The following is a 144179-nucleotide window of genomic DNA, read 5'->3' as shown; positions in this document are numbered from 1 at the left end:
TAAAATTCTTTTTCTTTTATTAAGACTTTATTTAAAAAAAATAGGGAAGTAGACACCAAACAAGTAACTACAAATAACTGCTTGTTTACAAATAAATAATATGTGATAAAAAAAAACAACCATTTTTTTAGAACAGTTTTAGGTCTCCACACATGCATAGCGTCTCCCATTATCAACCTCCCCCACCAGAGTGGTACATTTGTTGTATTTAATGAATCTACATTGACACATCACCATTACCCAAAGTCCATAGTTTACATTATGGTTCAGACTTGGTGTTGTACATTCTATGGGTTTGGACAACTGTATGATGACATGTATCTATCATCATGGTATCGTACAGAATATTTTCACTGCCCTAAAAATCCTCTGTGCTCTGCCTATTCATTCCTCTCCTTCTGCATCCCTCATAACCACTAATCTTTTTACTGTCTCCATAGTTTTGCCTTTTCCAAAATGTCATACAGCTGGAATCATACAGTATGGAGCCTTTTCAGATTGGCTTCTTGATAACTTATTTTTCAAATCTCAAAGACCAGCAAGAGAAGAGTATTAAATGGTACAGGGATGTTTTCTGGTGAGCCGAAGTTGGCCCAGGAAATGGAATTAAGAAAAGATCAATGAATCCTGTTGGGAAAAGCAGAGACCAGTTACACAGGGGCTGGGCTGATGTAGGGACCCACAACAGTAATATTTACCATGCTCAGGGAAAGAGGGGCTTTGAGAGTGGGCAGTGGAACCAGCAGTGGGGAAGGGAGAGGCAGAAAAGGAGGGGAGATTGTTATGTAAAGGTCCTCAGTGTGCTGGATACTAAATAGAACCTTAGATTTCAACACAGAGAAGCTTAATAATGATGAGCTTTTTTCTCCTCTTCCAAGTTCTTTCCTGTCTCACATTTCAGTTATAACTGAAAATGGCTCTAGAATAGATAGTCTCAGGTGTGATTATCACATTTTAAGGAAGTCAGCTGTTATGGTCTTAAGGAGGGCAGCTTTCTCCCTGTTTTACTACAGTGGGTCTATTAAAGTTGATTACCTTTCAGTAATAGGAAGAATGGCCTAAGTTGCCCTAATTCAAGCTCTTATTAGATTTTGTTGCTTTCAGAGAACTCACCAACTCTGGTCGATTCCAATCTCCCACTTTAAGATGAGCTAGCCTCAATCTATTAAGCAGGTAAACTGAACCTTCTACCAAAGCACTGGGTATCTTGTTAAAGATTTTCTATTTTTAAAAGTGAAAATATTCAATAGATCTACCTATAACATGGCATGACTAGGTTAGCATGTTTAAAATATGTGACTCTAATACAGGATTTAGAAAAATGGCATTTTTGTGGGAGCCAAGAGCTCACAATGGATATTGGAAGATTGAGACAAGTCTTTTGGAGTAAAGCAGAAACTGTGAAATAGACATAATTTGGGGAAAAGGAGATCATTTTTGACCTTAAAACTATAACAAAGACAAAATGCAAACTGCCAAATAAGATGAATATATATGGAACTTATTTACTCACAAGTACATATCTGACATATGATATTTTTCTTTTGCAAAAACATAACTACGTAGGTAAATGTCTGGTCAGTGATTGTTTCATTGCTTGACCAAAAACTCTACAGTACAATGTTGCATAACAATGTCACCAGCTGTTCGTAAGAGCTGTTTTGTTTTGGTTTGATTTATTCAGTTCAGCTTGGGCTGGTTTGGACTGAATTTAAACCGTTGTGCTCTGGAAACATGTACTTTTGTCAACATGAGCCAATCCATCTCTCACCAGATGCTAAATATCACAAGACTGGAAGCAACATCTAAGATTCTCTCTACAAATGCCATTAGCACTATCAGTACTATCTTGAATGTAGGTCTGCTCTGGACCTGAACATATTCCAATTATCTTGTAGCTGGGTGAATATGGTCTTTATATTATCACTTATAGGTAAGTGGGTTAATATAACTCAATTGCTTTCCAGAGTAAGTGAGATATAGAATTCCATCTTATCTGCTCTATGCCTTGGGGTGGAAATGTAGTAACACTTCACTGGACTTAAGCTACTGGATCATTTCATTCTCAGACCCATTAGAAATAATAGAAAGTACCTGAGCTTTGTAGATCTGGGTTCAAATCTTAACCCCATCAATAGCTGTGTGCCCCTGGGCAAGATATGTGACTTCTCTGGGATCCAGGTTCCTCCTCTGTAAAGTAAGAATGCATCATCTACTTTATAGGGTTTTGTGTGAGTTAAATAAACTAACACAGATAAAGCACTGAACCCAGGTTTTGTAAAACAGTAGGTTCACACACACAAAAAAAAAAAGGGGGGGAATTCTCTTGCCATGTTCAAAGAGAATCCTATGTGATTTCACTCCAACTAGCTAGGGCCATCACCTAATACTTTGTTTGTTTCCATTTCTCATCTATAAGAAGGAACAGAGACAGGTTTTAATTACTGCATTCACATTTTGCAGGGATGGAATTCTGGCATGGCCTAGCATAGATCTGGGTGTGCATATCCCCTCTGACACTCACTGGTTCCATGCATGCGGGATCTTTCTGGTTCCTTAGGGTCTCCTTACACATGGATTGCCTAAGCTGTGCCCCATTTTGATTTGAAGCTTTAGGCTGTTGACTTTTCTCAAATTCTTAAACCCTGTGAGCTTCCACCATCTCCCGCTCCTCATAAGCTTGCTCTTCCCTTTGATTTCAGTGGTCCTCTCACTGCAGAACTTCACACCATCTACCGCAGTCCAGCTGCGACTGATATAGGCCATAGCACGCTGGGAACACTTACCAAATGTTAATTTTCTGACAGCAATTTTACCTGTTTTTTAATATTACATCAACATATAAGAATAAGATTACTTCGGGGCTTCCCTGGTGGCACAGTGGTTGAGAGTCCGCCTGCCGATGCAGGGGACACAGGTTCGTGCCCCGGTCCAGGAAGATCTCACATACCGCGGAGCGGCTGGGCCCGTGAGCCATGGCTGCTGAGCCTGCGCGTCCGGAGCCTGTGCTCTGCAACGGGAGAGGCCACAACAGTGAGAGGCCCGTGTACCGCAAAAAAAAAAAAAAAAAAAAAAAAAAAAAAGTTGTAATTGAAGGACTTTTAAGTGACTTTTGCTTCCTCCTATCTTTTACTTGGAAGAAAATTCGATGTATATTCTGCTCAGTTTTGTCAAGTCTGTTCTGAGTTATTGTTATAGATACATTTACTTTCAGGAATAAGATGGGGTTTAAATAAGTACATGATATATTCACCAACCAAGCACAGGCAGGTGTCTGAAATGTTTTCAAGGTTTTGGGGAACATAGCCTACTAGTTCTGTGCATTATACTCTAAATTCCAGTTGGTGCATAACCTCTGACAAGATCAAATTTTTCTATAACGCTCTCCGAGGAAATTGCTGCTTTACTGTCACATACAGATGGTACCCAGTTAACACACATCAATACACTCATTTTGAAAACATACAAAAATAGATCATCAAAGGAAAAAAATACTAATATATTTGGGCCATATAATTTTGCTCTCAAAAATTAATTTTAGAGAAAAATGCTTATTGTTGGATATATATACACTACCAAATGTAAAATAGATAGCTAGTGGGAAGCAGTCACATAGCACAAGAAGATCAGCTCGGTGCTTTGTGACCACCTAGAGGGGTGGGATAGGGAGGGCGGGAGGGAGACGCAAGAGGGAGGAGATATGGGGATATATGCATATGTATAGCTGATTCACTTTGATATAAAACAGAAACTAACACACCACTGTAAAGCAATTATACGCCAATAAAGATGTTTAAAAAATAAATAAAATAAAATAAAATAATCACATTAGAAATCAACCCACCTTGACAGGGGGGCATGATCATGAAATTAGTGAAATTGAAACAAAAAAAAGAAGCTTATTGAAGCTAAATGCTCAGAAATGACTTAAATATTCAACTGTAGAGAAATGGTTATAAATTCATAGAGCATTAGCTGAATAATAGTACAAGTGGACATTTATGATATTTTCCTGCCCAACATGTACAACCTCTTTTTCTGTTAGCAATTCTCAAATTACCCCTTACCATATCCTGAGTGTATCAATCAAGTCCTTCTAGATGCTGTAAAGATATCCTCTGTTACATGGAGTAAAAATATTAAAATGGTTCCATTCTCAAAATAGTCAGGGGTAATTATTAACTATACAGTTAGGAAGAAAGATTTCTGACAAATGTACTTTGACAGAAGGAAAAATGTAAGAATTAAACTTGTGAACAAAAGTAGCCTTTCATCCTTTTTGTGTCCTGATTCAACAGAAGTTCAGGCCAATATCAAAGAGCATTTGAGCTGAATAAAAACTGAGTAAGGACAGAAGCTTAAAAATTACTTAGGTAGAAACTAATACCGTATGCACTTTTGAAAACTGTAGCCTTATTTTCTTTTATATTATCTAGGTAAATTCAATATTCATTAAATATTCATAACATAACACATAATATAACATATATACATAGATAACTTAAAATAAGTTAAAATGAATATATATATTTCATTATCACAGTAGAAAAGTAAATATTAGTATGCCATGATGATGAAAATTGAAAAAATATGATATATTCTCAATAACCTACATTAACTATATTATGTTCTCAATTTTTGATATTTGGTAAAACCATTTTTTATTCTGATTTTCTGAAGGTCTTCATTCAGCAACATCTCTTCATTTTCTCATTCAGCCAGCATAAATTTACCATCTACTATGTGTAGGTATTGCTCTCGGCTACCATATCCATGTCTATTTCCCAATATGTATTCTTCAGGAAGGAAACTGAATTTAATGTTAGCCCAATGAAAAATACAATTGGGAAGGCAAGACTGTAACAAGAAAATCATATAGACCACCACAAAATCTAAAATTTAGATATTCATTTAAATCCCATATGTTAGCAGGAATATATATGAATTCCATATATCACCAATGTCTGTACCAGCTTCTGAACTTTAATTTTAATAAGCAGTGCTTGAACACAAAAGGGAAAATATAAAGAAAACTAAAAATTCAAGAAACACTAAAACCTAGAACTACATACTTTAGGAAAGGAAACTACTCCAAAGAAATAAAATACAACTATGACAGAAAATAAAAATTAGATCTTATTTGAAATCATATACAACAGAGTAGATTATTGGCTTAAGAGTTACCCATTTGGAAAGTATTTGCCAAAAAACCTAACAATGTGACTCTGCTGGATCCATCTAAGCATTCATTTCTAATAGATAAGACATTTGTGGAAATCATTGTCCTTGATTCTCTTAGGTCCTAAAATATGTTTACCACAAAGTCAAAGCATTTTTAATGAATATTACTCTTTTGAAAGAAAAGTTGTGTTTGGTATCCCACAGGGAACATAAACAGCTCATTAGAAAAGAGTAAAACCCTTAGGCTTGTAATACAATGTTATAGGGAAGTGCAACCTCCTCCAGCCCTCCAGAAGCCTTAGCCATGCTTGCTAACATAATCTCCCAGTTTATCCTTCAAAGCTGCTCTTATCTTGGCAATGTTCCTCCAAGCAGCTGTGTGCTTTGCTCTTAGTGTTTGTGGCCTCCCCCATCCCCATTACAGAAGGTGAATCTTTGACAAAGTGCCTCAAAACTTTGGTAAAATTCTCTGTATACATACTTAAGAGAAAGGGTCAACACATTTCTAGAAGCATAAAAGCTGATTACCTTTGTCTTTGAACACAGGGCAAATAATCAGTGGTAGAGATGGGTCAGAGTGCACTGAAACAGACAGTAGCCTGTGGTTTAGTTCAGTTCACTCCTGTAGAAAGGAGAGGAGAGATAAGAAGCTACTTTATGAGATTAGGGGAAAGAAAAATCTATACTTTCCATATGGGAATTTCTCATGTGTTTTCTTCATGAACACAGAGAGAAGTTGAGAGAGACTTTTAAGCTGTTAAAACTTTTAACATATTCTCTTTGGGGCTGGGAGAGTATGAATTTCCTAATTTCATCAGAACCATTAATGACTTCAGTTCCTTCCTTTTTCAACAAAGGAAGTGGAGGGATTTTTTTTTACTGCACTATGATTTTGAAAACCATTAGACAGCAGGAGAAATGATTTGTAATCATGCTGTAGAAAGAAAATTTTTTTTCTTCTCACTCTAGAAATGATTCTCATTGTTGAAATTCTAAAAGCTTTTTAAAGGCTAGACAATTTATTGTAATGGAACATACTTATGAGTTAGCATTTCATAATAACAGGGAAGTTATCTTTCCTCTTAGAAGATTTATTTCTTTAAAGGCTGCCTTAGCCTCCAGTGAAGACTGCATGTTTCTATTTCAACTATAAACTCAAGACAGAACTAAGGAAATGTCAAGAGGGACACATCCCCTCTCATGCTCATATTTTTCCATGATTTTTCAAAGGAGAGTCTTTTCCTCACCCAAATAACTGAGGTCAACAGAAGGAAGAGGTCAAATGTCAGATAAACAGACCAGAACCAGAAGATAATTCTTGAAAGTAGGAAAAGGAACATCGTCCAATGCTCAGGGAATCTGAAGTGCTGTAAAAGGGGGGAAGGTACAAGCAGGGAAGAAAGCACAAGTTCCTGAAACCAGAAAGGGCAGAGAACTACACCCTAGGACTCAAAATGTAGGCCTGCAAGTACTTTGTAGAGCAGGAGGAGTGAACAGAAGGAAGCAGCAGCTACTGTGGTAGCTATATTGTGCTAGCTATTGTGCCTGGCTAGAGCCAGGCAGAGATTCATCTAAACAGCTAAATTAAGTGATATAAGTACTAAGAAAAAATTTTTTTAAGATTTAGGTATAAAGGGACTTCCCTGGTGGTACAGTGGTTAAGAATCCACCTGCCAATGCAGGGGACGTGGGTTCGATCCCTGGTCTGGGAAGATCTCACATGCCACTGAGCAACTAAGCCCGTGTGCTACAACTACTGGCCCTGCGCTCTAGAGCCCATGAGCCACAACTGCTGAGCCCACATGCTGCAACTACTGAAGTCTGCGTGCCTAGAGCCCATGCTCCCCACAGCAATGAAGACCCAATGCAGTCAAAATAAATAAATAAAATTTTAGAAAAAATTTAGGTATAATTTATTTGATTGAATTAAGTCAAATAAGGCATTTGTTTAATTCAGGCCAGTTTTTGCAATGCATATGTCCACACTCACAAATTTGATAACTTAGGTGAAATGCACAAGTTTACTGAAAGACACAAAAACACAACACACAAAAACAAAAACACACAAAAGGAGAAGTAAATAATACAAATATACTACATTTATTAAAAGTATTAAATTAATAACGTTCCAAAAAAGAAAGCAAGGCACAGATGGTTTTCCTGGTAAATTCTACCAGACATTTAAGGAAGAAGTTATACCAATTCTCTGTAATCTCTCCCCCAAAATATAAGCAGATGGAACACTTCCAAACTCATTCTATATGACCAGAATTATCCTAATACAAAAGCCAGTTAAAGACACTACAATAAAAGAAAACTATAGGCCAATATCTCTCATGAACATAGATATAAAAATCTTCAACAAGATATTAGCAAATTGAAGCCAACAATGTATTAAAAGAATATCCACCACGACAAAATGGAATTTATTCTATGTATGAAAGGCCGGTTTGACAAACTTACAAAATCAATTAATATAAATTTCCAAAAAAATATGTAAGTCAAACCATTATGCTGTACACAACTTATACAGTGTCAATTATATCTCAATAAATATGGAAAAAGAATCAACTAATGTAATCTATCACTTCAACAAGCTAAAGAATAAAAGATAAAGGATTAAGTCAATACATGCAGAAAAATCATTTGGCAAAATCCAACCATTCATGATAAAAACTAAGCAACTAGGAATAGAGGGGAATTTCCTCAACTTAGTAAAGAATATCTACAAGAAACCAACAGCTAACACCATTCTCAATGGTGAGAAACTTGAAGCTTTTCCACTAATATCAAGTAGAGGCAAGAATGTCCCCTCTGACTACTCCTTTACAACAGCATACTTGAAGCCCTAACAATAAGACAAGAAATAAGACAAGAAAAGGAAAAAAAGAAAAAAAAGGAATACTGTTTGGGATGGAGGAAATAAAACTGTCTTCATTTGCAGATGACATGATTGTCTAGGTAGAAAATCCAAAAGAATCAACAAAAATCCAAAAGTTCAAATCCTGGAACTACTAAGCAATTGTAACAAGGTTGCAGGATACAAGGGTAATGGACAGAGTCAATTGCGTTCCTACATATCAGCAATGAACAACTAGAATTTGAAATTAAAAACACATCACCATTTACATTAGCACCCCCAAAATTGAATACTTAGGTATGAATCTATCAAAATACAAATAAAATCTATATGAGAAAAACTACAAAACACTGATGAAAGAAATCAGAGAAGATCTAAATAAATTGAGAGACATTTCACATTCATTGACAGGAAGACTCATATTAAGATACTTTTTCTTCCCAACTTGATCCATAGATCAAAGCAATCCCAATCAAAATCTCAGCAAGTTATGTCATGTATACCAAAATCTGATACTAAAGTTTATATGGAGAGGCAAAAAACTCAAAACAGCCAACATAATATTGAAAGAAAAGAGCAAAGTCAGAAATTTGACACTCCTTGACTTCAAGATTTACAATAAAGCTACAGTAATCAAGACAATGTGATATTAACAAAAGGATAGGCAAACAAATCAATGGACCAGAATATAGTCCAAAAAGAGAGCCACATAAATGCAGTCAACTGAACTTTAATAAAGGAACAAAGACAATACAATGGAGCAAAGATAGTCTTTTCAACAAATGATGCTGGAACAACTAGATATCCAAATGCAAAAGAATGCATCTAGACACAGATTTTATACTCTTCATAAAAATTAACTCAAAATGGATCACAGGCCTAAATGTAAAATACAAAACTATAAAACTCCTAAAAGATAACATAGGAGAAAACCTAGATGAACATAGGAATTGTGATGACTTTTTAGATACAACACTAAAGGCATGATCCATGAAAGAAATATTTGGTTAGCTGAACTTTATTAAAATTAAAAACTGTAACTCTGCAAAAGATGATGTCATAAGAATGAACAGACAAACCACAGACTGAGAGAAATATTTGCAAAAGACACACTTGATAAAGAACTATTATCCAAAATATACAAAGAACTCTTAAAAATCAACTATAAAGAAACAAAAAACCCAATTAAAAAATGGACGAAAGATATTTACAGACACCTCAACAAAGAAAATATACAGATGGCAAATAAGCAAAGATGCTCCACCTCATATGTCATTGAGGAAATGCAAGTAAAACAATGAGATATCACTACATGCCAACTAGAATGGCCAAAATTCAGAATACTGTCAACAGCAAGTACTGGTGAGGATGTGTAGCAATAGGGAGCTCTCATTCATTGCTGATGGGAATGTAAAATAGTACAGCCACTTCGGAAAACAGTTTGGCAGTTTCTCACAAAGCTAAACGCAGTCCTACTTTTCAAATCATAAGACGTGGAGGAACCTTAAATTCATACTGCTAAGTGAAAGAAGCCAGTCTGAAAAGACTACATACTATATGGTTCCAACTAGATGACATTCTGGAAAAGGCAAAACTATACAGACTGCTAAAGTTTCAGTGGTTGCCAAGGTTTTGGTTGGGGCAAGGATGGGGGATTAGGGAAATAAATAGGTGAAGCACAGTAGAAATTTAGAAAAGTGAATTCTGACTAACATGATAATGGTGAATACATGATATTATGCATGTATCAAAACCCACAGAACTGTACAAAGAGTGAACCTTAATGTAAACTATAGACTTTAGTTCACAATAATACATCAATATTGGTTCATTAATTGTAATAAATGTACACAGTACTGTAAAATGTTAATGGAGAAAACTGTGTGAGTGTAGTTATATGGGGATGGTCTATGGAAACTCCGTACTAGCTGTTCAATGTTTTTATAAATCTAAAACTGTCCTAAAAAAGTGAAGTTTATAAAAAAAGAAAAAATATTAGAAGTATTTACTCTGTCTTTAGACAAGCAAAAAAATAAATGCTTGCCCTGGTTAAAAAAAACCCAAAACTCTAGTTTTCTTTACCTTTCTTTACCATTTGAAATACCGTACTAACTTCAAGATTCTCAAATTCCAAATTACTCCCAAACCGAAACCTTACTTTATAATTTTCACTTTTTTATCCTAAGTCAGGGTTAATATAGTCCCTCATATGTGCTTTCTTGTGTTTTACATCACTCTCTAACTGATCTGACCATTATTTATGTACTTGTCTCTTCTCGCCTACTCGACCACAGATGTTTATTTCCCACAGCACCCTCAGCTATGAATTCTGAGGCAATATTAATACAGAAGTTTAGAGCTGGAAGGGGAGATGTTGATACCTGATGAACTCTCCTAGAGCATCACAGACTAGGCTGACTATCTTGAATGCTTATTTTCAGATTTCACATTTAATAATTTTCATTGTTTTCAAAAATTTGTATGGCTCTCCCCCTTCTCCTTTGGTTAAACTCCTCAACCAAAGAAGCATTTACTTGATATGATGGATAAATCTAATTAGTGATTTTTTTTTGTAATGAATCAACTTCTCTAAGGGAAATATACAGGGTAGCCATAAAGTCTGGCAACAGAGGTGAGCTGTGCACACTAAATGGTTTATTGCTATTGTGTTACAATATGTGATCTGTTCAACCTTCTGTTCCTCATCACCAATGAATAGAGTACAGTAAGGGAGCATTATTTTAAATCGCTACTCATGCGCCTGTGATGTGATGCCTCAGGTGGCTTGTATGTCAGTTTGCTAGGGCTGCTGTAACAGAGTACCACACCTGGGTGGCTTAAACAACAGAAATGCATTGTGACATAGTTTTGGAGGTTAGAAGTCCAAGATGAAGGTGTTGGCAGTTTTGCTTTCTTCTGAGGGTTGTGAGGAAGAATGTCTCACGCCTGTCTCCTAGCTTCTGGTGTTTTGCTGACAATCTGGCTTTCCTTTACTTGTAGACACATCACTTGTTATCTCTGCCTTTACATTCACATGGCGTTCTCCCTATGTGTCTCTGTGTCCAAATTTCCCCTTTTTATAAGGACATCAGTCATATTAGATTAGGGGCTCACCCTACTCCAGTATGACCTCATCTTTACTAACTAATTCTGTCTGCAACAACTCTATTTCAAAATAAGGTCACATTCTGAAGTACTGGAAATTAGGACTTCAACAATGTGAAATTGGGAAGGACACAATTAAATCTGTAACAGTCTGTGTCTCTAATTTTCACTGAATAAACCTGCACCTTAAGAGTATTTTAGAAGAAGTGATCAAGAAAGCCCCTCTATTTAAACAAAAAAATCTATATTCCCGGTCTTTATGGCCATCCTGACTAGTACAGCAGCATTGAGCACAGGTTTTGAATACCTGGATTTTAATCTCAAGAACTTACAATCATTATAGACTTTGGTGAACTACTTAAATGTTCTCCACCTCAGTTTTCTTATCTATAAAATGGGACTGGGACTTCCCTGGTGGTGCAGTAGTTAAGAATCCGCCTGCCAATGAAGGGGACTCGGGTTCGATCCCTGGTCCAGGAAGATCCCACATGCCGCGGAGCAACTAAGCCCGTGCGCCACAACTACTGAGCCTGCGTTCCACAACTACTGAAACCCACACACCTAGAGCCCGTGCTCCGCAACAAGAGAAGCCACGACAATGAGAAGCCCACGCACCGCAACGAAGAGTAGCCCCGCTCGCTGCAACTAGAGAAAACCTGCACACAGCAACGAAGACCCAACTCAGCCAAAACTTTAAAAAAATAGAATAAATTTAAATAAATAAATAAAATGGAGCTAAGAATTACATCTGCACACAGGGTTATTGCAAATATTAAATAAAATAATTTACATACAGCATTTTTGACAATGTCTGTCGTAAATTCTAATATCAGAAAGAACATCATCTTATTGACCATCATCTTGCTCCAGAAAAATTCCTGATAGAATGTAAGATCCTATTATTTGTCTGTCTGGTTCAGAGCTGTACCTCAAATCCCAGTGCCAATCATAATACCTAAAACATGATGGTGGCCCATGAAATCTTTTTGAGATGAATATCTGATATTCTACTTAATCATACCTCAAACTGAATTATTGATACTTGCACATACACACACACAAAATTTGCTCAACCTAAGATATCTTTTACACACAAAATCCCAGTTCTAGGATCTCATTTTTTTACACCAGCAGTGGTGAAGCATCCACTTAGGAGCCTTTAACACCATTAAAGTAGAAACAGTTACTTGACCAATATGACAGGTCAATCAGATGAAGAAGTAAACCATACTTACTTTTCCTGTAGGTGCATCAGGAAAATAGGAATCATTATTCCTTTCTCTCTCTAGAAGACAAGCAATATTTTTGTGTTCTAGAGACTTTTGCTCTCAAATTTAATTAAAAAGGATCAGGATTATTTTAGAAAGAGACAGTCTCACAGGGATAAAGGAGGGTATCCTGACTCCAGAAGGAAGGGAGATTTCTGGGGACTGGAAAATACTCTGGGAGGAACCAGTAACTCTAATGTAAGTGGGTCTGGAAAGTTTGGGGACCTGAACCCTAAAAACCAAAGCTTTAGAAGCTTCATGGAAGGTCTAAGAAGCCAGAAATCTATGAGGTCAGCTGCAGAGCCCCCAGCCTTCTGATGGGCCATGGCAGCCTAGGCAACAGGCATCTTTTGAGGTGACATAACCCTTCTTAACTTCAAGGTAAGGAAGAATGTTTAATTTAATTTAGAAAAATTAAATTAGTTTGTTTTGGAATAAACTTACATCTGATATAACAATGTAACAAAATCCTAACCTATCCTGCTTTACCAAACCCGTCCTTTGGAGCTAGATCTACAGGGCAACTGGTGATCTCCCAGGATTTTAGGGTGTCTCTTTTCTGGAAAAAAAGAGGAAAGAAAAATAAAGATTAGGTGGGATCATTAAATTCTAATGTCAGAAAGGACATCATCTTATTGACCAAACTGCAAAACCGCAGAAAGATGGAGCACCTTGGCGCTTGGAAATGTGGTTGAGTACAGTTACTAAAGTATTTGATAGAATACATGGTAAAGCCATGTTCTTTGCTTGATGTAGTGAGATGATTCACATTTAAAAGACAAACAAACAAACTCTAGACGGTACTAGATAAATTCATGATACTAAATGGGAGCATTAGAAATAAATAGGTATACCTTTTTTCATACCAAAGGCAATTGTAAGGTGATTAGAAACTTCTCTCTAAATCTGAGATCTCAGAACAGGTAGACAACTGAACAGACTGGAAATGGCTCACATTTCCCCATATTTTTCTATTTAAATTTTTAAGAGAAGATGAAATTCATGCCCTCTTGTGGTAGGGAATAAAAGAGAAAAAAGGTAAAAGCTTTTTGGAATCTGAATCTATTCAGAAGGCTGAATCTGACATTGAGATATTTGTAGAATATTCAGACAATTGTTGGGGGGGGGGAGAAAGTGTTTTTTATACTTGTAACAAAAAGAAATGCTACATGAATGATGACTTAGAAGAACAGAGTGGTCTAAAATATACTCATTTCAAACTGTTCAATGGAACACGAATCTATTCAGCCAACAAATCATTACTGATCACCAATTGCATGCCAGTCACTGTGCTATCACCTCTTCCTCCCCCCTTCCCATAGCTTACCACAATCAAAAAAAATATTACAGGGTTTCCCTGGTGGCACAGTGGTTGAGAGTCCGCCTGCCGATGCAGGGGACACGGGTTCGTGCCCCGGTCCGGGAAGATCCCACATGCCGCGGGGCGGCTGGGCCCGTGAGCCATGGCCGCTGAGCCTGCGCGTCCGGAGCCTGTGCTCCGCAACGGGAGAGGCCACAACAGTGACAGGCCCGCGTACCGCAAAAACAAAAAACAAACAAAAAAAATATTACAACTACATCTCATCTTATATGTTCTCCTCTCAGAACACATTTACTTCCTAGAATCCATTTCCTACTCTGGCTAACGTTAGTGTCTCTCATGTTCGCGATACTCCTTAACTGAATGTTGTCTTAACTGGGCAGATAAACCAATAGAAATAAGTTGTTTGTTTGTATAATGTATTTCTAAAGTAGCTATAGAGATCAGGATTAAATATATACAAGTTTCCCCAGCTTTCCTAGTTTTTTAAAATCTCTGGAAACTTTCCGTTGATTCCTTCCTTTGGCTGGATTTTCTATTTTTTTTTAACCAACTCTACTTGCCTTGCTGACTAATTATCTTGGATCTTTTCTGCTCCTCAAATTCAAAAGAAGGAGAAAGTGCAAGTAAAAATAATACTCCTTGAGTGTCTCCTGTATTTCAGGAAAGTGCTGGTCACTTTACATACATTTTGTCATTTATTCCTTTCAACAACTCTAGAAAGTAAGTACAATTTTCCCTACTTTAAAAAGCAGGCTTGGGGCTTCCCTGGTGGTGCAGTGGTTAAGAATCCACCTGCCAATGCAGGGGACATGGGTTCAAGCCCTGGTCCGGGAAGATCCCACGTGCCGTGGAGCAACTAAGCCCGTTTGCCACAACTACTGAGCCTGCGAGCCACAACTACTGAAGCCCGCACACCTAGAGAAACCGTGCTCTGCAGCAAGAGAAACCACCACAGTGAGCAGCCCACGCACTGCAACGAAGAGTAGCCAGCGCTCCACTCAACTAGAGAAAGCCTGCACACACAGCAACAAAGACCCAACGCAGCCAAAAATAAAAATAAATAAAATAAAATAAATTTTTTAAAAAAAGAGGCTCTGAGAGGTTAAAGAGCTTCCCCAAGTTTCACAGAGCTAGTGAATAATAGAGCAGAGAAACAAGATTAAGATCTGTGTCCAGTTCCTTTCACTAAAATGCATTTCTTCCCCAAACTAAGAACTTTTGCTTCCTTCAAAATTCTTTGTCCTATCTTTCCTAGATTATTTAATAATACCACTATTTCTTCTATTTCACAAGCTGAAAAATTTGTCATTTACCACTCTTCCTCTTCCATTGTATCTACCCCTTCTTCTCTTTCTCATTCATTGGTCACCAGTTCTTGTCAAGTCCGCCATCCCCAATGAGTTCTCGGACCCCACTGATCTTGTCTGTTTCCATGGTGAACACTGCATTTAAGACTCTCACATTGCCTATTAACTACTAACTGGTATTCCTGTCATGGAGTTTTTCTGGAAGGGGTCTATTCTCCTTTCTGTTACCAAGGTGATCTCTAGTACATGATCTCCATTTCCTCTTCAGGTTAAGTGATACACCAGGCCTGTACCAAGGTGCCCCCAGCCTCATTCCCATCCTCACCTCCTATTCCATAGGACTTCTCACTGCCCTTCACACTCACGGTGCTCATGATATTGCCCCTACTAAAATACTCTCCTCCTTATTCCTCTAGAATCTTTCACAAACATCCTCTCCCCTCTGTAGCCCTTCCTGGCCGGTTCATCTCTCCCTAAACAGAATATAGTGCTTCATAACGCGTAAGTCTCTGAATGTGTGAGTGTTTTTGTGTACTTCTTTCATAGCACTTAACCAATCGCCCTATAATTCTTTGTCTACAAGCTTATTTTTCCTCAAGACTATGTTATAGATACTGAGCACATTGTTTGGTGTTTTGTAGGTGCTCTTGTAGGTGCTCAAATTCATTAGAGCTTTAGAGTGAAGTTTTGGTTGCTGTTAAAACAGCAAAAACATCTGCGTAACAAATTGGTAAAGGATCTATAAAGAGAACACTTACAACTGGAAACAACAAAAATTTATGGTCATTAAAGTGTTATTTAAATAAGAGGGGCTAACTGATTGTGCATAAATGCTTTCAAATATATTTCCTCAAATAACTGTCCAAGAATAACCCTAGTCTATGAAGACATAAAGAATACAGAGTTCTGATACTTTATTTGGATAGGGCACTAGGTGTTTCAGGAAGTTCTGACCAGTAATTATAACAACTAACAACTTTAAAGTTTAAATCAATTTTTTTCTAGAATTACCCCTTGTATGGAGTGTGTTAATGAATCTAACTTATAAACTCTCGTAATAAATCAAATCGTATAGTAGCTGACAGTAGCAATTCTGTTTTATAGAAAGCATTAACTTCCCTCCTAAGAGAGTAAATACATATTAGATAAAGTCTATAAAACACTCCACAAATGTTAGACAAATAAGGAAATTAGAATGTCTTTGTATAAAAAGAATGGATATAATTCAAAGGCAAAAGAAAAATTACTCCTTAAAATGTTTGTAAGTTGTTTAAAATTAAAAGTAATAAGGCATGAATGCATACAGCTTTTTCTCTAAAAAAAAAAAACTGGCACAGAATTTCTTGGTCTTAAATAAGCATTTCAAAGACACTGCTTAATAGGAACACTTAAACACTCTTATTCAAACAGTAATTGTTTTCCAAACATTAGTTTAAGAAAGAATGCCTCTCTAGATTTTTTTTTAAGTGTTGGTTATCAGCTCTCCTTCTTTTCCCTTCCTGCAGGTCCCCTGGCCAAATTACATCCATGTCAGGGCGCAGGAGAAAATTCTCTCTTCCTAGTAGCTTCCCCTGGCCCGCCCCCACCTGCACACGTAGAAGCAGAGTTCATTGCTCCCCAGGCTGCAGTTCCATGGTATTTTATAGACACCATTATTATGGTCATTGTTGCGTTTAATTATCTCCATTTATACGTGTAACTCTTTCTCCTGCTAGACTGGCAGCTCATGCAGACAAGGACCACTCCTACTGTTAGGCAACAGAAACATAACAAAGAATAAACCTTCCAAGTTATCATGGTCAAACAGCAGCAAATTGGCGGAACACAGATGGGTTCCAGTACTATTCCTTTACTCAGGGAAACACTATGGCAGTGACTCTATTGTGTAGCTTACAACTGTAAAAATTCAGCCATTAAAAAAAGAGAGGCAATAAGTTAAGTATTTGTTGGAAATCACTGAAACCCTAACACTAAACTTTAGTGACCCCAAATATAGGCCAGAGGGGATGGAGACATGTTAGAAGAAGTGGGAGGGCACATTTTTCAATGTGAGAATGCCTGACAAGGTGTAGCGTGTCATTCTGAGGACAAAGTACATGTAACCTCCTCAGTTAAGGGGAGCAAGGTTGGTTAAGAAAGTGCTAAGAAACTGCTGAACTGCTTTGGGCTCAACAAGGCAAACAATGCATTTGACTAAGTTGATGTCTCTTCCCAGGCAAAACGGAACCAGAATGCCTCAAAGAACCAGCAAGCTTACCAACTCCCTAGGATAATGGTCATTTTTTGGGTACTGGGACCTTTTGAAAATCTGATGGAAAAAAATATAAAACGTATATATGATCTGTTTCCCAGAAAAAGACACATATGCAATTTTTTTATTTCTTGAGATTCCAGAAGCCCATCCATCCATGTGAGGATAAGGACCCCTGAGGAAGTCAGAAGCAGCTCCAGCAGAAGCATTCAGACTGGTGGGCTTTGCAAATAACAACAGCCAAAGACGACTTTCAGAGGTTGGGTGTAATCTTCCAGAAGCCAAGGGAGTCCTCTAGCAGCCGAGCAGAGCAGTTGGGAGCTGAGCCAGTGGCTGCCAGATGCTAAAAGCATTTGGGACTCCAAGCCAGAGGTAGATAGAGCTACGTGAAATGAGCCCGAGGTAGGAGGTTCAGAACACCACTTCCCTGCTCTGATCATCTGTTTAAACAAGGTTGCCTTGGACAGTTTCTAGGCCCATGAATGGGATTGGCTCTCCCTGATTCCCCTCTTGGAGCTCTCTCTTTGAAGAGACTTTGCAGGAAGGGAGTACAGATCTTTGAAACTGGTGTTTCTATTCTAGAGAAACCATAGGATATATATATATAAAGAGATTTATTATGGAGAAATAGCTATTGTAATTATGGAGGCTGAGAAGCCTGCTGTAAACTGGAGACTCAGGAGAGCCAGGGGGATAGTTTGGGTCTGACTCTGAAGGCCTGTGAACCAGGACAGCTGATGGCGTAAGTTTCAGTCTGAGTTTGACTCCAAGGGCAAGAAAAGGCTGATGTCCCAGCTCAAAGACAGTCGGGCAGAGAGAGAAAATTCTCCCTTACTCAGACATTTTATTCTGTTCAGCCCTTCACCGGATTTGATGAGGCCCACCCACATTTAGGAGAGCAATCTGTTTTACTCAGTCTGCCAAGTTAAATGTTAATCTCATGTAGAAAGACCCTCACAGACACACCTAGAATAATGTTTAACCAAATATCTGGGTACCCCATAGCCCAGTCAAGTTGACATATAAATTAACCAACACCATGACATCTAGTGGAAGAACAACCAAGGAAACATTTAAGGGAAACCAACCATAGTCCAGAGGACATTAAAAAGACTTCAAATACTATTGCTGACTATTATAAACACAATTAACAAAGCAGTCAAGAGGACATATTGATATTATACCATTCCTCTCTACCATAAACAAAATAACAACCCAAAAGTATGAGTTCTTAGATCTTATCCCAAAATATAAGCAAAAATATTTTCTTTTCATATTTCCTTTAAGATAATGTATGCATTGAATGTCTATCAAGAATACATTGTGATGTCTGCCTTGTTGATCATGCTTTTTACAAAGGGTTGTTTTCTTTTTATTTGTTCCAAATTTACTTCTGGGGCCATTATGATAGTTTAGAGGGTTACACAATATTTATCTTGGCAGAAGTGGCCTAAATTTTTCAAAAATGTTGTATGTAATACTCAAACCCACCACATCATAAGTACAGAAAACTAGAAGGTTTTGAAAGAACAAATTTTTTTAAACTATTGCTTGGACTTTAAAATGAGATCAAGGGTGATTCTAAAGAAGTATCGAATGTTTGGTCATTTAAGAATGCACCTATCGGTGATTTTATAGTATTTGATAGTCTTCTTGGTTATCTGTGAGCTCCAGGCACCAGAATTTGTTCAACTGGTAGCCATCCATGCTAGTTAAGAGGAGTAATTTTAACAACAAATAATCTCAAATCATGAACAACCTAAAGCACACTGTATTTGATTTTAGATGTTCTGTGAGATTTTGTCTTTTTCACAAAAAGATTCCCTATGTTTTGTTGACTTCACCATAGCCTTCTTCGTGTTTACATATCAACGGCACAATGGGAGGAAATTCAGACCCTAAAACTCTACTTAATATTTTGATATTAAATTAAAAAGGAGTCTTAGATAACCCATGCAGTAAATAAATCTTGTGCAGTTGATTTTAAACTAAATATACACAGTAAATCCAGCTTAAGAATGTTGATGGTGACTTTACTAAACTAAAACCCATGGGAACAGAGGGCCGCAGACACATTCTCATCCCCTTGACTGTAAGTTTCCTCACTAACACATCCCCAATATAACTCTAATGCACTTTGGTTCACTGCCATGCAAGGCTTTAATGGCAGAAGAGGAGAGGACAGAATTTTTTTAATATTGATTTAAGGGAAATTCTCAGAGGCCCTTCTCCATTAGGCTCTGAAGACTGGTTAAGGAAAAAAAGAAAATTGGATTTTCCTATCTAATAATCACATTTATTTTTATGAACTTTCATAATATATATCTTTATAGATATTTAATTATTTAATGGGAACACCTACTGCTTTGAAGGCTGTTAGATTACAGAAAAGTTCAGGTGTGGGGAAAGCATGAATGTACACCATCAGTTAGGGGAAACTCTGAAATGGTCTCTAGCACATGGTTCTCTGTCAAGTGTACTCCTGCTTTCTTTCCCAACCTCTTGATTTCTCTGTTAACACTTCCTAACCAGTTCTTCCCCACATCTTTTCCTTCTCAGCCGGACTCCCTTTGATTTTTTAGCTATAATGTTTTCTTTCCCAGGTGACACCCAAGCTGTCTCTTTTTGTCAGGACATCCTGTGAGGAAATCCCTCATCTCCCAAGCTTTCTTCCTCGATACCTTCCTCCTCCTAAGATTCCCTTTCTAACGTCGATAGTTTTTGAGGTTGGGCTCCTTCATGATCTCAATTATAGTCCCTCAGGCCAACTCCTCAAGAGTCACTTTCCAGATGATAGTCTCTTAACCACGGATGGGGTAAAATGAAGAAAGGGAGGCTAGAAAATTAAGGGAGCACAAAAGCAAAAAGACAAATTAATAGCAAGTTTATTCAATACCGGCTGAGCATCTCAGGGCAGGGGACCTGGTAATAGGTCACAACATCCAGAAATCACTTTGACAGCCCAACATCAGTCATGACTAAGAGCCAGGCCCTGTCTGTGCCTGGCGCCAGGTCTGTGGCACCAATTTATATCTCCCTTTAAGGCCCCTGACTCCTGATATAATCACTGATGTAGGGTACGCAGTGTCAACCTCAGTTAATACCCACGTTCACCTTCTAATCCCAGGCATTGGACTATTGACTAGCAGTAAAGATTCTTTTCCCCCAAAGATTAAAACTAACTATACTTAAGGAATATTATCTATAAAACCATCACTGTTTGGGCTAGAATGAACCAATATGAATTGGGTGATTTTTAACTTGATGACAACAATTTGAGACAAATTAATTTCATCGTCCCAGAAGTGTCTCTATTTATCTTCAAACTGAAAAGCTCAAGGAGGAGAAAAAAAAATTGAGAGCTATAGAAGGACTATAGATCATGAACTTTTTATTCGTGAATCACTGTTACTGAGTGTGGCTTTGTATTGCTTAACCTGAAGAGAATTTTGGAGAATAAAGCAGTGACTAAGAAAAAACAGCTTGCAAAGCAGGCACTGTATCAATGGAGGAATTCCAGGGTGACAGTGAAAAACAACACGGTGACTGATTACAAAGTCAGATTGTTTTTCCATCAAAATTCTCTTCTATGAGATCTGTCAATCAAGTAAACTCCATTCATCTTTTCAAAGTTAGATGACCTCTAAGAGTTCAGACTCTCCAACATTATCCATCTTTTTCATTGCAATCAAGCAGTGGTCTTGTATATCTGGATAAGATTTAACCCCCATACCATCACATAGGGTTTAATAGTCTATGAAATCACTTTTAATGGGATATTGCTAAACTTAAGGACATTTAAAAAATGTTAGCCTAACAACCTCTTAGAATTGCTTACTTACTCAATGAACACTGTCCTTTTCACTACTTAGCACAGAATTTTTTTTCCTTTGTGCGAACCTCTCCCATCAGAGTCCATGCTCTGGACTTTGCTTTTTTTATAAGCAATAGTCCTGTAAAGGTGATTTTTTTCAACAAAAGGAGAGTCTCCTCTCAACATTATATCCTGCTCCCCCCGCCATTATAGAATTCATAAATAGTTGCACTTTTAAAATATTGGCCCATTGCATGTATTAAATCACAGTAGTCTATGAAAAAGTGTTCTAGGGCTCAAATGTGTTAGACATGTCACTTTTCAAAGGAAGAAGGAAGAGAGGCAGAGAAGGAAGGAGAGAGGGAGAGAGAAAGGAAGGGTGATAGTTCTAGGGCTGGAAAAGAAAAGGAAACAGCAAAGAAGGGCCACAATTTCTTGCAAAATACAACTGGGACTTCAATATCCCACATACCATCAGGAAATTTCAGGGTACTGTTTGTATGTGTGTGCATGTGAATGTGGTTATTTTCCTTGTGGTTATGATATACCAGCCTATACCGAATTCAGTAGAGTACCACACATAACAGTGAAACCACATTTTTATGTCCTTAACAATTGTAATTTTAAACAAATGTAAGAAATTCTCATGAATTCTGTACAGTGAAATTCCAAAGAAGGAAGAAATCCTCCTTCTTCCTTTTTTCTTTTTTAGGTTAGAAGCCAAGCAAAGGTCAGCAGAAGAGATACTCTCTCTCCTAATACTCTCCAACCGCTTGCTCCCACTTTCTTATATTAGGGTATAACTCCAAGGCCATTTCACCAAGTTAACCCTCTATCACTCTGTGGCCAGCAAACAGGGAATCTGGTCCAAAGTGCCAGAACAGGAGCAAAGCAGCTTGCAGGAGACCTAATTATCCAGTCACTAAACATAGAAAGGAGGTGAGAGTAAAGAAAGCATCACACCCACACTAAACGCTACTTAGCATTTCAATGACCTCCATGTTAAGGAATTAAACTTCTTTATGTTTACAACACTCTCTCTATTCCCCATGCCTCCTCGACCAACCTCATCTCCTGCCCCAGCCAGTTCCAGACACTTCACACCTAAATACTTACAAATAAGGAAGAGATAGGAGAAATTTTAACGACTGCTCTATTACCACATTGTCAAGGACATGCCCCATAATGGACACCCATGACCATTAGCAGCAGGAATTACTGTCAGAGATAAGCACCCGAGGGCTTGACAACCTCAGGTTTCAAAAGTTTGAAACAATAAACATGATTTCATTAAAGCCTGCTTCCTACTTTAGTAGGAGCAGGCACAAACACAAACATGATAACGAGAAGATTTCTTCGGAGGAAAGTTTCTTCTTCACAGTGCTGTGTCATGCTTACAATCATACAAAGCGTAGAATCCTGGAACTGGAAGGGGTTGCTCAATGTTCAGATGAGAAAGTGAGACTCAGAGAGGGGAGCCATGTGTGCGAAGCCCACACCAATGGTAAGTGTTAGAACTAAAACTCAGGCCCTCAGATTCCCAGTTACTACTTTTCTATATGTACCAGTGATCCTCAAATGTTTGTATATACCTTGGAATCACCAGCAGTGATCTTGAAAAATGCAAGCTTCTAGGTCTCATCCTCAGAGCATCCAGGCTGGTAGATCACGTGGGACCTAGGAATCTGTATTTCTACTGAGCGGCCCTTTGTGATTCAAATGCAAGTGGACCATACTCTGGAACAGTGTACAATACCACCTGGCTGCTGAAAAGAGCACCAAAGTTTGCTTGTGATATTTATACACATTTTTCTGCTTTTCTTGGTTCGCCTCTCTCTCACATTTCTTCCTTTGCCAATGGGCTCATGACTCATTTGTCAACAAGATGAACTCATATTAAAACCCTCAGTGCTTTAAAACTCCATGTAGTATTTTGTGCTGGGGTAGTTGTGGAAAGGACAGTCTCCCACATAAGGAGATACTACCACTTTTAAAAAACTGCACAAGTAATGCATGTGTATATGCTCATTGAAAAATTTAAACAGTGCAGAAGACTATAAACTAAAAAGTGAGGTTCTACCTTTATCCCTCCCCTAATCTCACTCCTCTCCCCAAAGTTACTTACTGCTGCTGGGTGTGTACCCTTCAGATTTTCCTATACATTTAGATACATAGATACATAAGTATGTGTGTGATTTTTGCCCTTATTTGGAAAGTTCTGCTTAGAGAATGATCTCAGCAATTTTTTTTTTTTTTATTATATAGGTGACAGAGGATACTGTCACCAGCACAGAACTTAAATCAAGGACATCTCAGGATATGTGACTGCTACTGGTAATTACAGCATCTGCCCTTGACCTTTCTAAAAATGAAGACTTTCTGGACCTCACTCACCTCCTCAAATACATTTTGGTCAGTAAGTAGTGTTCCTCAGTTACATAAAAAAAACATCTGCGAGGATGCTAAAGGAAGAGGAAAGGGCGGGCAGTCACATCATGTAAACGGGTGAATACTATTACAGAGTTCTCATGGGAACACAAGGTGCTCAATTAATTCAACTCGTTGTAAGCCCTGCATGACTGAGGATCTGTTTCTGTGAGAAGGGTTGCGTGGGGTAGGGCCAAGGGCATAAAGGGGGTGCTGCCATGCATTCATACAAAATGTACAGCATTTGTCCTGTTTTCCTACCTTCTAAACCCCACAATCCAGCTGTCACCTTCAGCACCCAACTGAAATGGCTCTTGTTAAGGTCATCCAAGACCCCTAACTACTGAACCTCATTCTTACCTTCTGCGGCATTTTTTATTTAACCATTTCTTCCTTCTGCAAAGATTCTTCCTCCCTTATATCTCCTTTGGTTCTGGTGAAACTGAGTATTCACTGTCCATCTTTACCAGTTTCTCTTAAATATTCACATACCTCAGCATCCCATCCTAGGATTGCTTTTATTATGGCTCTGTATCCTCTCTCTGATGGAGCTCATAGCCTTAGCAATGCTACCCAGATCGTCATCTACAGCCCCTTTTTACACTGAGCTCAGGGCTCACCTTCTTAAGAGCATCTGCAACTCAAATGTGGCATGTCTAACAGCAAATTGGTGTCTCCCTCCCCACCTTTCCACCAACCTATTCCCTCTACCCCATGTATTACTCATATAAGTTAAGGATAAAATAATATATCAATTCCCGAATCAGAAACTCCATAAACATTCCTCATTCCTCCCTTTACTTTATTCTTCTCATAAAATCCTATGGATTCCACCTCCAAAATATCTATGTACTCTGTCATCACCACTCTGCTCCCATTGCTATTACCTTAGTCTTCCTCATCATCTCCACTTGGACCAGAGTCATGGCTCCCTAGCAGGCATTCCTATATGAAATTTCTTTCCTTCTCCAATTCCAAATATTTTGCACCAAAAAATGTTCATGTTTCTGCAACATATATGTCACTTCCCACTTAATAACCTTAAGTGGTGTCCCACAACCTACAGGATATAAACTTAAAATTATTAACATACTTTCTAATCCTGCCCCAACCTACGTTCCCAGTCTTATCCCTGGTCACAAATAACTCAGCAATTCCCCCCAAATGACATAAGCTTCCTCATCTATGTTTTGGGCATTCAGTTCTCTCAACCCAGAGGGAAGTCTACCAACAGCTCCTCAGTCTGTAAAATAAATGCTTTCTCCTCTGTAAATCTACACCCAGCAACACCTGTCCATAACCTCCTTCAAGGCACTCACATCTTTCTCTGCGCTCCCACTCTGCATCTACCTCTAACAGGACACTTTCTCTAGCATTCATTCACATATTCTTTCAGCCAGCATGTAAGTAAGCATTCATAACACTGTATAGTAATATCATTTCTAAACCCTACTGACCCTAATAAACCTGCTAACCTGGAACTCTGCACCAACTTCCAACATATAGAAAAGTGCCTTATATACAAAAAGTTCTCAACAAACATTTGTCGTTAAATGAATGGATAAATGAATGGAACATAAATAATAGCCATGCATGGAAATGACCTTCATCTTATTTCTCATGAAGCCAGCTGCTAGAAAGCCACAGATTTGAACCCTATTACCAGGTCTGAACCCTGTCCTCCAGAATTTGTTCATTCAATCTTTTAGGTATTCAGGTATTCAATAACTGTTTAGTACCTATGGTGTATCATGTCTCAAGGTGTCAGGGAGACAGCAATGAATGAGACAGACAAAAGCCCTGATCTCCTGCAATTTACATTCTAGTGGAAAAAATACAAACTATAGACAAATATAGAAGTAGAATATTTTGCATTCTAGTCAGTGATGAATATTAGGGAGGAAAATAAAGCTGAAAAGGAGATAGAGTGCTGCGAGTATGATTAAAGTTTTGAGGGGGTTAATTCTAAATAGGGAGGTCAAGAAATGGCTTAGGGAAGCATGATTCTAATTTGTACTCCAGGGATGGCTTCTCACAAAAGCCAAGAAAATAGGATACCAAACCTACTTTCCCAGTTCCTTCTCAGGAAAAAAAAAGGGGGGTGGGAGGGCCAAAGAGGCCCCAACACACAACCATGTGATGTGGATTTATAAGGAGCAGGACAGAAGTGTTATGAGCCTGGGCCTAGAGTTGTAAGTTCATACTTGGGAGAGCCTCTGGACTTTGTAAGAGAGAAAAAGCTTGAAGCACTAGGGCCTTGCAGGGAGCTTTGGAGAAGAGGCTCAGGTACTTTATCAGAGACAGGCTTGGACCTGAACTCTACAGCCAGGTTGAGGCAGGCTTGGTAGCATGGAAAAGCAAGAGTAGTCCAGGGTTAAGAGTCATGGAATGAGAAATGAAATGGGCAGTAGGCTTGAGCAGGGTGCCTTTTAAATTTATGTTTATCTCTTTTTCCCCTTCACAGGAGACATAGAACCCAATCACAAACTATTTCCAATTCCATGGCTTCCAATGATTTTACATAATTAAATTTGTATATACCATCTTGAAGCACTAGGGCCTTGCAGGGAGCTTTGGAGAAGAGGCTCAGGTACTTCATCAGAGACAGGCTTGGACCTGAACTCTGCAGTCAGGTCGAGGCAGGCTTGGTAGCGTGGAAAAGCAGAAGTAGTCCAGGGTTAAGAGTCATGGAATGAGAAATGAAATGGGCAGATGGCTTGATCAGGGTGCCTTTTAAATTTATGTTTATTTATCTTTTTTTCCCCTTCACAGGAGATATAGAATCCAATCACAAACTATTTCCAATTCTATGACTTCCAATGATTTTACATAATTAAATTTATATACACCATATTTTTAAATGGTGTCAACAATTTTTATGATATAGGGCTGATGTGTATCTTCAGAAAACACTATTTACAGAATTATTTTCATAATATTTCGTTACAACTAACAAACATCATTTGGAAAAAAAGGGAATATTCTAATGAAGAAATATTAGAGTTTCATTCTCTAATCAAATATGGATCCTTTAAATGCCATATTTAATTGTTTTACTGACATTTTAGAAGGCTTCTCTGGGCTTCTCTTACCTTATAACTAAAGGGCAGAAATTATCAATGAATGTACTGTGACTAAAACTGTACCTAAAAGTCAGATTCATTAAAAAAAAAATTGACATGTTAAGGACGGCTATTTTTAAAGGATTTAGTAAGTTATGAAAACTACAGTCATATCGCTTGGAATTTCTTTTACCATTATTTAGGTTGTAAATTTCTTCTGGAAATAAAAATTTTCTTCTGGAAATAAAATGATATAAATTCACAGATTTAAACACTGAAAACTCTCATCCTAGCATGTGAGCTAAAGAATATTCTTTTTTTTTTAATATAAATTCATTTATTCATTTTTGGTTGCTCTGGGTCTTCATTGCTGCACAAGGGCTTCCTCCAGTCGCGGCGAGCGGGGGCCACTCCCCGCTGCAGTGCGCAGGCCTCTCATTGCGGTGGCCTCTCCCGTTCTGGAGCATGGGCTCCAGGCGCATGGGCCCAGTAGGTGCAGCACTCAGGCCCAGCAGCTGCGGCACACGGGCCCAGTCGCTCCGCAGCACGTGGGATCCTCCCAGACCAGGGCCTGAACCAGCATCCCCCGCACCGGGAGGCAGACCCCCAACCACTGCACCACCAGGGAAGCCCCCCTAAAGAATATTCTTGAAATACCAAATTTGAGAATGGCATCACTTGGAAGATAGATTGCTTCAAGCAAGGCAGAACATTTATAGAGGAAAGAGAGAGAAGCTGGAAGATTTTTGTACAAATTATCCCATTTATTTCATTCCTGAAGCTGATTAGAAACAAGCAACTCACTACCAGACAGAGAAATCCTTTCCTTCAATGACTGTCTTACCTGTTTCATACCTCTCATGCTGTAGGCTTGAGAATGAAGCATCTAATCAAAGACAGGAGCCAAGGCATTACTAAAGTAATAGGCAAGAACCTTTGCATTATTTTACAAGTTAATCACTAAAGGGATGTTGCTTATAGCATAAATTATACATAATGGTGCATCTCTGGGAAACCTGCCTCCCAGGTAATGAGCATTAAGCTAAAATACTTTTGTTTAGCTCACGGGAAACATCCTGACCAGGCCCAACTGTGAATGACTACAGGAAGGAAGAAATTAGCACATCCCCTCCAGAGACTGACCAGAACCAGAAAACGTGTGACTTTACTCCCTCCCCTTTTAGTATAAAAGAAGCCTAAATTCTACCGCAGGCAAGACGGCTCTTTGGGACACTAGTCCACCATCTTCTCCATCTGCTGGCTTTCTAAATAAAGTTGCTATTCTTTGCCCCAACAACTCGTCTCTAGATTTACTGGCCTATCGTGAGGCGAGAAGTACAAGCTTGGACTTTGGACTCGGTAACTCTAATAACCCAGAAACCCAGCATATCTACCAGGGAGAAAGAAGGCAGGGACTGCCATATGGTGCCTTGTAGGCTTTTGCTCCCTACTCTGGCAGATACTCCAACTTGCTTCCATCTGCCTCTAACCTACGCCCACAGAAAATTTTTAAAAAAATGAATCTCAGCAGACCATGGCTCAGATGATTTTCAATGACATAGCTAGCTTTTTCTTGCTGATGATACTGGTACATATCACTCAGATGATCTGCCTGGATTCAGGCAACTTCTCACCCAATCTCTTTGCCTAGTTGCTGACCCTCAGTCCATTATACCTGCCTGAGTTATAAACCTCTGTGGCAGTACTGGTAGTGTGCTGGAGCTGGCCCAAACTAGCTCATAAGAATGAATTGTTAACATTTCAAAAATTTTTGCAAGCCCATTTATCTCACTTTGGTAGATTGAAAGTGATCATGGTAGGAGTATTCATACCAGGGAAATTGGCACAAGCTACAGATTCTCTTCTCCCCCACTCCCGCAACCCCCATGACTGCTACCAACCCACTGCCTGTTTAACTTGCAGAACTTGCATGCAGATCCCTGCTTTATCTAATTTCCACAGACGTATCATCATGCCCACCTGATCCTTTCTGTCTGTGGGTTCTTAGTCCCACCCCTTCTAACTTACCCTATCCTGCTGCTGCCCATGTCTTAGAATGGGAATATACTCTGCCAAAAGCTACCTCAGCAGGGGAGATAGATATCCCTCTCGTCCAGAGTATGATCTGGCTTCAGAGTATAAGTTAACCTGAGTCTACAGGTGGATTGTACAGGCATTAGGTCTTCAACCACCCATCTTATATCTAATAACTAACTGCCCTCCTGTGGCATCCCAATGGGTGCAGCCCAATTTTAGAGTGCTAAGATATGGCCCCAAGAAAGTCTTAGAAGTGAAGATGCATACTAATTAAATATAAAATCTTCAAGTAGTATTAAAAAAAACAAAGCATACTTTGGCAACATAGGTGACCATTTCAGAAAGGAAAAACTACTTGGAGCAGAAAACATATATAGTTTTTCTCTTTCCTTCAATTTCTCCTAAATCCTGCTGCCATATTATTTTTCTAAAATACAGATCTTATTGTGATGTAAAATTTTTTGATGGAAGTGTATATGGTTGATAAGCTCTTGCAATTAATACTAATTTTTATATCTCAATGAGAAAGAATAATTAGGACTATATAACAATAGACAAAATAATGCAAAACTCATTTGGAATTCAAAAGTACAAAATCTGGGGATTATACACTCCGAATTATTAATATCCTGCTCCCATTATTTATGATGATTACGAATTAAATGTAATTCTACTTAGTTTATCTTCCTATATTAAAGAATTGGACAACTAGAAATTACTCCAAAACTTGCTTAACCATAAGAGTCATGTCAGGGTCTTGTTAAAAAAAGGATCCTGAGCAGACCTACTGAATCTCCACAAGGAGAGACTTGGAACATTATTATAACAAAAACCTTAGGTAATTTCGTGGTCATAAAATCTGGAAAACACTGGTGTGGTATAATCTCCTATTTTTTAATAAATGAAGTAGCTGGTCTGGAGAAGTAAAATACTGATGGTTAATAACAGCCAACCTGAGACTATTAATTAACGTTTCATTATGTTATGTCATAGTTTAAGGCAGTAGACAGAATAATTCAAGATTTATAAGACAATATCTCCACAATAAAAACAGAGAACTATCCTTTATGGAATGGCAAACAAATGTATTACATGACAGCATCAATATTGATTATATGAACCATTTTCAAGAAATTAAGTACTTTTTGAACTATATGAATCATTAAAAAAATCAAACATATATTTTAAAAACATGCCTAAAAATAGTTAACTAAGCTAATAAAAAAAACTGCCATGTTACTTTTTATGACCTGTTTTCAGAAGTCCCATAGTATCTTTTCTGCTGCATTCTATTTATTGAGACAGTCACAAAGACCCACCAAGTTTTAAAGAGGAGGGTTGCAGTGGGGAGAGACATAGACTCCACCTCTGGACTGGGAAATTGCCACGGTCTATGGGATTGGAAATGTTCTTGCAGCCATTTTTGGAAAATACAATCCACAACCATGGGGTTCTTATTGAACATACTTGGGATGACTTAACTCATAGTACAACCCCACATAATTTATTTTAGTCTATACAAATGTATCCAAAAACCAGGTTGAATGTAGAATGAAACTATAGGTTAATCTAAAAGAGAAACTTTTCAAATGCATTTTTAAACAGAATGCTTTTAGCACGGTGAAAATATATGATTGTGGTTATTCATTTAGTCATATGTAATTGGTCAATAAATAGGTATATACTTTTGGTTGTAAATGTATGCGTTAAAAGTTAGATGGGGCTTCCCTGGTGGCGCAGTGGTTGAGAGTCTGCCTGCCGATGCAGGGGACAGGAGTTCGAGCCCTGGTCTGGGAGGATCCCACATGCCGCGGAGCAACTGGGCCCGTGAGCCACAACTACTGAGCTTGCACGTCTGGAGCCTGTGCTCCGCAACGGGAGAGACCACAACAGTGAGAGGCCCGCGCACCGTGATGAAGAGTGGCCCCCACTCGCTGCAACTGGAGAAAGCCCTCGCACAGAAACGAAGACCCAACACAGCCATAAATAAATAAATAAATTTATAAAAACAAAAACAAAAACATCATCTCAGTTCAGTTGCTGCCCAGCTGCCCTTTCTAAAAAAAAAAAAAAAAAAAAGGTAGATGTAAACACAGCGGTCTCTCTATTTCTCTACTACCTAAACACATTCGTATATATGTGGGGACACATCATATATATGTATGTGTATGTATATATATATAAACACACACACACATATATAGTGTCCTACTAAAGCTAATTCAGCAATGTCATTTTTTTTTTAAGAAACTTTATTTCCACTAATCTATTTCCATTTTCTGTTTAAGAGTCTGTGGAAGAACAAGCTGAGACCACTCAGTGGTCATTCCTACCTGTTCAGCGGCCTGAGCAGTGGAAGCTGCAGTCCAGTCCCCAGTGGTGGGCGGAGCGCTGCAGTCTTCAGTAGGGAACCGCTGATTAGGCGCAAAAGGCGCCTGCAGACCCATCTGCAACCTCAGGTCGAGCAGCAGCAAATTCGGGAGCTGGAGCAGTCCATTCGCCCTGAACTTCCTCCTGGGTCACAGCCTTTCCAGCAGCGGCCTTCTTAGCATCTCCGCAGAGTAGAGATCAGGCTGACCTCCCCCGGGCGCTCACGGGAGCTGGTGCCACGCATGCGCAGAACTTCCTGCAGCCCCCGCCCCGCATCCACCACCGCAGACCCACCTCGGGAGCTCCCTTGTTGTTGCTGAGCATAGCGATGTCCACAAAGCGCAGAGGAGAGACTGTAACACAGTAATGGCAAGCGGGTTAACATAAAACGCCTCCGAGATCAGCCTGGATCAGTAATCACTGAAAGTTGTGGCTCTGGGAAGGTGGCCTGGATCTGGTTAGGGAAGTTTCCAGAAGAGAAGTGTCTGGCAATACGAGTGGCTCCTGGCAGCAGCAAGCTTCAGCACAGCTCGCTGGCCAATATTCCTAGAGGATATGACACTGACATCAGCCCCGTTTCCAATGGCAACAACGGTGCGAGCCGCCAGGGGAGGCTTCTCCCATATTCTCTTTAGGCGTATGAGGTAACGTCATCACTTTTCCTTTTGTAGATGTACTGTTCCAATTGGTAGTCAAGGTTGGTGTCACCTAAGTGGATTCCTGATCCAAGGAACTGGAGGAAATTCTCCTCCTTCATTTGCAGGCCATCAAGGGCTCCAGACTTTGTGAACGTTTCCCTTTAACCTCTGAGGGGAACCCAGAACAATGCCTTATGAACCCCTCTCTGGGTAATGCAGAAAAGCAGGAATGTCATTTTTAATAAATAAATAAATAAAAGCATTATAGTAGCAAATTAAATTGTGGTCAGTTTATATGCAGTGAAAAATTTGAAGAAAATGCATGACATTCTAGATCTGGAAGAATTCTCAGCTCTTTGCAGGTAAAGGTCACAGTTATGAACTGAATTGTGTCCCCTCAAATTTTATATGTTGAAACCCTAACCCCCAATACCTAGAATATGACTTTATTTGGAAAGAGGGCCTGTAAAGAGGTGATTAAGTTAAAATGAGGCCAATAGGGTGGACTCTAATCTAGTCTGACTGCTGTCCTTATAACAAAAAAAGATTTGAACACACAGAGATACCCAGGGCACAAATGCACAGAGGGACAACCATGTGAGGACACAGCAAGAGGGTAACAATCTGCAAGTTAAAGAGAGAGGCTTCAGAAGGAACAAATGCCACTGACACTGTGATCTTGGACTTTCAGCCTAGAACTGTGACAAAATACATTTCTATTGTGTAAGCTACCCAGTCTGTGGTAGTTCATTATAGCAGCCTAGTAAACTAACATAGTCACTCAATCTACTATTTGAATGTATAAACAGAATTAGATATCTTTCAATATTTTTCTAAATATTCTATGAAGAATTTTCTACTCAAAAACTTTAAATACATTTTGGGAAGTCTATCCTTTGTAAAGCCTCATGTTTCCCTAGATTTCCCTCCTACACTTGTGCCCCTGAGCATTCACGTTTAAGGTCCTCTGGCCTTGTGTGTTTGGGATCCTTTTATAAAAGACAGTTCTGAGTATATTCAAAGCATGTTATTACCACAATTCCCCAGGAAAAACGCAAGTATTGTTTAAGATTAGAAGTTCTATTATGAAATCAACCTATGTTTATTTATTTATTTATTTATTTATTTATTTTAAAGAAGATGTTGGGGGTAGGAGTTTATTAATTAATTTGTTTGTTTTTGCTGTGTTGCGTCTTCGTTTCTGTGCGTGGGCCTTCTCTAGTTGTGGCAAGTGGGGGCCACTCTTCATCGCGGTGCGCGGGCCTCTCACTATCGCGGCCTCTCTTGTTGCGGAGCACAGGCTCCAGACGCGCAAGCTCAGTAGTTGTGGCGCACGGGCCCAGTTGCTCCGCGGTATGTGGGATCCTCCCAGACCAGGGCTTGAACCTGTATCCCCTGCATTAGCAGGCAGATTCTCAACCACTGCGCCACCAGGGAAGCCCCAACCTATGTTTAAATAACCTTTTGGTTTTAATTGATGTTTTTAAAAACATGAACAAAATGCAGTGTCAGGGTCAGAGCATTTGAGACTTAATAGCCATGAGAGACTTATGCACTCCTCAGTGTGATTATAAATGCATTGCCCTTTCTACACAAGGATGATGCTATGACCATACAATCATTATTTAAGCATAAGCTGACAGGAGAAACAACAACAACAAACACCTTTGTCTCATTTAAAAAGGGAAAAATATATTCATAGTTTTTTTAAAAAAATAGAAGTTGCAAGTACTTGTGTTTACTTATGTAAGTTTGTTGGTTTGTATATTTGTGTTAGCATATTAATTCAATAGATTAAACCATTTATGAACTCTGTGTCCTAGGATAAATTCCTAAATCTAAAACAAAACAAAAAAAAAACACTGTCCCCTCATCTATAAAATGGGGCAAATAAAACTCTATCTCTAAAAGATTGAGGTGGGAGGATTAAATAAGAAAACATATGCAAAACTCTTGGCAAAGTGGCTAATACATAACAAGAGATCAATCAAAAGTTGGCAACTATAAGTTTTTATTACCATAAAGCTCAGATGCTGAATTTCTCAAAGACAGAGACCTCTGTTATCTTAGGGCCAGCATCATGCCCTAGAGAATAGGTTCCCTATGAGTATTGTAGATTGAACTAACTTATTGTCTGTTGGGCTGAACCAAAATATATATTATATTACATTTACACGTCTTATACTTCTATTACTTTCTAAAAGTATTTTAATATTGCAAAGAAAAAAATTTTATCAAATGTTAAGGCAGTTAACTGGGGAAAATAAACTATTTTAAGAAATCTAAGTTAGTTTGGGCTTGATTCTTATAAACCCAATGCTTTTGAACAATATGTAGTCATTAACCATGTATGATAAGAAGACTTCTGTTTCAAAGAAAATTTAATAATGTTGTTGGTATTCCAATTTGCTTTATTGATCAAAAATTTAATTTTTCCTTTGCTATTTAGAGTTGATTAATTTGATTTCTGATCTTAAAAACTTTAATCTTTTTTTTTTTCTGAAAAAAGGCAAAACATTTTGCTAATTTTCAACTTTCAGGGGTCTGCAGTCAGTTCAAGGCTCAAAGCTGATAGTGGCACAAATCCACTCAATTTAGCAAAAGTGAGTTCTCTGTTCCTCTCTAAATGTTACAGAGAATTCATTACCTTTTTTGCACTTAAAAAACTGAAACAATAAGCCAAGGATATCAACACATCATGAACTCGTAAGAGGAAAGGCTATCTTGATTGCTGATTTCTTGCTCTTACAATTTACCCTAACAGAGGATTTCTGGAAAGATATACCAGAACCATAGGACAGTGAGACTGTTTGGCGATGGAAGGATCACGGGGACAGAATTCAGGAATCCAGATTCCAGCCCTGATCCTGCTAAATCACACCATTTCTGGTGAATATCACTAAATTTCTCTGGATCTCAGCCTTCTTTTCTGGAAAATAGGGAGTATGATGTGTGTATCCTTCTCCATGAGAATATGATTATGCTTTGAAAAATGGAGAACACGATTTAAATACGGGAAATTTTTGTCTCATATGTTGTCTGCTATGGCATATATTTTTCTCTATGAAAATGAGTATTGAGTAAGCCAATGCCACCAATAGATCTTATGAGAATTCAACAATGTACTCTGAACATTTACTGCATGCCAATTGTGTATCACTTATTGCCTGGCTACTATGAACTAGGGACTTGAAATGTATTACTGTCTAATCTTTAGAAGGCAACTACTAGGTAGTCATTTTTATTCTGATTTGACAGAGCAAAAACCATCAAGAACATCAGTCCTGTATGTTTTGTCCACATGTGCAGGAAAAATGTTCTAGATTGGAGCCAGAAAGCATGACTATTCCCATTTTATAGATGGAGCTTCTGAGGCTCAGAGAGGTTGAGTTGCCCAAAGTCAAACAGAAGGTTAGTGACAGATATAGTCTCCAACACTTCTGGGAGATGGGTACTGGGAGCTCCATTTAACCTATGGGGAAACTGAGGCTCAGAGAGGTTTAAGAATCTGCCCTAAATTTCCCAGGCAGAAAGTGCTGAAGCCAGGATTTAATCCCAGGTCTGTTGACTGAAAAGCCAATGTTCTTTTCACTACCACACAGTGTAAAAGGAAGCATGTTAGATACACAAAATATATCTCCTCCTTTTATTTAATACACAGTAGTAAAATTAATCATTTTGCATTTTACAACTTCCTTGTTCACTTTTCCCTCCTTCCTTGACTACAAAGCCTCTCTCTGCTCTTCTGCCTGATTTAGCTGGTCTCCAAAAGTCAAACCTGTTCTATTTTCTTTTCAGAGAGAAAGGTTTATATAGCATCATACTTTCTTTTTTTCTTGCTAGTTCTGCTTATATGGCTGAGAGTTCAAGGACTATCTTCCTTAACAATGCCAGATCTTTGATGCATTAGATTTAGGAGAACAGCTTCAGCGTAAGGATGAATTGACAAAAACTCTTTATTGAAGTTCAAATAGGAAAACTTTGTACCACTGCAAAAAATCAAGATTTTAGCTAACCCTCTTTGTTCACAACATCCTATGGTGTTGATATTCTTTAGTGAACCTTCTCCCTAGGAAGCCTTCCTTCTTCAAATACCTTCTTTAGGTTCGCTCTCAGTGCTTTAATACCTTTACTACTTTATTTCTGCTCAGTGCAAACTTTTTGGTTTCTCTTTTCCTAGTTAGCACCACTGGAAACCAGATGAAAGGCAGCTTCTCACTTTGCACTGATAGTTGATCAAGATAAGCCGACAAACACAAAGGTTACAGAGATGATATTGTACAAGCTATATTAAGGTCGGGTAACAGAAACCCAATAAGGTGGATTAGGGGAAAAATCAGCACAGATAATCTTAAGCTTCCGAAGTTTGCCCTGAAAAGACTCAATGCTAGCCTATTTCCTTTGCTCTACATAAAAGAACATTTCTTTGCTTTTGGAGCTGTTCATTGTCATGAAATCAGTCATTTGAATCAAAATCCTTAAGGACATTTTCCACGCTGAGAGTCCTGCTTTGAAAAGTGTCTAATTATCTTATAGTCCTGATAACTACCCAGCATGCCCTAGACTTGACAAATTATTTTCTATCATTAGACCCCATGAGAAAACTCTGCAATGTAAATACTGTACTATCAGAAATATTTAACTCACTTCTTAGCCCATAAATTCTTCTATTAATAAGAAAAAATCATTAAGGGATGCAGTAAAATATCATGGTTAGAAGGATGGGCTTTTAGAGTCATTCAGGTACAGGTTAAATCCAAGATTGGGCACTTTCCATCTGTGTGACGTTGAGTAGTCACTTAACTACCCTGTGGCTACAGTTTTCTCATCTGTAAAACAGGTAACTGTGCCATGCCCACCTCATAGGTGGATTTGATCATGTTGCTTCTCTTTCTCTAGATAATGACAATGATTAGCATCACCCTATGCATAGATGGTTTACCAAAACCAAACAATACAGTTGTGCTAGGAGTATTGTGAGGATTATTGTATAGATTACTATAAAAGCTAAATAATATTTGCAAAGTACTTATCACTTGGTAAGTGTTCCATAAACAATTATGAACAGACCTCAAGCCAATTCAATATGTAAAAGTCTTAGGTTCTTTAGGGTAGATTATGTGGCCACCAGGTCATTTTTGAAAGCAAATCACAGACCCAGTTCTGCAATACATATAGACCAATATATTGATAAATAGACATGAATCAGGTGACACGAAATATTCTTTATAGCTTGATAAAGTCCCAGCTCTTGATACAGTTAAGTGTTCCATTAGCATCTTACATGAAATAGTTTCTCAAAACAAACACATCACTAGAAATCCTCTCACGCCAATGGCTGGAACCAGTCTGTTCAGGGCTCAGGTCTTAAAAGCATTATTTCTACTGCTAAAAGCTTCATGCCTTCTTGAATTATTATACCCTGTTCATGACTGCTTCTAGAACAATTTTAGCCAGTACAGGTATCCTGAAGAGCTTTAATTTTTGCCGATGAGATGGTCTTCTTACATTAATGATGCTGGTCAATAAGCCACCATTTTCACCTCTGAAAAATTATTTGCCATATAGTATGCTGTTTATGAATAATAGGGAACATTCTTATTTCTAACTTATTTCCAAAATCTATGCTGAAATAAGCTAGATTTTGATAGCATAGATATGAATAATAGAAGTGCTTGCATTAGTGACCTCTAGAGCATGGAACTTCTAGTTTGAAAGCTAGCTGGACGGCCCTGGACTGAAATTCTTGAATAGAATGTTTCCAGCATCTGGGATGTGCCCTCAGTCAAATAACACACACACAATACCACACTGCATATTTTAAGCAATAATCCAATTTAAGCATGTGTTCTTTATAAATGAAAAACAAAACATATATTTAAAAATCAATGATTATGACAATAATAATCAGCTCACCTTATTTTTATCTACTGTCTCACCTTGGGTATAGTCTTCAGAATAAGAAAGCTGGTAACGGGGATTTGCCATGGGAGCCTCCATAGTATGGAATGACAGATTTGAATGGAAAAAAAATTTTTAAAGGAAGGTGGGTGAGGGTGGCCACTGTATGTGGCTAAGATGACAATGTCTAGGGCTTACTAGCCATTCTAAGCTTGGATCTCAATTCTGAAAGCCATCTCTTCCTTCAAGGCCTCTTTAGACTAGGTTGAAAACTGGTCAAGATCCCCATAACCTCTGAAGATAGGGTCATTGCAAATAGTTTCTAGCTGAGGGAAAACATAGACAATAAGGTACATTGTTAACAAATGTCTTTTATCCAAACTTGATAAGTGGTCTGATGACGCTGGAGGGAGACACAAAAAATCTGCTACTTGTCCAAGCAAGTTGAACGTCCACTAAAAAAAAAAAAGTAACCACAATGCTTATTTCAGACTTTGGAACCCACAATGGTAAAGTTTATCTGTTCCCTAGCTGCCTTAATGTCAAATTCTTTTCACCCACCACCTTGCAGAAGAAGAAAGAAAGGAGAAGTTTCCAAATACATGACAGCTTCTCTGTTATTGCCTGTTTATAATTTTTAAAGGAAGAGATAACTAGGGGAGTCATATTATATCATTAGAGCTTTACAAAGTACTAGTGCATTTGTCTATGTCTCTATACTCTTTATTAACCGTGCCACTCAAGAGTTGTATAGAACAAACTTGTCAATTAGGAAATAGGCCATACTCTAGAAACTTCTCATTTAAATGATTCATTAGAGAACACATTTCAAAAGTACAATGTACAAAAGAACACTGCCACAGTTGAAGTCACAAATCTCTTTTAAAATCAGATAAGTGGAGAGGATAACATCACTGACAAAAACATCAACCTAAATTAATTTATCTAATACACATAAAAGTTATGAGACATATATGAAAGTCTTAATATTCAGGAAAATTATGCAAAAACATAGAGTTAAATAATATATTTTTAAATGTCATGGAGAAGAGGGACCTGTAGTAAAACATATAAAAGTTGTAACAGTTCATGGTATTTGATTGTCTAATATATATATATAGTGAACATTCTCCTATATTCTGGGAATATACACTATAGAAAAGCATATTCCCAGAATATACATATTATTTAGAAAATCAATTCTACCTTTTTCTCTTCTCTAGAAATTCTCCTCTAAATAATCTTAAAATCACTGTCTTGGGCTTCCCTGGTGGCGCAGTGGTTGAGAGTCCGCCTGCCGATGCAGGGGACACGGGTTCGTGCCCCGGTCCGGGAAGATCCCACATGCCGCAGAGCGGCTGGGCCCGTGAGCCATGGCCAGAGCCTGTGCTCCACAACGGGAGAGGCCACAACAGTGAGAGGCCCGCGTACCGCAAAAAAAAAAAAAAAAAAAAAAAAGTCACTGTCTTATTAATAATCACTCTTTACTATAAACAAGGGTAGAATATTTACTCTTTGATCTTGATTCCTTGGAAGTAGTGTTTCCGGACTAGCCAGAAAGTGTTTCATAAGTCAATTCTGGAGACAAGTGTTCTACCCCTCATTCAAATAAGCCTGTCTGTAGCATCAATTCTTCATATGTAGATTAACTGTGTAAACCACATTTTATCAAAATTCTCTTCTAGTTTTAAAAGCTACGTGTTTGTGAAATAACTCAGTTTCTGAAATCTTTAAGGATTAGAAAAAGACATAAACAAAAACATTTATATAAGTTAAATGAAATAATTATACTTATTAAAAAATAAATTTGGAGTCAAAAAATACTTGTTAAACTTATAGTAGCAAAAAAATAACATGAAGACATAGTTAACGTTTACCAAGCCCCCATATGCATATCCTCTCCCTAGAATGTTCCCATCAAATTTCCACAGCTCATTTTATTCTTTCACTCAGCACATTTTGAGAAGTATCCTTCTCTCCTTCACTGGATGAGGGCTCATGGATTACAAAATTATTTTCCCATTAATTGTAAGCCTAATGAAGTTTGTAAGGAATGAGCAACCACTCTGCTTCAAAGAGGAAGTGTTATTTGAACCAGGATTTGAATGATGAAAAGGAGATCTCAGGCAGAAAATAGAGAACAAGCTACTACTCCGTGCTAAAAGAACAATTTGAACACAAAGGTGTCAAAGAGAAAATGTTGAGAAGTCCAATATGGCTAGTTGGAAGGAAGTGGCTAGTACAGTTGATGAGTCTAGGGAGCTACAAACGTTGTGGCCAAATTGTGGGGAGCTTCGGATTTTATTCTCTAGGTATGGAGAATCAGAATACATTTATAGACAGTGAGGTGCTGGGCCTAGATTTTTATAGATGCTACAGTAATGTTGGCAGTGATGATGAAGTGGATGGGAAGAAGATATTTGGTGAAGTGGATGGGACAGGATGACATTTGGTGAATATACCGCAATAGTTTAAATGAGATTCATCAGCTCTGAAGTGAGGCAGTGATAACAGAAATGAATGATACATTTTAGAGGAGATTATTGGAAGTAATTTAAAATTATTTGTTATAATTACTGGAAGTATTAAAATATTTGTCAAATGAATTAATTAATGAATAAATAATATGAGTTATTTCTGCAAAGTTGAATTAATAGTTTTAAGTGTACCAGGAAACTCTTTCTCTAAGATCCATTGGATTCCTTTTTACTCAGGTTTCTACTAGAATGTTTAAATAAGTCTATTCCTTTAGAATTTCTTGATAATCTCACTTTTTCAGTAGGTCATGATGTCTAATAACTTCTAGATTATTTGATATCCATGGAGGATAATGATCTTTGTATATTATAATTATCTTCAGGAAACACTCCTTTCTTTTTTTTTTCTTTTTTTTTTTTTTTGCGGTACGGGGGTCTCTCACTGTTGTGGCCTCTCCCGTTGCGGAGCACAGGCTCCGGACGCGCAGGCTCAGCAGCCATGGCTCACGGGCCCAGCCGCTCTGCAGCATGTGGGATCTTCCCGGACCGGGGCACGAACCCGTGTTACCTGCATCAGCAGGCGGACTCTCAACCACTGCGCCACCAGGGAAGCCCAACACTCCTTTCTTTTTGTCAACCAAATTCCTTTTGCTATGTGATCAATATTTATTAACAACACTAAATTGAACATTCTGAGTTAATATTGTAAACATCTCTAGATTTCATAAAAGAGTTAAAAAATATCTCTGATTTGATATCATACAGGCTCAACTTCTTTTCAGGAATGTAATTATTTACTGTTGTTTTTAAATTGGACCTGTGATTAATTTTTAAGCACAGTGTAAAGGGAAAAGAAGGCCGACTATCAATAATTTAAGTATTTACTATCCTTGGCAATATTTTCTAACCTTTATTCTATAATCAAGAAAAAACTAAACAAATGAGTTTGATGTATTCCCTGAATATAAGAAATTTGGGGTTTTTCCAAGAATAGTCTGTGAACGGATATCTTTCATCATCTTTAAGGCTGGTCAAACCAGACACCAACAGGACAAAGGAAACTTCACATTTTTGTAGCTTGTGGCAACTCCATAGGAAGAAGGTAATCTTTCCAATTGACTTTAGCAGGAAAATACCTCAGTGGATTCGGATTAGCCCACCTCAGGTGATATACCCATACCTCACCAATCAGGGGATTGGCCAGACCTGGATCCTAAACCAACCCCTACAGTGAAGGGGGAAGGGGAGGCAAAGCCTTGTGAATGACAATCCCTTCTGAGAGACATGGGATCATCTTGCGTGATTTCTGCAAAAGAAAGTGGGATGCTAGTAGCAGAGGAAGAAGAATAGGAGAGGTGTAGAGCAGATAAAAAATCCTAACCGTTGTCCACATGCCTGGATTAGATCATGCCTTTCCACTTACCAACCGAGGGATCTTGAATAAATTACTTAACCTTATTGGTCCTTAGTTTCCTTATTTATCAGACAGAAAAATTATCTCCCTTACATGATTGTTGTGAGAAATTGTTGATGTCGTACAAGCTCTGGGCCTTATCCGATTCCTGCCTCCTGCCTGGCATCAGTAAACTAATTGGAAAAGTATTTAAGAGATTCACTGTGTTCTGCTTACTGTACTAAACACTGAAGATAAACTAATGAGTGAGGACAGTCATAGTCAGTGACTTTAATCAAATAATCACACAAACAAATGTTTCATAAATGCTACGAAAGAGGGAATTCATCCTTGAGTTTATAATAAGAGGGGAGTTAATCAAATCAGAGGTTAGGGAAAGCCTGCCTGAGGAAGAGAATATAGGGAATACTGAGTTGAGATCTAAAGAATCAGAAAATATCTACTGGGTAAAGAGGAGATTTGAGCAAAGTGGTCGCTGCAGAAGCAGAAGGAAGAGTATAAACAAAGGCTCTGAAATGGGAGGGAACTCTGAGGAACAGAAAATGTTTCTTGCCTCTGGAGCAGGGAGCACAGCACAAATTGACTTTGGAGAGGCAGGAGGGGGCCAGACCCGGGAAGCCTTAAATTCTTTGCTTTTCTTTATTCCAAGAGCAATGGCAAGCCACCAGAGTTCTCAGCAGAGGAAGTTTTGTGATCAAAGAGTGATGTGTCTAACAGAGGGCAGCCAGAATGGGTGAACAAACAAGAGATGTTTCATACGCACAAGACTTACTAGATTTCCTTACTAAATTAAACCTATTTCTTAACATAAACAACAACAAATGTTAAAGCTCAAAAGAGAAAAATCTTTCCAATAATTAGATTAATCAAAAACAGCATGGTGGACCAACTAGCACTGAAAGTATGCAAGTAAAGACTAGATAATCATGGATAGACTTTCTTCCCAGTGTATCAAATGTTGAACTCCCTGCACCCTATAACAGGAGCCTACTTTTCTACGAGAAAAAATTCCTGATGCTTCCTATCCATTTGGGGCCTAGCCCTACCTCTTGTTCACTTTTAAGTAGCTCCTGGTTTTCTTCTGCTAAGGGACTAGAGGCTGGCCTTTGTCTCCTCTCAAAGGCCTACACCGAAGGAAGATCTTTGTCTTTCTGACCCACTTCTGACCTCCTGAGGAGCTTGCCCACAGTCTGTGATTTGCATGCTAGCTCTTCTAACCTCTTTGGTATCTGCTTTCATATTCTCTTCATTTTGATTTCAAGTATCATGATTATACAGCATAACTGTAGTGCATCAGTATGAAGGAAACAACAGATACAGAGTTATGGATGAGAAAGTCAGTGATGATATTAGTGTAGCTAGAAAGCCATTGAGCTGTGGAGGTGGGAGGAGGAGAAAGAACTGAGAGGGAGAAGAAGGGAAGGAGGGAGGAAGGGAAGCGAAGAGAGCGAGTCACTCTAGGAGATTAGTATATGGAGTCCTGAGATGAATTATCCAGTTGATTGAAAAGAAATTGGGTTGAATTTCTGCTAGGTCTACTCCCCGGTTTCTTTAAACCTGTTCTAACCTATTAGGCTATTCCTTCTTATTGGTTTCATAAAATTAGGACAGTTAGACTGATGTTTGCCAAGCTTCAGTAATTCTACCAATGTCATGATTTTTGTCGTTATACACCTTCCTTTACTACCAGTTATATTTATTTAATGTTATACATTAAACTGCTTTTAAATTGACCCTTCAAATTTCTTTTTCTAAGCAATAATCAACTTGGAATCATCTGTTTGATATATGTGTGTTATACATGTATATATTATATACATTTTAAAAATACACATTTTAATTTATACTCATTTGGTAAGATAAAGATGTTCATCAGTGCAGCAGCTACAGTCACCTGGGGAGCCTTTGCAGTTATGCATGCCACACTGCTAAACCCCTGATTGGTGGCAAGGTCATAGAGCCTGCAACAGAGTCTGAAATAGAATCAACCTTTCTCAAACCCGTTTCCCTGTCCATTAGACCATAATGATACATCTCAAGAGTGTAACTCCTTTGTGCATAATATATATGCAACTCTTTGGAAGATTCTGGCAGACCAAACTTACTCCTAAAGGCTGGCTGTGTTAAGATTGGGATTGGCAGAGAGGAGTCATTAGTTAAATGATTTTCCTATACCGTCGCATTTGTTTCTGTTTACAGACTTCTTTTCACTTCTGCTTAAAATGGTTTGTAGCACTGTTTTGATTGAAAGTAAAAGTAATTATTTAATACTCTGAACTTTTGGTTTTTTCAAACATTTATTTTCGTAACCATGGAGGGGGAGGTAGTCTCCTAGTCAGAGCTCTGTAGCCACTTGGAGTGAAGCACTTGATGAAGGATGCATAGTGACATAACAAGCCCACATTTCCACTCCATGTTCTCCCTGAATTTGTTCGCTATTGAGTGTGGTGGAGAGAATAATGCACCCCTGCCACGCCCAAAGATGTCAGTGTCCTAATCCCCAGAACCTGTCAATAGGCTATCCTTAATAGCAGAGGGGAATTAAGATTGCAGATGGCATTAATGATGCTAACCAGCTGATTTGGGGCGTATAGCCTGGATTATCCAGGTGGGCCCAAGGTAATCACAAGGCCCTTAGAAGTGGAAGGAGGCAGAAGGGAAGGGCAGAGTGGGTGATGTGAGGACTCAATTCACCACAACTGACTTTGAAGAGGAATGATCCAAAAAATCTGGATAGCTTCTAGAAGCCTGGAAAGGCAAGAAAAGGAACTCTCTAGAGCTTCTATAGGGAACACAGCCCTGCCAACACTTAGCCCAGGGAGATCCATTTTGGACTCCTCACCTCCAAACGGTTAAGATAATGAATTTGTGTTGTTTAAAGCAATTAAGTTTTGGTTATTTGTTACAGCAGTGACAGAAAATTAACACAGTGAGTTTCAAATTTTACCTAGTTTCTTGTTTCTCATGGTTATAGGTTTGGCATATTCATTTAAAAAAAAAGGCACACTGAACTAATTAAGGCAAATTTGGAATCCTACTCTCTTATTAAAATACCTAATTCCTAAATTTACACATTATTCTTATTTCATAGACTATTGATGTTAATGTCTAGTAAATATTTTCTTTTAAAAAATTAATAAAATGCTTTTTAGTGTTCTCCAGTTATAAGAACAAATATAAAAGGGTTTTGGGGCCCGCCTGCGGCAATGAAGACACAGCACAGACTAAAAAAAAAGCGGGGGGGTGGCAGGGGCGGGGTTTGGAGAGTTAATATTTGTTTTAAGTATTTTTTAAAAGCTCTATAGGGGACTTCCCTGGTGGCACAGTGGCTAAGAATCCGCCTGCCAATGCAGGGGACACGGGTTTGATCTCTGGTCCGGGAAGATCTCACATGGCTCGCTGAGCCTGCGCTCTAGAGCCCCCGAGGCACAACTGTTGAAGCCCTGCAGGCCTAGAGCCCATGCTGTGCAACAAGAGAAGCCACCTCAATGTGAAGCCCGAGCACCGCAACCAAGAGTAGCCCCCCCGATCGGGCAACTAGAGAAAGCCCACACGCAGCAGCAAAGACTCAACGAAGCCCCAAACAAAGAAACAAACAAAAAGCTGTATAGCCAGGGCTCTGGATTCAAATTAAGTTCAGTCATTTCCTAGCTGTGGTTTGGGAAAATTGACCTAAGACTGTTGCATCAACTATAAACTGGGAATAAAAATGACAGGGCCTATACAATAGATTTATGGAAAAGATTTGACGAGATAATCTCTGTAAAGTACTTAGCACGGCGCCTGGTATGTAATTAAGTGCATCATATAATGGTTTTATCTACTATTATTGTTGCATTATCTTTCCGACTCCAAAACCTTCTCCAGCAAAAAAGTACAGTTTTCAAAACTCTGGCTGGGTTGGTGATCTCCACGTTTAATAACCTATCGCTTCTCTTTCAATCTTAATTTCTAAAGAAGCAGCAGTAAACCATTCTGGAAACAGCATCTCCCTTAGCAGTATTCAATCCTGAGTCAACTGTTATTTCAATGATTAAATATTCATTCACTAAAGTAATTGTTTAAAAAAAACAAGGGTAAGACAATGGCCTAACTATATAGATCCTAATTAAGCTTTAAAAACATTTCCGTAAAGCAGGAGGGGGCGAATTGTTTGCTAGGCCCCCAGTGACCTCTCCCACACCGCCTTTACAGAAAAGAGGGAGCTCCGGGCCCTCGCCAGCGCGCGAGGTATTTCTTCCGTCCCCCGGCGGTGCCAGGTGAGCCCCGGCGGATCTTAAGAGGCCGAGCAGGGACTCTCGACTACCCGCGTGCAGCGCGAGCGGCGGCTGCATGGTGTCCAGCTTCACCCTCTGCGCCCCCGCGCCCTGGTGGCCTCCCGGCCGTGCGCACACGGGCCCCCCGGCGTGGGGACGCGCTTGGCTTGGTTTGTCCAACTCTGGTGTATTCGCGGGGCTCCGGCCGCCCTCCCGGGTCTCCCTGCCGTGCCCCAGCCCAGTCTTGCTTCCCCGGAGCTCCGGAAGGGAAGGAGGCGTGTCCGGAGTAGGCGGGAGGGAGCTGTATAAAAGTGCTGGCGGCTCCCCTACCCGGGCTTCACTCGCCGCCTCTCGCCGGGACCGGGAGCGCTCCGCGAAGCACGGACAGTGGAGAGGGCGCTGCGCTCGGGCTACCCAATGCGTGGACTATCTGCAGCCGCTGCTCATGCAATATGCTGGAGCTCCAGAACAGCTAAACGGAGTTGCCACACCGCTGCCTGGGCTGGATCACAGCGCTGCCTTTCCTTATGAAGAAGACACAAGTGAGTAGGGCGCGCCCGGGAGCTCGCTGGCTCTCCAAGAAAATCGCGCCTGGAGGCCGGCGCGTCCCGGCCCCAAGTGCCGGGGCGTTCGGGGCTGTGCCTGTCGGAAGAGCCTGGAGGGCGCTGGGGAGGCGTGCGTGGCGTGCGAGCCCCAGCCGCCCGGCCCGGGTGAGCCTGGGAGAGGAGGAGTGGGAGTGATGAGAGGGAGCCCGTGTCAAGTTTGGAGCTGTAGCCCTTAAGTTGGGAGCTGTCAGTCGGGACCCGCAGTTCCTGTAAGATGGAAGGATCTGTTCTTTGGCCGGAGAGTTTAAGTGCTTACTGAAAGGCATGTCTTTGCACCGCAGACATTTTCCCGTGGATTTCGGGGACATTACAACAGCTCCCCACGCGCCACGCTCGCTCGCGCACCCAGATTTTTGTGCAGCCCCTGGGTGGGTACCTGGCTCGTGCGGACGCGGGTGCAGCCGCTGGAACTTAGCCAACCCAGAGTTCCTTAGTGGCCGCGTTCCGCTGGGCGGAGAACCTGCCCGGCCAGCCCCGGGAAACTTGACTCCCGCGGCGTCTGCCAGGTTTGCGGCTCTAGGCAAGAGAGCTCTAAAGGGGGTAATACCTCCACATTGCACCCACTTTCTTCCATTACAGAAGAGAAAAAGTTGTTTGTGTGTGTGTGTTAATGGGCACCTCTGATGGTAGTTATTGAGGTAATTCCCAGTGCTGCAAAATTGTGCATTATATAGAAGCACAGTGGTAAAGCACCGTCCAGGGGTACAATTAGTTTAGTTTGTTTGTTTTCTTGCAGCAGATATCTGGATTTAGAAAGGGCCGCCACCGTACTCCCATGCACAGTTCTTTCTGCCACTGCAGGTCTTACCTCTACTTACTTCTCCCCTTAGGAATTTTTCTGTTATCTGCCGCGGGTTGGGTAAGGCCGCCCTTTCACCCCCCAGAGGTGCTGTCGGAGATTGCAGTTCCTGAAGTGTGTCGAAGGGGTGGAATTGGTGGGGGAAAGGTTGGTACAGATCTTCAGTTTAGGATGTGCTGAAAATGCTTTATTTAATGACATACTTAGTGTCATATTTTAAATAGGTGTCTAGACCTGGGAAGGGTACATATTCAGAGGGGAGTAGGAAGACTCGAGCCCATTGCACCCGTGTGGAAAAGGGCAGGAGGGAGGGACGTGGCCTGGAAGAAATTTTTGTGTAGTCTCTAGGGCAGCTGCCCAAGACCGAGGAGAGGAGCGGAGCGCAAGTTCCTCTCCTGCAAGCAGGTTAGTTTATAGGCAAAGCACCTGGGATCACCACAGTGGGCTGTTGAAATGCAAATGTTAAAGACTGGCAACAGAAGAGAAGTTTTAATCTAATTACTTGATTCGTACATGCTTTCTGCTTTGTGGAATAATAAGCATGGGCGGACGGGGAACCAATTCTTTGTTATAGTAGCATCTGCTCACGTGAATGGTAGTGGTGAGATGTGGGTGGAGAAACCGCTACCTTCTAGTTCAGGAAAAGAGCCTAAACCTTCCTATTTAAACAAGATCACTGGAGACAGATCAGGTTAATGACCAACAATCCAAAGGGGGGCGATGTACTATCAAGTCACTTTGAGAGTCAGTAGGATTGATGATCCTTGCACCCTTGCTTTGCAAAACAAAAGTGAGCTCTGTAATCTCCTTTCTCACTTTGATTAAATGGCTGTGTAAATTGGATTACATGGGATAATTCCATTGAAAACTAGAAAGAGGTCAAACTAGCCTGAAACTCCTTGGTGTTAGTGACTCAGTACTGCTGACCAGAGACACTGCAGGCAGCTAAGTATTTTAGAAATGTGACCTGCTCAGGCCGAGTAAAAGTGCAAGCCCTTTGGGGGAACTTGCTGCTGTTAAAGGACTGAAGGCAAAGGAGGGCAGTGCCCTTGGTGAATGAAGGCATTCATTGCCTGGGATCTAATGACCTTCAAGGTTTCCTTTAAAGATACGTCTAGCAATTCCATATTCTTGCCACAGAAAAAGGGGACCCTGGAAATAGCATGAAATCAATGAAATAATCAGTGGAAATGGGGGAGGGTGCTTAGATCCTCATTCATATTGTTAAATTTTCTAATCCAAAAGTTACAAAGAAATTTCCTGTGCACCTCTATGGATGGAGAGTAGCATAAGGAAATCTGACATTAAGTCGTAAGATGGTTCTACTGAATCTAACGTTATACTTGCCAGGGAGGAATATCTATTAACATTCAATAGTTTAAATAATCATTTGTAAAGATGGCATCAATTCCAGAGTTCTGTTATAAAACAAACAGTTGTGTACCCTTCCATTACCCAAGATATAAAATGAGAATTAATGATAATTTTAAAAAATACACTTGAATTGTGCATCTCTCCAAGAATCACAGGGACACCAGGCATTCTGGACTTTCAGTCAAGCTAAATAAATGTGGAAATTCACCAACGACCACTTGAGGTTTGATAAATGATTCTTTAATTTATTTAGCACGTGTGATGAACTTTTAGCATATGGGAAATAATTACATGGGCAGTGGTCTTGAGGAGCAATTTTAACAGTAAGTTTAGTCACAAGTCTACAGAAATGAAAGCATTTTGTGTTTTTCAGATTTCTGAATGTATTTTATCCATATTGTGTGGTTTTACGTTTTCTGAAGGGAATTGTGTCTCTGGCTTAGAAAGAATATCTATTTCAATATATAATCATTTTTTTTCAATGTAATACTCTGATAAACTGGTATATTAAATAACAATTGGACATTAATTTGCAAGACCAATTAGAAAAGTGCTGGGCTTCCCTGGTGGCGCAGTGGTTGAGAGTCCGCCTGCTGATGCAGGGGACACGGGTTCGTGCCCGGTCCGGGGAGATCCCACATGCCGCGGGGCCGCTGGGCCCGTGAGCCGTGGCCGCTGAGCCTGCGCGTCCGGAGACTGTGCTCCGCAACGGGAGAGGCCGCAACAGTGAGAAGCCCGCATAAAAAAGAAAAGTGCTATCAGTTTAACAGGGCTGGCGCCATGTTTATTGATGTTGTACTTACATTTTAGTTTTGAGATAGTCTGGTCTGTGAGAGTTTTCACGACTGCTGTCAGTTTTAGAAATATGAAGATAGGAAAAACTCATCTGGCAAACGGTGTAGAAAAGGCCATTTTAGGCACACATTAGTTCTCAGAAGAAGCAAATAGAATGTTTATTACCTTTTGTTTTTCCAGAGAAAAGATCCCTCTTTTGTCTGTATGAAGTTTGTCATCTGGGTGATGATGCAAGTTTACAGAAAAATTTAACATTTATGAAAAGAGCATTTTAAAATTTTGTCCTGAAAATCACTTCATTTGGAATGTGTGCTTTGAACAATCCTAATTTTTGTAACTTTTAATTGATAGATTCTGCCAAGACTTTAAAACTCAAGTGCTAAGTCGATTACATGCAACATAAAACAAGGAAAATAACCATATGGAAGTCCGAAAGCCCGGCCCGAGCCAAACCAATTAAAATCGCCAAATTTTATTTATATCTAACTGCTGATTTGGAGACCGCAAGTTATGAATCACATTTATGCTATAATGATAGGGCTATTGAAATCTTTCCATCACCATCAATAACATTAAAAAAAAATTCTCCCCAAATAGCTAGTCTGAAACTGGAGGTTTCTTGCATGGTCCGGCGAGCCCCACTGAGTGTGCCCTTCCCCAACCATGTCTAGGGAACACCTGAGATATAGTGGAGAGATCTTAGGTTCTAGCTTTTCAAGACTTTGATTCTAATTCCTGTCTTACCACTGGTAAGACAAATGACTTTAGGCACATGGTTTAACTTCTTGGGATTTCCATTTTGCAATCTGTACAATGATTATAAAATAGTTATAAAGATCTGTAAGGATTAAATGAGATTTTATATATGTCTGTATCCCAGCACAGTGGCTTACTGTAGTTACAGTCTGAATTTATTATCCCCGAGAAGAGAATTGCCTGCCGACGAACTTAAAAGCCAGAAAAAAACTAGCTTTTGCAGGTAAATGTTGCTTAACCATCAAAGCACAGAGACCAAATTTTCATAAATCTGGATCTCTGCCTTCAGCCTTATAAACTGATACCTGTTTGTACTATCAAATTAGGAATGTATGAAAAGAAAGGTTATCGGTGGCAGGAGAGATGATAAATGCTTTAAAGTTTTTCTTTTTTTTTTTCTTTTTTTAGATGTTGGGGGTAGGATTTTATTAATTAATTAATTTATTTTTGGCTGTGTTGGGTCCTCATCTCTGTGCGAGGGCTTTCTCTAGTTGTGGCAAGCGGGGGCCACTCCTCATTGCGGTGCACGGGCCTCTCACTATGGCGGCTCCCTTGCTGCGGAGCACAGGCTCCAGACGCGCAGGCTCAGTAGCTGTGGCTCACGGGCCTAGCTGCTCCGCGGCATGTGGGATCCTCCCAGACCAGGGCTCGAACCCGTGTCCCCTGCATTAGCAGGCAGACTCCCAACCACTGCGCCACCAGGGAAGCCCTAAAGTTTTTCTTAAAAAGTGAAAATAAGAGTTAAAATTGAAAATAGGAATCGAAAATGGGAATATAATCACCATCTCTGATTCACTTTCATATTTCCATACTTTTGCTTTCTAAGTTCCTCTTGTCTGATTCTGAGGGTTTATTTTATTTCATTTTAGACTAAAGAGACTGGGTCAGTTTCCTGTCCTTGGTGTTCGTGAACTTGCTCTTCAGAGTGAGGACAAGCATTCATGTCTGCAGGGTGTCTTTATTGTCTTTACCAGGCAACATGTGGTGACATTTTAATTTTTTTCATTATGCAAGTTTGGGAGATTTTTTTTTTCTTTTCTCAGTTTCCTTAATGTTCCCTTTTGTAAATTAGGGTAAGGCATTTGGATATAAATCTGTCAGGAGTGATCTTTTATCTTTGTTTTATAGTACATGAATCATGAGCACCTGCAGGAGACTCTCTTTGGTGTTAGTCACCTCTGTAGTCAGAACAATTTATAAAACAAATTGAAGGGACACCAGGATGCTTTTATAATATATCCTGTTTTCAGGGTTATTTTATTTAGACTTTGTCTCATAGAAACCATTGACTATAGCCTTATTGATTTATAGATGCAGTGAGATGTTTTTGCCTTTTCACTTAATCATGGGCATGATAAAAACTGTTTACAGGAGCTGGGAGTTGGAGAGAATTGTCATTATCCCACCTCTACCTATTTCCTTCTGTCCAGAAAAATGGAGGTGATAGGGGGTGATTTTCTTATAATTAGGCCTCATGGATCTTCTTCTAAAATTGCAGTGTGTGTCATCTAAAGGAAGACTGTCTATTACGTAACTCTCTTTGTCTTTTGACTACATTTTACTATTTTTTTCTAGGCTGCCACATTGACTTGGTTATTAGGGGATGGAGTTCATTTATTAGCGCAGATACTATGTTGTATGACTTCGGGAAGACATTTGAATCTCTCTGGACCTCAGTTTCCTCCACTGTAAAATGAGAGAGTCGGACTAGGTGATTTCTAAGTGCCTTCCAGTTCTAGAATTCTCTATGTCTAAGGTAGTAGTAAAATAGATGTTTGAACCAGATGGCATTTTAGCTTCCTTTGGTTCCGAGATTCATGTAGTCATTGCTTTGGTGTGAATAGAAATTTTAACCATTGTTTTATGATAATAAAGCAGCCAATGGGGAGAAATGAAGGAGATTTCAACTTAGACTATTCTACTTTTAGCCTTTTCACCTGCTACTTGATATTCCTCTATAACAAGAATGGTATTTGCACTTGCTATTTTGGCAATATCCATAGTTGAAGGGGATCTTTACTTTCTCTCTCCCAATCTTTAAATCCTCTAAGTGAAGAAGAATCATAAGGCAAAGTCAGACAGCCAGAGGACGTCATCTTACATAACTAATGAATGTCTGTCTCCCCGTATTTGCTCATTGTTTCTACCCCTGCGGTCTCCAATATCTGTGTGCATGGAGAAGAAATGGAGAGAATTTGATCCTGTAGTGGAAAGAACTTTCGTGCAGGGAATCAGAGGTACGGACCCTGCACTTGGTTCTGGCTCCAGGGCCAGTCACTGGATCTTCATAGTCTTGGGCAAGTCACTGAGCCTCAGTAATATTGTGCCCTAGAGTTAATCCTGAGAAGAAGAGTGAAGGGGAGAGGTCTGCAGCTGGAGACACAGAGGATGAAAAAGGAGGGAGCAGCCCTTCTGCCTCCGGGAAAGACAGTTTCTGTGGATGGCACGTTGCCGAGTCTCAGTCTCTCCTTGCCCTGACTTTTTGCAGGTCTGGACCCCCTCCTCCAGGCAAGGGACCACTGATTCCGCAGAAAATAGAGCTGTGACAATGATGATAATGCTCTAAGCACCAGCAAAATCTAGTGAACTTCCTGCTAAAACCATGTTCAGAATTGAGGCAATGATCCAGACACTTAAAAAAAAGTAGCAGTAGCTATCTTTCATTTATCTGGATGAAGGAATTCAGCACTTGACTTTGCAGGTGTAGCTGTTGCCTTGGGGCTTGGAGGCCTGCTGATTAGAATGTGGTCTCTAAGGGGGCAGTTAGGGTGCCTTTTCTGTGTTCCTGGTGCACAGACAGCAGCTCAAAAATCTGACAGTGGCCTTGCAAAGAATGCCTTTGCTCTCTAGGGTGACCAAGCAAAAGGGCGCACAAGACGAGAGAGCGAGAGCAAAGCCATCGTCAGTGCTCACTGGAAAAAGTAAGCCCCAGCCTCCTTCACCTTTGCAGAAAGGGCATCCCCACTGTATAATGTACCCTGACCGCATACTGTGCCCCCACTGGAGACCAGGGAGGACAGAGCACAGCCTGAAGGGGGCCGTTGTTTGTCTTGCATACACATACTCTGTTGCCCTTTCAGGAGCAGAAGTTCATCTTTTGTTTAAAAGCCCTGTGGGTGCTTAGCACTTTTGCCTCTTTTTCCTCTTGACTTGAAATCTCTGAAGCCAAGGACCTTTCCATTTAAGTGCCTTTACTAAAGTCCAGGGCTGAATCACATCTTGTAATTGGCCTGTTTCTTCTAAATACCAGTGTTTGAGTGGTAGTAAACCAGGTTGCCTCTAAAAATTACAGCTTAATAGTGGTTGTCTATTGTGAGGAACCCCGTTGTGCTGAGTTTTCCACTGTTTACTTGGGGTCCCTTTCGCAAAGCCTTCCTAGACAGCTACCTTGTGAAAAAACAGATTCCTTGATTTCCAAGAAGAGTGTTGCAAAGAAAGTAGGTTGTGTTTATAAAGGCCTTGCACCCTTCCTGGTATGCGTTGTCCATATGGATGGCTGTTAAAATTTACATTCACTGACGAACTTTAGATGGGAGGAGGGAGGCAGGGTAGAGGTGCTTCATATAAAATGGTTTCTAATGTGATCTAGAAAACCCAAGGATTACAAAACAAACCCCGGCAGTCACACATCGTTATTTATGGTTCTGTGTTAAACCTACAGTTTAACACTTCTGAAATAGTCAACACGTTAGGGATTTCCATTTTTGATGACTGACTAAAACCTCTGTGATTACTTTAGTTTGGATCTCTGGCGATTTTAGAAAGCTGCTATCTTCAGCTGGCCCTACCCAGAGATCTCTGATGTGTTCTGTTAGGTGGAGAACTAACACAGGTCATTCTACTGTTTGTTAGAAAGATAAATTATCACAGTAAAAGGAGCTGGGCTGGTGCTTTCTGCTTCCAGGTGGTGCAAAGGGGTTACTAAAGTGCAGGGATAATAAAGTAGTTAGAAAACGTTCATGAAGAATCAAAAGGACGATATTAGTGTAATGTTTTTAGTGCTGGATGAAATTAATTCTGTGTAGAAAAGCATCAAACGACAAAATAGGGTTTATATAATCCTTCCATTGTTACGCAACAAATTGTAACAGTTTTGTTTTTTCTAATTCTTAACCCCTGCCCAGGAAAATACTTTAAAAGTTTAGGACACGTTTGTTTATAATGTACTATGGCCATAATGGTACTCTACATCTTAACAGTACTAGAAAATAGTGGACTATAAAAAATAGTTCCCCATTTGAAATTTGGATCTTTCTTATTCTTAAACAATTCCATAGACTTTTATCGATTTGACCATTTATTGTTTGCATTTCTGTATAAATGTCACACATAAATGATTCAGCTTGAAGGAATGAAATTTACTACAGCCTGTGTCAAGCATTTGACATTTAAATGTGTATCCATTTTAAATACTTTCATGATTGTTTTGTAAAATCAAATCACCCTGATAATAAGATCATGCCAAAATGGCATTTAGTAGAAAACAGTTCCAAGATGAATTCAAAGAACTTTTCTTCTGGGAGGTAGGTACTGTTTCTTTAAACCCCAATTCACAGATGAGGAAAAGGTCTTTAAAATGCCAACTCCAAGTGTTTTATGGTCATGATTAACACCCAAAGAGATTTAGCTGGCACTGCCACAGTGTATTAGTGCAGCCTATTCAGAACCTCAAAGATACACGTTCTGCTTATAGGAACATTAAATCAAAAACAAACACAATTTAGATATTAAAAACAGGTGCCTGTAATAGTTGGCAACAAAAATTTTGTGATTCCAGTTACCTAGCAGAGTGGCTCATACTAGAGGTTCAGTGAACACAGATGGAATGTTGTTGAATAAATAAATGCCTGATTTCAGGCTGTTAAGTGCCAACAACCTTTTTTAGAAGCCTTTTTTTTTTTTTAACAGAAGGCAAATTCTAACTACTGTCCTGGCTCTGTTATACACAGATGTGTCTGGTTGATGATTAGAAAGGCTACTTTGTTCCCCATTTACAGTATTAATTTTCAGTGAATGTGCACTATTATTTACTAAGTGAAACTGGTGGGCATGTGAGAATACCGAAAACACTGGACTGAATCAAATGTAGTAGTGGTTCGGCCTCTTACTAGCAGTGTGCCCTTCAGTAAGTGTTTCTCTCTGAAATTTTCCTTCCCAATCTTTAAAATGGGTGCAGAAATAACTTATCTATTCGTAGTACTGATGTTGTGATTAAGTGAGATAGGCTGTGTAAGGGCACAGGTACTTGCTCTTAGTAAATAATCAGTTCCTTCTCTGCAAGAGGAGGGAATCATGGAAGCTTTCAGCAAATCCACATGCTGTAAGACATAAATTCATTGTTCACAGTTCCTGCCTTTGGCTATAGGGCTTGCATGAATAAATGAATTAAAATAATAGAGCTTAATACCTTAACTGCTTTATTTATACACAATCTACCTTCTTGAACACTCACAAGCACTCTTAGCAAATTAAACAAAATTTTCCTCCAATTTTACCCCCTTTATCTTTCTCCCCTTTCTACGAAAGGCAACAATTATACAAAATAGGCCAAAAGACAAGCTGCTTAAGAAGAGAAAGGGGACTTCCCTGGCAGTCCAGTGGCTAAGACTCTGCACTTCCAATGCATGGGGCATGGGTTTGATCCCTGGTCCGGGAACTAAGATCCCACATGCCACGGGGCACGGCCAAAAAAAAACAAGAGAAAGAATGAAGTAATAAGACTAGGTAATAAGTTAATATCCGTTGATTACTCACTATAGATGAGGCACCAGGCCACAAACTGCACAGGAATATCTCATTTGATTCTAGCAAAAAAAAAAAAAAGTTACGAAACAGATATTATTTATTGATCTCATTTTTTTTTAACAAGGAAACTAAAGTTCAGAGAGATTAAGAACACTTGCCCAAGATTAAAAGGGGAAAAAAATTGCAAGTAAGTGGAAGAGCTTGGATTTGGAGCCAAGTCTGTTTAATTCTTTTTTTTTCCGGGCCTCTCACTGTCGTGGCCTCTCCTGCTGCGGAGCGCAGGCTCCGGACGCGCAGGCTCAGCGGCCATGGCTCATGGGCCCAGCCGCTCCACGGCACGTGGGATCCTCCCGGACCGCGGCACGCACCCGTGTCCCCTGCATCGGCAGGCGGACTCTCAACCACTGCGCCACCAGGGAAGCCCAAGCCTGTTTAATTCTAAAAACTAGATTCCATTGAACCACGTCAATGGAATGAACCCATATTTAAATATACATATACATACGATCTGTAAGACTCAAGCCTTTTTTTAAAAAAAAATTTGCTTGTGAAGATGATGGTTTTTTAATCTTATAAGGGGAAGTTTGAGAGCAAGCGAAGCAGGGTTCCCGGGAGAGCGAGGGGTTGCTTCTGATGCAGCTTGTCAGGACCACGCAGGAGGGTAAATGGCTGTGAAGAGCAGCAGCACCCCTACAAGTCGGGGATCCAGGGTTTGGTCCCCAGCCTCTCCCACCTCAGTCTCCTTAGCCATCGAATGCCTGCGTCAGCTGACCTGTTGTGTGCGAGGTCCTTATAAACTGGAAAAATGCCATTTTAATTTATGGAATTAAGAATTACTGCCGAAACCTTGGTGTCTTTCAAATAAAATGGTACTATTCTTGGCAGAGGGGAGGTTTTTAAATATTTGAAAATTGTGTTGCAAAATAACTTCTTGGGGGATAAAAGATGCTCCGGGGATTACTTTAATCAGTTTGCTCTATTTTCATGCTGTTTCCAAACACAATTTTAAGCGGCGGTGATCATTTTTAGAGAACTACTTAATAATGTCTTTATGCTTATGTCTGTTTGTTAAAGCTACCAGCCATTAAAGTTGTGACCTTTGCTTTGTAATTCCTTGTCAGTCCAACCGCATGAATAGTAAAAATTCATTTTCTGCATTGATGTTAGATTTTTTGAAACAATTGACTGTTGGAGCACCCTTAGGGGCAGCATCGCTATGTAATTTATCAGTTTAGTGGAAATGAAGTTGTTTAAAAGGTTGCTAAAAGGTCCTGGAATCATTCGAACGCAGGTGAAGGAAACAACAGAACAGAGGTGTGATGAACCAAATAGACTGCAGTTAGATGACCCACTTTGGTTGGCTAATCCCCTGAGCCTCGGTTTCCCTATCTGCCAAAGAGAGAGGGCAGGAGTACATTTCTCAAAGGTGGTTGTGAAGATTAAATGAAATAATCCACAAAAAGCCCTTAGTCCAGTGCCGGGCACCTAGGAAATCCTAAATAAATATTCACTCTGATCTTCAGCATTAAACAAATGGTAAGCTTATCAACAGTGGTGACTCCTTTCTTAAGAAAGTGACTTTAATTACAAAGTCTCCATTGTCAGAATGAAAGGGAAAGTTCAAGCAATTTATCCAAATACCTCAGGCTTGGAATTCACTTTAGCCCTGAATAATTGTTTTCATTCTCTACTTTAACCAAAAACTGAAAAAGAGCTCAATGTGTATAATTATAATCGCAAGATAGTTTACCTAGAGCAAAGTTACTTCTTTCTATCCTGTGCCCAAGGTCACAGAGCTAATACGTGGTGGAGCTGACTTATGATCCAGGCGGTCTGTAACTAGAGCCTACATTCCTAAACGCTATGCTATGCTTGGAATTGGGGGGACAGAACATGAGTCCTTCCCATGAATCGGTGAGTGATCTACTTCTCCCTATCTGGGAGGAGAAGTCATTTTCTGCATCAACAGAAATATAGCCACTTGTCAAGGGAGAAAGGAAAGAGCTATGGCTTTTGTGTCAAAAGCACCAAGGTTTTACGTCTGGCTCTAGCTTGCCAAGGGATCTTAAGCAAATTATTTAACTTTGCTTAACCTTCTCTTAAACTGAATTTCCTCTTCTGTAAAATGGAATAATAATACTTTGTAGCTTTTTAACCTGGAAATAGGATGTTGCATACCTGCTTTGTGATTGTCACTCACAGAATTGTACTATTATAAAAAAAGTACTTTTCAGACTTAACACGTTTTCCTGCTATACTATTAAGAACTAAGTTGTGTTTGTACAAATGTTTGACTCATTGGCCTCATGTAGACACTCAAAGGAGCATGGACTTTGGAGTTAGAATGAGGCTTAAGTCCTTAGCTCTGTTATTCACCAAGACCCACGTGCATGTTATTTACTTTCTTTCTCAATGCCCTCATATGTATAATGGGGTCGTAAGGATAATATTACATGGTTGGAAGAATACAAAGATTAAATGAGATAATATATGGAAATTGGCTGACCCAGAACTGATGTTCAGTAAGTAGTATCTCTAATCTTTAGGGACTGGATTATGCCAGCTAACAGATCAGTATGGATCAGTCTACTCTGTCCGTTTGCCCCACTTGTGTGATGGCTATAATTTATTTAAACCTGTTGTCATTGAAAAGCAGAGAGAGATTATGGGTGATTATGTGAAATTGGATTGTGTGACCTGAACTGAGATTAGTAAGGGTCTGGATCTGGGTCAGCATCCCCCTTTGTAACCAAGAATGCTGATACATGACTTGGCTATGTCACCAGTTATTGTGTGTGTTGTTCCATTCAGAGGCCTAAGGTCATACTTATTATTCTAAGCCTTGAGTAATGAAAAATTCAAACTTTCTAAATACATGAAAGCTTTGAGTTTATTAATGTCTTCCAAAATGAGCCGCACACTACTTTATATAGTATGTATTAATAGCTTTGGAGACGCATAGATCTGGCGTCACCTCTTCAAATTGGATGACTTTGAATCATTCTTCTAACATTCTGATTTTCTCACTTCTAAAATGACATTTATAATAGTGTTTAACTTCTCACATGGTTTTGAGGATTAAATGAGCCAGTACGTGAGAAGGGTTATTTCATGCTGGGTACCCAGAAAACCTAGGTAAATGCTAGCTGCTTTCAAGAAAAATTCATTTTTGCATTCAAAGTAGGTTGTGGTTTTTTTTTTTTTTTTTTGCTCTTGTTTTTGTTTTTTTTTCTTTGCATGCGTTGAATTTAGTTAAGGGTGTAGGATCAACAGTTTGGGAATGTTTGCATTATGAATCCAGGTTTTTCTTGTGCGTGATGGTATTTAGAGTTTAAGGGCTTGATTGTCCAGGTTAATCTTCAAGTAAGTTTTGTATCAATCAAGACAGACACACGTTACTTTTACCTCTCCATTACTTCAGGTAAACAAGCATTCCATTTTTGTACAGAACATTAAACTGTTAAGTTCCTTTTGATGGACTTGTTCAAAGTACTTGTGAAAGACAGAAAACAGCTCCTGTTTTCTGACATTGTATAATCTGAACGCTCTTTCTAGAGGTTTCTTGACTGAATCTTTGACTATCACTACCTCAAAAATTAAGTTACCAACCCAGACAAGTGTGAAGTAACTTTGGGTTCAGTTTAGAGCAGGATCTAACACAACAATTTGAGCCAAGACTCAAGTGAAACCAAAAAGCAAAAATCTTTTAAACGTTGAAAAAGGAAAAAGTCTACATCCATTCTTTTAAGGCCCAAAGGAGAATGGGACAGAATCATTGGTTTTTATAAGTCACTTAAGAGGAGGGCTGGATTATAAAGGGACTTAGTTTTGCATATTTCCTTGAAATGTGTGTCTTGGCACTTGGTGGGGCAAGGCAGGAAAGTCAGAACAAGCACTTGCTGACTGTATAGGAGATCCACATCCTAAATTCAACTATGTGGTGTTGATATGGGGTTCATCCCTCCGAGGGCATCCATTTTGTTATCCAACAAAATGAAGAGTGAATTCTGTAATTTTAAAGATTCTCTCTAATGCACACAATCTAGATTATTAATGGAATGCTGACCATGTGACTACCCTGGTTAAAATCCTCCATTGACTTTACATTATCTGCAGGATAAAGTCCAAACCCTCAACACACTGTACAGGATTCTCTGTGATTGGTTGTTGCTTATCTCTACTGCTCCCTGAGTGGTAAATTTCATGCTGGCATCACTTAACGAAGTACAGTGAAATAGTGACATATTCCACAACTGCATTTGGTCTTGAAAGCCCTGGTAGCCCCTCTTCATCCTCCAGCTGGTCTAGCTGAGATGGTTCCTCCTCTTGGAAGTCCTCCCTGAAGTCCGTTTGCCCTTCCTCCCTGCCCTCACTTTCCTTGTGTTTAGTGATCTTACCCCGTGCTTCTATAGCATTAAAAAAAAATCATATAGGGCTTCCCTGGTGGCGCAGTGGTTGAGAGTCTGCCTGCCGATGCAGGGGACACGGGTTCGTGCCCCGGTCCGGGAAGATCCCACATGCCGCAGAGTGACTGGGCCCGTGAGCCATGGCCGCTGAGCCTGCGCGTCTGGAGCCTGTGCTCCACAACAGGAGAGGCCACAACAGTGAGAGGCCCGCGTACCACCAAAAAAAAAAAAAAAAAATCATATATTGAAAACAATATAATGAAATTATATTCTTACTTACCTGTCTGCCTGGCTAAATTGCCTCATGCTGGTATCCCCAGCTAGTGGTACAACACCAAAATCTTAGTAAAGGTTTTTGGAACCAAACTATGAGCTAATGAATCACGTGAGATAGATCTTTGACTGAATCTTTGACTATAGCATTCTAAGCATGGATCTGAGTACTTATCGGTTTTATGCCTGCTGACCTCAATTGACACATGGGTTGGCACCAAGGAGGGTGATTTGGAAGGTAGGAGGAACATTACTATCACGCCTTGATGTCGTACATAGGAAACGCATATAACTGTACTCAGTACCACCTGGCACAAACATATGTTGTTCAAACATAATTCCGTTTGGAGAGAGAAGTGGGCCACTTGGGGTTGTAGAAGAGGGTAGAGACCATGGATTAATAAAAGAGGAAGGTGGGGGGCAAGTTGCTGGCCATTTTTAAGGAAATAACACGATAGGTTGAATAGCAGGTGCCAGATGGTGCTTGCTGATTCAAGATTACAGAGGGTATAAGAGCCAGAAAGGATTTTAGTCCATAATCAGCTGCTGAGGAAGAAAATGCTGATTGTGACGCCTATCCCATGTGCCAGGTCCTGAGCTAAGTGTGTTACATACTTTCATCTCCCCTGATTCTCTCCACCTATGAGGGTGGTTATAGCCTTCCATTTCCAGAAGAGGAATGTGGGCTTAGGAAGGTTGTGCAAGTCGCTCAGCATCTTACAACTAGTTAGTCTTCAACCCAGTCTGTTGGCTTAGTATTGCTGACATCTTCTCTCTTTGCCTAGGTAAGATGTTTTTCTTGATACATAATAATGAATAAGACTGTTATAAATACAGTGAATGAATTCTTCTTCCCAGCCCACCCACATTCAAAAAGCTTCCTTTCATATTTTCTTTCCACAGTTTGTGTTGGTTAATGGTTAGCCAGTGCAATAGACAAGGAAAGGATGTTGTGCAGTTTTAGATTCTGATGTGTATAATCTCTAGCAAGAAATTGATGAAATAAATATGAGACAATAGACAATATGAGAATTTTAGATGGTTCATTTTAAATGATACTTGTGGATTTAAGACTGATGTAGTTAAGGAATCTAGCAAAAACGATGTTTCATTACTCAAGATCAAAGACATATTTAAGTGTGGAGGAAGAAAGTTGAGAAGGATTTAATAAGTGATGTTTTCAAATTTCATCTGTGATTAGAAGCCACCATCTTAGTGACCCAAGGCAATGATACAACTGCTTTACAATTCAGTGCTCTAAAGTTAACCGTTTTTAGATTTGTGTACTTTAAAAAATTCACAAAACTATTGGGTTGGCCAAAAAGTTCGTTTGGGTTTTTTCATAACATCTTATGGAAAAACCCAAATGAACTTTTTGGCCAACCCAATGTTTTGATGCCAAGTTTTCAAAAGTTCTGAAGTTGTTAAAGTTATGCAACCTTACAGCATGGCCTGTTTTACCTTTTCTCTTTTTCTGTTTTTTAAATCAGGTAAGCTGCTTGGTTTTGTGTGTAAACTGAAAGGTTATCATTTCTGAAAGCCATAAAACTTTTTCTAGTTTTGGATAATAATCACATAACAAGGAGCAAAATCTACCTCCTGTCTCAATTTACAAACAAAATTTCCAAAAAGGACCATAAATGAGAAGAGGAGATGACACTCAAAAATTAAACAATGAAGTGGATGTGCAAAATGGCTTGTGCAGATTTGGCACTTGAATCATACAGCAGCTGAAGCATATCTTTTAAATTTCATTTAGCTGGATACACGGCCCTGTCTTCATTTCCTGAGATTCCCTTTCTCTCCTATATGGTGAGAGAATCTCTTTGCTCTCCAAGCAGTCTTCCTGTTTACATATATTCCTCCAGCCACTTTTGATTCCGCAGCAAAGCAGCTGCTTTGAAAAAAGCCCAAAGGATAATCTTGCAATGGATACTCACTCATCTTCTTTCCTGACCCAAGGAGAAAGTTCCTTTTTATTTTCCCCTAGCATTATTTAGAGTTAGGACTTGAGCAGGGTTTAAAGTACATTTTCCATATTCTTCTTTTGTTTTATTAAACAAGAAAGCTTAATTGATAATCTTCCCAGGTTGTCTTTGAGGAAGAATTTCATAACACAAAATAGTTGACATTTACTTTGAAGATTGTTAACTCAGAACCTTTTAAAAAATAGTAATAATAAACTGTGTGATGCCACTACTCACATCCTGATACATTGTAAAAAGTCTTCTTTTTTATTTCTGTCCTACATCTTCCTTTCTCTGCTGAATTTGGAGTCTCTTCCTACATAGTGATATTATGGAGATTGCTCAGCACAACTCCATGATGTCATGGTGAAAAATCGGAATAAAAGAGTTGCCATTTAATCATGCTTATTAGCATGAAAATGCAATAATAAAGCCTATTTTGGAGGGGGGTGGTGAGGGGGAGTGTCATTTGAGTCCACTCCTGAGTAGTCTGGCATGCAACTTTCTGTTTCTTGCAAACAAGTCTTGTCAGAGGGGAACAGTGATATTATGCCTGTGTTACTCTGAAGAAAAGGTAGTTGATTTTATTCTTTAGTCAAACTAGGAATGGGTCTGGATGACGTAAAAAAAAATAATTTAGTTCTGTGAGTGTGAGCTTTTTTTTTTTTTTCTTTTGCCTTCTCTGGTAGGGATGACAGATAAGTCATCCAGTGCTTTGAGAAGAGATAAGATTAGCATTTAAAAGCTTAACCTATGTCATCACTTCTGAACACGCCTGCTCCCAAGTGAAATCATATTCCTTGCATGTGTTTCCCAGTGCAGAATCACGATGAATAATTTCTTATACATGGCTGCTTTAGAAATTTTGATGGATTGCAGCTCATTGGGAGAGAGGAAGAAATTTATAGATGCATCTTATATTGAATTCTAAATAAAGTGCAGAATTGTAGACCTCTCAGAGACTTCCACTGAACTTACTGTAGGAAAGTGTCTGCATTCCAGGTCTGTGGGGTTTTTTTTTTGCTTTTCTGTTTTGTTTTGTTTTGCCCCCGTTGAGTCAGTAAAGGAAAGTAACTACACGTGATACTCATCTAGTTCCTTTAGAAAGGGAATCTGGGGATTTTACAGGCGGGTCTGCACTTTGGGTCATTATCACGTTTTGGCCACATCTGCCAGTGAAGGCATTTTCCACTGGTTGTTCATTAAAAATTATTTAAAAATATATAGTTTTTTTTTTTAGCATTTACTACAATCAGAGCACTGTGCTAGGAGGCTAAAGCTACAGCCGTGAGCAAAACACATTATTCCTGCTCTTCATGGGGCTTACAGTCTATCCCTGGTTTTATATCCTAATTTTCCATTTTCATGGGGCTAGAGAAGTATTTAAAGGTGCAAAGAAAAAGTTTAAAAGTTCAAACTGAGAAGCATTTACCTAATGTCACATTTTGGATAATTAAGAGAATGTTGCAACATTACTCACCCTTGTTATCATTAAGGTTTAGCAGCTGTTGGACCCAAGAGTAGGAAGGAGGATAATCGTTTATGCCTAATGGATGAGCAAAACTCTTCTGTTTATCCTTCATTCATTCATTCAACAAATATTTATGAAAGGCTTGTCTGTACTCAGCACTGCTCTACCCACTTTGGACGAAACAGTGAGGGACAGAAAGTACTTGCCTTATGGGACTCAGACTCGAGCAGGAGACAGGTAACAAGCACAACTGGTGGATAATGTTGCAATTCCATTGTGTGATAGGGCCACCATCTGCTAAGGAGTGAATCACACACTGCCCTGACTTCATTTGTGCCCCATTTCACACACCTGAATTTATTCTCTATTCAGACAGTTTAGAGAGTGCTACCACAATGGTCCGTACTATATGAAAGAGAATTTGATGGTGGCAGTATTTGAGCAATTCAAGGTGCTAGAGATAAGAATGATGAACAAGAATAGTGTAATTCTCGTCCTCGCCCCATCTGCACACTTGTCAGAAGGAACAGGTGATGAGAGTAAACGAATTGGGTTATCATCAGTTTCTTATTTCTGATGAAAAGTGCTTCGGTGGAAATAAAACTGATCTGAGAGTGCTGGAGCTGCTTAAGGCAGATCACCTGAGAAGGCTTTTCCTAGAAGGTGATATCTGAACTGAAGCCTGAAGGATCAGAACGACTTGCCTCTTTCAGAGCCCAGGAGGGAGAAAGCTTGTAACTAAGTGCAAAGGGCTTAAGGCAGGAATACACTCCCGGTGTTTCAGGAACAGAAAGGAGGCCAGTGTAGCTGGAGTATGGTGTGGGAAGAGGGCATGGTGAGAATGAGCATGGAGGTGGGCAAGTCTACGTTAAATAGGGCCTTGTATACCTTGAGCAGGAGTTTGTATTTTATCGTAAATGTAATGGAAAAGCATTCAGAGGCTGTAAGCAGGTGGTGATATTTATTTTGCATTCCCTGAAGACCACAGTCTTGTGAGTAGCAAGCATGGAAGCAAAGAAGGCTATTTAGAGGGTCCTTGCAGTCTTCCAGGCAGGAGTAGGGAAGCTCGGCACAAGCTGTAGTGGTACAAGATGAGACGGAGGGAAGTGAATGTTTCAGGATTTATTTTGCTGGTAGAACTAATAGCGCTTGACAGAGTGGATATGGAACTAGGGAAATGGGAAGGATCAAGGATGGTGCTCAGAGTTGTGGCTTGAACCACCAGGCTTCAATTTTGGGAATGACATTACTGGGGATGCTTGTTCTAGGTGTGGTTGAAAAGACAGCAGTGATAATAACCATCATGGACATTTATGAGGGTGAACTGGCTGTCAGATGCTATATACCAAGTGTCTATATAACTTTGTGCAAAGTTTGTGAAGTAAGTTCTATTATTAGGCCCATAATACAGGTGAGGAAGCTGAAGCACAGAAAGATGAATAACTTTCCAAAGGCCACAAGGTTAGTCAGTGGCAGAGTAGAGATTAAAGCTAGGGCAGCCTGATTCTAGAATCACTGCCTCCCAGCCCCCCACTCTATACCGTTCTCTGTGCTTGAGTAAACACACTTTGTTTTCTTAAGCCATCTTGGATTATTACTAAAGCTAAAGTTGACTTTTGAAACTCTACTATTCAGGTTAACATTCACCCATTGCCCAAACAATTCAGTCTCACTTTTGCTCCAGGTAGAGATGAGCCTGCCCGCTTTGGGAGAGCTGATCCCAAATCCAAGCCCAAGGGTCAGTTTCACAACCTCTTTTTATCACCTTGCTGTGCTGATCTTTAATCTATGGGGGAAGCAGAACATAAATGGGATTGTGACATCCACTGTTAGCATAGCTTTTAATTTAAAAGTCAACATTTAAAAAATCAGTAGTAGTGATAAAATAATAACGACAGGCCTACCTTGTTTTATTGCGCTTCACTTTATTGCGCTCCCCAGATATTACGGGGTTTTCTTTGTTTTGTTTTTTTAACAAATTGAAGGTTTGTGGCAACCCTGCCTGGACCAAGTCTATCAGCGCCACTTTTCCAACAGCATTTGCTCACTTTGTGTCTCTGTATCACAAATCTTCACAGTATTTCAAACTTTTTCATTATTATAATATGGTGATCTGTGATCAGTGATGTTTGATGGGACTACTATGACTTGCTGAAGCTCAGATGACGGTCAGCATTTTTTAACAGTAAAGTATTTTCTAATTAAGATATGTACATTGTTTGAGTTGTAACGCTATTGCACACTTAATAGATGATGGCATAGTGTAAATACAACTTTTATACGCAATGGGAAACCAAAAAATTAGTGTGACTGGCTTGCTTTATTGCAATATTCTCTTTATTGCGGTGGTCTAGAACTGAACCCTCAATATCTCCAAGGTATACCAGTATAGCATTAACAGTCATGTCATGGTCTACTATAACATTGTCTTATTTATTAATCTTTTCAAAGATCCAAAGAAATGTTATCACCGTGAGAAAACCGAGGCTCAGAGAGGTTCCATAATTTGTTGAAGGTTGCAGCATGTAAGTGACAGAATCAGGATTTGAATCTACATCTTACTTTGCTGATGTTCTTCTTTTCTAAACATCATCTCGTCTCTTTCATAAGCAATGAACCTGCAGTTGAAGTGTATTGTTATCAGAGGAACATGTCCTGAGCACATCAAAGGCAGACGCTTTGCTGGGCTTCAGGTGGTAGAATTACCAGAGGAACATGTTTTGGGCATGTCAAAGGTACATTATTGCTGGGCTTCAGGTGGTAGAATTGCATTAACATTCTCATGGATTGCCAATCAAAAACTGCCTTTTTAGGACTTCCCCAGTGGCGCAGTGGTTAAGAATCCACCAGCTAATGCAGGGGACATGGGTTTGAGCCCTGGTCCAGGGAGATCCCACGGGCCGCAGAGCAACTAAGCCCGTGCGCCACAACTACTGAGCCTGCCCTCTAGAGCCCACGAGCCACAACTACTGAAGCCCACGCACCTAGAGCCCATGCTCCGCAACAAGAGAAGCCACCCCAATGAGAAGCCCACGTACCACAATGAAGAGTAGCCCCTGCTCGCCTCAACTAGAGAAAGCCCACGCGCGGCAACAAAGACCCAATGCAGCCATAAATAAATAATTTTTTTAAACTGCCTTTTAAAGACAAAATTTAAATGATTGTTATTTTACAATTTGAATTTTGAAATACTAATGGAAAATTCCTAAGGAAAGTTTAGACTGAACTTTATGAGAAAGAAATGCTCAGTAACTTGGATTTTTCTCTCCTAGTGCTTAGGGTTTAGTTGCAGACAATATAATCTACTCTAGCTAGTTTAAACATAAAGGGATATATTGAAGTTTATTTGATGGGTTATAAAACCACTAGAAGAACAGGTTGAGATTTCAGAACACTCCCATCACCCAGAACACGGTTAAGTCCAAGGCCATCTGTAAAGCAGCCTACATAACAGCAAGTGCTGTACAACCAGGACTGCTGCTGACGGCAGGGTCTCGCTGCCTCACTACCACCCAGCAAAATGCCTGCCCGGCATCCATCCAGCTTCTCTTCTCCAGGACTTCCTTTCCATATCGAATCTTGCAGAGTTGTGCCTAACTGCTGAAACCTAAGTACCTGCAACTTTAGCTAACTGCAATGGAGTCCAAGATACGGAGATTTTAATTTTGCAGCCACTACAGTATAGAAGAATATGCTCAGAGAGCGGGAATGGGAATTGAGTCAACTCACAGTATCCTCTACACTCACTACTTAACTTTTCTTTTTCCAAGTTCCTCTAAATCAGGAGTATCTAATATGTAGCCCTTGAACCAAATGCAACCTCATTTACCTTTTCAGACATTTTTATTTTCTCTAATGATATAGCACCCATGAGCTAGTACAGCCTAAAATAGTATGTCTAAGACTTCAGAGAGTACCTAAGAATCTTGTTAAAAGTACACATTCCTGGGCTTCCCTGGTGGTGCAGTGGTTGAGAGTCCGCCTGCCGATGCAGGGGACACGGGTTTGTGTCCCGGTCCGGGAAGATCCCACGTGCCGCGGAGCGGCTGGGCCCGTGAGCCATGGCCACTGAGCCTGCGCGTCCGGAGCCTGTGCTCCCCAATGGAAGAGGCCACAACAGTGAGAGGCCTGCGTACCGCAAAAAAAACAAAACAAAACAAAAGAAACACATTCCTGAGATGGACCCTCAGAATTTTGGATTCCACATGATGCCCAGGGCTCTGCATTCTAAATAAATACCCCCAGATGATTACACTTTGATCTGAACATAAGACAGCAACTCCCCTTGTTTCAGTTGGAGCACCTTCCATGAAGGGGTACATTTCAGCAGCTTTTTCAATTCAGCCAGAGGTACTTGGTATGTCCAGCACACATCGCATAGTCAGGGAAACTCATACAGTGACCTTTGCAAATCTGGCTTGTCATCTGATGTGATGGAGAAAATGATCAAGATTGTGAGTGTTCTTTGAGCTCAGGCCTTAGACCCCCTCGTTTTGATGCTACTTGGAACAGTTCCAGCAGAGTATAAAGATTTAGTTTATTTGTAGTCCAAAAACCCAGGTGGGAAACAAACAAAAACTTTTGTTGGAGATTTCCTGAGCTGCTTCCTCAGATTGAGTCTTCTTAAAAATTAAAAGGGCCTGTGAGACCAAACTTGTCAGACTCCCAGTAGCTGATCTGACAAAACATCTGAGCACATTTAATTACAGCCATAGGGGAGAAAAACACAAGAAGTTCTAGGAAGTTTAGGCATTCAGTCCAAATTCAGTGCATGGAATCAGATAGCAAGTGGAGCCCACGCCCATTTTCCATCTCTCAGTTGTTTGGAGTTCAAAAGATTGTACAGATTTTGCAGAACTTTTGATTTACAGGGGATCACAATTTCAGAAATGAGTCACATAGTTGGAAGAATACAAATTGTGATTTAGGTTTTTGTAGCTGTTTTTGGAAAGCTACAACCCTTGGATTGCATGTCATCGCGGTTCAATTTTAAGAGCAACTAATTGACATAATAGTGAACAATGCCATCCCCAAAGAATCAGTGCCCACGAAGTGCTGAATTTGGGTATGTGGATTTCAGAACTGTCATTTTTTTCTTCTTGTGATATTCCTGTACTTGCCAATGTTGAGGGCCTGTCGCTCTTATTGTTTTTGAAAATAAATACTTATAGCAAAAAGAATTAGCAGCAGATATGTAAATCTAGGTTCAATGGTGAACTCGCACCCACCAGTTTTCTAGACCAGTTTGGTTTGTTACATGTCGTCTTCCTCATAATATTGATTAGAATTAGTCATCAACTATCATCTCTGTAAAATACGTCCTTTCCCTCTGCATTTATAAAACTGCTGAAGACCTATATTTATGACTAGCTAATGACCTATCTATTACCATTGTTTCTGATGAAATCGATACTGCTGGCACACATACTTATTCTCTCATGTAAGTCTCTATTAAAAATAATAAAACTTGTATACCTAGACCCTAGATTCTAGCCTGAGGTAGAAGTCCTTTGTAGGTATTTTCACACAGGGCCAAAGTCTCTGAGCTAACCTGGTTCTCCTTAACCACAGGTGAGTTCCCCCATGCACAGGCTATTTAAGGAGGAAGAAGGCTTGGTTTATCATTTTAGCCCCATTCTTTCAGAGATGTTTCTTCTTATCTACCAAGACTGAACTGAACTTTCTAGCCCTTCCAGACATTACCACTCTGTTGTAGTATGCCCTTGAAATTCCCTCACTCTGACTGACCCCTATGGTTCATCCTCCATGGTCTCACTCCATGGAAACTGTCCTCATCAAGGTCAGCTCCCTTACGTCCTCTTCAACAACCAACAGGTTGACATCTTTTTAGTCCTTATTTTATTGATTATACTCTCCCTTTGGTACTTTATTTTCCTATTGGCCACAGTACCCCCAAATCAACTGATTTGCCTCTCATATATTTGGCTTCTCATTCTCTTGTCTCCTATGCAGATAATTCTTTCTTCTTCTTATATACTGGTATTCTCCAGGGTTTTGGGTGATAACTTCCAATCCCCAGCTGCCACTTCTGCTGCATATCCTGGCTTAGGGAATAGCACCACTTCTGCCTCAGTCACCCAAACTGGAGCACGGAAGTCATTTGTTATTCCCCCCCGCCGATACCCTACACGCTTTCTGTCAGTCACCCAAGTTCTTCCTTTTTACTTCTACATCCTCTTAAACTTGTCTCTCTCCATTCCCACTGCCATTTGCTAGTTAAGGCCCTCCTCATGTGGCCTCTGGATAACTTCACTGACCTCCTAAGTGACCTCCTGCCCCCAGGCTTTTTGGCTGCCCCCCTCCACCCCATGTATCCTTCATTCTGATGACTGATAAACTTTTCAAAAATAAATCAGATCTTGATACTCCTCTACTTAAAGTCTGCTAGGAGCTCCCCAGTGCCTTTAAGATAAAATCCAAATCAATTAGCAAAATTGGGAGGACCTCTGCATATCTTTTTAGCCTCATCTATTGTTGCTTATTCCTTGAAACTAATTTTTCATTTTTGTCTCCTTCCCTCACTTCTGTGGGCACCTGCTTCTTTACTTTCTCTGTCAGGGGTCTTTGCCCCAGCTCCCGTTGACCTGGCTACCTTCCACTCACCTTTGGAAAAGATGTCTCCTCCCAGAAGCTATCTCTGAGCCCCTCCCTCAGTCTCCCTCCCCCACCCCAAAGTCAGGTTTAGCTGTCCCCCTGGGCCCTTCCCTTCTTAGATACTCTACCTGCTGTGTTCGCCAAGAGCTTGGGCTTCCTGAGGCCGTGACCATATCTTCTGTATCTTTACCTTCTGTAATTATCAGGTACTCCATATGTGTCTGTTGAATGAATAAATAGCATAAATAGCTCTTCTTAGAAGTCTGAAAGCACTCAATTTTGTTTTTACCAGAAAGAACAACTTATCACTTTTTTTGAGCTCTCCTCTCCCTCTAGCTATGCAATTTTTTTTAAGCTCCCGCGAGTATAACCTGATTTACATGCACTACTTGTTTATCCAGCCTAGTCATAATTTGACATGGTTGTTTCAATTAGAAACTGATGCAGTTAAAGAGACCTATATGCTGTCCACAGCATAGGCATTGTAAATGAAACTTAACTGTTCATTAGATATAAATGAAGTCAGTTTTATTATCTGATTGGCCCAGTGTTTTTCTTTCTAGTCTTGATTTAAACTTGGTCCAGGCATACAGATGGCCAATGGGCACATGAAAAGATGCTCCACATCGCTAATCATTAGAGAAATGCAAATCAAAACTACAATGAGGTATCACCTCACACCAGTCAGAATGGCCATCATCAAAAAGTCAACAAATAATAAATGCTGGAGAGGGTGTGGAGAAAAGGGAACCCTCCTACACTCTTGGTGGGAATGTAAATTGGTACAGCCACTATGGAGAACAGTATGTAGGTTCCTTAAAAAACCAAAGATAGAGTTGCCATGTGATCCTGCAATCCCACTCCTCGGCATATATCCAGAGAAAACTGTAATTCAAAAAGATACATGCACCCCAATGTTCATTATAGCACTATTTACAAGAGCCCAGACAAGGAAACAACCTAAATGTCCATCAACAGATGAACGGATAAAGAAGATGTGATACATATACACAATGCAATGTCACTCAGCCATAAAAAAAAAGAATGCCATTTGCAGCAACATGGATGGACTTAAAGATTATCATACTAAGTGAAGTAAGTCAGAGAAAGACAAATATCATATGAGATCACTGATATGTGGAATCTTAAAAAAAAAAAAAGTAACAAGGGAACTTATTTACAAAACAGAAATAGACTCACAGACATAGAAAACAAACTTATGGTTACCAAAGGGGAAAGGGAGGGAGGGATAAATTAGGAATTTGGGATTAACAGATGCACATTACTATATATAAAATAGATAAACTACAAGGACCTACTGTATAGCACAGGGAACTATATTGAATATCTTGTAATAACTTAAGAATGGAAAAGAATATATATATTCAACTGAATTACTTTGCTGCACACCTAAAACACTGTAAATCAACTATACTTCAATAAAATTAAAAGAATAAACTTGGTCCAGGGATTTACTAGCAGAGAGGCCATAAACAAGTTACTTAATCTCATTGAATCATGTGTTACTCGCCTACAAAATGGGATAAAAATAACCTACCTTGTTGATGGGAAGATCATACGAAATAATGTCTGCAAACTGCTATGTGTGGCCCTTAGTAGGAGTCAATATATGTGAGTCATTTCTCCCTTTAAGTAGCATTTAAATATAGAGTAAGGATGAACTGTCACAGGGTGATTCCCTCCGTCTCCCCATTTCTTCCTATAGATTGAATACCTTGAAATCCTTAAATTCTCCTTTTACCTTAAAGCCATTGTCTGCCTTTTTCTATTAAGCAATTCACTTCTAGGATGTTCAGATTTTGTTATAAGAGCATACTTACCCATATTACCAAATATTCTACTTCACAAAAAGATCTGCATTGAGAGAGGCAGAAGAGTGAGTAACTTTACAGGATTTTAGTGGACCAACTTGGACTTCAGCTGGTTTGAGTTTCACTTAACTGGCCTGTTAATGTCTCCTTTCCTCATAGCGCTAAAAACATCCAATCTGCGGTTTCCTTTGACCCTTCGAAATTACTGGACAATCAGTAGAGAAGAATTTGAGTCAGTGTAGGTTGCTTAGGTGTTTCCTTCATAATGTTAAATGGTAAAATCTTGTTGAGCAATAAAGAATCTTAAGAAGTCATATAGAATTAAACCGTTATTCACTGACCGACAGTCTGTTGTTGCTTTAGGTTAAGATTATTTGGGGAGGGTATGGTTCCTATGACCGCAGAAAATCTGAACTCAGGACTAATTCCTATACCTGTACCTTGGTAACTTGCTTTCCTGGCTCTGGGTGGCTGAGCCAGTTGGCTCTCTTCCAAAGCACATTTGGGCTGCAAGGGAACTGCCTGCTTGGCTAGCGGGCAGGTGGGATTGAAGAAGAGATGAATGTTGTTTCTGGCAGCAGCTGCCGTTCTGTTCGGGGCAGTCCTAATACTATTTTGTAGTTCTTTGCATAAAGAAAACGAGCTACACAGATGCCCCACTTACCTTTTCGACTTTGAAAAGTCTGTAACGTGGATCCTGGCAATGAATATTTTAAAACCACTTCTCATGGTCATAGAAAAGTTTGTTTTTTTTTTCCCCAAGTTTAGAAGATTGGAATCTTCTGGTTTCCTGAACAGCATATGTTGCCCTGATGTTCTTGGGCTGCATGTATGTTAGTTTCTACTAAAGGAAAGGAGTCTGCAACCTGACTTCTGTGTAATAACACATGTTCAGATCAAGTAAATAGTTTGCTTTAGGGGGGCTTTGCAGTTCCTTTCTCTGGAATGTGGCATTTTATTGTACGGAAGGCTGTTACGCTCAGGAAGAATTGATGGATGGGTGAATATTCCACTGGGGTCTTTTGAGATTGGTTCTCAACAAAAATGACATTTAAGTAAGACCTTTGCCTTCAGAGTCTCCAGGCTTGTCTTCCTGTAAATTTTCCCTTTTAAAGTTCCTTTTCAGTACCATCTGCTACTGTTAAAACCTGCTCCCAGAAAGAGACCTGCTATATCTGTCATTCACAATTGTGTATTTTAGTCACTATTACTTCCCTCCACCACGACTGTTTCTACTGCATATTTTAGTTCTAACAGTGCATAAGGATTTCTCATTAGTTTTTTCATCATATAAATAAATTGAAGGCAACTTTTAGCAAAGAAAGGGTTATTGGAATTTTGTGTCTTGTGCAGAGCACATAGGGGACACTTTTGACGCATGCCTCTAAATTTAAAAAAATCTAGAACTGCCGACAATAAGATTAGTTTAATGTGACCATGCAGTGAGAGGTTATCGTGAAATGAGAGGTTATCACACAACAAGCGTGACCTAGAGAGAAGAGTTGTACGATGCTAAAAACAAAGTAGCCAAAGAAAAATGTCATATGCAGAAGCAGAGAGTGTTACAGTAAAAACAGCAAGAGATGATTACCCAAATGGAAACAATACATTTTAGAGCAGAAGTCACAAACGCAGGGGCATTTTGCTTCAGCTTTCTATCTAATAGGGTGTGTGTGTGCGCACCTGCCCACACGTTCAGGCACCCGAATACCCTTGTTGGAGTCTCCAGAAGTTAGAGAAAGAGGAAGAGAGAGAAAACTCCATTGGAAGTCAATTGTCTATTAACCGAAGCTACTCTCAACACAGTTGAGAACTAAGAAATAAATTGAAAAATGCATCTGACCCCCAAATCAGCATCAACATACCCGTGTACTAAAGGTCAGACTCTTTGTTCATGCAAGATTGATTCTATAAAGTCCTTTCCCGGACTCTTGTTCGTATGGCTTTTAAGCACTTGTTTTCCTGATTTCCTAGACAATCCAAAACCTATAATCCACACAGCAAATCATTGCACAACACCTGTGGTTTGAAAAGATTCTCACCACCACTCCATGAACGGGTACGGCAAAAGCGATTCTCATTTTAGAGACTGATAAACAGATACTCAGAAGGATTCACTGGCTTGTTTGAGGTCACATGGTGGGGCTCAGAGGTTTTCTGGATCCATCTTCTATACCCTGCCATCACACTACCGGTTTTCATAAGCGTGAACTTCTTTTCTTTTTTGCCCTTGGAAACCTTTGTTTGAACAAAATTTTACCCAGAAGCATGAAAAAATAGAACAGAAAAAAACTGAGCTACTTTGCTTAAAGTAGGCGTTGGGGGCCCAGAATACTGGCGGGGCAGTGTGTTTTCCTTACCAGGAACAGCTTGAACATCGCACACTGCTCCATTCATTCAGTAATTCACCCAGAAAATAAGTTTATTGAGCTCTGATTTATTTTTCTATTGCTGTTGGAATAAATCACCACCAATTTAGTGACCTAAAACAATACAGATTTATGATATTATAGTTTTGGAGATTCAGAAGTCCAAAATGGGGCTTACTGGGCTAAAAGCAAGGTGTCAATGACACTGTGCCTTCCTGAAGGCTCTAAGGGAGACTGTTTCCTTGCTTATTTCAGCTTCTAGAAGGCACTTGCATTTCTTGACTCCTGGGCCCTTTCCTCCATCTTCAGTGGCAGCAATGGCAAGTCAGGTCCTTATCGTGTCACATCTTTCTGACCCTTCTCCCATCACTGCATCTCTCTGACCAGAGCTGGAAACGTTCTCAGTTTGTAAGGACCTGTGTGATTAGATGGGACTCAGAGAATCCAGGATAATCTCTCTTTGTCAAGGTCCTTCGCTTAATCACATCTGCAAGGTCCATTTTGCCATATAAGTCAATATAGTCACAAATTCCAAGAAAATTAAGACGTGGCCGTCTTTTTGCTATTACTCTGCCTACTATAAGCACCACCCATGGGCCATGTGTTGTGTTTGCCTCCGGGACTACAGGAGGCTAGAGATGGGCATGTTAACAGTAAAAATATGTTGCAAATAATGACCTGACAGTATGGGAGAAATAGGTAAACTAAGAAACAAACCAACAAAAATGAAAATAAAATTGTAAAAACAGTCATTCAAACAAGTACAGTAATTTGGAGCTCCTTGGAGGTGGGCAGTCACAACTACATAACCAAAATGCTTTTTTCCCCCAGCTTTATTGAGGTGTGACCGACAAATAAAATTGTATATATTTAAGGTGCACAATGGGATGTTTTGATATATGGATACATTGTGAAATGATGACCACAGTCAAACTATCCCGTCACCCTTTATTCTGTGTGTGGTGAAAACACTTGAGATCTACTCTCTTAGGAAATTTCAAGCAAACAATATAGTATTATAAGCTGTAGTCAAAATGCTGTACATTAGGTCTTCAGAACTTACTCATCTTATAACTGAAAGTTGGTACCCTTTAATCAATATCTCCCCATTTTCCTCTACTCCCTAGCCTCTGGCACCCACCTTTCTGTTCTACTCTTTGTTACTATGAGTTCAGCTTTTCTTTTTTTTGGATTCCGCATATAAGTGAGATCATATGATATTTGTCTTTCTGTGTCTGGCTTATTTCATTTAGTCTTCCCTTTATTTGATGAAAATGAATCATCAAAGAGAAGCAAAGTTTAATATTTCTAGCCACTGTTTAGGAAATCAGGGAAATGTGTGTACTATATATTAGAAAAATTTCTGCATAGAATAATATGGAAAAAATACTTTTCCATTTAAAGAAGTAAGCTCCTCATTTCGGCACTCTCCCAAGAATACTGATAGGGAGGTATTACTACTGCTGTGCAGAATTCTCAGTACATTTCTGCCTTGACTGCTCCTCCATCCTAACGTTTAGTTATGCCTGAGTGAATGATTGAATTTTATGAAAGGTGAGTACTCATCAGTAGCAAAGTACTTGATCCTTGAACAACATGCATTTGAAACTGCATGGGTCCACTTATATGTGGATATTTTTCAATAGTAAATACTTGCAGTACTGCATGGTCCCAGGTTGGTTGAATCCCCAGATGCTGAGGAACCAGGGATAGGGAAGGCTGACTATAAATTACACACGGATGACTCCTGCATTGCTCAAGGGTCAACTGTATATACTAAGTTAAAATATCAGTTTACTTAATAGCTTTAAAATAAAATGACTCATGAAATATAAGTTTCTCAGGGATATTTGGTTTTTATTTTTAATTTATTTTATTGAAGTATAGTTGATTTACAATGTGTTAATTTCAGGTGTACAGCAAAGTGATTCAGTTATACATACATATATATATATGTATATACATACACACATACACATTCTTTTTCATATTCTTTTCCATTATGGTTTATCACAGGATATTGAATATAATTCTCTGTGCTCTACACTAGGACCTTGTTGTTTAACCATTCTATATATAGCAGTTTGCGTCTGCTAATCCCAAACTCCCACTCCATCCCACCCCCACCTCCCTCCCCCTTGGCAACCACAAGTCTGTTCTCTATGTCTGTGAGTCTGTTTCTGTTTCATTGATAAGTTCATGTGTTCTATTTTAGATACCAGATATAAGTGATATCATATTGTGTTTGTCTTTCTCTGTCTGACTTACTTCACTTAATATGGTAATCTCTACGTCTATCTGTGTTGCTGCAAATGGCATTATTCTATTTTATGGCTGAGTAGTATTCCATTGTATATATGTGTCACATCTTTATCCATTCATCTGTTGATGGACATTTAGGTTGTTTTCATGTCTTGGCTATTGTAAATAGTGCTGCAGTGAACATTGGGGTGCGTGTATCTTTTTGAATTACAGTTTTCTCCTGATATATGTCCAAGGGTGGGATTGCAGGATCATATGGCAACTCTATCTTTAGTTTTTTGAGGAACCTCCATACTGTTTTCCATAGTGACTGCACCAATTTACAGTCTCTCAGGGATATTTGAATGTATTAACACATTTAAGTTTAGTCCTAACCAAATAGACTCCAATAAATTGAGCAAAATCATCTGTACAGATGTTTGTGTATAACTGATCCAAAAAGAAATGCTGCCCTGGTGAAATTATTTTGCAATTATTATAGAAGTCTGTATTAATATATATTTTTAAACTATCAAAGAACATATATAAAAATTATAAAGTTAAAAGTTCTGAAAAATGTACAATATTCAGCTTTAGCTTGGAATAGGGAACAAACTTATCTCCATATGCGTGATATTTGAAAAATTATTAAAGTCTTGGAGAGATGGCGTCAGAGTCCTCACCAGTGATGTAACAGCTTTCTTGAAGGGCTGTGACAGTATGAGGTGGTGAAGAGGACAGGATTTCGAATTGGACAGACCTGAGTTTTCGTCCTGATCTCACCACTTAGAAGTCACTGAATCTCTCTCTGTCTCAGTTTCTTCATCTTCAGAGTTAGGATATATGAAACTTAAATTTTGTTTGTGGTAAGCTAGACAAAATGTTTGGTACATAGTAAATGTTCAGTAAGTGGAAGCTGTTATTCACTGTATTGTTCAGAAAGCACAAGCATTTGCATACACATTCAGACACCCTGCCTGATGGTACTGATGAACTACAGTAGGTACTCTATTTAAAGCCAGGCCCTCTGCTTGAGACAGGATCTCACCCCTTCCTGTCTTCTCAAGGACATCTGATGTCTCTCTGTTCTGACCCACAGTGCCAATTGCACCTCCTACTGGATCCTCCCCATAGGCATACAGACATCCTGCTATTTTTACCATCTTATAAATAAGACTCTCCCCTCCCCCCAACCTAATTCCTCACCAACTCCCGTCTCACTTTGTTTTTACTTATTTCTTTGTTCATTTATTTATTTGCTGTCCTTTGAAGCACACCTCTTTAAAAGAGCTGTCTCTATGCACTGGTTTTAATCACTCACCTCTCATGCTCTATTAAATCCGCTCCTGCCTGGCCTTTCCCAAACTGCTTCAATAAAAAGGCTCTTGTTAATGTCACCAGTGACTATGCTGCTAAATCCAATGATCAGTTCTCAGTCCTCATCTTACTTGACCTCTTGCGAGTATTTGACGTAGTTTCATAGTTTAACCTTCTCCTTAAGGTACTTTTACTTTTTCTTTTTTTTTTAACTTGTGTTCTTCCTCCTCCTCTGGCTCCTCTCTCGGGCTCCTTTGTGTGTTCTAAATCTTTTGCCAGACCTCTTAAGGTTAGAGCACCATAGGACCCAGTTCTTTGTTCTTTTTTCTGTTTGTACTCACTCCCTTGATGGTCTCATCTACTCTTTTGCTTAAAATTCCATTTATATATCAAAAGCTGTCATATTTATATATCCAGCCCAAGCTTCCCTCCTCAATCCAGATTGAAATATCCTGACCTAGTTTCATCACTAGCATGTCTCAAAACACATCTCAAACTGAGCACACTCAAAACTTAACTCCAGATCTGCCCCCCAAACCTTCTCTACCCCTCAGCCTTCCCCATATCATTTGATGGCAACACCATCCTTCCAGTTGCTCAGACCAGAATCCTTGGAGTTGTCTTTGACTCCCGCTCAAAGCACTCTCCAACTGTCAGGAAATCCTATCGGCTCAATCTTCAGGAGGCATCCAGAATCTAACCACCTCTGGGCCATGCACTGCTACGACCCTTTCTTGCTTGGATTATAGCAATAGCCCCAAATTGGTCACTCTGTTTCTACCTATTGTTAGCCTAAAGTCACAGCAATTAAAGTGATCTCTTTTTTTTTTGGAAATAATTTATATTTTTAGAGCAGTTCATAGCAAAATTGAGAGGAAGGTACAGAGATTTCCCCAGTGTCCCCTGCCCCCCCCCACATGCATGGCCTCCTCCGTTATCAACATCTCCACCAGAGTGGTGCATTTGTTGCAGCTGAGGAACCTACCCTGACACATCTTAATCACCCAGAGCCCATAGTCTACACTAGGGTTTACTCTTGGTGTTGAACATTCTATGAGTTTAGACAAATGTATAATTACGTGTATTCAGAATTATAGTATCATATAGAGTACTTTCACTGCCCTAAAAATCCTCTGTGCTCTATTCACCCCTTCCCCTCCAACCCCTGGCAACCACTGATCTTTTTACTGTTTCCATAGTTTTGCCTATTATAGAATGTCATAGTAGTTGGAATCAAAACAGTGTATGGGGGCTTCCCTGGTGGCGCAGTGGTTGAGAGTAAGCCTGCCGATGCAGGGGACACGGGTTCGTGCCCCGGTCTGGGGAGATCCCGCATGCCGCGAAGCGGCTGGGCCCATGAGCCATGGCCGCTGAGCCTGCGCGTCCGGAGCCTGTGCTCCCGCAACGGGAGAGGCCACAACAGTGACAGGCCCGCGTACTGCAAAAACAAACAAACAAACAAAAAAAACAACAATGTATAGCCTTTTCAGATTGGCTTCTTCAGTTAGTAATATGCATTTTTTTCCTCTATGTCTTTTTATGGCTTCATAGCTCATTTCTTTTTAGTGCTGAGTAAAAGTCCATTCCCCAGATATACCACAGTTTATTTAACTATTCACCTGCTGAAGGACATCCTGGTTGCTTCCTAATTTTGGCAATTTTGAATAAGCTGCTATAAAAATCAGTGTGCAGGTCTTTGTATAGACACACATTTTCAGCTCTTTGGGATAGAACCAAGGAGCATGATTGCTGGATCATATGGTAAGAATATGTTCCGTTTTGTAAGAAGCTTCCAGTGTCTTTAAAAAAAGTTTTAAATATGTCGTATCTCTCCTATGCTCAAAATCCTGCAATGAATCCCTTTTCATTCACAGTAAAAGTCAAAAGTCCAGATGGGTATACAAGACCCTAAATGATCTGCCCTCTCCATTCTCTCTGACATCATCAACTTCACTGCCCCCCTGGTTTATTCTTGCTGTTCCTTAAAGCAGATTCCTTAAATCAATGAGTATGCATTTATTTTATAATAATGGGGAAAAAAGATATACTTTCTAAGTTGTCAGGGTAGTGACATTCCAACTAAGTTCTTTTTCTTCTCCAAATGTTTGAAAATGATAATGTATTACTTTTATAATAAAATATCTTGAAAGATTCAATTGAAAACAACAACAACACAAGATAGACCTTAGGGCCTTTGCACTAGCTTCTCTGTCTATAATACTCTCCCATAGACATCTGCTTGGATAACTCCCTTAGCTCCATCTCATCTATGATAAAACATTGCCTTCCCAATGAGGCCCCATCAGATATCAGCTCAGTGGTACACTTGGTGCTGCGTGAAGCCTCTGATGCCTCATGAGTGTGACTGTCACCTTGAACCTAGGACCATGCTGCTAGTAGAGCAGAGTAGGCATTATAGTTCTGATCCCCTTTAGTGTGATCTAATTTTTCTTTTTTCACAGCACACCTTTGACCTATATAATCTGGTTATTTATTATGTTTATTGTTTATGGTCTGCCTTCCCTCACTAGAAGCTAAGTTTATGATGGCAGGAATTTTTGCTTTTTTTTTTTTTTTAATTAACTAATATGTGCCAGGCGGTGCTTAATAAATATTTGCTGAATGAATGAATGAGTGAACAAATGTTTGTGTAGTTTCTTCAGTGTCAGGCATAAGACGTGGCAAAGAGAAGTCAACAGAATTTCTGCCCTTATATTTCTTTTCTTTCGTCTAGTCTTATTGAGATATAATTGACATATACACTGTATAAGTTTAAGGTGTACAGCATAATTATTTGACTTGCATACATCATTCAGTGACTACCATATTAAGATTACCATATTAAGAACATCTGCCATCTCATATAGATACAAAATCTATATAAATCCAAAAGAAATAGAAATGTTTTTCCTTGTGATGAGAACTCTTAGGATATACTCTTTTAACTTTCTTACATAACGTACAGCAGTGTGAATTATATTGATCATGTTGTACATTACGTCCCTAATACTTATTTATCTTATGACTGGAAGTTTGTACCTTTTGACCGCCTTCCTCCAGTTCCCCCTCCCCCACCCCATGCCTTTATATTTCTTAGAGCCTAGAATATGAATATGGTTATTAGTGAGATTGGCCATTTACAGAGGTCCTTAGGGAGGATTCCAAAATCATATCATGGAAGAGGATCTTGGAGAAATATATTTCAAGGGAGGGTTAGGTCTTAGCAATGACAGTATGAAAGAAAGCTTGAGTTTAAGCAATTATACTTACATACATGAAGGGATATTAGAGGATATTTTATGTGTTGGGATAGTCCAAAAAGAAGAATCCCCCAAACAAATCATTTACACAATTCAGTCTTCATTTTGGTCCAAGGGAGATGATGCTATGAAGAGTGGGACCCCACCATGCTCAAAGTAGCCTTAAACAAAATTAAGCAGGATTACTGCTAAAATACATAGATTACAGTGGTAAAACAATAAAAGGGTTTTAGTTTTGTTTCAAAGCCACTATTATCTATGTAGGTAGCATTGTAGTCTTAGAAATTTTAGTAAATGATAATTATAATTTGGTCCAGTGTAATATCTATTTAGCTTTCAGATATTAATTGAAAATAATAATCCAGTTTCATATAATACATGGCTGGTTACATAATAAGTAGGAAAGATTTCTAGCCATGTGCAGATGGGCCTTTGTGTAATTTTAAGATGCCATAGATGAATGTTAACTCTTAAAAGAACTCTCATATTTTAAAATATCTTCACATCTCCATGTTTTGCTCATGCTGTTTATTTTTCCTGGAATACTTGTCCCTTCCTTGTCAACTCTTGCAAACTCTTCTTTTGTCCTCTAAAATCCAGCCAGAGTCACATTTTCTCTCTGGCTTTTCTTGGCATTGTCTTTCTGCCACGAGTTCTCTCCCTTAAGGTCAACTGATTAAGTTTTTCCTCCTCTGAGTTCCCAAAGCATTTATCACTGGGGTGTGGGTGTCACTTACTTACCTGCATCTGCATTTCAAGGGTGTCTTATCACCTTTGTTTCTCTAGTGACTGGCTCAGTCCCTGTCTCATAATACAGGCTCAATAAACCGGTATCCAATTTGAAGCATTACACTCTTTTTTTTTTTTTTTTTTACCTTGGTCACTGATTCATCCAGCAAATATTTATTAAGAGTTTTTTATATTCAAGGTTCTGCTATGTGTTGTAAAGATACTGAAGAAAAAAAATAGATGCCCAGATTTTTAAAAACATAAAATATAGTGTAATAAGAAAAAATAAGCTATGCACAAAGGTAACTATTTTGCATATTTGGAAGAGTTATTTTCAAAGAGAGGTGTCTTGGGGGGGCGTGTGAGTGTGGGTTCATGCTAGGATTCAAGAATGTCTTCCCATTGACTAGAAAATATTTTTCCTTATTAAATGGCTAAAAAGCTGTGATTCAAAACAATGATTCTTTTGATGTCTCACAAATTAGGTTAAATTCTGTCCTATATCTAAATCTCTGTCTCTCCCCCTTACTTTAACTGGGTGTACTATTAGATTATCGGATTAAAGCACTGCTCAGGGTTTTGCTGCTACTTGCCAAACAGTCTACATTTAAAGTAGAGAAAGTTTCTTTTGGTGCCTTCAGGTATGAATTTTATGCATTCCCTAGTTTTTAGAAAACACCTTAAGTGATAAATCCTTCACATGTTGATACAAGTTCATTCCTAATTGCCATTGGGGAATTGCCCGTAGAAAGCTTTTGACAAAAGTTAACAATACTGTCATTGAAATGAAAAATCCAAACCATATTTTAACAGAAATTTTTTAAAAATTTGGTCAGCATAGTTTGAATGCTCAGCATCTAATTGCATCTAATTGTATTTAAGCCAGTAGTGTTAAAAAAAAAAAAAAGGTAGATTCCCTTTTCCACATTAAGGCAGAAGATGTTAATTGTTAATAGTTTTAGTGACTACGGATTTTCACTGATGATCACCAGCATTTTTTCTGTTTTCATTTAGACTTGGATTATCACTTGCATTTATCTTCAACTGCTCCTATTTAATCCTCTCGTCAAAACTCAAGGGATCTGCAGGAACCGTGTGACTGATGATGTGAAAGACGTTACAAAATTGGTAAGTAAGGAATGCTTTCAATTGCTGTGACTCTTTTTCTTGTACTTTTGGAAAAATATTTCCTTTTTCCTTGCCCCAAATTAGTATTTTTCGAAGACCAGGAGAGAAGTCACTGAGTTATTCTAAAGAGTTTGTAGAGAGCAGCTAGGGAGATATTTAAGGTCATGGAGCATCTTGTTGGTAAAGTTGGCCTGTTGCACCCCACGGAAGTGGCTTTGTTTCTTTGCTGGTCTTTTCATCTCCTTCACAGGCAGTGAAGGATACTGGCGAGTTCTCTGTGTGCTGATGTGCCAGCACTAGCTTGTTCCCCATTATCTCTTAAAAGTGTTTTATTTCCCTTCCACATGCCTTCCTACTCTTCTCTAACGAGCCTAACAAAAGATCTGAGATGGTCTTTCTCCCCTTTCCAACAGCTTGAAGACCCTGTCACATGCGGGTGGGTGTTTGCTCCCTCAGTAAACACAGTTGGAGTCATTTGTTGCCCAAATGTTGACCAGATTCATCTTCCACATCCATCACATTGGAACTCTTCCCTCAGGAAAAGCCGTTTTACACTGGTGCCCCTTGGTCACTGCCGGCTTCGTGCCATGCTTCTCTTAAGATGCAAACCACAGAGATGGAGAGCGTGACACAGCATCTAAAATGCCTTCCTCCCAACTGTCACGATCTAGCGGTGATTGTACATGCTCACTTGAGCTACAGTGTGTGCTTTCAGGATGAACAAAGTTTGAGAAGCAGTTTTCTAAGTTCCTGGTTCAAAAGAGCCAAATGGCACTCAGTTATTTGAGTATTGTCTAGGGAACAGACGTGATGTGAGAATAGGAAAGAAATGAGGATTGTAGTATGTAGAAAGAAAGAAAAGTATATTTTTTGAGATATTTATCTTCCCTATTTTGATATGCATTTCTTGGTTTATATGTTTTATTTTGGGTTCATAGCCAAACTCCAAAACAGAAGTTTAATGTTACGATCAGAGTCTTGCTGGCTTAGTCTCAATGCAGAATTAAAAATACACACACACACACACACACACACACACACACACACACACACACACACACACACACACACACACACACACACACACACCATGCAGATTTCTTTAGATACTTACAAAGTCCACGTTTAAAAAAATTCTCTGGTGCAGTGCCTGAAGATATATCACCATGTTTTATTTGAGGAGATGGTGACCAAAGCAATGCAATATTTGCCTACTATATGCCCAGCTAGGTATAAGGATGGGGGTGGGGTGATGAAGAACTTTTTTTAAAACATGTATCATGATCCTTTCCCTCAAGCTGCACATTAGTTTGTGAACCAAGAAACTATATTAAAAAGAAAAGGTTTATATTCGAAATTTGGTATCAATAGAAGGCGCTCATGAAATGTTTGTTCAATGAAGTAAGGATGTGTACCACTGTGCAGCATCATAATCACCTGTGGCACTTACGAAAATCATAGGTGTCTGGGCCCCACTGATTCAGCAGGTCTGAAGGCATCTACATTTAAAGACATTCCTTAAAGGAGGTTTAAGAACCAGTGCTCTAGATGGTCTATTCTGTCACAGTTCAGAGACCAAAGTGTTGTGACCTTGATTTAATCTCATTTCTTATTATGAGTAGTTTTATCTATGTTGTATGGATTTATATAAATGTTAGATTAATACGAGTCTCCAAAATATGCTTAAAGTAGGCCACAACTGGGAAATTACAGCTCTCATGGGGCTGCTGGTAGAACCATGGAGCTAAGATGAGCAGGGGAGGTCTGAAGTGGTCCTAGGTGTCCAGTTTCAAATATGTGGGCAAGGAGTCATAGATGGAAGGTGATGGTGTATCTGACCACACGCTGAGCATGTCCAAAATTAAAATGGTATTTAAGAAAAATTACTTATAGTCATTATTTTTTGCTGTGTGAGGAACACTACTTAATGAGCACCACTTCCTGTGAAATGTCAAACCGATATTTTCAAGTAGGTATTATAACCACCTTCCAAGATTTTCCACTCTTGTCTTTGACCATCTGCTTATTTTCAGTCTGTTACCTATCAGTTGATACAGTGAAAAATGGCAGGAAGCATGGAGAAAGAAGTGCCTGGAAAGAGATACTTATTAACACTAAAATATAATTCCTTCCCCCAAGGGCAAATGTAAAAAATCATTAAACTGAAAAAAGTCTTTCTGTCACCCCTCGAGCACCTGACTCAGAGGGGAACTTTTTAATTTCAAGAGCTGATCTAAATGAAATTAGTGTGCTTACTTTGGATTATCGGGGGGAAAAATCAAGTTAGTAACGAAAAAGGACTTAGAAGGTCACTTCTAACTGAATAAAGACCTACTTAATGCCCAGCCAATATTTCATAGAGTAAGACATTGAAAGATATAAAATAATCCCTGGTCTCAGAGTGTTTATAATCTAGTTTGGGAGCTAACCCATCTCTATGAATATATGAGTGCATATCACTCAGTCTGCAATAACCACACGTAAATGGATACCATTTGAAAGATTTTCTGGTATAGCGTGGGAAACAACCTATGCTAATTTATTGGTTCAAAGAATGGATTTTAGAATCTGGCACACCTGCTCTTTGACCTTAGATAAGTAACTACGTTTCTAAATCTCAGTTCTTACTTACCATTTTGTAGTATAGATTAAATAAGAGAATGTATATATAAATTTTTTACCACAGTTATTATCACATAACCTCTCTGTGCCTCAGTTTCCTCATCAGTGTAATAGATTAACAGTACAATTGACCTTTGAACAACACAGGGGTTAGCAGTGGAACATCCATCTCACAGCTTGTAGTTGGCCCTCTGTATACAAGCTTCCTCCCTAGCTGTGGTTCTGCATCTGCAGATTCAACCGACCATGGATCATATAGTACTGCCGTACTTAACTGTTAAAAAAAAAAAAAAATGGGTATGAGTAGACCCATGTAGTTCAAACCCATGTTGTTCAAGGGTCAACTGTACTTAACCTCATAGAGTAACTTTAAAGATTAAATAAGTGAATAGAACAGTGCTAGGAACATAGCAAGTGCCTGCTAAATACTGTCTGTCAGTAATGGTAGTAGTGGCATTTGTGGGGTCATAGGATACTGGAGTCGGAAGGGAATTTAGAAACAATCTAGACAAAGTACTTCCAAAATAGGAAAACTGAGACCCAAAAGTGGTGAAGCCCAGCTCCTGGTCCCATTACCTGTGCTGTATCTTCTGGGACAGTGGTTTTCAAACTGGCTTCAAGAGTCCACCTAGCCTCTCTGCTTTTATTATTTATGTGTCTGGGTTTCTAAATAAGACTTGGCTTGGAAAAACAATTGAGCTTATGAAAAAATGTTTGCAAGCCACTGCTTTAAATCAGCATTTGTGGGATATCATTTGAGAGCCATCCAGTCACAATCTCTTAGGGTACGTGTTAAAAGATAGCTATCAGGGCCCTGCCTCAGAAATACGGAATCACAGCTTGTGGAGATGAGATGTAGGAACGTTAATGTTTCTGACTAATATGCCAGGTGATAGTTATTTGCATAGAAGTGGCAGGACCGCTTAGGCCATAATACTTACAATATTGGGTTGTTTCCATGTCTGAAAAGAAGCTGTGTTCCCATCCTTAGCCTAAAACTCATAATTTCACTAATTCAAGCAACAACATGAGTGACTTTTGAGTTTTATGGATATAGATAATCACAGCCTCTCTCTAGAGAACAGTGGGGCAAAAAAGCGTCTTCAAGTAGGTCAGGCTTACCGGGGTGTTTGAATACCAGCTCTGCTATTACCCAGCTGTGTGACCTTGGACAAATAAGTCCCTAGACCTTTCTGGGATTCAACTTCTGGTTTTGAAAATGAGGAACTAGGACATGATCAATACTTAGTTCTTAATCTAGGATTCATAAACTTTGAAATTCTTGCAAATGGAACTCTAAATTATGCCTACGTGTGCCTTATGTGTGTTTCTAAGAAGAGCATGTATAACTTTCATCTGCTTCCCAGAGACGTCTGTGACATCCAAAAAGATAAGAACTACTAAATCCGATAACTTGGGAGACGCTTTTTAGCTCTGAGATTCTTTTATTCCATGGAGATACTTTTTTTAGCTTGTACCTTTTGGAAAGATTCAGTTATGCCTTGACAAAAGGAGGTTATATCGAACAAGAGGATCTGGTTTCTTTGCAGACATAACTTTGGTACATTTTATTTGAGAAAAAGAAAGTGGGTTGAGAGTACCTTTTTGCCTTGCTTTTCATAGTAATTTCTTCAGCTGAAATCATTCCTTTGCCCATTCTGCCAGTTCCTCCTTTGCTTTAGGTGGCACCTTGCACTGTGCCCACAAACATTAAGTTTGTTTGCTTGGGGGTGATTCTCATGTCACAGAAGCACACGATTTATGACTTTACTGTCATTTTCTTTTAAATTTCTTATTGGACACTTTTTACTGCCCCTGCAATCCCCATGGTTTTCATTTGAAATCCTTCTGGCATGTTTACTCAGCATAATAGTTCATCTATTTACAGAACATTTTGCTTTGTTTCCAAAAAATGTTGCAGGACTTGTTTTAAATGGCAAACTCAGACCTACCTAAAGAAAGGGTCAAGTATCTGGGAAGGGGATGAATGAAACTTTAAAAACTTGTGTCTATGGGATGGTTCAGCTGTAGCTTTTAATGATTGTTAAGTGTTAATATAAGGAGGAATCCAAATATTGAAATAGTTCAAATTAATTTTTCCTTTTGTTCTTCCTGCTGTTCCTTTCATTTGTGATATTTTTTCCTTCATTTGGGGGAATTTAATTGAATATGACTTTGTTGCTTTTTAAAAAACCTTTTTATCTTTAACTATCTGTTGAGTAATTATTTGTCTTCCTCAAAATGTTTAAGGCAGGTTGCTGTCCCAGCCCCATCTTGTAAAGGTGAAATTACTCTGTCTTTTCAAGGTCAGTCTACAAATCAGTAGAGTAGAATTAAAAGTCAAGAATTCGTGGTTTTCCCGGTCTTGAAGTAGGCACTTATTTTAAGTAGATTATATTAATACATGACTCTTAGAGTTTAAAATAATGGAAGATTATAAAAATATACTTAGATAACAAATTTCACACTTTGAATGGACAGTTTTGAATGATGCGGAATTTTTATTCTTCTTCAAATATGATGTTCTTTGGATATGATTACCACTGCCTTAAAACGGAAGATTGGAGTCTGAGACTTCCCATTTCTAGGTGAACTCTGAACTTTATTAAGCGTATCTTCTCTTTAAAAGCAGAGGTCTCACATAATTTTGTTTGACCCTTGAAGAACAATGGTTTGATAGCTGGAGAGTTTTTAAAGTTTATTTTGATTAGTTTGCAATATTTAGCATTTAAATTTCTGCTCCTGTGGTCAGTAGAAAATTCTTTTCTCTGTTTTAAGCTAAATTTAGGACTTATAGTATGCAAAGAAAAGACAGAAGCGTATTAGAAATAATAGTCGTAAAAACTGACAAGTAACTGGCTATGTTACCAAGCATGTCAATCTTATCATAAAGAAAAAATTGTTCTTCCATTATAAGATAAACCACTTAGGTACAAAATCTCCTGCTCCTTGACTTTTTAAAGTAATCATTATTGTGTGAGTATCCAGGTACCATGCAAAGCACTTTGTATGGATTTTCTCTTTTAGTCATCACAACCCTAGGAGGTAATTATTTTTACCAACAGCTTATTGATTAGGAAGCTGAGGCCTGGTGATGTTTAGTAACCTGACAATCCTCACCTGGAAATAGGGAGCTGAATAGAGGTTTGAACCCCTAACTGCCCATCTCTAGAGCATAAGAACCCAGTTCATAATTTATGATGTTTTAACTTAAGATGTCAATATCAACTGCCATTTAAGAATTAGCATTCCATCCTCTTGAATTTCATTTCCTAGGTAGTAGTCACCTTATCTTATGATTAGGAAGCAGTCGTATTATAGAAGTTCAATTAGTACTACTTAATTGGAATCCACATTATAAAGTGTGTCTATGAAATAAACCAAAAATGTTCTTAATCTCTTCTATCTGAAAGGAGAATGAGGGTCATCTAACTTCATTTAGATATTCTTCACTGAGAAAATATGACCCAGAAAAGTCTTTGAGTTGTCATGTTAATTTTTTCTAAATCACTAATTGAGTTGTTATTAAAGGAAAAAAAAGGGTAATTAACTTGGTTAGTTAGATTTTTAGTCAACATTAACAAGAGATGGCTTTATTAAGGAGAAATAGAAAGACAAAAAGCTGGGAGTTCCCTGGTGGTGCAGTGGTTAAGAACCCGCCTGCCAATGCAGGGGACACGGGTTTGAGACCTGGTCCAGGAAGATCCCACACGCCGCGGAGCAACTAAGCCCGTGCGCCACAACTACTGAGCCTGTGCTCTAGAGCCCACGAGCCACAACTACTGAAGCCCACGTGCCTCGAGCCCATGCTCCGCAGCAAGAGAAGCCACCGCAATGAGAAGCCCCCACACCGCAATGAAGAATAGCCCCTGCTCGCCGCAACTAGAGAAAGCACGCGTGGAGCAATGAAGACCCAATGCAGCCAAATAAATAAATTTTTTTTTTAAAGGCAAAAATCTTTGTCCTGTGTTATTTCTGAAGACTGAACAACCAGCATTACAGTAAGCTGCTGCAGGAGTGAGCTGGGATATTTAAAATATAAGCGTAGAAGGTTAGGTTTTTTGCTCTACAGCAGTGATTCTTAAACTTCTCTGGGTCTCCCAGCACTCTGAAAACTGGACTCTTTCCTCAGAAAGGTTCACATATGTGCAACATTTTATGTAGTGTCAAGGGAATCATGAGTTATTACTGCTGCATTTTGATTCTTATCTAGAACTTGGGAGAAACAACTGAGACAAGTGTGTCTCACTAAAGATGTCCAAGAAGCCACTGATTTCATGAGACTTAGAGACCTCAATGATATTTGAATCATGAAATCCAAAGATTTTAGATAAGTGATCTAGAGAGGGAGTTAAATGTTCTGACTTTGAGTTCTTTTTCTCCTGAGTCCAAATACCTGCAGCGTATGGTAGGCAGCCAGTGCCTGTTTGGCTTGCAAAGACGTTTTCTTGGCTGAGTTTCCAGCATTTCTACATGCCATTCTCGTATGCATTTTACCTCCTCATGTCACTGAGTATGGTCAGTCCTTAAGACATCCAAAAAAAGATAGCAAATGGGCCCATCTAGTAGTAGAGTGAGCCCATCACAAAGTGACTTGTTTTTGCAGTTTTATGCATTTAATGATCTGGCACAGTACTTACATCCTCACACTCCACACCACAAAGTTCATTGGACCTTTGGAATAATTGGACCTTTGGTAAATTTTCCACCAGTTAGGTTCTATTTTATTTTATTTTTTTGCCCTGAACATATTTTACGAGAATAGATTGGTTTTTTCAAAATCCGTAGCCTTGGTTATGTATCCATTTCACCCTACCAACAGTATGCTTCCCTGGAATCTAAACCACGTCTCTGCTTTTTCAGCGTACGGTCTCTGTATAAATATTTAATACATATTCAGTACTTTCCTAATGGTGTTCTAAACTGCCCCCAGTCTCTATTCCCTCCTTGCTCCAATCCATCCCTCCAGACTCACCTTCCTAAATTGACGGTCATGTTCCCTTCCGGCTTAAACACCTGCAGTGTAGCACCACTGCTTAATTCCATGAGAAAGGTAAATCAGACTGAATTTTTCATAGTTATCTACTTCACCCTCTTCATCTTACAGACGAGGAGCAGAGGTTTCACTGGTCCCGCTGGAACTTGTTCCACTGGAACTGGTCGCGCTGAACCTCACTGCCTCCCTCTTGGCCTCCTTGGCCCGACATTTAGGTCCCTCACTAATAATGGCTTTCCCGGGGTATTTCTTACCTCCTACCTGCTAGAGCCTGAATGATCTGTCCCTGGTCTCCCATGTCTTTGTCTTTGCATATAACCCTACACCTAGAATGTCCCACTCCCTTGCAATTAATAATAAATACTCATTCACACACCACGCTCAAGCACTAAGTATTTTAAACAAGTTATATAATCCTTGTTTAGTCTTAATAAATCCACTAGCTCGATTCTATGATTCCCATTTTACACATGTGGAAATTGAGGCTAAAGAAGATTAAGTAGTTTGCCTAAGATCTCTGAGTTAGCACGTGGCAGGACATGGATCCAACCTGAGCAGTGTGTCCCCAGGACCTGTGCTGTGAGGCCTACATCAAACTAACTGGCTCGAAGGAACAGCCTATCTTCCTAGTTCTAGGTCAAAGGCTCCCTCTACTCTTATCAAATTTCCACAGTGCTCAATATACATAAGAGAAACCGAATTTATCACAAGGTTATCTGTGCTTTCTGAATGCTATTTAACATACTATAAATGCTTGGAAAGTAATATAATAATTCATGAAGCAGCCATAAAAATATACAACTTGACTTCCTAATTTCTCTTCCAAATGTAATTGGAAACAAACCAATGCAAGCCAAGAAAGTAATAATGCGGAGACTGATCTGTAGATAACTGTGCTGAGACCAGCGCACAGCACCAAGATTTGTATCCTTACCTCCAGTAGGTACTCCTGATGACTGTGACCTTGGGATGCCAGTTAACCTCTCTGTGTTTTCTTCTGTGAAATAGGCTTAATAACACATATCTCTGGGGTCGTGATAGAGACTGTGTATGAAAACTTAGACTGTAAAGCATTTTTCAAAAATAGTATTACTTTCCAGTTCTACCAGAAATTAAATATCAGTAAATCAGTTTAATGCAGAAATTATTATTATATACCCCCCAAGTGGTAAGGTGTGGAGATTTCAGTGTGCGGGTCAGAGAACTTCTTGTAAGGTTTCTTTGCACCAAGTTTTACGCATAGATTACTCATAAAATTGGCCAGCATATCGCTTACATTTTTTCTGCCCTTTCGGTACATACTCAGATCCTAAGTTATCTGAATACCAATTCGGTCAATTCTATATTTATTTTCTGATAATGTTAGCTGTGCTTAAGGACGGCTAGGTTGTCAAGCAGCTTGTGTTCAGAACACCTGCCACTTCTTGCCATGTTTCTCCATCTGGAATGACTTTCATTTACACGGTTGGTTCATAACAAAACAGAATGTTGCTGCTCGTTCTGATTCCAGCTTTTAGGTCAGCTATGTCTTCCACTGGGGCTTACATAAAATAACAAAGTCCGGTACGCGGGCCTCTCACTGTTGTGGCCCCTCCCGTTGAGGAGCACAGGCTCCGGATGCGCAGGCCCAGCGGCCACGGCCCCCGGGCCCAGCCGTTCGGCGGCATGTGGGATCCTCCCGGACCGGGGCACGAACCCGCGTCCCCTGTATCGGCAGGCGGACTCTCAACCACTGCGCCACCAGGGAAGCCCAGGAGTTTACTGTTTTATTGGGGGTGGCATGAGGAGGGTTGATGGTGAGCCTCACAAGTGGAAAATATCTAGGACAAGTGTGCAGAGAGTAGACAGATGAAAATATGTAGTTGAGCTAAGAGGCAAGGGAGGCTCTGCTGTCAGAGACCTGAGTTCTAGTCCAGACTTAACACGTAGTAATCGTGTGACCTTAGTCAAGTTTCTTGACCTCTTTGAGCCTTAAGTTCTTCATTCATTAAATAGAGATAGTACGTGAAAGGGATTCTGAGGCTTGGATGTGATCATGCAACATAAGCCCTTGATAAGCACAGTGCCAGCACATCATAAATATTTGGTAAGTGTTAGGCTGGAGGCTGAGATGAGTGGGAGATGGTACCATTGGAAGTAGAATGGTAGCATGCACAGTGGGATCATCTACTTCCTTGGCTCCCCTCTGACTGCTTATGCCTTTAACTAGATTCTTTTCTCACCAAATTGTTCTGATTCCAGAAGCTATTGGCAAAGCCAAGAAGAAACCATATGGATTGTGTTCTGGGAGACTTGTCAGAGATGACCTAGTCTGGCAAACATGCACAACACCCCAGCTTACTATGGGGAATAGTAATGATTTTAGAGACAGGGTAAAGGGGAAAATGAGTCCACCAAGGCAAGGTAGACCCATTGAGGATATAATAAAGCAAAACCACTTTTTTTACATTGTATATTATTTTAAGACTCAATGGGCTAAGTCAGTTTATACATATTATAAACGGGCCATATGATACAGATGGAAATTTTATCTGTGCTAGAAGGGTGAGATGTAAGAGGTGGTACTATATGTAGAAAAGGAGACAAGTGAACCTAGAACTCTGTAAGTTACCAGGATGTGTGCCTTGGAAGTCAGTTGCCAGTATAGCTCTCGGTGAAGAATATGGATTGATTGGCACATTCACTCATCTCAGCTCATAAATTGACTCTCAGACATGGGTACTTTTATCTCTACTTTACAGATGAGAGAAACCAAAGTACAGTTTAGATTTGTTCCAAATTCCCTGGTTCTAAATCAGGTGCTTGTTCAACTTATGCCACAGTGACTGGTGGAAATGGGTTAGATAGTCTTTGAAAGCCTTTAAAAGAAGCTAGGTAAACACTTGAGGCAGCTCAAATGTTCAGCACCAGCTAAGTGGATTAAGTTATATCACAGAACTGAATCTTTCTAAATTAATTAAGTGATAAAGCATTTGCCACTCATAAGTATCATTGATCTTTAGAAATTTTGCAGACATTTTTTTCTAGGGTCAACTTAGAACAGTAGTTCTCCAACTTAAGCGTACATCAGAGTCACCTGGAGGACTTGTTACATGAGATTCAGTAGGTCTGGTGTGGCCCGCGACTGCGTTTCTACAGATTCCCTGGTGATGTTTATATATCACTTGGTAAACCACTTACAAGAAAAATGTACTGTGTTACTGATCCTTTGGAGGAACAAATAGGAATATAATCCTAGAGGGAAATTCCAAGACCACAGATGGAAATTGAAATTCAAATCATGTTTCCAAAACTCAGTAGATTATACTTAGCCACCCATAGCTGAATTTGGAGGAAAAAAGATTTGTATTATCACCTTATTTCTGGAGAGTGCCTTTGATTGCAAAGGGAAATCAAGAATGAAAAATCACTATATATGTAAATACTGAAATTCAGTAGTAACTAAAAGCATAATAGGTTTGTAGGTGTTTTTCCTCCAAACCACTAAAAACAATATGACTGATATGTATGGATTTTCTTACAGATATTTTTTTCCTTTTTTTTTTTTTTTTTTTTTTTTGGTCTCTGTAGGTGGCAAATCTTCCAAAAGACTATAAGATAACCCTCAAATATGTCCCCGGGATGGACGTTTTGGTATGTAAACTGTACATTTCTGGGTTTCATTTTGGTAGCTGACAAAAGAGATGGGATCATTCATATTGAGATAGGAAATTATCTGCCATTTAGGAGTTTGCTAATTGTCAGAATTTGAAGAAGGTATCTTTGGAATTTGACTTACATATTTTTTTTTCCTCAGGCAACTGCTAAACTTTAGTTTTGGATGAGCGTTTCAGCACATGTGTCTTACACCTGTACTCCCAAAGTAAATAAGATCACCTTCCTTAGAGCTAGCCACTGATTTCTCTCTTTCCTTCAATCTTCCCCCAAAAAAGGCTTGAGTGTAAAATTATGTAAATTATTTTCATACCTGAAAAGGTCCTATATAAGTCTCCTATTTAATTTGAGAACACAAATGTTTTATCTCTGAATTTATTTGCAATGTGATTGATTCTTAAAACCTTACCATAAAAATATGTGGCTATGATTATAGGTACTCCTTTATTACTGTAAGCAATTTTGTTTTTCTCATTACATAGTATCAGTATTCACACATAAAGAAATATTTCGAGCATAGGGAATAATGTAATGCCTGTGTACTCATCACGTAGCTTGTCAAATGGTACCATTGTGCAGTATTTGCTTCAAATGTATTTTTTAATATTGAATTATGATAAATATAACTAAAGCCCCATATATGCCCCTTTCCTATACCCATTAGTGCTCACTTTGTCTCTTAGGAATAAGTATTCTGAGCTGGAATTTTTCATTCCAATGCATGTTTTCAAGGCTTGACCTGAAGATACCACCCCCTTGGAGCTGTGTTGAGTGCAACAGCCCACAGTAGCCCTGCTCTAATACTTTGATTGCAAACTGTACATCCATTCATCAGATACCAGTTTTTTGCATATTTTATGTTAATGCCATTATACTGCATGTATCACTTTGCAACTTGCTTATATTTTGCAACATGCCTTTGACGTATAACGTGTTCCACGTTGATTCATTTTAACTACTGTATTGTTCCTTTGAGTTAATTTAAAATCATTTGGGTTACTCTCTGCTCTGCAACTTGACATCTTTCCATAACTTAACAAAAATACTTATTACACATCGACTTTGTGCAAGTTGTCTTAAACTTTGAGTCCTTTCTGTGGACGAGTCCATCAAAATTATTACCAGTTCAAGTATGTTAAGCACGCCACTCAGTGCTGTGTTTAAAACGTCTTTCAAAGACTATAAGGTTGTGATTTCAAGAGCATTCTCTTGAAAGGCGTATTTCTTTTCATTAGTTTATGCTAAAATATTTACTATCTACTACGTTCCTTAGAATTCCTTAGAACACGTACCTTCTTGTTGAACAAGTTATCCTCTTTGTTGACCTAGCAAGTCTAGGTCAATGTCTGTCCTATTGAATTAGGAGAGTTCTCTGGAAATAATAATGTAACATTATAGCCGCCTGAAACTTAATCATTTGCTTACTCACTCAACAAGTGTCCGTTCAGGAAACACTATGGAGCTAGCACTTTATGAGACACTTTAAGAAACAAATATACATCAATTAGCCTTATGTTCAAAAACTTTAATAATAATGGGCGGGGGGAGTAGCTGGCCTTTTCATAATGCTTTTCTATTCTCAGAATGATTTCATGTTTTTAATCTCCTTGGATTATCAGAAAAACCCTGCGAGGAAAGCAGGATAGCTACTGTGATTCCTATTTTACAAATGACACCCTGAGCTTTACAACCCAGAAGCATTTTGCCCAAAGTTAAACAACTAGAAAGTGATAGAGCCTTAAAAAGAAACCCTAGGTCATCTGACTCCTAACCCTAAATGTGGGTATCTAAATAATTATAACAGCAAGGAAAAGTGTTCTAAGTGAAGCATCTAAGTAATAAAGATGCACCCTGCTCCTGACTATAGAAGCACTTAGGCCTGGGATTGCCAAGCTCTCTCAAAGAAATCATTCAACTCTTTGAAAAACAATGTTAAACTGAAAATAGCGAAATAGATTATTTTGTGCTGGTATAAATCATAGATTGTGCTAAATCATAGATTTCAGTATCGGTTATTGATAACAAGAGCTAAACTTGTAAAAATAAAGCTGATTCATTGCCACCTATTTTTTTTTCTTGTTCCTGTAATTGAGAAAAGTCCGCTATTATTTGGTCTTGGCACACTGTCCTGGCACAACTGGAGAAACTCTGTTCTTGGCTACCGCCGTTGGCGAGAAAAACAAGCCCGTGCATAGGCCTTTGGGTAGAAATAGGGGGTCTTACGCTTTGTTTTACCTTCATTTTAAAATGTTAGTTTCTGCCAAGACCAGAGGAGTTTCCCAGTGGAGAGGCCCCTGATTATTTGTCAGTGGTCAGAGCCCCAGCTGCTGTATCTTTTGTCTTTAAACAACAGAGGGTAGAGTGGGAGCCAGTATGGGTACCAGAAAGATTCTCTGGGGCCAGAGCAGTAAAATTCTTCCAGAGGCACTAGGCAGAAGAAAGCAATAGGGTAGAATACACTTTATTTTTTGCTTTTGTTTTAAAAATAAGCTAAATACTCCTGAAAAGGGGACGTTACTTTTCTAAGGGTCTTTTAAGAAAATTACCCAGCAGATTGTCTCTCACAAATAGCAGGGTGTGATCCACTGGTTGGTATTTAAATCTAACAATAATTACCAATTTTATTTTAAACTCTTTGAAACTATAATACTGTCAGACTGTTAGGATTTCCTTTAAGTTCCTAAACTAAAAAATCCTAGACGTTTCTGACCCTTTCCACTTACTAGTAATGTTATTATAGAAAGAACAAAAGCTGAGTTGCTGAATTTGGGCCACACATCTGCTGTCATTCTGACCCCTCTAAAATGATATAAACTATGAGTTGCTTGTGGTTTTTGAGTAAAAAAGTTCATCCCTTTTTAGTTAAATTACATATTTATCAGTTTTCTTCTAACGTTTTATTTGAAAATACTTTCAAATTTCCAGAAAAGTTGTAAGAATATTTAAAGAACACCCATATACCTTTTAATACAGATTCATCTATTTTTAACATTTTGCCTCATTTGCTTTACTAAGTGCTTGCTTTCTGTGTGCACATGTGTTATTTTTCTAAACCCGTTGAGTAAGTTGTATACAAAATGGCTGTTTAACCCCTAAAATACTTCAGTGTGTGTTTCCTAAGGATTTTCTCTTACATAACCACAGTATGGTTGTCCGCTTCAATAAATTTAGCAGTAACTAAAATACTTCAATCTATTGGCTGTATTTCAACTTTGTCAATTTTTTTTTGCATTTTTTTCCCTCTAGTACAAGATCTAATCTAGGATCATGATTTGCATTTTAATATCATCCATGATCGGCAGAATAATGGTTCCCCAAAGATGTCTCATGCTGTGACTATATTACCTTCCATGGCAAAAGGGTCTTTGCAGATGTAATTAAGGATTGGGGGATGGGGAGAGTATTCTGGAGTATCCAGGTGGGCCCAGTCTGATCACATGAATCCTTATGAGAGGGAGGCAGGAGTTTAGGGACCAGAGAGAAGATGTTACACTACTGGCTGTGAAGATGAAGGGGCCACAAGCCAAGGAATGCAGGAGATCTCTAAAAGCTAGAAAAGGCGAGGAAAGGGATTCTTCTGTAGAGCCACTAGAAGAAACACAGCCCCTGTGATCACCTTGATTTGAGCCTAGGAAGACCCATTTTGGACTTTGACCTCAAGAGCTATAAAATAATAAATTTGTGCTGTTTTAAGCCCACTAAGTTCATGGAAACTAATGCATCGTGTCTCTTTGATCTTACTTTAAGACTTCCCAGCCTTTCTTTGTCTTTATGACAATGAAATTTTTGAGTTATACAGCCCTCCCCTTTCGATAAAATATTTCTCTTTGAAACAATTGATGTTTTTTAATGATTATATTCAGAATAAGCATTCCAAGCCGTGATGCTACATTAAGTGATGACGTGTCCTCAGGTTATCACATCCAAAGGCACACAATGTCCATCTTCTCTTGCTGCATGTTTTGATCTCCTGGTTCAGGTGTTCCACCATTTCTGTGTATTTACTCATTAACAACTAAGAAGCGATCTTTGGGGAGACACTTGAAGACCATGTACAGTTCTTCATCAAAATTTCTCTCGTGGATTTAGCATCTATTGATGATTTTTACCTGAACCAGTCTTTACTGTCTTGTCAGTTTTTAATCATTACTCTTTTAAAAACAAGGTTAAACAAATAAGCCATCGGCCATACATAATGTTATTCTAACAATATGCCTCCCAGCCATCTTCCCTCTGTAGCACCCTTCCTGCACAATTTTACTATCTCAACTGTCCCCACCTTCTTTTGCCTGGTTTGCTCCCTCTGGGATCTTCTCATCTCCCTCGCCATTCCAGGATTTATTATGTGAGGTTTCAACTCTTCTTTAGAAGACAGGGTGGTTCTTCTTTAAAAAACAAAACAAAACAAATACACCTGATCATTTTACCCCTCCTCTTCATAAGCTTTGAATGGTTGTTCTTAGGAAAAGGAGCTCCTTAAGCAAGGCCTCCAAGGTTCTCGTGATCTGGCACCTGTCCAAATTCTTGTTCAGTCCCTCAACCTCACATGTTCCTTGCTGCCACTGTTCCTTTCCTGCATGCCTTTCTCTGTACCTAGAGTGCTGGTCAATCCTTTTGTTTAGGTAACTCCTGAATCTTTCATTTTCTTTTTTTTTTTCCTTCTATGGTTTTCTTTTTAAATTGAAGTATAGTTGATTTACGACGTTGTGCCAATCTCTGCTGTACAGCAAAGTGACTCAGTTATACACATATAGACATTCTTTTTTTTCATATTCTTTTCCATTCCATGGTTTATCCCAGGAGACTGGATCTAGTTCCCTGTGCTATACAGTAGGACATTATTGTTTATCCGTTCTAAATGTAATAGTTTGCATCTACCAACCCCAAATTCCTTCCCCCCCTCCCCCTTGGCAACCACAAGTCTGATCTCTATGTCTGTGAGTGTGTTTCTGTTTTCTAGATAGGTTCATTTGTGCCATATTTTAGATGCCACATATAAGGATATCATATGGTATTTGTCTTTCTCTTTCTGACTTAATCACTTAGTGTGATAATTTCTAGCTGTATCCATGTTGCTGCAAACGGCATTATTTCATTCCTTTTTCTGGCTGAGTAATATTCCATTGTATATATGTACCACTTCTTCATCTATTCATCTGTCGATGGACATTTAGGTTGTTTCCATGTCTTGGCTATTGTAAATAGTGCTGCTCTAAACATAGGGGTGCATGTATCTTTTTGACTTGTAGTTTTGTCTGGGTATATGCCTAGGAGTGGGATTGCTGGATCCTATGGTAGCTCTATTTTTAGTTTTCTGAGGAACCTCCATGCTGTTCTCCCTAGAGGCTGCACCAACTTACACTCCCACCAAGAGTGTAAGAGGGTTCCCTTTTCTCCACACCCTCTCCAGCATTTATTTGTCTGACTCTTTCATTTTCAATTTCACTTCTTTAAGGAAGCCTTCCCTCTCCTTGAGGAAGCCATATCCTCCTATTAGAAACTCTTTTCATAGCACTCCTCAGAATAGAAGTGCTTTCGTTTATTTGTGGAATTTAGTTGATAATCTTCTATTCACCTGTAAACTTCCTGAGGGCAGGCATTGTATAATTTTGCTCTTCTATCCTCAGTGTCCAACATATGATAGGCACTTAATAAATTATCTGCTGAAAGAAAATGAAGAAGGAAGGAAGGAGAAAAGTGCCCTAACATGTAATCACTTGTAATTTCCCTGAGGCACCAATTGAATAGAATCTACAAGATTTTGATGATGAGGCGAATAACTGTAACTCATCACACATTATCTGCACCTCAATGTCATACTGTTATCTTCTTTTAGATATGTGTGCGTTTTGTAAAAACTCTTAGGTCTAAGAGCTGTATCATGCAATTCTGAGGAATCATTGTTTCCGCGAGCCTTCTGTTACGCTACCTTCTCATTGTTCTCAGCAATTGAAGGCTGAAAGCCAAATTCCTGAATCTGATGTTCTTGCCCTTCCCTAATCTTGCCCCACCAAAACCACTTCATCTTAATACCCATTCTTCCCTAACACAGACTCGCCCCTCCAGCCAGATGCATCCCTGCCTCCTAGAATCACCTTGCTTATTCTCAATTCCAAGGCTGCCTAGTACTACTTCCCTTTGCTAGGAATGTTCTTTTCTCCCATCCTCTCATCCAAATTCTACCCACAGAATTACACAATACCCTGGGGCTAAAAGCATCTTAGTGGTCATCCGCCTCCAAGGTCAACTTAAGATCCCTCTTTCTCATAAGACCATTTCCTAGTGTTCCAGACCATGCTCTCTTCCCCATATCATTTGGCCACTAAAAATTGACATCACCCCTATTTTGTGCTTCTCCTTGGTGCTTGTGGGGGACAAGTAGTCAGCAACACTGATGTGGTATCTGCTCTGTGGACCTTACCTTTTAGTTTATTATCTCTGAATTTCTATAGAATTTGTCCAGAAACAAATCATTTGGGGGTACTTGATCATATATTGCTTACATAGCTGTTTAAAATCGTATGCGTTATGGACTTGTCTCAAAGTACTGTTGTGAGAAATAATTAAGATATGAAAAACCCAAGATATAGTATACGTACAATGATTGTCCTATGTCATCACAATTGTTTTGTTGTTATATTTTCTCTTTTTGCTGTATTTATCTAAAGATTAGGGATCAAATCTTTTACTCCTTTGTATTTCCTTACCATTTAAGCAGGTAGTAGCTACTCAAAAACTACTTACCAGTAAACATTTAACTGTTGGCAAAAAATGCGTGATTTCCAAATCTTGAGGAGCCCATCTCATTTGTTTATATTCCTTTGGTTCTCACTAACAGTAATGAACTCAAGCTTTACCAACAAAACAAAACAAAACAAAAAAGTCCCATTATTTTAAGGAGACTGAAGAATAGCATTCCAGTCAAGGATAGGGATGCAGCCAGGCCTCATGAAGGGACGGGAGCCAGGATTGGAAAGCTACCAGGTTTTCCTTTCCCCTTCTCTGCAGCTCTGCCTCATTCTGTTTTGCCTGTGCAGAACTTTTCTCTGTTCCAGTCACCTGGGGGGCATATCGCTGCCCCAGAGCTCCCACATTTACATATTGGTTTTGACCCTGCTCAGAGACTCGTTGTCAGTTCCTATCATTACTACCAGTTTTGGGGAGGGACTTTCTGATTGACCCATCTGGCTCAGGAGGGCACTATTGTTCAGTCAGCTGTGGCCGCAGGGCAAGTTCACTATTTGTAAGTGTGGATCCTCAGAATCCACCCCTATGATTTGATGTGCTCCCTATAGAAATAGACGTCAGTCAAGTAGACACTGTACTTAACTACTTCCATCTCTCATATAATAGAGTACGTATTTCAAAGGAGTAAGTGTAAAATGTTAGGTAAATGAATAAAATATAAGATTAAATACTATTTTTAAGTGGCTCTTTTGTATTCTCAAAGTACAGGGCCCATCTTAATAAATGAGTGATTATATTAAGATACTTTCAGAACATCTAGACCATTACTATCTGATAGAAGCCGCATATGTAATGTTAAACTGTTGGGTAGCTACATTTAAAAAAATAAAAAGGAACAGGAAAAATTAAGGATATTAAATTTTATTTAGTCCAATATATTCAGTGTTATCATTGTACCTTACAATCAATATAAAATTATCAGTGGGATAGTTTTCATTTTTTTATATTTATTCAGAATCCACTGTGTATTTCATACCTACAGTACACTCCAGTTAGACATTAATTTTCATCAGAAATATTTATTCATTTAGCTTTTTATAAAGTTTACAGTTGAAAATGCATATTCCCATACCTAAGCTTTTCCAAACATACTTAAAAGTTTTCCAGTCACCAAATCAAGTATTGATTTTTTAACTTTCAACAGACTGAATTAGTTAAGCAAAAGTAATATTTTAGTTCTTCAGTCACACTGGCCACATTTTGAGTGATAAGTAGCTGAAGGTGGCTAACAGACCCCCTATCAGCTAGCACAGATTAGACAGACCCCTGTATTTTATAGAGAAACTGAAGTTCTGAATAAATGACTTGCCTAAAATCACGAAGTGTGTTAACCGAGTTAGAATTAGACACAGCCTCTAGTTCATCATTGCTGCCCTCACCTCCCGACGCTGATCCTTCCTCATGGTGCTATTTTGTGTCTGGTTCAGAGGCCATTTATAGGCCTGCCCCGGGAAACATCACATATTTATAGTGTTTGGACTGATTACCATCTTAATCAGATTGAGGTTTCTACATCACTTTAATTCAAACAAGAAAATGCAAAGTTACATGTCTACAGTAAACACTGAAAACCCAAATTAATTGTTTAGACAGAAGACTAAAATAAATGACAAAACCCAGCTCATCTAAAAGGGAGTTAAGATTTTGGAGACTCTGCAGTAGTAATGTGAGCGCACAATATTTTACAAAGTGTTATTGTAGGAATGTTTTAAATCTGCCTGCCCGTGGAATGTTTGATAGTGGCAGGGAGTGTCAGCTTTCTAGGCCTAAAAGTAAAATCCAGAGAGAGTTCACTAAAGGCTATTAGCCTTTGCTCTTTGGTTGCAACGATTGCTGGGAGAAATCTGCTTTCCGTAGTGTAGCTCTGGGTTCATTGAAATGAGACAGAGCCATTTCCAGTTCTTAAGAAATCTCTTAATTGAGGTTAAGGACCCGTGTGCCTTGTCCAGATGTGAGACCACATGAGTCATGGAGAACCCAGCAGAAGAAAATACTGCAGCTGTATGTGCTTTGACTGTATTCACTGATAAAAAGAACTAGACGAGTGCTTGGGAGTCTTGGTTTCTAATATTTAAGTTTGTTGTGTAATCTTGGCAAGCAACTTCACTGCTTTAGGCCTTGGTTTTCTCATTTATGAAATTGGCGGGACTGGACCAGATGGTCTTCAGCATTTCTTCCAGATCTAAACCATTGTGATTCCAGTGGCATGGCTCTAGATTCTTTTGTCTGCCCAGCCAGGAGGTAAATGCTAGAAGCACAAGAGGAAAGAAGGGAATGCTTTTGTACCCTGGGCATCCATACCTCTAATTCTCTAATTCTGGCAAGATTGAGGGTTGACACTCATTAAAGAAAACAAAACAAAAGCAATCAAACTGGGTGGTAATCCTCGTAATTAGATTGGTTGTATTAGAAGATGGGGTGAAGACTGACTGTGACTATTCCTCAGAAGCCTCGTAGCTTATGAGCCAGGCCTTTCCTCCCTCTGAGTCTCTAATGGATATTTTACCCCAGCTCCGTTGTGGAGAAATCCCTCACAGTGCAGACAACTACATGAGGCCCACTAAGGAAGCAGACACGTATCTAAGACAGTTACCAAATGGAAAAGGAGTGCCAAGTGCATCCATGAAGAAATGTTAGAGTATGTATTGTCCACTTTCAGATTTTAATTCCAAAAGGCTTATGGTGACTGCTCTTAGAGACTCTCTCTTCATCTAAGACTGATGTGGAAGAGTGTATCAAATGTTTTCTACTATTAAACTGGAACAGTTTCTTAAATGAAGCAGGGGATGGAGATGAGGAAGCAGGCCAGATTTAGCAAGTCCCCAGGATGTTTTTATTTCGGCCAGTGACTCAAATTTACCAGTTCTGGGTCCACAGAGGTATTATGTCATACATCTTATGAAATTCATATATCATCTATTTTAAATTTTCATTGTTGGTTTTTGGAAGCGGTCATATTCCTGGTTATGTTTAGAATGCTTTCAATTGTAGTAGTTTTTATATCTTTAATTGTTAAATCATTAATTTGGTGCTTATGGTATTTTAAAATCCCTTAGGAAGTTCACAGTTTTCACCCAGATCTTCTGTGGTGGCATGCTAGCAGGTCAAGGACAATGAGTCAATATCATTGATTCAGTTAGCATTCTAGAATGATACATGTTATATGTGTGTGTGTATATATATATATATGTATGTATATATATATATATACACACACATACAAAGATGAATAGAAAGCATGTGTTGCTCCAGTAGTCCTAAATAGAGCTGCTATAATTGACCCAGAAAATGTAAGACAGAGGCTACCAAGAAAGAAGGTAAGAAATTAAGAGTATGGAGTTAAGGAGTTTGGAGTTTTTCAAAGCAAAAACTATATTTCTTTTTGTATGTATATGGATGAATAAAACATTAAATTATGTGTACTTCAGGAATTTGAAAGGTACTCCTTACATCACCTCTTTGACATCCTGGGTGACTTTATCAACTTTATTAATTCTTCACATTCTTCTAGTGAAATAAAGAACATTATGTATATCTTACATTCTTCTGATATATGTTGTGAGTTAATATTTATATAAAACTATTTGTTTAAAATGGTCTCTGAAAGATAAAGAGTGACAATAATGCCTGTTATTAAGGTAAAGGAAAAAAATTAAATTTGTGACCCTCAAACTTTTAATTACCTATTTCCTAATCATAATCTTGGAAGAGGTGAAAAACAGAGAGACTTCCTATCATCTCAGAAATGAAATATTTAGTTCACTGAGTTTTGTTCTCTCTGCAAATCATTGACTATATTTAATTAAAAAGAAAATGCGAAACTGCTTGATATTCTTGTCAAAACTGGTTTCCTTTCTTGCAGGCAGACGAGTTAAAACTGGCTAATATTTAATATTGTTTACCTCAATTTTATCTTTAATAAATCCAATAATCTTTAAAAGCTAAAATATAACTGTTTAAACAAATTTAGTGACAAGAAAGAACTTTGGATTAGTCTTTTCCAAGAATGAATAATGAATGATATACAGTTAAAGACGTTTAGAAATATATTTTTCAGCAGTGTAGTCCAGAAGTTTATATCAAATATCAACGAATTTTTCATAAAAATTGACTCCGTTTTTTTGAGTCAATTGGACATTGACTCAATGTCCTTCTAAAAGGGCAGATATTGGGCTAGGCAGGATTTAACTAAGAAATTAGAGGTTTAGGTTTGAAAATGTTACTGGGAAAAGTTGATTGCTTGGACTGTTGATTAGGTATGTGAAAACAAGGGTGGGTGGCCATGGGGCGAGTAGTCATAGTTAAATAAGAACTTGAATATGGAATGTAAACATAGAGTTCATTTGAAAATAGAGACAAACAGAAGTGGCAGTAAGCACCCCCAAGTTCCCAGTTAAAAATAAGAAACATACAAACAAACTCTTTTCTGCTTTAACCACAAAAAAGCAACAAAAAACAAAACCAAAAAGAAACAACAGCAACAAAAAAACCAACCTGTTCATTTAAGGCAAAGACCACAGAAACAAAAGGAGTACCTTAGTTCAGAACAAGGGAATTTGATTTTGGTTCCTACACATCAGAGGATCTGAGAGGACAGGCAAGCTTATTCACAAAGTGGAGCAAGGACAGAGTTTGAAAAGATTAATACATGAGATCTGCTTGCCATGGAAAAATTTGCACAATTTCAACGGAATGAACGAATTGGTGAAGGCTGTTCTACCGAATAAGTACTATTAAGGCAGTATTTACAGAATGTGCTCTTTCCTATATCCTAGGAAATCTGCCCCTTGCTGATAGGGCTGACTATCTAAAGGGAATTATCACTGTCTAAACAGGCGGAAACTTGGAGAGCAGTCAGCCCCAAAAGAAAGACTGACAGCTTGTAAAGAGACTTGTTAACGATGCAAATATGAACTTGCATATGCTTGAGATAAGCGTTAATTTTACAAAACAAAGAGTTCATTCTCAACATGTTTTGGAAACACAGTCTTTGAGAACTTGGTTGATGTGTCAAATGAAATGGCCTAATTGAACTAATTCCCATTTAGGGGTTTGTTTATTCTACTTATCTGAAGCCAGAGCCAACACTCCCTAAAAGTTTTGAATGGCATTTAATGCTTCCAGAAATTGCAGCTTACCTATCTGTAGATAAGCCAGTTTCCCTTTCAGCTGAATCATATTAATTAAAACTGTTCTTTAAATAAATGTAAAATGGCCCTCTTGTATAATTTAGAATACATGAATTACTCGACCTTCCCCCACAGAGGTATTCTGCTGGTAGGTAAAGAAATAAAGTTTAGTGGTTTTATTCGTTTTACATGGTATCAGTTACTCTCTCTGATTACAACATTTTTACTACAATAGGAGTCATTTTAAATTATTTAGGATCTTAATAAGCCAAGACCATTTTATCTCTGCCAATAATTATCTTATTTTTCTCAGTATAACATTTTAACAGAGCTAAAAAAATAAATCAGGACCTTTACTTTAAAGATCTTTATAAGAGAGAAGATAACGTTACAGTATACCAAGTATGTGAATTTATGACCAATGATTATATTTTAAGTGATGTCACATTAATTTAAAAAAATTATAATCCATTCTAACATACTAAGAAGTTTTTCCTAATAATCTAAACCTTTATTGATCCACAGCCATTTATAGCAGGGGTTGGCAAACTATACCCTATAGGCCAGATCCAGTCTGCTGCCTACTTTTATATGGACAGGCAGCTGAGTTTGTTTTTTACAGATAAACATTTACAGTCTACTTGATGATAGAGAATGCTTTTAACCCCAAGCAAAATGTTGACCCAAAATAAAGCATTCCATTCTTTTTACTGGTAGACCTGTATTACAAAAGAAATTAAAAATTTTTTTAACTTTATTTATTCATTTATTTAATTTTTGGCTGCACTGGGTCTTCACTGCTGCATGCAAAAAGGGTTTTCTCTAGTTGCTGAGAGTGGGGGCTACTCTTTGTTGCAGTGCGCAGGCTTCTCATTGTGGTGGCTTCTCTTGTTGCGGAGCACGGGCTCTAGGCACGCAGGCTTCAGTAGTTGTGGATCACAGGCTCTAGAGCTCAGGCTCAGTAGTTGTGGTGCACGGGCTTAGTTACTCCACAGCATGTGGGATCTTCCCGGACCAGGGCCCGAACCCATGTCCCCTGCATTGCCAGGCGAATTCTTAACCACTGCACCACCAGGGAAGCCCTAAATTCAATTATTATGCAAAAGAAATTATATTCAAGTATAATCATTACCGTTTAAACTTTGTAATAAAAAAAATTGTGGAAATTTATTTTCTCTTGTATAAATGGGCCTACACAATATCCTTGATTTTTGCCTCTTGGCATAGAAAGCCTAAAATATTTACCATCTAGCCCTTTCCAGAAAAACATGGACCCCTATGATGGAGTATTTTTTCTCATTCATTTTTATTTTTTAATTTATTTTTTATTTTTGGCTGCTTTGGGTCTTCGTTGCTGTGCGCGGGCTTTCTCTAGTTGCCGTGAGCGGTGGCTACTCTTCATTGTGTGGGCTTCTCATTGCGGTGGCTTCTCTTCTTGCAGAGCACAGGCTCTAGGCACGTGGGCTTCAGTAGTTGTGGCACACAAGCTCAGTAGTTGTGGCTCACGGGCTCTAGAGCACAGGCTCAGTAGTTGTGGCTCCCGGGCTTAGTTGTTCTGCGGCCAGTGGGATCTTCCCGGACCAGGGCTCGAACCCGTGTCCCCTGCATTGGCAGGCGGATTCTTAACCACTGCGCCACCAGGTAAGCCCCTCTCATTCATTTTTTAATCACACCTACATCAGTTCAGCAAGTAGTTTCTGAGCAACTCCCATATGACAGACACTGTTCTAGGCCCCAGGAGACACTGTAGGGAACAAGATTTTATAAAAATACTGCCTTCATGAAACTTACATTCAAATTATGTACCTCATCTCCTCAAAACTACCTTGTTTCCATTATTTCCATTCTATAGAGAGGCAAAGTGAGGTTCAGAGAATTTATGTAGCTTGTCTGGAGTCTCTCAGCCAGAACTGAACCCAGTTATATCTGACTCCAAGGCTTGAGTTTCTAACCAGTGGGCAGGTCTGGCTTCATGGGCAGGGGGCTCCATGCTTGGTTTCATGCTCTGCTGTCGCCATCTTGAAACTCTTAATCATTTTTTTGAACATGTTTTTGAACAATAAATACATTTCCATTTTGCCATTGGCCACACAAATTATGTAGCTGGTCCTGCCACTAAGGCAAACGTGCTTCTCGCTCAGACCACATTCTGCCAGGGCTACTTTTTATTTTTTTAAACACGCATGGGGGGCTTCCCTGCTGGCTCAGTGGTTGAGAGTCCGCCTGCCGATGCACGGGACACGGGTTCGTGCCCTGGTCCAGGAAGATCCCACATGCCGCGAAGCGGCTGGACCCATGAGCCATGACCGCTGAGCCTGTGCGTCCGGAGCCTGTGCTCCGCAACGGGAGAGGCCACAACAGTGAGAGGCCCGCGTACCGCAAAAAAAAAACAAAACAAAACAAAAAAAAAAACAAAAAAAAACACACACGCACGGGAATTCATCTATGAAGAAGCCTTGAAATCTATCAAGGTCTTTAGAAAAATAAGCTATATTAATCCACTGATTCATTTTCCAATTCACCAAAAGACTGGAAGTTCCTTGAAGACTAGGACTCTCTCCCACAATAATTTTTTTGTAGTTTCCTCTGGGCCTAAAGTTCTTTGAAATTCCATTAGTATCTGAACCTTGTCAAGGGCTCTGTCTTGGCTCTTCTTGTCTTAATTTTACTTCCATGGAAGAGCAAAATCTTTACCATCAACAGTTTCCTCTGATCTTTATGCATTTGTAAATTTTGAAAGAGATGTTAGGTATGACTTAAACAAAACGTAAGAACTAACCTGTTCTGATATAAGGAAATCCTTTGTCCGGGAGTCCATGACTGAAACATTGATGGCTTTGAAGGGTAATCCACAGGTAATCCACCTGTACTTAAAATAGGTGCTTTATCTTCTTTTCTTTCAATTTCTTACAGCCTAGTCATTGTTGGATAAGCGAGATGGTGGAACAATTGTCAGTCAGCTTGACTGATCTTCTGGACAAGTTTTCAAATATTTCTGAAGGCTTGAGTAATTACTCTATCATAGACAAACTTGTGAAAATAGTCGATGACCTTGTGGAGTGCATGGAAGAACACTCATTTGAGGTAACTTTGTATTCATTGGGATTGCTTTTTATTACTCTTCTCTAAAACCTGTGCTGATTGGTCATGGCTGGGATGGGGGCATATTTGTGAGATTTCTAATTTATAAATTTTTAATTAAAAAATTTTTAAGATGAGCACATCTCTTAGAGTTAACATCTCTTTTTATGTCAATCATATCAGTACAAATAGTGTGCTAATGGCATTGATAAGAAGTAGAGGTCACAAAAAGTAGGGTATATTAGACGAGGTATCATGAAGGAAATAACATACGCATTGGGGCATGAAAGATGAGTTAGGTGGTCAGTAAATGGCAATGTCTGGAAGAGCATTCCAAATACCAGAGAATGTCCATTTACTAATCATAGAGTAGTACATAGTAAGTGCTACAGAGGTGTTAACTCTTATTATTACCTGCTTTTATTTATAATCATGTATTTATGAATTCCTAAAATAGAGCTTTGCCTTGTTTGGAGGATTTTATAGAAAATCATACTCTTTTTATTCTTTTGAGACTTTCTTCTTTCACTCTGCGTTATGTTTATAAGATATATCCACATAAAGCTGTAGTTTTTTTTTGACTTTTTTTTTGTTTTTTACTGTTTATAGAGCATTCCATTGATTCAATACACCACTGTTTATTAAACCACTCTCCTGTTTATTGGTGTAAGGGTTTATAAACACTGCTGGGAATAACTTTCTTATATGCCTCTTGGTGCAGTTGTGCAAGAGCTTCCTCAGAGTATTTACCTAGAAGTGGAATTTCTGGGTCACAGGATGGGTGCATGTCCAACTTTACTAGATAATATCAAATGTGCCAATATCAAATGTGCCAGTGACTTATAAGAGACCCCTCTGCTCCATGTCCTTGCCAGTACTTATTATCGTCAGACTTTTAAATTATTGACTATTTGGAGCATGTATTAATGGAGGGGTATTTTTTTTTAATGAGGAGTAATAATTTTAATGAGCATCTCTAAAGAACAGTGTCTGTAATTTGTTGTTAGGATTATTTCATTGTTATGATGTTGTATTCACCTTTCTCACCCTCACCACCACCCTCTTCCTTTTATCCGGAGTTGAGCCCCAGACTGAACTGGATGGGATCATTTACCCTGCAGTACCAATTTGAATTATATGTGTTAAAACAGTTGTCTAAAAGTGTCCGTTTCACTTGAATCTTTCAAGGACACATTTATAGTCTATTACCTTGACATCAGTTAAATCTATAGACTATTTGAAAAATATAATCCTATTTTTTTTCTTCTTCTAGAATGTAAAAAAATCATCTAAGAGCCCAGAACCTAGGCTGTTTACTCCTGAAAAATTCTTTGGAATTTTTAATAAATCCATCGATGCCTTCAAGGACTTGAAGATGGTGGCTTCTAAAACTAGTGAATGTGTGATGTCTTCAACATCAAGTCCTGAAAAAGGTAAGACATATAAGCATTTCTAATACAAGTATAAAAAGCAAGTTTGAATCTTATATGTATAGGTAAGAATCTACCTTTGACTCAAATATATGTGTAGCTAGGGAAAGAGGTGTGTATGTCTAATATAAAAGCAAATATCAGTGGCATGAAAGAAACAAACAGTTGTAGATTTGTTGGTGTTCAAGCCAAAACAACACTTATTGTGCATGAGTAAACAATATATGAGATAGTCATATTTTTATCTGATATTTGCTAGTAATGTACAATTATATTATTCTTCACCTCCAGTCTTCTTAATGTCCCCTTCTCAAATCTGAATAATCTAGATTGGGAAGCAGACCTGGAAAGTACTCTGATATTGCACTTCACCTTTTGAGGACTCTGTAATTTATGTAAATCACCATGCAACACTGACACATTATTGCTTTCTATTTAGATTCCAGAGTCAGTGTCACAAAACCATTTATGTTACCCCCTGTTGCAGCCAGTTCCCTTAGGAATGACAGCAGTAGCAGTAATAGTAAGTACATGTATCTGATTTAATGCATGCATGGCTCCAATTAGCATCTGTAGGAGTATTGCATGGGCTTTAGAGGAAATTTTTACAATCATTACTATTAACGCTGTTCTGTTGCTATTTTTCCTGTTATGATCTTCCTGAGAATTAAATATTAGGTTTGTACAATTGGATTTCCCTATAGCTAGAGATAATGTTTAATCGGGGCAATAAATTTTCTGCTAAGATTATTTTAAATAAGGCATAAAATTACTTTTAGATGTATGATTTATGAACTTTTTTCATTGTTGACTTAAAATATATTTTGCGTGGAATTTGCCTGACAAAAATGGACTTTTAAAATGGAAAATACAAGTGCTGGTTTTATAAAATTCCAAGGATATTTTCTGTTTTGTTGTGTATATCACTATTTACTATTGTGTGTTTGGAAATTTGATGATTTTTGTTATTTTACTATAAAATTACATGTTAGGGGAGAATATTCTTTCTCTGAGATTTCTGTCCTCGGTGGTGAAGAAGAGCCCAGTTACCTGGAAGTCTAATGTCTTTTTTTCAAATGGAGGCAAAGGTCACTATAAAGGTCATTGGATATACTAAGTATCCTGATCCTCTAGCCTCATGGCAACTGTAGGGGGGAAAAATTCATCCTTTGATCTTAGCTAAGAAAGTCATCCCTTAAGACTTAGTAATGGGGCACTCTCATATGTTCAAGGACATCAAAGACCTATCTGTAAAAAGGAGTAATCAATTTAATACAAATCCACAATAGCAATGCTACAATTCAGAAATTAAAAGAAAAAGCTCTAAAATCCAATTTGTTTTGGATTTTTTGCCAACAAAACCTGACCTGAATTGTGATGAGCCTATTTATAATATTTATCTTTCTAAAGGTGAATATCTATGCATTTCACTAGGAAATATTAATGTGTTTGATTATAGGGTACTACCCAGACCTCATTGAAAATATTATATAATATACAATATTTACAGGACCAAACCTTCTAAGATCTAAAATTCTGAATCACATAACACATTGGATCTGAAAAGTTTTGAAGAGACACTTTGTATGTTAGTCAGTTAAGGTCTTTCCTACTAACTATGAATTTTATTAATCTTTCCAAAGAAGAAATTTTGTCTTCTTAAATTCTGTTTGTATTTCATTGATTTCTAATCTTATCTTTATTATTTCCCTACTTCTACTTTGGGTTTAATTTGCTCAATTTGTTCTAACTTCTTAAGTTCTTAAGGTAGAAAAAGTAGATCATTGACTCTAAACCATTCTTCTTTTGTAATATAAGCACATATATAAATTTCATTAAAAGCAGCTTTAGCTATATTCTACACATTCTGATATGTTGTGTTTCCATTATCATACCTTTAAAATACTTCTTTTAATTCTCCTTGTGATTTCTTCTTTGATTCATGGGTAATATAAAAGTGGGTTGTTGTCTAAAAATATGTGTTTTTTCTAGATATCTTATTATTAACTCCACTATTGTCAGAGAACATACACTGTAATCTTTTGAAATTTATTGAGACATTTTATGAGTATTATTCAAGTTTTGGGTGTAGCATTCTCAGATTTAATCCAAGTAGTTGATAGTGTTGTTTAGATCTTCTATATCCTTATTAAGTTTTTTGTCTAATTTTTTATTACCTACTGAGAGTGGGACATTAAAAATCTTTCCTTTTGGTTGTGGATTTGGTTATTTCTCCTTTTGGTTCTGAGTTTTTTGCTTCGTCTGTTTTGCAGGTCTACTATTAGGTGCTTATACATTTATTATTGTTCTGTCTTCCCTGATTAAGTGACCTTCATATCTTACTGCAATATCCCATATTAACTCTGGTAGAGCTCTTGTCTTGAAGTGGATTTTGTCTGACATTAGTAGAGCCAGCCTTTCTTCTGCTTACTGTTTTCATGTATATCATTTTTCTTCCTTTCATTTTCAACATATTGTCTTTATGTTAAAAGTACATGTCGTGTAGACAGGAGTCAAGTTGCTATTTTATCTAGTACTTTACTTTTAATTACAGTGTTTCATCTGTTTGTATTTAGTACAGTTATTGGTATGGTTGGATGTGGGTCTGCCATTTTGTTATTGGCCCCATTTGTTTATTGATACTCTGTTCCTCCTTTACAGACCTCTTTTGTGTTGTTGTTGTTTTTTTTCAGTGTTCTATTTTAATTACTCTGTTGGCTTTTCAACAGCACCTCTTGACGTCATTTTGTGGTTGCTTTAGGAATTACCACATACACCTTCACCTGTAACATTCTACTTAGAGTTAATGTTGTAGCACATCCAGAAACAATATAAGAACCTTGAAGCAGGATAGTTCCACTTGCCCACAACCATCTTTTGTGCTGTGTTGACATATATCTACATAGGTTATAAGCCCCACAATGCAGTCTTAAAATTATTATTTTAAACCATCATATGTCTTTTAAAGAAAGTAAGAGAAGGGAAAAAGAATCTTTTATATTTACCCACATATTTATTATTTCTTGTTACTCCTCATTCCCTCTTGTAAATCCAAATTTCTGTCTAGTGTTAATTCCTTTCTGGCTGAAGAGCTTCCTTTAGCATTTCTTGTAGTGCAGATCTGTTGCCACCAAAACAATTTTTTTTTCTTTTAATTGAAAAATGTCTTTGTCTTCAGTATTGCAGGTAGTTTTTACTAGACATGGAATTCTGGGTTAAAAGAATTTTTTTTCTGAGTCATTTAAAGATGTCACTCCATTGTCTTCTTGCTTCTGTTGTTTCTGACAAAAAGGCAGGCAGCATTTGTATGATGTTTTCCCTTGTATGTACTGGATCATTTTTCCCCTCTGCCTTTCAAAATTTTCCTCTGTTTAGGAGGTTAAAAGAGATGCACCTCGGAGTGGTTTTCTTGTTTGTCAAGCTTCTTGGATACGTAAGCTTATTTTCCTCAAATTTGGGGGAAATTTGGCCATAATTTTTCCAAACATTTTTTTCTTCATTCTCAGCTCCTTTTGAGAGGAATCACACACATGTAGAATCACACATGTACCAATCCCATATATGTTAGGCAATTTGATAATATCAGTCTCACAGATCATGGAGGTTTTGTTCAGTTTGTTTTTTTTTCCAACCTCTCTTCTCTCTAGTCTTCAAAGTGAATAATTTCAACCTATCTGTTTTCAAGTTCCCCGGCTTTTCTGACATCTCTAATCTAAATTTTTCTTCCAGTAAATTTTCATTTTGCCATTAAATTTTTTTAAATTAAGACTTTATTGTTTTAGAGCAGTTTAAGGTTCACAGCAAAATTGAGGGGAAGGTGCAGAGATTTTCTTACATACCCCCTACCACCACATACCCATAGCCTCCCCCATTATCAACATCCTCCACTAGAGTGGTCCAGTTGTTACAGTCGATGAATCTACATGGACACATCATAATCACCCACAGTCCATAGTTTACATAGGGTTCACTCTTGGTGGTATACAGTCTGCAGGTTTGATTCCAGTGTATCTTTTCATTTCTAAGTTTGTACTTTGTATTCTAGAATTTCCATTCGATTCTTTTTATATTTTACATTTTTCTGCTGAGATTTTTCATCTGCATATTCATTATAACAATATTTTGTTTTTTGGCCCTTGGATATAGTTATAACAGCTGCTCTAAAGTTCTTGTCTCCTAATTTCAACATGCAGGTCATCCCAGCTTGGTTTCTATTAACTGATTTTTTTCTCCCTGATTATGGGTCACATTTCTCTTTAGATGGCTAGTAATTTTTGAACATATGTTGGATATTATGTTGTTGAATATCTGGATTTTGTAGCATTCCTTCAGAGACTTTTGAGTTTTTTACTGGTAGGCAGTTCAATTCCTAGCAGATCAGCTTTATTTTCCTTCCCAGTCATGTTTTTTAAGCTTTCTTAGAGGGAGGCAAGAGAGTAGCTTTATTTCTAAGGCATAGAGTTTCTGAGATGTTTCTTGAGTACCTGGAAAATCTCTCCATTCTTGCTTGTCAGAACTCCTTCATCTCTGAATTGACTGCTAGGGTCTCTGTTAAAGTCATAGCTTCCCGGGCATTGTTTATTGCCAGGTTTTGTGAAGTCTTTCCCTGTGCCTGTACAGCTTATTAGTCAACCAATGACTTAAGGAGACTCCTCCAGAGACTTCTACCGCTCCTGTTCTGCACAGCTCCTTTCCCACAAATAACCCTGCCTCGTAAACTCCAGCTAGGGCAGCAACCCTGAACTTCATTCTCTGATTCCCTACCTCAGTGAGACTACTAAGTCTGAAGGTGCCTCCCAGCCAGAAAATCAGGACAGTCGTGAGCCTTACCACATGTGTTTTTTCCTCTCTCGGGGATTACACTCTTGGGCTGCCTCTTGGCTGATGTCTGAAAATAGCTGCCTCGTATAATTTGTTTAGTATAATAATTATTTAAGTTGGGAAGGCTAATCTGCTATAATCATGGTTGGAAGAAAAAGTCTTTTCTACTTACTTTAAAAGACAAACTGAATATAAAACACCTATTTGGTCCTGTACCTCTGAGTTTATAGGTACTTTTTAAATTGCAACATGAATGACCAGTCTTCTTTTTTCTTTTCCTTTCTTTTTTCTTCCTTTTTGTAAAAAATATGGGTCTTGCATAATCAGCTTTTGGCCAGGTGTTGTCACTCATGAATGAATATGGCACTTAGGTACCCATGCACAAGACTAGCTCTTATGTAGTGTACATTCTCGTAGGAGAAACAGACACAAATAAAAATAGTCATAGTATTTTATAATATATATTATTTATATTATAATATAATATGTATAATAGAAGTATGTAAAAGCTTTTAGTTGTAGCATAAAGGAGGTAAGACTTTTTCGGGAGTAGGGTCAGGGAAATTTGAAGAAAGCATGCTGGTTTTCAGGGATAAGACAGACCCCAAATGTGGCCAGGCTGGCCAGAGGACCAGTGCATATGAAGGAGGAATCCAGAGGTGTAATGCCCTCTCTGTAGCTTATAAGGGAAAATCATGGGATAATGTAAAAGTGTATAAGTTATCCAAAGGGAACTGTGTTTTCAAAGTTACAGTAATATCCTTAGTACCAAGCTAAAAGGATGTTTTTAAAATGATTGAGATTCTTACAGATAGTATATTTAAATAATAGGGAAGAAAATCCTTACTTTGGCATTAACTTACTCATCTTCCAGACAGTCTTGAGTCAGACTGCCTGGGTTTATATCCCAGCTCTAGACCTTGGCTAGCTATGTGACCTTGGGCAACTGTCTTAATCTCTGGAATCCTCAATCAAATGGAGGTTGATAATCTCTCCTTCACAGCTTTTCTGTGAGTTTTTGTTTTTGTTTTTGTTTTTTTGCGGCACGCGGGCCTCTCACTGCTGTGGCCTCTCCCATTGTGGAGCACAGCCTCTGGACGTGCAGGCTCAGCGGCCATGGCTCACGGGCCCAGCCGCTCCGTGGCACGTGGGATCCTCCCGGACCGGGGTACGAACCCGTGTCCCCTGCATCGGCAGGCGGACTCTCAACCACTGCGCCACCAGGGAAGCCCTTCTGTGAGTTTTAAATGAGTTAGCACATGTATACTTGGAGCTGTGCTTGATGTATAGTACATGTTCATCATTAATTATTAGAACAATGAGATCTAGCACCGAGGCTGGGTCAGTGGTGAGCTTTGAAGTGCCAGCAAGCCTGCGGTGAGCTTTGAACCTGAATCAAGGGAGAATACTGAGTTGCATACTTTTTAAGGACCAAGGAGAGAGCCATGTTCATAGGCATGGTCCCCATAAGCAGACTTACTCTACAAAGGAGTTCAGCAAAATTGTTGCACAGTTTTTTGTGTTCTGCGTTTGTAGAGATGTCTGATGTTATTCGTCAAACCACACAAATCAGTTCCCATAAATTTTGAACTGTGGACAGCTTTCATAATAATGAGATACAATTAACATGAAAACAACCCAGGAATTTGGGATTACTCAAATCCTGTCCAGATGAGCTCCACCACCCCATACACTTTCTGGGGCGATCTTTTCATAAAAGAAAAGCTTTGGCCCTAATACCCTTCATATGGGCCTTGAGGCACATAATCCAGATCTCATTGATCCCTGGCTGATAGCAGCAGTAGTAAGTATTGGGAGTCATGCCCTGGAGGCGTAAGCAAGCCTTTTCTGATAACATGAATTTTTCTCTCCCTGGAAGAGGAATGGCAGGATCACTGAAGAGAACCCAAGGCCTGGCTGTGAAGCCATTTGCTTTAACAAGAGAAATAAGCAAAGTGAGGTGACACCTCTGTGGGAGGGAGGTTCAGTTCCTGTGGGTCTGACCCCCTCCCTTCTCTCTCCCGCCGGAGGACTGCTGCTGCGTGTTAGTCAGATTCCAGAACTTTGTTCAGGGCCATAGTCCTAGGGGTGGAAGTTTAAAGTGGTTAAAAAGTCACAGTGCTCTGGTAGAGGATGGTGAGCTTTCTTTAGCCTCTAAAGAAACACCTCCCTCAGGGGCTGTCCTCCTACCTGAGAAAGATTTTGAGTGGGGAGTCCCAGAACACCTCACTCTGTAGTAAGCTCCTTTTGCTTATTGCTGGTGGGTGTGGTCTTTCCTCTGGTCTGATCGATGCAGTTCAAGATTTGGCTTTTGGATAGAATAAGAAGAGCAGGGTTTTAGCTGCCTTGATTCTGGGGCATCTGGCTGCCCAAACATAGGTAATGGAGTTCTCCATAGCACCATCTTAGCTCATTAGTTTTCCATTGGAGCTGGGGACAAAATATTAATAGCTTTCTTTGTTCTCTCTGTATATGTCTATGTATGTCACCTGGCCAAATCACAATCACATGCCAGCAATCCCAATAGACAGTGTGGGCCATCGTGGGTTGGCCATCAAGGAGAATTCAAACATGTCACTGGAATATAAACACAAACAGCCAAATTATTTACAGATAACGATATAAGCATTTCTAAAACGGTCGGAATTACGTGTTAACTCCAAATCCATTTCCTCGTAGAAAACACCTTTATAAATGGTAGTAAAATCCCTGACAAGTACACATAATCTTATATAACCCTTAAAATAGCTATATTATTGGAATAACAGTATTACTTCAGTTATACCAAATCCCATTTTATAACTAAGGCGTAATTTGGTGATAGAATTCATGTTGAGCTTTAATTTAAGATGCCTAAAACATATTTCCCATGGGGTTATAGGATGTGAGGTGGGCCAAAAGAGCTGTCAGTCTAGTCTTAAGGAAGTGATTCATGGTTATGTAAATGGAAGATTCCACTTCACCCAATGTCCCTTAGTATAAGGGACACCCATGACTCACTACATCTCCCCCCCCCCCATTTCCTACCCCAGCACACACACACAGACTTACTGTTTTGAGAGCCTCTTTGGAAACATAAGAATCATAGAATTAATGAATTTCCTGTACCAGGTTTACCAGTGGTAGGCAAATGGGCAATTTCTGTTCTCACTATAATAGATACCATTTGTTTCTTGCCTCTTCGGTTAAATCTATGAGTTTATTTTTCCATCTTAAATGCTGATACACATACAGTGGTTTGGTTCTTTTATATTATGTACTTTAGGTATTTTATATGTTAAATAGGTGACTATAGGCTGACACAGTACCCAAGTATCATTGCAAAATATCATAGCCCAAAACAGTCACTTTCCCTTGGATTGGTTTACATTTTGATCATACGATTGTTGAAAGTGTACAATTTCTAACTGTATTACATCTTCAAAAGAAAACTGAAAGTTTAACTCTCACAAGTTGACACATATGTGTCAATGTTTTCAAACAATTAAGCTGTTCCTTGTAAGGAGATAGACAGAAAAATCTGTCAAAATGTTAAGTTTTGTGTTGGGAACAAGAGACGCCTGGGGGAGATGTGTTGTTTAATTCCTGAATCATTCTGCTTCTCATGGAAGAGCAAAGCAGGGTAAAGGGAGGTGTCCCAAGTTAAACTCATGTGTGTGTCTTCTCTCTCACTAAATTACATATTTAGAGTCAGCTTAAGGAGACACTGGTACTTCCAGCCATTCTTTCATGTTCAGTAGTCTCAGGCTTTTGAACACAGAAAGTCTGAAAATTCAAACCTTTACTCCATGGTACAGTTCGGGGCCCTACCTGGCATCCAATAAATGTCAGCTGAGGATGTGATGAGGAGACACCATAATTCTAAACTTGAGGTCCCTAAAAGTACTCTAACCACAATGTACAGGTATTAACTTAATATTTGAGGCAGGCCGAACATAGCTTGATGCATGCATCCAGACCTTGATCCGGATTGCAAAATGTCTTCTTTAAAATTTCTTGGCAAGATGTGAAGTGTGAGAAAGTGAGAAGATATTAGAAGATAAAGGCATGGAAGATGGATTTGCTTGATGATATAAATCATTTGCAGGTATATGTCATCTGTGTTCCATATGGGTCCGCATTAACCAAGTCAAATAGCCCTCTGCCTGTGGGGTTTCTTTCTTTTTTCAACTTGTATCTTTTGGAGACTACATGGACTTGCATTGCAAGCAGGAAAATCAGCGTTTTAAATATTTTAAACAGATAGGTCAAGAGTACATTTCGGAAACAGTTGGGAACAACCACAGGATAAGAGCAAAACCTCTGGCATGGAGATACTGTGTTCACCATTGTACTGTTTAAATTACAGGGAAGGCCTCAAATCCCATTGAAGACTCCAACCTACAATGGGCAGCCGTAGCATTGCCAGCATTCTTTTCTCTTATAATTGGGTTTGCTGTTGGAGCCTTATACTGGAAGGTAAGTGTTGCTATTCTTTTTTTCTTTCCCCTTGATCACAAAATTTCTGAACTTTATATATTTATTTGTTCATACTATATTACATCAATGATTAGCTAACAAACTGCCCTTTTCTAAGAAAGGATCCTACCAAGAAAACAATATTTTTAATTTGCTTACTATTTAAATCTTTCAGTTTCTTTATTATTCTTTCATCTCCAACATCCTAAAAATGCTGAGTTGATAAAAACCGTGCATTTTTCATGATTTCTTATTGCAAAAGTATTTTTATATGCTGCATGCTGATGAACACAGAAGTGGAGACTGTTTATCTCTTAAATAGTACGTGATATATTGATATTTTTACAATATATGTATATATCACTGTTCTTTTCCCAGAAGAAACAACCAAATCTTACAAGGGCAGTTGAAAATATACAGATTAATGAAGAGGATAATGAGATAAGGTATTTTGTTTTACTAAATGTGTGCATAAGTAAGCTTGACCTTGCCACTTCACATACCGTGCATGTGCTCATAACCTCTTTAAGAAGTGTTTCACTCTCATGATGGCAGCTCCCAACTGATGTCTTCCAAGTTTTATCCACATTTCTGATCTCTCCTTGTCTCTTCAATCCTACATCTCCATTTACTTGGGAAATACCTTCATATAGTTGTCTTCATAACCCTTCTTATGGTATCATCTCTGCTCTCTTTATTTCTATAAACAGCAGAATCTTGCTCACGTTCCTGGTCATGGAGCTCAGGAGGCATGTTTGCTTATTCTCCTCTTTTCCACACTATAGCCAAGACATGCTTAGCTCTTTCTTTGGCAATAGTCATTATCTTCATCCATATCTTTATTATGTCTTGACTGAGTTGCTACCACAGAATCTTTCTTTTCCTCGGCCTTTCTAAACTCCACCTTTGTCTCATTCTCCTGTAAACCCCATTTCTTTTTCTTTTTTTTTTTTTTTTTCCGATTCGTGGGCCTCTCACTGCTGTGGCCTCTCCCGTTGCGGAGCACAGGCTCCGGACACACAGGCTTAGCGGCCATGGCTCACAGGCCCAGCCACCCCGCGGCATGTGGGATCTTCCCGGACCAGGGCACGAACCCGTGTTCCCTGCATCGGCAGGCGGACTCTCAACCACTGCGCCACCAGGGAAGCCCTAAACCCCGTTCTTAATATCACTTCCTTGTCAAGATACTTTCAGTTATTTTTCTCTTGCATACTTCATATATTTGACCTCACTCTGGCTTTCAGAGCCCTTAATTTTTCTCAACCTACTCAGTATTTTATTCAAAGCCAAATACAAAAATTGTTTTGTGAGACCTTGCCACTTATGGTGGCTGACGCTGATCACTTTTTTACCCTATCCCATACTGCTCCAGGACCAATGCTTTGATTTTACATTCAGTTATAGTTTTCATTTGGCATGTTATTTTCTCTTACGCTGCATGTGTACATATTCACAAATTAAGTGCATATAAGCATTTTCCGTATGTGCATATGCGTAGAGAATTTTTTAACTACTTGGGGAGACTATGTGGAAGCAGATGAAGTCTTCCCTCTTCCCTACAGTAATATTATGAAGGTAAGCTTCCCACTCAATTTTGCTATCTTTTGCTACTGTATTTACAGAAAAATAAAAACTGCCCTTTACAATGCCCAGATCATGGTTACTTCAGAATCTCTGTCTAAATGCAAATAAGCATGTTTCTTATTCTTTTTCAGTATGTTGCAAGAAAAAGAGAGAGAGTTTCAAGAAGTGTAATTGTGGCTTGTATCAACACTGTTACTTCGTACATTGGTAAGTATTAAGAATTCAAGCTAAAAGATATAACAAGAACTATACAGCATCCTAGACACCAAAATTTATTAAGTCTTCTATCAAGCTGGGGTCAGTAATGTTAGCTGAAGCTGTTATGTAATTGAATTGTACATTCTCAAGTTTTGAAAGGCAAGCAGTATTATTCCAGTTTAGTGGATTCATCTTGTATGGGAGATATACAAAGCATTAACAGTTGAGCGTTTCCTAATTTTTTTCTTTTTTGGCTGTGCCACTGGGACTTGGGGGATCTTAGTTCCCCAAACAGGGGTTGAACCCGTGCCTTCAGTGAAAGCATGGTGTCCTAACCACTGGGCAACCAGGGAATTTCTGAGTGTTTCCTATTTTTGAGGCCAGAAAATAAATTAGACAAGGGGCAAAATAAAATATTTTGGACTAAATTGGACTAAAATAAAATATTATTAATAGAAGAAGAATAAATAAAATCAACTTCAATTAGGTGTGATTAACATGATAGGAAAAGTATCTCATTTTTTAAATGCTGAAACAAGCGAAAATCAAAAACATTGCCCTGCTATTTTAAGGAAAAGTAGAAAAGGTCAAAATTCCATACAGTAAAAAAAAAAAAAAAAAATCCCATACAGTAGGAGAGGGAAATTGTCAAGGTAAAGTGCCACCTGCCACATGACATAATACTTGTGCCTCATCACAGTCCAGAGCCCAGGACACACTGAATATAAACCGGGGACTGATAACCTGTTGTGATTGTGTGGGTCTGTGAAGGGCCTGGGGAGAAGGGAGACTAGGAAAACATGACCAGAGGGCGCTGATGTTTATACCTCCTCTCCCCTCTCCTGTCTACTTTCTCAACTCCCAAGCTGCAGACGCGGTGCAGGGAGCACCCTGAATGGCACTAACCTGATCCAACGTCATGCATGCTCTTCCCATTTGTACTTCTGCCAACTCACTGTTAATTCTGTTCTGCTCATGAACCCCCATTTATTACAGTGGTGTATAAGTGTTCTTTCATCTTCCTAAATCTTCAGTTCTTCCCCTGCACTCCCTCGTGGTTAGAGGATCATTTACTCGCCCGATTATTATAGACATGGTCTCTGGTGAGCTTCACCTTTTCCTTACAGGTCACTGTCCTTCCAGCTTTCCCTTCTGTCCCAGATTCAGAGATTTCTCTCTAGATTGAACCTTCCCCAGGGAAACTGGGTCACAGAGCCTTTGTCTCCTCCAGGAACTCACTTTTATCAAACATCATTTTTCAACAACCCAAAATAACATCATATAATAATAGTAATTATGTCGCATATGCCTCTAACACTTTAACCCTGCTATTACACAGACTTCATTTTTGCCTTGAATCATGCCCTTGATCACCACGTCTGGAGCACGAATAGCACCCTCTCTTCTGCTCCCGTCCTAGCTCACCTCTAGCCCCATGTTTCCTGTCAAACACTGTAAAGGAATAAACCCTTCACTTGACCCATTTTATTTTCGGGTGCAGTATTCCCCAAGCTGAAATCGTTGTTATTCCAAGAAACATTTCTTTGACCTCCAATCCCAGTACAAACCTACTGTTTTTTCCCCATCTGCTGTTTCACTTCCCTTAAGCCAGACATCCACCAACTACACATTAAATGGTTAATTGAACCTTAAAGGCTCAAGTAATGTTCTCTGTGGTTTGCTTTTCGATGGCATCACTGGGATCCTGTTTCGGCACGTAGGTGATGTGGTGTTTAATTGTGGCATTTGTCCTGTGACATTTGGGAAATGGATTATGATGGAAAAGCCCAGGGCACTTGTCTAGGAGAAAGAAAGATGGCATTTTAAAGCAGCTGTAGTCAAGCAACTTACACATGCTGGTCAGGGAATATACAAGGACAGGAAGTGAGTCTGTCTGGTTCTTGCTATATCTCCTCACAAGTACCTCACTTGTTGCCTAAGCAATGTAGGCGCTCAATAAATGTCTGTTGAAGTGACTGAGTGAATAAATAAACCCTAAATGAAAATCTTACCAAGTGGTAAGGAAGATAGCTCTGCTGAAGTGGCCTTTTTTTTAAGGTTCTTTTTGTTTTGCGAGACGAATATGTTCTAGAGACCTGCTATACAACATAATGCTTAGAGTTAAAAAAACTACATTGTGTATTTAAAACTGTGTTCAGAGGGTAGATCTTGTGTTAAGTGTTCTTACTGCAATAAAATAAGATGTTTTAAAACAATCTTTTAAAAAGTGCAGTAAGGTTTATTTTTATCTTGTATGTGTATGTGTGTGTTTAATTTGCTGATTTTGGTCAGTAGGACAGCAAAGTATGTACAGCAAGGGGGAGTACAGTCATATGGGAAATGGCTAAATTATTTTTCTTAAAATCTGAAATGTTACTCATATAATTAAACGAATGAAATTAGACAGGTTAAAGAAGCCCCAAATTGTTTAGAAATAAACTCATCACATATCATTGAGGAGCTGGTGTAAAATAGATGACCTTACTTCTCACCATCTCTGCAAAGCTCTCTCAAGGCTCAGCTCAGAACCACCACCTCCAAAAAGCTAACTTCCCAAATGAAAGTAATCTCTCTTTTATGGCCCTCTAATTATATTTTGTATTACATTTCATACAATATTAATATGGTATTAGTTACCATTACTTACATAGGCGTTACTTACTCACAGCCACTTACATAGATGTTTTGTGTCCTCTTCTAAACCATAAGTTCTTAGAGGACAGGATTGGTTTCTGAATTTCATTTTGGAATCCCATTAAACTATATAGTTTACACTTTGCACATGCAAGGATGAATGTATCTGTTGAATAAATGAATGGAGAGATGGATGAATACCTCGGAGAACTGCAGTAACGTGAGAATAAAATTTATGGAGTAAAAACAAAAATAGACGTGTGTAGGTAGAAGTAAATAAGAATTCAAATACTGAGGGCAAGATAGATAAAAGGAAGAAAAGAGAAGCAGCTCATTATCATGAATCTGCAAACCCCGAAGTCAAAATATATATGTATCATTTGTAACCATTTATTGAGTACCCATCGTATAGAGAAAGCCTGTTCCTTGTACCAACAGAGGTTTGGTAAAACCTGCCAAGGAAATTTGAGTATAATTTGGGGAAAGGGATGTGGTGGAGGGAAAGGCTTGGGAGAACAGACTATGACATGGTAGGAGAGGAAATATGCCAAGAAATAAGAAGAACAGTAGTAAAAAGTACCAAGATAGAAATGAAATATGGAGCTGTAATTATATATTTTAAAAATTGGATATAATTTGGATTATAGTCATTTTCTTGCTTCACAAAAAAAGGGGAAAATATAAGGAATGACTCAGGTTTGCGGCAAGGATTTCTCCCTGAAATAGAAGTTTCATGAACTAAAACAAATTAAACCAGGACAAATATTGGAACACTAGAATAGAAAACATATGGAATAGTTCTCCAACCTATAATTGGAAAATGAAGAGGAGGACTTGATATTTTAAATACAAGGAAGGAATGTAGATAATGACCCAGAAACAAAAGAAGTTGCCTCTAAGAGAAAATATACAAAAGCTGTGTTTATTCGACATCAAACGTGAAATTATCTCTGCAAGAAGTTAAAAATGTATTTAGTCAACTAGCTAATGACAAGTATACGTATGTGGCATCCCAGAAGAATTTTTCATTTATTGGGTTGCGTGTAGCACAGTTTAAGAGAAAGAAATAGAGTAGATCATAGCACAATTTTACTCTTCATTCTAACCACAAATGTGACACCAACAAGCTCTAGTACGTGCATTGTTGGATGCAAAGCTTAATATAACCTAGTTCTGTCCTCAAATTGCTTATGGCCTACAAAAGGAGATAAGACATATGCATAATAACCTATTTTAAAACAGACTAAAGGAGATTTTGGTTAAAAAACAACAAAAGAAGCTGACAAAGAAATGCAATAAGGAGTCAAAGGCAAAGCCACTGCATATGGTTGTAGAGGATGTGCCCTGAACATAGCTCTAGATAATGACTGGTACAGATGGCATCCCATAGAATTGTACCACCCATATACAATTGTCTTATTTAACAGGAGAGAGAAATCATTCGGAGAAAGGCTTTATTGTAAGGGTGATGGGGGTGGCATTTGTATGAAACTGGATCTTGGATGATTGCTAAAATTTTACTGGCAATAGGGAAGGGGTAAATCCAGATACTGCAAATGGCATAAGTTAAATCAGGGAGCTGAAAGTACAGACTGTGTTCAAGAGTTTGTACAGCTGGACTCCAGTAGAAGTACACATAAAGGGTTAAAATGCTGAGAAAGGATGGGCATCAGTTTGAAACAGGGTCTGAATTCCAAGTACAGGGGTTACACTTTATTGAGTAATATAAGGAGTTGTTGGAGGGTTTAGAAAAGACGTAATACAATCAAAGCAGAGGTTTAGGAAAGTAATCAGACGTTGGCATGGCCAGATGGATGGGAGTGGTGACCTGGAATCAAGGAGTCCACTTAGGAGGCCAATCTTCAAAACAGATGTGAGAGAATGACAACCTGAACTAGGGTCACAGCCATGGAAATAGGAAAGCATAGGCCATTTTGGAGTCACTGCAGTAAAAGAATAAGTCCTAGTTCCTGATGGGATGTGAGGCTTGACATCACAAGCAGTAATCAGGGATGATTTGGAGCCTATGGGACTAAACAGATGGCAGTGCCAACAGAAAAAAATGGGAGAAGGAGCCGTTAGTAATTATTAACCAGTGGCCAAATATGCTTCACTGGAAATTCAGAGTACAGTAAGGGCTGCAAATAATAGATTGGGGATGGGGAAGTCATCCACAAAGAATTTTAATTGAGACCTTGGGAGAAGGACCGTGTAATCACGGAGAAGGCCCAGTTTGGTTGACGGTAAATAGCATGAGTTTGTAGATACTGAGATGGCGGTGTTTAGGGACTTATCGCAGCATGGTAAGTGTAGAAAGTAATTTTTTTTTTTAATTTATTTTATTTATTTATTTTTGGCTGTGTTGGGTCTTCGTTGTGGTGCACGGGCTTCTCACTGCAGTGGCTTCTCTTGTTGCAGAGCACAGGCTCTAGGCGTGCGGGCTTCAGTAGTTGTGGCACGCAGGCTCAGTAGTTGTGGCTTGTGGGCTCTAGAGCACAGGCTCAGTAGTTGTGGCACACGGGCTTAGTTGCTCCGCAGCCTGTGGGGTCTTCCCGGACTAGGGCTCGGACTCATGTTCCCTGCATTGGCAGGCAGATTCTTAACCCCTGGGCCACCAGGGAAATCCCTAGAAAGTAATTCTTCCTATAATTAGGCTGGTGGAGAGATTCATAAAAGAAACACAACCTGGAAGTTTCCAGTAGATCTAAGACAGAAGAAAGTCGATCCTAGAATTGGAATAGGGATGAGGGCAAGTTATGCTGGGACATTTATTGCACAGGACTCAATAATGGTCGGTTACCAATGGCCAGATCTTTGACTCTTTACCACATATTTCCTAAGAATTTTGAAGGTTTTGGTTTGGAGCTCCCTCTGTGTAGATACATTGTGATGCAGAGGATTAGAAGGGATTAGACTTGGGTCTAATCTGCACCTTAACTAGCTGTAGGTTCCTGGATGAGTCAGTTGTCTTTTAACCCCTGATTCTTCAAATGTAATGGGGGGATAATAATACTCACCCTATTTATTTCATGAGGTTGTTGCCAGAATCCATGGTATTATTATAAAAATGGTAGTTTCGTTCTATGGGAAACTATTTGTTGGTTTTTACGTTTGTTTTCTTTGCTAAATGATCCAAAGACATAATCAGAATAGATTTCCAATCTTGCTTCTCTACGCTTACGTTTAGAGTTTCAAGTTATTTGTAGCTTTTTCAAAAAATATATATATATTTTGCTTTTCTGTGATTTCCTTCTGCTTTTCTAACCAAGTTTTATTTTTAAAATATCTGCTAGGTAATTTGCATTTCTGAAATTTGCTCTTAATGCCTGTTAATTTTTCCTTCAGTATTTAATTCTGCTTTCCTAAATACAGGTTTTCTATTTTTTAGAGTTCTCTGTTTGGTAAATTGTCATGTAATATGGTTTTTAGTATATTATTACATTTTATATATTTACATTTTCAATATATTACACTTAATGATTGCATACATTTCATATATTACATTAGAGTAATATACATTTAGCATATTACTGGAAAAAAACACTGTACTTCTTATCACTCATACTATAAAGTTTTATATATAGCCTATGTAATGATTGCAAACATTTTAAAACCAGTGATCTCTGGTTCTGGGATTGATAAATAAGGACAAAATAGGAAAAGAGTAGGGAAGAAACTAAATGCAAAATACACATTTATTTAGGGGTTGTGATTGAAAATAGCATGCAAATGCTGCCTATAATTTTTTTTAAAAAAGATAAGGAAGTACAAATACTTCACTTGAAAGTTGAAAAATCTGAAAGCTGAGTCCAAAGCTCAGTGGTTTAACACCAGCACTGAAAAGCTAAAACAGAGTCTGGCTTTCATGCTTCAGCAAGTACAGTAAGCTGTGCTGAGGCCAAATGAACTTCCCCAGAGGCTTTGTCAGGAATGTGGTGCCAGGATTTCTATCTTTCTTCTTCTGGCTGACAGTACTGAAGGAGATCTTACTGCTGCTATTTCCTCAGTTGGGAGAAGTGATTGCTAGAACCTGGCTAGGCAGTCAGGATACTGGCACTGATCTGTGGCTAGGAGGCTGTCATTTGTGGATGGCCTCTGATCAGCCTCTCCACCTGTCCCAGATATCTCTTTCATGCCACTCCATCAATCTCCACTTCTCCACTCTGAACACCGCCATTGTTCTTCAGACCCTCTCCCCTCACCACCTGTTTACAACCTCTTCGAAGCCTTGTTAGAGAAATTCAAGGCTACACAGATTGATAACACTCTTATCAGAAATGGAGATAATCTGTGCTGTGCTTGGGGGTATGAAAGCCACAGGGTATTCATTCATCCACTCTATGTTCAAGAAATATTTATCGAGTACAAGTGGCCCCCTCCAGCGCTCTGCAAACGTAGAGCATTCCAATGAAACCTGTCTTAAACCAAAACGGCTTAAAGCAAAGAAGCAATCACCTTAGGATACATCTTGCTAATGGGACGCATAAAATAAATCGAGGTAAAGCACAGATGCTCATAGACACAATTCAAAGTTATGGTGGCTTTATGCTGAGAGGCTAAGTGTAGTTCCGGGGAAGGAACTTGGCGGTGCCGCTCTCACTGCTGGCGGTGCACACTGCCTCTGTGGGCTCACTGCAGAACAAACCCTGAATGCGACGGTCTCTTTTTACCTTTTTTCATAAAAGCAGAAATCCTCTTTGGATTTCTTTCGTTTGTCGAAAACAGGTACTAAAGTAGGTCTTTTGTAAAAGCAAAGTGGTGTAAAGGGAACTTTGAAAAGCAGGGGACACCCCTATCTATTTTGTACCAGGCACTGTTCTAGGTGTTGGAATACAGCAGTGAAAAAGATAAACAAAAGCTCTATGTTCCTCATGGGGCTTACATTCTAATGGGAAGAGACACTCAGTAAACAGTAAGATCATTTCAGATTATGTAAAATGTTACTAGGGAGATCAGCAAGTGACTGATCACTGCATCTAGGAAACATTTGTCAAGTTATTTTAGGCTGTGTAAGTGAAGCATGCATTGTAAATCTATTACTCATTCTGTAGTCATATGAATTCAGCTACTAAAAATGAAAAGAAGGTAGAAAGCAGATATGCTATAATCTCTCTTTTTTCTTCTCTAGGCGGGTAACAGTTCATGTTTGCTTCATAAATGAAGCAGCTTTAAACAAATTCCTATTCTGTCTGGAGTGACAGACCGCATCTTTATCTGTTCTTGCTACCCATGACTATGTGGATGATTCAGAAATTGGAACAAAGTGTTTTACTGTGAAACTGGCACTGAATTAATCATCTATAAAGAAGAACTTGCACCGAGCAGGACTCTATTTTAAGGACCTGGGGGATCTGTGGTCTCAATTAGAACTTGCAGCTGATGTTGGGAGAGAAAACACGTGTCCCAGACTGCACGTACCGTTTTGCATGCCTCCAGAAACGTCTAATTGTTGAAAAACCACATAGCTTTATTTCACAGTTACAACCTGCAGTTCATAGTTATCTTGGTCTCTGCAAGTAGACTTCAGCCTGGATAGTGGGGGGGGGGGGGGGGTGGGTCATCATTTTTATCAAAGGGATCTAGAAAAAATTCAAAAAACAAAAATTCCATAGCATCAGCCACTGTTCATTTAGAAAGCAGTGGGAAAAGAGGGTGGGGGTAGGGGCAGGTCAGCCTTATAGCTGCTGATCAGTGAATGATATGGGTCTGAGCTTGGTCTCTTTCTGACAGAGTGTGCTCAACCGTATCCCACTAGACAAATGGACATGGTTGTCTGACTTTAGTCATGCAGGGGAGCCAGTACTGAATTACACAACAGTGATGCCTTTGCAGAGGAGAGACTCCGAAAGAGTCATCACACGAAGAAGCTGTGGACACTGCCCAGCAGAACAGTCTGCCGAGGAGGGCATCTGGCACCCCTGGTGAAGTCAGCCTTTGCCCTTGACCACTATGGCGTGTACAAATTGTGCTTGCAAATTATCTTACAAAATGTTTATATTCTAAAACTATCACAGAGTTATGTAAAGGGACTTAGGAGAAATCACTGAATGTATGGAGGCCGCATTTTCAATTTCTGCTGTGGGAGAGAGTAAATATAAATTATGATATTTAGTATCTATGGTTAGATAACCACACACATGCTAATATGGGTGTTGAAAACTAGGTGACTTGGCTTTTACAAGAATGCAGGGGATCAGGAAACTTTAGTTATTTATAGTATAATCACCATTATCTGTTTAAAGGATCCATTTATTTAAAATCAGGCACTCTGTATTCATTAAGGTTTATGAATTAAAAATAAAAAGAAAGCTTTATGTAGTTACGCATGTCAGTTTGCTATTAAAATATGCGACAGCGTTTTTGTCATATTGAGTGAACTTGGCAGGAATTCCCAAGATGGACATTGCATTTTTAAACCAGAACTTGTAAGACATTAAGTGAATTTCCCTTGCCAATTTTTTTTATTTCAAAGGAACATCTGACTAAGGTCAAAGAATGATTTCTTTTGGTTTATTTTGATGAAGGTTCTTTTAATATATCACAAACGTACACATACAGGAATCCAAAGCTTTCCGTTCTAACTTGATCCTTGTGATAACATCATTGCCATGTCTATCACCATCACATGACTGTTTTCAATGCAGTGATAGAGAAGGGCATGAAAAACTGCTATCTTTCCTTTGTTTTCAAAAGTCCAAGAATTTCTAGTAGAGCTGGATTTTAGCTTATGTTCAAAGCTAATTCAAATACAACTCTAGTAAGTGGCCCTTGCTCTTTTTTATACCAAAGAGCTCAGATGATTTCTACGATCCCTCCTCTAAAGTGCTGTGGTTCCTCAAACACTAGTCATGTCTCTAAGATACAACCCAGATGCTTTGGGAAGTTGCATTAATTTATTCAGTCCCTCAAATATCCCATGGTACAACCAATTATATATAATAAAACCAGAGATCAATTTAATGGCTGAAAGGACCTGTCTCAGTGTGTGATATTGATTGTTTTGAAGAAAATAGACATAGATTAACATGAGTATGTGTGTAGGTCATGTGTCGATTGAGAAGATTGATACTTCTCAAGCTAATAGTTTGTTTCAGCAATGGTTTCAGTTTTTGTAAGTATGTAAAAATGCTGCTTAATGAGCTTTAGAGTACAATAGATGTACTTTTGTTCTCAAAGCTGGTAGCTGGGTTTTAACACAGAAGGACATGGTCCTAATTGATAGGGTTAAATAAACAAATTCAGCAAGTTATGAAATCTGGCATGGTAGGCGAGGGGAGATGTATTCTGCCTAATCAAATGTATTGGTTCATTGAGAGCTGTGTGGATTACCAATTTTTGAAACACTAAAATTCAGTAAAATACACGAACAATAGAAAAATGTTGAACATTACTTTGGTTGGTAGTTGCTTGGGAATGAACTGTCATACCTACTTGGAGATTAAAAAATATATATACATATATGTCTTTGCTTTATTTTACCCAATATGGGTTCTCAACATCCTTTATAAATCATGGAAAACTCACAACTGACATCTTAAACTGTGAAATCACCTTTTAAATTGGTGCCACGTATCTGATAGTTCTCTTTTGTAAAGTTTCAAAATTGTCTTTTAAAATGGTTTCAGAAGTCTGCAGATTCTAAATTATACTTTAGTGTAAAGTATAATTCAGCTTTGTACCTCTGTGGTAGAACCCAAATCTATAGAGAAACTGGCACTGATAAACGGTGCCTGCCCTGTGATATCAAAGCGTTGCTTGATTTTGTATTATAATCTGATGTGCTTACCACACAGCCACTTTCTGATGAATCAGAAACAAGTTATTTTTTTCAATACTTTAACAGAACAAGTACCCTATTCTCTTTGAAAAGGATTAACTATGTGAAAAATGACAATGTATGATAAAGTATGTTCACAATGAAAGATCTGCTTTTAGTAAGAATTAAAGTACTCTGGAGAAACTTTGTGGCATATTTTGGTATTCTAATTCAAATGAAGTTTTAAATTAATAGAAAACTCCACGCAGAATTCATGGATATTTCTTAATGTTTTTCTGAAGCTAGGTTCTGGTTTCAAAATGTAATTCCAGTATGGGGCTTTTAGCCATTCCCAACCTATTCTAATTTAACTAAGAAATATATTTTTCAAGAAGGCAGTTGGACATAGTGGGATGGATGTTAGGAAAAATTGTCAGGAGCTTCCACTCTGCCATTAACAGGTATTGGTAAATCACTGCCCTTCTTTGGCTCTCAATTTTTATTTATCTATATGGTGAAGTCAAGTCATACCATAGGTATGAGAGAAACCTATTGATATGTGACTGACAAAGATGATAAAATAGAGCTGAAACTATCGCATATAAAATATCCAACTCTGATCTCTGTGAATAAGCAATTTGAACATAAAAAGCTATGGCTGTTCTTGTTTGTAATGTAAATAGGGTCCATTCGTAAAAGTGAAAATCAGTCTCCTGTAGGGTGAGTCGGATAACCACTTACACAAGAGATGGCTTTTTCCGTTGCTTAAATAAACATTTTTGGATCACCTCTGAAGAATGAAAACCAAGAGTACATTTTACCCAGGAAAAGATGAGATGTGTGTAACATTTGGAAGTGTACCAAATCAAGCATTTAAATGCTCTCATTTTCTTAAAAGCTAAGAGCAGAAACTGTAAGATGCTCATAAAGTTTTTAAGTGCAAAAAGATACTTTCGAATCCATTTGGAGATGAGTAAACCATAAATTGTATTTCAGGATTGGAAAGTGGGATAAGAATTTTAGAGAAAGCCAGCTTGTTTTGAAACAGTATTATTCTGAAATTGGCATTAAAATATAAACATTCAGATTGAAATTCCAACCAGTTCATTTGTGGTGTTTGATCACACAGTTTATGGTGTTGCTGGAAATGCCTTTGTAAAGATAAAATAATGGTACTTTCATTTCCGAACAAGATACTGTTTTAGAAATAATCCATATTAAAATGGATATTCTTGATCCTAAAATGTTTCCTAAGCATCGTACATGTATTTATAACCGCCGTCTCCAATTACATCTTATGTTGTTTTTTAAAATAAAATTGTTTAAACTAAAAAACATAGTATTTTCAGTGAGCTATGACTCACTAAATAAAAATTTCCAATCAAAATACCCTATTCTCCTATATTCTAAGGATTAATGTGTGATTATAGTGTCCACTTGCCACTATTTTTTAAATCAATGGACTTAAAGTATTCAGACATTTAGATGGATGCACAGATATATTGCTAGTTCAGTCATAGATTGGAGTTTGCATATTGTAATGTAAATGTATGTCAACATTATTCTATAGTTTTATTATGACTGAAGTTAAATAAAAAAGGTTGTAAAATGTGATGTGTATGTACTGTATGTGTACTTTTAAAAATAGGTTTATGTCCTGACCCTTTTTTATACAGGTTTGAATTTGAAATTACATTATATATACACATACTTTATTGTTCTAAATAAAGAATTTTATGCACTCAAATTTGCCCTGTCATTATCTTAAAGTTATCACACATGTTCATAACATGGTTGAGCATTTAAGGTAAACTCAAAGTTTTCTATGGAAAACATCATTAATCTAGATTTTATTGTAATATGCACAAAAGGAGATAAATCATTTTATTCCAATAAATATGTATTGGTTAAGTAATCAAGGAAGATAGGTAAAGTAATCAAAGAAGGTAAAATTGAATTAATACACTGTTGGATCTCAAGGGGTTTCTAACTTAGTTGGGGAGAAGATAGGAAAACCACTGTCAACTGCATAAAGACACAGTGAAGTAATTACCTAAGTGCAAAACTGCGGTCTAGTTAACGTACTTGGGGCACACAGGAAGAAGAAATGGATAGACTAGGGATGATCATGGGGGAGTTGGTGTTTGGGCTAAGATTTACAAGGATGAGAAATTTTGATAAAGAAGGATAATTATGCCCAGCCTGAGCAGTGTTTTCCAAAGCAAGAAGTTTTAAAATTTCTCAATTTATCCCATCAAGTCCAATCCTGAGCATACAGTGTGTAAAGGGATACACAGTGAGATGAGACCAGAGCCTTGAATGCCACAGGAGGGCAGATTCTTCTTAGGGGCCATGCGAAGCCATTGCGTGTTTCTGAGAAGAGGGATGGAATGGCAAGATCATACACCATTATGGCTTATGTGGTTTAGGCAATACGTAATCATCCTGCCTAACCCCTGGTTGGTATTGGACTCCTGAGACCACATCCTCTAGATTCATGACATCACACTTATTCACCCACCATTTCTTTTTAGTTTCTTTGCTGATTTTTCCTCCTCTGCTCACGCTTTATATTACAAACTTCCATCAATATAAGCCTAGACGATAATAGCCTTGTAACTGATCGCACTCCTCCACTATTTAGCCCTTTTTCAATCAGTTCCTCATGTTAGAGTGAATAATATGGAGACAACTGATAATACTTTTCTCTGATTAAAACACTGAAATGGCTTCTCATTATTTTTCAGGACCAAACCCAAACTCAGCATGGTTTATGAGGCCCTCCTCGACACATCTTATAATTTTTTTGGGGGGGGGGGTGGGCAGGGGGTTGCTAATTGTTTGTTTTCCCCTTTAAGTTATAAACACATGAGGACTAGGACCGTGAAGACTTATATCATTGCATTCCCCAAATTTAATGCAATAATAAAGCATGGAATTGAAACAAAATTGGATCTGAATAGATATTACCTATTGCAATGTTCAATAAGTTAAAAGTTATTTTCTAAAACTTTTTATCATGGACAATTTGAAATATATGCAAAAGTAGAGTAGTGTAATGAACTTCCATGTAACCATAACCTAGCTTCAATCTTACTTAAGTGCTGAATGATCTTATTTTATCTAAGTCACCTATTACACCCCTTACCCACCACCCCTTTCATATTATTTTTAGGCTAATACCTACAAATATTTGACCTGTAAATATTTATATGTGTATCTCTAAATCATAAATTTTAGAACATAATACCTTTGTCACACCTAAGAAAAATTAAAAATTATTCCTTAATATCAAAGACCCAATAAGTATTCATATTTTATCTCACATCATCATGCATTGCAATATTGTACTACAGCAGAGTATAAAATAAAGGTAGAATTCTCCCTCCAACATTAAAGTTCTTTCCTCCACAGGAAAACAGGTATTTCTTGTTAACCCTCAGAAAAACTATGTGTACATACGTATTTATGTAATACTATTCTCTAACCTTACTTTTCCCATTTATTAGAAGAACGTGTAACACTCTGCATCAGCCCAGATGAACCTTTATCCACTACCATAGCCAGGAAATTATAGATGGACATTGCAATTGTACTATAATGTGTGCTTTCTGGAATTCCAGTCCATACTGAGCAAAATCCAATGTACTTTTAGAACTTTTCCTTCAAAATGAAAATGAGGCTCTCTTTTGAGGATATATCTGCCTCTTCAGCCCTCTCATTTGGTGGCTGTGTTTCCTCCATAACTGTCACTGGGTCTGGCAGTGGGTTCTCTGGTCCTCATTGCTGCTTCTGGGTCATGACTCCTTAATCCCTCCCAGATTTGAATCTCATGTTATCAGGTTACATACCCACTGCTATTCACTGTTGCTTTCATGTACTAACTCTCAGGTTCTTCTCCTTCATTTCTTGATGGTATGAGCACCTACTTCACTGTCACGCATCTGTACTCCTGTCTTATTTCTTGTGATTTTGATACACATATAAATGATCCTTTCGGCTGCGGCTGCTGCTTCTTCCTTATCCCCCTCCTCCTCCTTTTCCTCCTTTGGAGACTTTTATGAATCCAGCTTTTCTATATTCTAATGAGTAAGGTTTATTTTAAGAACATCATTAGAGATCCTAGAGGGGAAGATGGTGGAAGAGTAAGACGTGGAGATCACCTTCCTCCCCACAGATACACCAGAAATACATCTACACGTGGAACAACTCCTACAGAACACCTACTGAACACTGGCAGAAGACCTCAGACCTCCCAAAAGGCAAGAAACTCCCCCACGTACCTGGGTAGGGCAAAAGAAAAAAAGAAAAAACAGAGACAAAAGGATAGGGACGGGACCTGCACCAGTGGGAGGGAGCTCTGGAGGAGAAAAGGTTTCCACACACTAGGAAGGCCCTTCACTGGCAGAGACGGGGGTGGCGGAGGGGGAAAGCTTCGGAGCCACAGAGGAGAGCGCAGCAACAGGGGTGCGGAGGGCAAAGCGGAGAGATTCCCGCACAGAGGATCGGTGCCGACCGGCACTCACCAGGCCGGGAGGCTTGTCTGCTCACCCTATGGGGCGGGTGGGGCTGGGGGATGAGGCTCCGGCTTCCGGAGCGCAGGGAGACGACTGCGGTTGGCGGCGTGAACACAGCCTGCAGGGGGTTAGTGCACCACAGCTAGCCGGGAGGGAGTCTGGGGGAAATTCTGTACCTGCTGAAGAGGCAAGAGACTTTTTCTTCCCTCTTTGTTTCCTGGTGCGCGAGGAGAGGGGATTAAGAGCACTGCTTAAAGGAGCTCCAGAGACGGGCGCGAGCCGCGGCTAAAAGCGCGGACCCCAGAGACGGGCATGAGATGCTAAGGCTGCTGCTGCTGCCACCAAGAAGCCTGTGTGCAAGCACAGGTCACTATCCACACCCCCATTCCTGTGCAGCCACCACTGCCAGGGTCCCGGGATCCAGGGACAACGTCCCCGGGAGAACACACGGCGCGCCTCAGGCTAGTGCAACGTCACGCCGGCGTCTGACGCCGCAGGCTCGCCCCGCACTCCATACCCCTCCCTCCCCCCAGCCTGAGTGTGCCAGAGCCCCCGAAGCAGCTGCTCCTTTAACCCCGTCCTGTCTGAGCAAAGAACAGATGCCCTCAGGCGACCTACATGCAGAGGCAGGGCCAAATCCAAAGCTGAGCCCCAGGAGCTGTGAGAACAAAGAAGAGAAAGGGAAATCCCTCCCAGCAGCCTCGGAAGCAGCGGATTAAAGCTCCACAATCAACTTGATGTACCCTGCATCTGTGGAATACATGAATAGACAACCAATCATCCCAAATTAAGGAGGTGGACTTTGAGAGCAAGATTTATGATTTTTTCCCCTTTTCCTCTTTTTGTGAGTGTGTATGTGTATGCTTCTCTGTGAGATTTTGTCAGTATAGCTTTGCTTTCACCATTTGTCCTAGGGTTCTATCCATCTATTTTTCTTTTTTTTTTTTTTCCGGTACGCGGGCCTCTCACTGTTGTGGCCTCTCCCGTTGCGGAGCACAGGCTCCGGACGCGCAGGCTCAGCGGCCATGGCTCACGGACCTAGCCGCTCCGTGGCATGTGGGATCTTCCTGCACTGGGGCACGAACCCATGTCCCCTGCATCGGCAGGCGGACTCTCAACCACTGCGCCACCAGGGATGCCCCCATCCGTTTTTTTGTTTTGTTTTTTTCTTAAAAAAATTTTTTTTTCTTAATTATTTTTTATTTTAATAACTTTATTTTATTTTTTCTTACTTTATTTTATTTTATCTTGTTCCTTTCCTTCCTTCCCTCCTTTCTTCCTCCCTCCCTCCTTTCTTTCTCTCTCTCTTTATATCTTTTCTTTTCTTTTCTTTCTTTCTTTCTACTTTTTCTCCCTTTTATTCTGAGCCGTGTGGATGAAAGGCTCTTGGTGCTGCAGCCAGGAGTCAGTGCTGTGCCTCTGAGATGGGAGAGCCAACTTCAGGACACTGGTCCACAAGAGACCTCCCAGCTCCACGTAATATCAAATGGCGAAAATCTCCCAGAGATCTCCATCTCAACACCAACACCCAGCTTCACTCAACGACCAGCAAGCTACAGTGCTAGACACCCTATGCCAAACAACTAGCAAGACAGGAACACAATCCCACCCATTAGCAGAGAGGCTGCCTAAAATAATAGTAAGTCCACAGACACCCCAAAACACACCACCAGACGTGGACCTGCCCACCAGAAAGACAAGATCCAGCCTCAGCCACCAGAACATGGGCACTAGTCCCCTCCACCAGGAAGCCTACACAACCCACTGAACCAACTTTAGCCACTGGGGACAGACACCAAAAACAACGGGAACTATGAACCTGCAGCCTGCAAAAAGGAGACCCCAAACACAGTAAGATAAGCAAAATGAGAAGACAGAAAAACACACAGCAGATGAAGGAGCAAGATAAAAACCCACCAGACCTAACAAATGAAGAAGAAATAGGCAGTCTACCTGAAAAAGAATTCTGAATAATGATAGTAAAGATGATCCAAAATCTTGGAAATAGAATAGACAAAATGCAAGAAACATTTAACAAGGACCTAGAAGAACTGAAGATGAAACAAGCAATGATGAACAACACAATAAATGAAATTAAAAATACTCTAGATGGGATCAATAGCAGAATAACTGAGGCAGAAGAATGGATAAGTGACCTGGAAGATAAAATAGTGGAAATAACTACTGCAGAGCAGAATAAAGAAAAAAGAATGAAAAGAATTGAGGACAGTCTCAGAGACCTCTGGGACAACATTAAATGCACCAGCATTCGAATTATAGGGGTTCCAGAAGAAGAAGAGAAAAAGAAAGGGACTGAGAAAATATTTGAAGAGATTAAAGTTGAAAACTTCCCTAATATGGGAAAGGAAATAATCAAGTTCAGGAAGCACAGAAAGTCCCATACAGGATAAATCCAAGGAGAAATACGCTGAGACACATATTAATCAAACGGTTAAAAATTAAATACAAAGAAAACATATTAAAAGCAGCAAGGGAAAAACAACAAATAACACACAAGGGAATCCCCATAAGGTTAACAGCTGATCTTTCAGCAGAAACTCTGCAAGCCAGAAGGGAGTGGCAGGACATATTGAAAGTGATGAAGGAGAAAAACCTGCAACCAAGATTACTCTACCAGCAAGGATCTCATTCAGATTTGATGGAGAAATTAAAAGCTTTACAGACAAGAAAAAGCTGAGAGGGTTCAGCACCACCAAACCAGCTTTACAACAAATGCTAAAGGAACTTCTCTAGGCAAGAAACAGAAGAGAAGGAAAAAACCTACAATAACGAACCCAAAACAATTAAGAAAATGGGAATAAGAATATACATATCGATAATTACCTTAAATGTAAATGGACTAAATGCTCCCACCAAAAGACACAGATTGGCTGAATAAATACAAAAACAACACCCATATATATGCTGTCTACAAGAGACCCACTTCAGACCTAGAGACACATACAGACAGAAAGTGAGGGGATGGAAAAAGATATTCCATGCAAATGGAAACCAAAAGAAACCTGGAGTAGCAATTCTCATATCAGACAAAATAGACTTTAAAATAAAGACTATTAGAAGAGACAAAGAAGGACACTACATAATGATCAAGGGATCGATCCAAGAAGAGGCTATAACAATTGTAAATATTTATGCACCCAACATAGGAGCACCTCAATACATAAGGCAAATACTAACAGCCATAAAAGGGGAAATCGACAGTAACACATTCATAGTAGGGGACTTTAACACCCCACTTTCACCAATGGACAGATCATCCAAAATGAAAAGAAATAAGGAAACACAAGCTTTAAATGATACATTAAACAAGATGGACTTAATGGATATTTATAGGACATTCCATCCAAAAACAACAGAATACACATTTTTCTCAAGTGCTCATGGAACATTCTCCAGGATAGATCATATCTTGGGTCACAAATCAAGCTTTGGTAAATTTAAGAAAATTGAAATTGTATCAAGTATCTTTTCCGACCACAACACTATGAGACTAGATATTAATTACAGGAAAAGATCTGTAAAAAATACAAACACATGGAAGCTAAACAATACACTACTTAATAACAAAGTGTTCACTGAAGAAATCAAAGAGGAAATAAAAAAATACCTAGAAACAAATGACAATGGAGACATGATGACCCAAAACCTATGGGATGCAGCAAAAGCAGTTCTAAGAGGGAAGTTTACAGCAATACAAGCCCACCTTAAGAAACAGGAAACATCTCGAATAAACAACCTAACCTTGCACCTAAAGCAATTAGAGAAAGAAGAACAAAAAAACCCCAAAGTTAGCAGAAGGAAAGAAATCATAATAATCAGATCAGAAATAAATCAAAAAGAAATGAAGGAAACAATAGCAAAGATCAATAAAACTAAAAGCTGGTTCTCTGAGAAGATAAACAAAATAGATAAACCATTAGCCAGACTCATCAAGAAAAAAAGGGAGAAGACTCAAATCAATAGAATTAGAAATGAAAAAGGAGAAGTAACAACTGACACTGTAGAAATACAAAAGATCATGAGCTATTACTACAAGCAACTCTATGCCAATAAAATGGACAACCTGGAAGAAATGGGCAAATTCTTAGAAATGCACAACCTGCCAAGATTGAATCAGGAAGAAATAGAAAATATGAACAGACCAATCACAAGCACCAAAATGGAAACTGTGATTAAAAATCTTCCAACAAACAAAAGCCCAGGACCAGATGACTTCACAGGCGAATTCTATCAAACATTTAGAAAGGAGCTAACACCTATCCTTCTCAAACTCTTCCAAAATATAGCAGAGGGAGGAACACTCCCAAACTCATTCTACGAGGCCACCGTCACCTTGATACCAAAACCAGACAAGGATGTCACAAAGAAAGAACTCTACAGGCCAGTATCACTGATGAACATAGATGCAAAAATCCTCAACAAAATACTAGCAAACAGAATCCAACAGCACATTAAAAGGATCACACACCATGATCAAGTGGGGTTTATTCCAGGAATGCAAGGATCCTTCAATATATGCAAATCAATCAACATGATACACCATATTAACAAATTGAAGGAGAAAAACCATATGATCATCTCAATAGATGCAGAGAAAGCTTTCGACAAAATTCAACACCGATTTATGATAAAAACCCTGCAGAAAGTAGGCCTAGAGGGAACTTTCCTCAACATAATAAAGGCCATATATGACAAACCCACAGCCAACATCGTTCTCAATGGTGAAATACTGAAAGCATTTCCACTAAGATCAGGAACAAAACATGGTTTCCCACTCTCACCACTCTTATTCAACATAGTTTTGGAAGTTTTAGCCACAGCAATCAGAGAAGAAAAGGAAATAAAAGGAATCCAAATCGGAAAAGAAGAAGTAAAGCTGTCACTGTTTGCAGATGACATGATACCCTACATAGAGAATCCTAAAGATGCTACCAGAAAACTACTAGAGCTAATCAATGAATTTGGTAAAGTAGCAGGATACAAAATTAATGCACAGAAATCTCTGGCATTCCTATACACTAATGATGAAAAATCTGAAAGTGAAATCAAGAAAACACTCCCATTTACCACTGCAACAAAAAGAATAAAATATCTAGGCATAAACCTACCTAAGGAGACAAAAGACCTGTATGCAGAAAATTATAAGACACTGATGAAAGAAATTAAAGATGATACAAATAGATGGAGAGATATACCATGTTCTTGGATGGGAAGAATCAACATTTTGAAAATGACTCTACTACCCAAAGCAATCTACAGATTCAATGCAATCCCTATCAAACTACCACTGGCAGTTTTCACAGAACCAGAACAAAAAATTTCACAAATTGTATGGAAACAAAAAAGACCCCGAATAGCCAAAGCAATCTTGAGAACAAAAAACAGAGCTGGAGGAATCAGGCTCCCTGACTTCAGCGTATACTACAAAGCTACAGTAATCAAGACAGTATGGTACTGGCACAAAAACAGAAAGATAGATCAATGGAACAGGATAGAAAGCCCAGAGATAAACCCACACACATATGGTCACCTTATCTTTGATAAAGGAGGCAGGAATGTACAGTGGAGAAAGGACAGCCTCTTCAATAAGTGGTGCTGGGAAAACTGGACAGCTACATGTAAAAATATGAGATTAGATCACTCCCTAACACCATACACAAAAATAAGCTCAAAATGGATTAAAGACCTAAATGTAAGGCCAGAAACTATCAAACTCTTAGAGGAAAACATAGGCAGAACACTCTATGACATAAATCACAGCAAGATCCTTTTTGACCCACCTCCTAGAGAAATGGAAATAGAAACAAAAATAAACAAATGGGACCTAATGAAACTTAAAAGCTTTTGCACAGCAAAGGAAACCATAAACAAGGCCAAAAGACAACCGTCAGAATGGGAGAAAATACTTGCAAATGAAGCAACTGACAAAGGATTAATCTCCAAGATTTATAAGCAGCTCATGCAGCTCAATAAGAAAAAAACAAACACTCCAATCCAAAAATGGGCAGAAGACCTAAATAGACATTTCTCCAAAGAAGATGTAGACTGCCAACAAACACATGAAAGAATGCTCAACATCATTAATCATTAGAGAAATGCAAATCAAAACTACAATGAGATATCATCTCACACCGGTCAGAATGGCCATCGTCAAAAAATCTCAAAACAATAAATGCTGGAGAGGGTGTGGAGAAAAGGGAACACTCTTGCACTGCTGGTGGGAATGTGAATTGGTACAGCCACTATGGAGAACAGTATGGAGGTTCCTTAAAAAACCACAAATAGAACTACCATATGACCCAGCAATCTCACTACTGGGCATATACCCTGCGAAAACCATAATTCAAAAAGAGTCATGTACCAAAATGTTCATTGCAGCTCTATTTACAATAGCCTGGTGATGGAAACAACCTAAGTGCCCATCATTGGATGAATGGATAAAGAAGTTGTGGCACAGATATACAATGGAATATTACTCAGCCATAAAAAGAAATGAAATTGAGCTATTTGTAATGAGGTGGATGGACCTAGAGTCTGTCATACAGAGTGAAGTAAGTCAGAAAGAGAAAGACAAATACCGTATGCTAACACATATATATGGAATTTAAGGGAAAAAAAAGTCATGAAGAACCTAGGGGTAAGACAGGAATAAAGACACAGACCTACTAGAGAATGGACTTGAGGAAATGGGGAGGGGGAAGGGTAAGCTGTGACAAAGCAAGAGAGTGGTATGGACATATATACACTACCAAACGTAAAACAGATAGCTAGTGGGAAGCAGCCACATAGCACAGGGAGATCAGCTCGGTGCTTTGTGACCACCTAGAGGGGTGGGATAGGGAGGGTAGGAGGGAGGGAGACACAAGAGGGAAGGGATATGGGAACATATGTATAAGTGATTCACTTTGTTATAAAGCAAAAACTAACACACCATTGTAAAGCAACTATACTCCAATAAAGCTGTAAAAAAAAAAATTAAAAAAAGAAAGAAAATGATCCTTTCAACACCCTGTCCTTTCTGGTCCTTGAAATGTCTCTCTTAGTGAGCCAGTCCTCAACACCACCCTAGCCACTTAGTCTGATGCACCCTGTAGGCTTTGTCACTTCCAATAACAGCAACTCATCCATATCTCAATTCCATGCATCCTATTTCTTGC

General features: G+C 38.9%; 1 protein-coding gene and 1 pseudogene across 7 annotated transcripts; one reads left to right on the top strand and one right to left on the bottom strand.

The window, feature by feature from the left end:
• Positions 1-30897: 30897 nt before the first annotated feature.
• LOC149748049 (small ribosomal subunit protein uS2 pseudogene) lies at positions 30898-31763 on the bottom strand (annotated as a pseudogene).
• A 14136-nt stretch (positions 31764-45899) lies between these two features.
• KITLG (KIT ligand) lies at positions 45900-134332 on the top strand. Of its 7 annotated transcripts, XM_022552409.3 has the most exons (10): positions 45912-46234; positions 83261-83374; positions 94563-94625; positions 109436-109606; positions 110877-111036; positions 111473-111556; positions 120203-120312; positions 120691-120758; positions 122028-122103; positions 129857-134331. In XM_022552409.3, the coding sequence occupies exons 1-9, from the start codon at positions 46220-46222 to the stop codon at positions 122065-122067; spliced, it is 825 nt and encodes a 274-aa protein (XP_022408117.1). In that variant the 5' UTR covers positions 45912-46219; the 3' UTR covers positions 122068-122103; positions 129857-134331. The 7 variants fall into 7 exon arrangements, with proteins under 7 accessions (XP_022408119.1, XP_089777225.1, XP_022408118.1 ...); XM_089921099.1 differs by lacking the exons at positions 122028-122103; positions 129857-134331 and adding an exon at positions 66335-66408 and having other exon boundaries at positions 45902-46234; positions 120691-122021; XM_022552412.3 differs by lacking the exon at positions 111473-111556 and having other exon boundaries at positions 45908-46234; positions 129857-134332.
• Positions 134333-144179: the final 9847 nt, after the last annotated feature.

The sequence above is a fragment of the Delphinapterus leucas genome, chromosome 11 (assembly GCF_059928025.1).
Source record: "Delphinapterus leucas isolate spDelLeu-1000000601 "Yukka" chromosome 11, BTC_Dleu_Yukka2, whole genome shotgun sequence".
Taxonomy (NCBI): Eukaryota; Metazoa; Chordata; class Mammalia; order Artiodactyla; family Monodontidae; genus Delphinapterus; species Delphinapterus leucas.
The sequence above is the reverse complement of the archived record's forward strand: the minus strand, read 5'-3'. Positions and strand labels throughout refer to the sequence as shown.

What these genes read in the sequence shown, in the direction of transcription:
- KITLG (XM_022552408.2), top strand. An exon ending in AACATCAAGTCCTGAAAAAG is followed by an intron (nt 111,037 to 111,472) that starts GTAAGACATATA and finishes CTTTCTATTTAG; the next exon opens with ATTCCAGAGTCAGTGTCACA. An exon ending in TGACAGCAGTAGCAGTAATA is followed by an intron (nt 111,557 to 120,202) that starts GTAAGTACATGT and finishes TTTAAATTACAG; the next exon opens with GGAAGGCCTCAAATCCCATT.